The sequence below is a fragment of the Macrosteles quadrilineatus genome, unplaced genomic scaffold (assembly GCF_028750875.1).
Source record: "Macrosteles quadrilineatus isolate MER2022 unplaced genomic scaffold, UCM_ALF_1.0 Scaffold_7__1_contigs__length_78375512, whole genome shotgun sequence".
In the NCBI taxonomy this organism is placed as follows: domain Eukaryota; kingdom Metazoa; phylum Arthropoda; class Insecta; order Hemiptera; family Cicadellidae; genus Macrosteles; species Macrosteles quadrilineatus.
Window position 1 is genome coordinate 22896154 of NW_026542600.1, and position 137386 is coordinate 23033539.

A 137386-nucleotide genomic window follows, 5' to 3' on the forward strand; every position below is an offset into this window, starting at 1 on the left:
GTGAATTGATTTGAGTAGATGATGTCATTTTCGTGTTCTACATTAAATTTTGAATAAGAATGATACTTAACGATAGAGAATCAATAGTAAAAACTCTATTGTAAATAAATAGTTCTAAAGATTAAAATTAAGATTTATGATACAAATAAAAAAAAACCATTATTCTATAGCATTTTTCTACACCCTGTATACAAGAAGGTATGTTGAAAAATATGCCATTTTATAAGCTTTCCAACCATAGGCTACACTACACTATTTAGCCAAAGTTCCCTGTTTTCTAGTATTCAAACCATTATTAAAACAAACAAAAGCAGATCTAAACCTCAGCACAAGGTAAAAGTTATAGGGGCACCCAAATGCTAAATCTGGCCCTGTCCATCCTTGGTCAAATCTGTATACTACCAGCAAGTGGTAGCCATTTAGCAAATTAGAGACAAAATTACAATTTTAGCATTTGCATGTTGATTTGAAAAGGGGTCATACATTACATTGGTTTTTGTGTATGTTGTTATTGCTTGTTGACTAATGGTCACACTACTAATTGTACAAAATGACTATTAAATAAGCATAAATAGCTCTCAATGCAAATTTCAATTCTTATCTTAATGTTCTCCTAACAAAGTAGGTAAAAAATTCCATCCGCTTCTAGAATGAGCAAAAAGAATCAAGCGAACCATGTTTCTGGTGCTCCAAATACTTTAGTCATCTAATAGCTGAGAAGAGATAAGGAAAAAAAGTCTTTGGACTCCAGGCAAATCACAGTCCCCAACCTGACTGTCAATTCCTATTTGGAAGACTGCAAATGTGACGGCAGGATAAAAATTACGCCATGTCTCATATTTTTGCAAGATATTTGATGTTATTTCCAATAAACAAATAAAATACGTAAGACATTTTAAGTACCAAGGAAAGTATGTTAGTAGCAGTAAATAAAGTAAAGTGAGTAAATAACTTAAAATCTTTAGTGAAAACAAAACATTAATAAATCAGACCAACATTTACAGGATAATTTAATTTACTAAATCCCATTTCATTCATTGCACGAAAACGACCAATGAAACCTACTCGGTACTATCATCGATTAAACCAACGGAGTATCCTTCGTTTGTGCTCCAACAGAAACAAAGATATGGAGCATTCGAGATGGACAAAGTCAGCAACACAATAACGAGATGACGAGACCAGAGATCGGGAAACGTAGCAACCACAGTGCTCTATCGGCCATCATGATGGTGATGCGGCAATGACTTCGTAAACAAATAATTCATACAGGGAACAGTCATTCTCTCTTAACCAGAATACTAAAAGATGTTAAACACCAAATACACATTACTTTATAAATGTAATTTAACCAAGCTTGATAATATACAATGAATGTTTTCTTATTTTAAAAAGATTCTTACTAAAAATGAATGATAAAATTAATATGTTATTCCTTGGGATTGCCTCCTCCCCTTCCCCATGAAACAGCTAGCTGGTCTCAATTTAGAAACCTTGGGTCAGGTGTGCCCATCCCCCCCAAGCTCACGTCGCATAACCCCCCCAAATTCTTTGTTTATGCCGGGAGGTCTGGGGGCTAACCCATAGTTATAATGCAGGGGGGGGGCAACACTTCTTTAGGTTACGCTGCAAATTTATGGGAATTTAAGCTATTGAATCATATACTTTTAACCCAATTTAAATGGACAAATTTGCTATACAACTCTAGTAGCAAACTATTTGTTAGTTTAATTTTACTTTAAATGAGTTGAATTTTCATAAAATAGCTGGACAGTTTGCTTCCGGTAACCCAATTTATATTTTTATAGCACCATAGTTAATCACCCTAAACATCTCATATAGTTTACATTTGATACTGCACCAACAATTATTTTCATAGAAATGTAAAAGACAAATAAGTCATCAGGAGCAGTTGAAAGAAGTAAATAGCTTAAACTTCAACAACGTAGATAGCTTATACAACCAAAAGTCCTTTAGTAGCACTGTATTTAATTTAATGTATGCATAATTTATTAGTAGGATCTATTTGAATTTTCAGTAAAATTACTTTACGTTAATTAGTAAATAAGTAACATAAAGTATAATGGTAGGCATAGTAAAGTAGTCAAGTAAGTTAAAGGGGTTAGATTTCCTGTTAGCTTGTCCACAAGCGTTTAGCATGGCATGGATTGGATAAGCAGTGAGAGTAATTTTGATCATTTATTGGGAAGGAAGAGCACAAAAAATGCAATAACTTTAAAACCGCAATTTTTACAGCAATAGGGCCTGTGTAATTTATTTTGTAGTTAAAAAAGACTATAACATGCACACAATTTGAATCAAAATTGACCATGTAGTTTTTTAAAATCCAATTTTCCCATGGTGGAAGGAAAATGCATAGGTGTGCTATACCCGTCAATTGATGACGTCACCCAGATTGCAAACAAAAAATCTGCTGATGTATTGCCATATAAGTATATATTTGTATTGATTGTTATTGTTTTTATAATTTTTCTAAATGATAAAATGGTGTTTGCAATCTGAGTGATGTCAGCATATGACGGGAATAACACACCTATGTATTTTCCTTCCACAATGCAATTTTCCGTGATTAATAGGTTTATAAAAGGGAAAACCACAAAAGTTGCAATAACACTTTTGAACCGTAATTTTTATAGCAATAAGGGTTATACCATTTTGTTCAGAGTCATCAAAGAGTTTTTTTTTTTTTTTTTATGGTAGAGGAGGGAAAATGCTTTTACGCACAAAGGTAGCCAGCCTGTAGTGTGAGACTCCTGAAACTATCACAGACTTCTCACTAAAAAACCCCTCTACTCTGTTGGACACAGACCTGGAATTGTTTGTCACATTACTTCAAGTCAAGCCAACATGTGACCTAAGCCCTCAGGGCTCTCACCGTTTTTGGCATTTAGATACTTTATGACCTACACCGCATCCCGGTCAAGGTCGAGCTTCTTGGCGCGGAGAATACCCTGGATGTAATGTGACACACAGGTCCAATTGTCCTCACCCTCCGTCATCATCGTTATGACCGTGTCCACTGACAGCAGTCATACTGACTGTTGAGCCTCCAGGCGGGGCTTTTCCCAACGCTGGCAGTGGAGAAAGGTATGTTCCACGTCATCGGGAATGCCTGGGCAGTATATGCAATTGAGTGACGCGGCTTTGCCCATCCTGAAAAGGTACGAGCGGAAAAAGCCATGACCCGTCAGAAATTGGGTATAGAAGTCCATCTCTCCGCACCGCCAATTAACCCAAGGTTGGACTTGCTGTATCAGTCGCCTGGTCCAGTGTCCCCGAGTCTCCTGTTCCCAGCTCTCCTGCCACAGCTGGTAGGTGCGGGTGCGTTCCTCTGTTCGTGCCTGGTCCTCCCCACGGCGCTACTTACTTTCCGTGTCCGGAAATCAGACTTCGCTTTTCCAAAAATTAGCTACCGATATGGCTTTGTCATTCGCATGTAAAAGATCATCTAATTTGTAAGACTGATCTAGGCGTGGGTAGATCAGCAGATGGCCAGGATCCTGAACAGCACCACACGCGCACAAGAGGTTTTCTTCGTCTGGTAAGAGTCCCCATTTCTGCATGTTTGTCTTGCATTTTGGTACCTCAACCCTAATTCGATTTAGGGTCTTCCACACCGTGTAATGAAGGCCTCCACCAGGAGCCAGTTCCTCCCTGGCTGGTATGGGAGGGTTAGTCAACGTGGCCTCCCACCTTGCCACCCGATTGCTTGAGAGTGATCCATCCAGGACTCGTGTCCGTAATAAAAAGCTCTTTCTGGACTGAAGCCGTCGCTCTGCAGGTTGGTGGTCGTGTAATGGGTGACGAGGGTCTGTCTCTTGCTTAGTCCTTTCTGTGTTGGCAGCGACATCACGTCGGATTGATGGAGGGGAGATCCCTATGATAGGATAGAGTTTGTGTACTGGGGTTGGTTTCAAACACCCAGTTACAATCCGAGTCATGTCATGGACTGCAATGTCAACCTTTTTTGCATGTGACGATGCATTTCATACTGGTGCAGCGTACTCCGCAGCCGACACACTGAGCGCTAAAGCTGAGGTTTTGAGGACATTATGGTTAGCACCCTAGCATCAGCGCTGATAAATTGCCATTCTCTCCGCTGCCAAAAGTTTGACGGGGATGACTCCAGCAACCACCAGGATGGCGGGTTCGAACACTGTTCGGTAGGCGGATGCAACTCTTAGTGCTGCCTGAAGCTGCACTGGGGCGAGCCGCATCCTATATACCTCCTTATTGAGAGCGTCTGCCCACACCTCAGCACCGTACAAGAGTACAGACTGGACAGAAGACATTAACAGCCTTCTACGGCTGGACCGAGGCCCTCCGACACCGGCTAAGAGAGGAGACTACCCTAGCGGTCTTGTCCGCCGTACGGAAAATCTGATATCGGCAGCTAAGCTTGCTGTCCACCATTACCCCAAGGTACTTGGCAGAACAAATGGTCTGGACTTCGACGGCCCCTACCCTCAACGGCACGATGGTGTCAATCCGTTTTTTTGTTAATATCACGATCTCAGTTTTGCTCAAAGCAAGCGAGAGACCGTGGTCTGTCATCCATGCGTTTATGGTACGCATAACTCGGTTCAACTTTAGCTGAGCCAGCTCAACGCTACGTACAGCTATCAAAACTGCAACGTCGTCTGCGTACCCAACCAAAAAGAGTCAAAGAGTGTTAATTTTTAATCAAAATCATTTGGGCCAATTCTGAGAAAATTTTATTTGTCCATTATTTTATAGGGGTTTATCGAAAATCATCATCAAAAATCTAAATAAAAAACACCTGGAGGGACAATGGATTACCTAACCTACATACCAAATTTCATCAAAATAGGACATGGAACACATGTGTGGTCTGTAGCTCTATACACATCCATACTTACATCACTTCGAAAACCACTTTTTTTGGATCTGGGGAACCCAAAACTCAAACTCATAAATTTTTACATAAACAATTCTTTCACCATATTAACTTGTAGGGGGAGAAAGTAAAAGTTATGTCAAAAAGTTTGAGATATTTTGAGATATATTGTAAAAATAGCAAAATTATTATCCATAATACTGGTTTTTATGAATAAAGTATATACCATAAATAAACCTAAACAACCATCAATAGGTCCCAAAAGTCAATGAGATTATTTGAGAATAAGTTCATAATGAACGGTAAAAACAGTCTCAAATTGCAGATAAAATTTAATAAGCCAACCATAATCCTTTGACAGCAGTTAGCAGGGAGTTGTTCTCCTTGTCAAACATGATACAAGTCAGATGATACAACATGATTCATGAACATGATACAAGTCAGCAATTAGCAGGGTTCTGTACTATAATCAGTGCAAGGAAGCCAACTTTGTCAGGTGACTGTAGGAAAAATATTTATTTATCAAAATAAAATGTCAAATGGGATTTTGATTCCATTATTACCCCAGTTGTAATTAAATTATGGAGGTCGTAAAAATTATTTGATTAATCTTTTATGTGCTAACTAACCACTGGCTTGTATCCCCTCCCCAAAATTTTCTGATAGCCCCCTGTGGGCACCCCTGCCTTGGGTACGTACCACCAGTAGAAACTCTGCACTTATGCAATCATATATTTTTTCTATTATTCTGCAAGTCTTTTTTTATTCTGCGTTTCTAAAGTTTAACTGTTTTTTATTTAGTTTTCCCTCGGGGGCCATGCTAGTGGGGAGATGTATAAGAGAAAAAATAGACCTGACAATCCTGATATATCGTCTGTCTTTGTTTTTATTTCAGAACATCTGTTTAACCATCAACAAAAAAGAACCAGTGTCATTTGATTATTGTTTAATGGTAAAAATGGACAACAAATTATTACAAATCCCTTTATTAACACTGAAAAAATACATAAAGCTTATCTTACTGATGCTATTGTCTCTTGAACTAAACCTAAAATTTAACTCTTTCAAATTCCTCCAGAGTTAGTAAAGTCATAAGATTTTGAATGATTGGAAAAAGATGTATACTATAATTTGATGTGAACATATGATTTTTATAACCTTATAAAATAAGGCACAATATTAGATAATAACAAAAAATTGCTTCAAATTTTGTTTAAAAATTATCAGTAGATTAAAATACATCCATTCATACCATCAGATTTGTATATTTTCTTCAATTAAGAAATATTGCTCAGAGATGGTGGAGCTAGAAGTATGACTCACTGGCCAGGTCACCGGCTGCCTGAGCAGCTCCAAGAACGCACAATAGACTCAAGGGATAAGACTATTAGTGTGCTTGACTGGTTCACCCCTGGTTCTGCCTCACTCTGGCATTCAACTCAGTATAGAAACATTGCTAAAATAGTTTTTAACTTAATTCTAACGTTTAAGAAACAGATACAAATTTACAATCTTAGAAACCAGGGGCGGTTCCAGGAGTATTTTTTTTTGGGTAGGCCTGACAAAGATCAAGAAAGAGTTTGATTGGGGGACGAGAGGTTTGAAGGCTTTACTCGCAAAAAGGAAGGAATTAAAAAATATAATGCAAAATAATTAGTTTGAATGCTTTCCCTTTATTTACACGTAACAAAATGTTGGGTAGGCCCAGGCCTACCTGGCCTGCCCTCTGGAGCCGCCCCTGTTACAAACTCAAACAGTAAGGAATCTTTCAAATTCTCTAACTGGACCCAAAATGTAGGCTATATTTCATTGAATATGTAATATGTATACTAAAGTACGAGGCTTGTCAGTTAATTATGGTCACTTTTCTTTTGCCTACGAATTACATAACAAACACACACTTAACTCAATTATTAGTACAGAGAACTATTTAACAGTTGGACAGTAACACTTCCTAAGCATTGTATATTTTATAAAAAGTCATAAGAGTTATAGTAGCAAAAAAGAATGGTTTTATACACCTATATTTAATTTTTCTTTCACTGTTATGTGAAGTAATTTAGAGCACCTATTAAAATATTTTATTTCATGAGTATTTTTTTCTTTTTCCAAGCAAAAATAAATATATTTAAATGAAAGGCACGAGGTGTTATTTTTTATTATGTTCATACATTTGTACTATGTATTATTATGTATTATTATTTTATTATGTATTATGAAAATATATCTTGAGCATGATATGCTTGGTTGCTTATATGTTGCAGTAACATTGACATTATTTCAACAAAGGTTCATAACAAGTAATAAACCTTAAATATTTCCAGAAATTGTGTCGTTTTGGTTGTTTCTTACACCTGTATCCGTCATAATATCTTGTCAAAACTATTTTAGGCTTATAATTCATAGTTTTAAATCAATAAAACCGTGACCTTGATTGTTATGGGGAAAATAAATTAATGTTATATTTACTTGTGGAATAATCATACTTATGGGGAATTAAGGCTTATCCTCTACAAAATTAGCATTGGAAAGATGTGAATACATTGTGAACATAGCGGCACAAATATTTAAAAATGTTTAACGTTCAGAACAACTCTAATAGAAATAAAACACAACTGTGATAACTAAATTGCATACATAGGGGAATTAAACTTCGTTAATCTTTATCAATTTTAAATTCAACATTATTTGAGTAATATATAATATATGACTGGGACGAGTGGCGTCGTCCTGTAATCCAGCTACTAGGAGGTCACGAATTGTGGATATTTATAGGCATGCACTGTGGATGCGATACTCCCTGGTGTGGATTAACATCCACACGGGTGAGTACTACGACTATCCGCAGTACTATCCTGATAATTAGACCAATTTGTATACATCAAAGGCAAAAATGTGGTTTGGATTCCACTATAAACTGTAGGTCCCTTAGTTCCCATTAGCTGTATGGGCTATTAATTAACAGCTGTGTCTGAGAAATATGTCGGCCTTAGTCCCTAACAAGACTACAAGATCGCGCCACTCATCCTACACTCATCTCCATTCATTCTTGGCTTAAAATACCTACTTTGTATGGTCGCCATTTCATTGAAAAAAGTATATAAAATAATTGGCTGGATAGATATCATTAAAACACAAACATTTTAATTTAGCTGAACTTTAAAATAACTCAAGACATTGTGATATCATAATGATATGTTTTCAATCCTAAACAATTCATCCAGAAACAATGCTAATTTTATATGAAGTAACATTTTTTTTTACATAATATAGGAATGGACTTGGCTTGGTGCTTTATTCATGTTTAAGCACAGCCACTTGGTATTTTTATTCAATCATAGCAAAAAAGGTGTCATTATTTTTATTTTGATAAAACACAAATTAAGTCAGACAAATATATTACTATACACATTTTCATGAAATAACCCCTAAATCAAACATTTTAGTAAAATGTAGAGTAAATGATATCTTAATAACCAAAGATTCAGTAACAAGAAGAACCATATTTTATTCAAACTTTGCTGTTATATACCAAAGCACACACGTGTGTAAAAAATACAAATGTACAAAACTAAATGTTAGTTATGACAACATTATAGTATGTTTAAGTACACTTTACACTATTTATGAATATATTTTACATTGTGATAACAACTATGATGCCTTTGTGAAGCTTTATAATGGCTAAGACTAGCTGGTATAACTAATTATGTCATTAACAAGAACATTTACCTAAACACAATTATGTTTGGGAAATATTTATAACTTCATAATGGAGGCCATTAAATGTGACTGTAAGGCCTAACTTAAGATTTGATTCTGAGACTCCACTTGGTGATTTTCAAAAATACATTACATATAAAAAGATTTAAACTTGCAAATAATAACATTGTACCCGCAGTATTATATTTTAAGTACGGGTTAATTAAATAAACATAAATAACTGCTAAAAGCTTAATTTATACGCTAATCAATTCATAACTATACATAAGTTTATACAAATCTTAAAAATATTAAAATAATAATTAATTGTTCAATAATTTAATATAAATATTATAATTAAAATGATTTTGAATCATGTAATCGATCTAATATTGGCTGACATTTATTATTAACACATATATCAGTGATCAGACACAGTCAGAATCAGTGATATTCTTCATCACACTTTTATAAAGGATCATTGCTTCTAAGTACTTATTAATTTAATATCATCGGACAGTTAAACAACAAGTTTAAAATATAACTTTTTTAAAAGCTACATAGAGGAACATTGATAGTTAAATAATGGAAAAACATTATTACAAATCTCAATATTTATAACTGGAAAAGTTAACCTAAACTAAATAGAAATACAATAACACAGCCTTTGATGATGTAATGACTATATGGGTGAGGCCAGATGTGATTCAAGCCATCTCACTAGATATATAAGGGTACCCAAAGATTCCCTCTTTCTCAACTTGTTTGTACTTGTTTTTCGGCTGCTTCTTTTTGTTTATTTTATGTATGATTATCTTCAACAATCTAGATTCTCCCACTCCATTCTGCAAAAATAACCAAAGACGTTATGATTAAAGCTTGAGATAGGTGTTTCTTCATGTGCAGCACACTGTGACATATGCAGCTTACATAGACTTTAAGTTTATGTAAAGCAGTACAAATCTTATAGAAGATAGTTGTGCTGTTAACATTACGTGGAACATCATATTTAATATCAAGTGGGTCCCATTATCTGTCCTCACTACCTTCAAGAAGGTGCTAAAGTACATTTGACTTATTTCTGTATCTTTATGCTTTTTAAAAATGATATTTTGACTTAATGATTTGTATTTTGACTTTGGTATGGTCAAAATTAGTATGGTAGAAAAAAACTATTTGATGAAAACCAACCCCAAATAACTGTATCAACAAGGCGTTAACATTAGCCATTCAAACAAGATCCTAAAAAAATATAATTCAAGATAGAACACGATTTTTCATTACATTAAAGGAGAGTAAACGGGATTTTTTTCCACCCAGAAAGTGAGTTATGAAAGTTATGAAGTGAATTTTATGTTTTCTGAGTCTAAAATGGGAAAAACCTATTTTAACACACTAAGCCCCGTTCCTATAGTCCTATCATGCTGGTTTCCAAATTCGGTAGTGTTACAAGTTTGAACCGAATTTCATAAAAATATTAACATTTTTACTCAAGTTATCGTGCTAACGGACAAACACACACACACACTTACGAGTTACAACACATATGAGTTAGAATTAAACGTATTTTGGCCTCTGGAACCTCAAATTTTTTTTTAATAGGCCCCAGGTCTAGGATTTACCGTGCCACCTTAGGTAATACCTTCTTCTCTTATAACTTGCTTCATACCCGTATAACTTTTGATGTATAGGGGAAATTTGCTCAAACAAAGAAATTTATTTTATTAAATTCCTAGAAATAAAAAAAAGAATTTTAGATAGATGCACGGTATTGTAAACATTCAACACATAATCCACAGCAATAGCCATACCAAAATGCGTTTCCACATTTACTTGTGGATGAACCCTGGGAAAAACAGTTATTAGCTCATTTTAAATAATGTTCTTACCTCTATGAGAACTGCAATTATTGTATTGACAAGGGGCAAGGCCATGAGAGAAACCCGAAACCAAGCCTCGTTTGGAGTCCAAGGTTTCAGTTCAAAAAGCTCTGCTAAGATGGAGGGTGGATAGATCAACAGTAGAGTTGTGAACCCTGTCAGAACTAACACGAAGCCCCCAAACACCCCTAAAACATCAAGTCAACATGTTACACAGTGAATAGCTACTAACCCTTACCGAGCGTTAGCTGTATATATACGCAACTCAATCTGAAGGTCACAATCGCACGACATATACGCCAAAACATGTAAACGTCATTTAGGTATTTTAAAGTTGTTTCTTGGCCGTCAACAGTTACCTTAGGCCATTAATCAATATTACTGTTGTGATAACCTTTTTATTTTTCGTGGTAAATTAAATTTCTGATTGGTGGGTCGGCATCACTGATCTGGTAACATCTATTGTTTACAAAACCGGCCGGCTGAGTCATGTTATTGTTATGTTTTGCGCAGACGTTTACTTGTTCTTGAGTGAAGTAAACCTAGTAAAGTAACATTATTTAGTGGAATATATTCAGTCGATTAGAAATGTGTTGTATTGTTTATTGAAAATTATTTTTGTTTATTTTGGATGTTTGGAATCAAAATGTTTTATTGTAGGCCTATTATGATTAGATAGACCTAGGTCTGTTTTGTCTTTTGGTAATATAATAAAGAAGTCATAATTATTGTTCTTATCATGATACTTTTTATTTCAACCTGCTTATATAAATTATTTCAACAGTTATATAAATGTTTATCATAAACAAAACTTACAAGCAATAGACATATATATATATATATATATATATATATATATATGTATATATATATGTATGGATCAATGCATTCCTTAGCGATCATTGGACGTAAACTGCAAAAATTATGGTCATACAACTTGTAAAAAAATTATTTTTATAAAAAAAGGTATATTTATAATCAACTTTAACCACCAAATAGAAGTAAAAAGCATCAACACTTAAAAATCAATTTTTTAACCTCAAACAAATTATTGATCGCGTAGTGAGTAGGAGTGCTTTGCCCTGCAGCCGCCACTTGGGAAGGGTTAAATATCCTTTACATGAGGTCCTTTATTTTTACATAAGGATAATATTAGGTTTCTCAGTCTTTCTTTAGACTTCTAAGATTAAAATTTTCCTTACAAAAATCGAGTTTGAATAACATTGTAATGTGTAAAGGATTTTATTTGACAGGGTGTCCACCAGGCCAACCAGAAAAAATTCATGAGTAATTCTAGATAGTTCAGGCCGTACTTTACATACTAAACTTTCCAACGCGTTTTTGCGCCAACTCCCGCAATGCTGTTTCTGCGCTAACACAGTTGGCTATTTTAGTTATCGGAAAAAAAACATTCTCAGTTAATGTAACACAATTTATGATGAGTGTAATATTGCCTGACATAAGTATGCAATTTGTATATATTACTGATTAAATAGAAAACTAAAAACCAATTCTTAAACCTGCAATTTATCAATAACTTCTTAAAAATAGTGATATGTCAATACCAAAATTGATCGAATCATTTATGGAATCTACGTACCAACACCTGAAAAATAGATTCTTAATACAGTACTGATGATTTTAATTTTACAAAATTTTCCGTAAGGATTACTACACCAACCCCTGCCTTTATGTACTTTTATATAGTATGTAATTTTGGAGTTATGGGTTGTTTTTCAAGTGGCCTACAAAAATAATAATTCATAAATACCCAAAATCTCACATAGCCAATTAAAGTTTTTAATTAAACTCTTCTAAACACATTAAATAAATACCATGTTAAAGGTAAATGAACAAATTACAAAAAATATAAAAATAAATCTTTCAAGAAGAGTGCCAGTTTGAAATTTTTCGGTCGAGCTAAACTCGAGGTCGCATGATCATCTACCACTGTTGTAGATGATCCGTGATAATCATCGTTTTCATGATATATCATCATCGTTTTCCGTGATAACTGCAAAATCCTGAATATTTCCCTCAGTAACGGAAACATCACCACTGTCTTCCGTGGTCGTGACAAAATCCTAATATTGTTCAAGGGTAACAGACACACTATAATCGTCTTCCGCAATCCCAGAAAAGTTATCATCATCTTTGGCGATTATAGCTTAATTCTAATAATTTCTCACTGTAATCATCGTCAAGCAATAGTTTTTGGACATCATCATCGTCTCCTGCAGTCACGGAAAAGTCATCGTCTCCCGCGTTCACGGAAACGTCATCGTCGTCTCCCACGGTAACAGAAACGTCAATCGTCGTCTCCCGCGGTCACGGACATGACATGGTCGTCTCCCGCGGTCACGGACATATCATTGTCCTCTCCCGCGGTTACGGTAACGTCACCGGTGTCTCCCTCGGTCACAGAAGCGTCATCGTCATCTCCTGCGGTCTTGGAAACGCCATCATTGTCATGCGCGATCGTGGAAAAATCATTATATAATACCGCAGCTGCTTGGAGTTTGGACATCATCAAGCAACATGATGTCCAGCAGTCACGGAAACGTCGTCGTCGGCATGCACGATCGCGGCAAATTGAAATTCCCGGTCAAATACGAAAATCACGCATAATTCCCGGTTTTCCAGGTCGGGTGTCCACCCTCTTTGACCATGACAGATGTACAAAACAAAATTAAAATATAAATATCAGTTCACATTAATCTAGTACTGTAGAATAAGGATTAAGGGTATACAATACTGTTAAGAATGTTCTTTCAAAGCATGATGTAGTACCTTTCTGTGATTGAATCAATTGAAAAGTTCCTAGTTCAATAAAAAAAATAGACATTCTTAGTCATATCGGAAAATCTTAATTTAAGAGGCTATAAAAATATAGGAGGATGATTGTTAAAAAGCTTTAAAATTGTATACTAACATTGTAATTGTATAATTTTTATAACTTGTATAACATTTAATTGTATAATAAAATTGTATTAGCCCAAATATAAAACATAATACATATTATTTGCAGAAATAAGTAGGGGTTTAAGGATGTTTCCTTATATTTATGGAGATGTTACCAATTATTTTTTTTTATGAAAGGTATAAAACTCTGTAATATACTAACAGTTAGTGTGGAATGGCTGCCGATGAGGTTTGCCCTTTGAGAAAACACAAGCTTGGATGAAGAATTGAAAACAGCTGATTGTATAGACCACGGTGTTTTCCCATGATTCTACAGCACCTCCGTTTTCCACTTCAGGATTGACAGGAACATACCTTCACAAGTACAAAATTCATTAGTGTAAGGCAACAATCATACAACATCAATAAAACAATAAAACACATAACACACATTATTTAAAATAAAGTCTAATAATTTGTAAAGTATTTGTAGTTACTTCATAACTCAATGTATTGAAACAAAACTACGATACAGTCCCGAATATCCAATCATAGATTATCTGGCTTTTCTAGCAGAGTTTCCACGTGACCACAAACAAAGATCTCACTTCCTGTCTGGAGACAATTCTGCTTTATTGTAATGGAAAATCTTGTTTTATCCCGAATGACCTTTTTGATGCATTTACACAAGTATTTGGGGTTTATTTTTATTTGGAAATCAGTAAATAAAATCTGGCGCCATAACCTAAAACCTGTTACTTGTGAGTCAGAACCTAAAAACTGTTATTTGTGATGACAGAATAAGTTAAAGGTTTCAATGGAAAAACTTCAAGCCAAGAAATAGGTTCGTCAAGTTAAGTGTAAAAAGGTGTATCAAAAGTGTTTAATGACTTTTACCTACGACCGTTTTTTAAAGTCTAGCCATTTCAGTTCAGTTCTTAGAATTGAAAAGTTTCACTTAACAGCTGTTTACTTTCATATCAGCATAGTTTCATTTCATATCAGCATAGTTTTTCTCATATCAACACGGGTAACGGACCAATGAGATTCAAGGATTGAGAGAAAAGAAGTAAAATTAAAATGTTTGGAACGTCAACTAATCAGCTGATTAACTGATCAGTTGACAATTTTAATTGTTGGTCCGTCTTGTTCAATGTTCCTGTTGATACTCGCGTAATTTTAACCTAAGTTGGTATTTAAAGGAAGGTAGATTAAACTGATTTAAAAATTTCAGTTTTAGTGAAAGTGAAGTTGACGAGATGGAAATGAGAGCACAAACTGTTTGTGCTAATCTTTTGCCACCAAAATCGAAACAAATGTATGAAATTACATACCAGCAATTCATTAAATGGACGAAACAAGATAAGGTTAGATTGTTAAATAAAAATGAGCTTCTGGTTTATTTTGAAAACCTCTTAACCGTTGTTTCACCCAACTCGTTGTGGATGACATATTCGATGCTGAGATCCAACTGTAAATTAACTGTTTCACTATATTGTTCAGTTGTCCAAATAAATATGCAATATTTCCCTAACTGTAACTGATACAGTATTTATGGTGAGAATGCTGCTAGAAGAAGCTATTGCCTGCAAAAAAATAGTAACGTATTATTTAACGAAATTTTACAAACACGTAATTACATGAAATCAGCTGATTATACAATAAGTCGTTGCATCACTTTCAGTGGCAATGACAATCAACGAAAACATAACCTCACTAAGAAGTTATGAGTAATGATTGTTAGTAATTAAAAACCACATTGTAAGTACTTAAAAAACTGTCGTAGATAAAGTAGTGTACGCAACTCGCGTTAATAGTCTTTACGACACTCATAGAAGTTTTTAAGGCACTCGCCAAGGCTCGTGCCTTAAATTTTCTACTCGTGTCGTAAAGACTAACTTAACGCAATCGTTGCGTAAACTACTATTAACACATTTCTCAATGGTTTTTAACTATTTTCTGTGTCAGGTTGGATAGTTGAGACTCTAATATAAATTATAAACCCAATAGAAGAGCTATGATGAGACTAAACTAAATTTACTTTGAACTCACCTATTGAAATTGAAATTGAAAATTATGAACACAAAAACGTTTAAACTATTTTATACTACAAAAATGTTCATACCACGGCTGAGCCTGCAGAATGTACAAAGACAGGATCTGGATGAGACACAAGTTCGTGATGTGTAGCAGAAGAGGAATGACATTGGCGGGGGCCACAAGACTCATGACGGGGCGATGAGGCACCAGGAACTTCGCAGGCCCCGCTTGTCCCATCATGAACGCCAAACTCGTGGTGATCACCAAGTCAACATAAAGGAACTCTATGTTGCTGAGCTCAACAGCACTCTGGAAAATAACACAAATGTTATAGTTATAGTTATAGTTTGTACTTTGTAACCAAATAATTAGATTGTTGATAAATTTAGGTACATCATCAAATACGATAGCTCAGTGTTGGTTTGAGATTGCCTACACTATCTTGGCCACTGGTTTTTCCATGCGACTTAAACTGTAACAATATTTGACTGCCTTTAGATCACCTCACAGACTAAATCTATGGTAATTGATAACGGGCAGATGAGATTAGAACAATTAATTATAAGTTTTTGTTGTTGTATATTGATTACTGGAAATGAACTATCCTGGGGAATGTGCTGTTCCTCCTTTTTCTTACCATGTAGAAAATACACATACATATTTTATTTAGCATGGATTTAAAACGGTAATGACATATTTTGACTTGTGAGTTAGTTATAGTTAACAAACAACCTATTTATATGTCAAGATATTTAATTTATTTATTTAATTTTTTTATTTAATTTATATGCCAAGATAGATAAAGCTATTTCTTGATAATAACAGTAATTTTTATAATATTGTAAACATATTTTTGAAATTTTCTATGAGAAGAAGATCATGTTTTAAAAACCTGTCACTTTTTGATACAAAACCCACTGTGAAGATTCTTAAACACAATAATCAGACAAACAGATCACAATTTCTGTTTGCTTATTTGCAATAAAGGGTGGTCCATAAATAACGGATCATTTTTAAACAAGTGTCAATCAACTGTTATTACGCATAGAATATTCATTGTTGTTTTAAACAACAACAAATGACATGCCATTTGAATTCATGGATTGTTGGACAATACAATACCGTACCTTTTGCACTGAAGCCTATTAAAAAAATAACGAGTATGTGATTGTATCTCAGAGGTTATTTTGAAATCATTTCAACGCCCATTGTCATGGTGCGGTTCCCTCTAAGAATACTATCAATAGGTGGGTATTTAATTTAAGATCTCAAGAATAAACATCCGGGGAGGTCAAAGTCTGTACGTACAGATGAGAACATCGCACGAGTTCGGGAATCTGTTCTCCAAAGTCCAAAAAGATCGACAAAATAAAATTCTGTTGCTTTAGGTGTTTCTAGGACCAGTTTACATTGTATTTTACATGACCATTTGAATTTGCATCCCTACAAAATAGTTGTTGCACAGAAGCTCAATCAAGGTGACCATGGATTACGCCTGATGTTTTGTCAAAGACTCTTTCAGCTGATTGAAGGCAAAATCCTTCTGGGGCGGCTTTACTATGTCACTTAATTCAATGCAAAAGGCACAGTGCGTCCAATGATCCATGATTACTCAAATGGCATGACATTTGTTGTTGTTTAATACAACAATAAACATTCTACGATAATCAAGCATAATCAAAGTATTGAAATATTCAAGTAAGCAATAATCAATTAAGTATTGAGCCAATTAGACCACACAACATTTTTAGGTTTAATCATATATGAAAATCTGGCATGGGATAATCATATTAACAATCGTATTAGAATAACATCCAGCAGCCCTTACGCATTGAGAAAATTGCTACATCATGTAATATTGAAACGTTAAAAGCAGTCTATTATGCATTAATTCATTCCAATATTGCCTATGGAATTTGTGTCTATGGACCTACCACGGGAAATAAAACATGGACAGAGTTTTGCTCCAGCAAAAAAGGGCATTGTAGTCCAGGTAAAATACGAAAAATATATACCTAACCTGGGAAAAATTGCTTTAAAGCCAATCAAAGCAGAATTCTTGTCATTACATATTAGGGGAGGTCTCTACCAAAATCCGACAAAATCCGGCCATGGGAAAACCTCCAAAATCACGATTTAAAATGGCGGCTTTTCCCAATATTGGAATATTTTCAAAAAAAGACACCCCACTGCATTTTTAATCCACATTTTTCGAGATATTGACTTCGGACCACCGCATATATTTTTTGGGTGATTGGTACTTTATTTTGACAGCGTAATCGTTTTTGGCCGCCATCTTGGATCCGCCATATTGGATATAAATATAATTTCTTAAATGTAAAGATAGTGTTGTGACACATCATAATAAAGTAGATTTTCACGCAGATCACAATGCCGAAATCCGTTTTTTAATATCTTTATTCGTTCTAAAGATATACTAAAATAAAAATTCTACCCTATACATTTCTTATGGACGTTTCGTATTTTGAAAATTTTTTAAGATTATTTTTCTTATATCTCCAGTTCTAAATGAGGCTTCCAGTTCGTTCTGGTCTCAAAATGTTCAGTGATGTAACGGCTTTTATTTGAGCTATTGGTCATCAATTTACATGGAAATTGCTTTCCCTCACTCTTGTCCCTTTGGTGTCAATAAAATGTGTTAATAGAAAAGAATAATGCACAAACACTCAAATGATATAGTGATAATGTTTATTACTTAATGTACATAGATATCAAAGAAAAAAAAATACAAAGAAGATTAGTTATAAATTAATGTTAAGGCATTACATCACTCTAGGTCTGAGTTGTTGTCAACGTCTTTATCCTTCTCAATGTCCATTTCATTCTCACAGCCTGTACTGAATTTGTCTATTGTAAAATATTGCATTTTGTTATGTTACAAAACCCCAAATTTCTCAGTGTTACCATGCTCGGATTTTGTCGGATTTTTGTTTATATATTGTCCTGTATGTATAATTTGAAAATATGGCTTAAATTTGCTTAAAGCAATTTTGCCCACCTCATAGTGTATTTTACCCGGACTATTGAGGATAATGTTGAATTTAAGATCAACAGTCTAGGTAAGGCAAGTCTTTTGTATAAGTAAAATATTCACAGTCTATAGTCTTTTCATTTATGAATCAATTAAATTTTTTTATGAACGATAAAATTGCAATAGGGTCTCTTATTGGTTCATAAATATAACACAAGATCACACCGATTGGTAGAAGAGCACAATTTGGAATTTTATAAAAAAAAGTTGTAATTTAGGAAACAAATTTTTACACCACCTTTTACAGATTTGAATCAGCATTATACTCCATTGAAGAAATGTGTGTAACTGAAAATCGCTTTAAAACAAAAACATTATCTCCATTGATTGTTCTATCATGTTTGTTTTCTGTTACTTTTACATGTTAATCAGCTGGGCTTATTGTTTAGAGAAAGGAATATCAATTTGAAGGTCATTAATTTTTATATATTTTCTGGACTACTGTAAAATCACTAGCTTTAACAGTCTAGACAAGAAAATTTATTTTGACACAAATTCGGGTACCAATCTGTACATTTTATGAAATAAAGATGATGATAAAGATAAAGATACGAGTAACAACAGCTGATTGAAAAAAATGTTTAAAAATGATCCGTTATTTATGGATCACCCTTTACTTCATAGTTAATAAAAAAGAAATATATTTATTTATTTACCCTTTTTAATAATACGCATAAAGAAAAACAAAACAAAAGACTTGGGATAAAACAGTTTACTAAGTATAAAATTTTTAGATTGAAAGGCAGCAATGGTTATGCGATAATTTTAGTGTATGTATATCTAGTTATAAATTTATAATAAATAATAATAAATATTTCATTCAGTTTATTTCATGTGGTACAGTCCACTCTTGGTAATTCAAACACTTGATAATTCAAAATTTTCGATAATTCAAAATGAAGGCTCAGTCCCTAGAGAATCTCTCAATATTTCAAATTTTTACTATGCATTTTGATACACTCGGTATTTCAAAGTCCAAATAGAGGGCAGGTCAATTTGTAATACGCAGTAATTGGAAGTTTTGTCGGAAAAACACTATAGTTCGAAGTAACTCAGTAATTCGAAGTTTCTTCGGTTAACACTCTACAATTCGAAGTCATGCTGTAATTCGAAGTTTAGTCGGCAAAACACTCTATAATTCGAAGTGATCTCTTCCTCTTATAACAGGAAACTATACAGTACAGTACATCCTGTTCCCATGGTAGGCTAGTGTTGGACGTTTTGATGTTTGTTTAGTTAGAGCAGTAGTCTGAGTTAGTACGTGACTTGTTTTTCTATGTTGGCAATCCGATCTCTAGATTGCGCGACATCTCCTTGAGCACAAACGTAGTTGTCGACAGCTGATAGTTCAGCTATTGGCGAAATATATAGTGCTAAATAACAGATTTCTTTGCAACTACAGTAACTGAAAAATAAGCCGTTGATTGTTTAAAAGTGTACTAAAATACGGTATGATGTTTTATTGTAACGTGCTGTACCTTTGTATGTATTAAACAAATGAACTCTCTGTAATTCGAATGGTTTATTTTTCTCCCGATAAATCGAACTCTTGATAATTCAAAACTCTTGATAATTCAAATTTATATGCTTGGCCCACCAATTTCGAATGATCAAGAGTCTACTGTAGTATACTTATCCTACTAATAAGTTACTACGGACAAAAAGTTTTAGTGTTTAAAAATCGTATTAATAGAAATAAAGCCAACACTTACGTTATACAGAATGAGCACAGACATAAACTGGATCAAGCTGTAAGTAGCCATGTACTTGAAAAGGCCAAAACTGGTGACTAAGGCACATCTTCCCTCTTTCATGAGGTCTAGAACACAAGTTACGTCTTGTCGACGTGAAGTAAAGGGAGCGGCTATAGAGGCTTCTGCTTGAGATAGAGACACACTCACGTGCGCTGCCTTCAGAGCCTACGGTAGATAAATGAACAATTGTTACATTTGTTTGGATTCATAAACATAAATTAGGTCTTGGCTTCTGCATAAATTAAGGCACATGTCACAAAAGGACTTATCACACATATACATTTACACCCTTATTAGCAATATGAGAGTTCCCTGAATGCCAGGTAAAATATAGTAACTCCCATATAGCTAAAGGTATAGTTATTTCCATTTTTGCAATACAGAAATAAAACTGCACTATGGCCGCTTCAGAGATAGCTTACATCAACGGGTGTGTAATTGTTCACTAAACTAAAGCATGATTGTCTCAATCTGCATTCAGTCGACCAGTCGTTAAATACAAATTACATATAAAAAGGGACACACAATATGAAAACTATTAGAGTATGTGCACATGCACAACATAAAAACTGGCAACCGACTGTTCAATCTTTATCACTGCAGGAGGTAACTGTATGACTGGAACAACTGATAACAGCTGATCGAACGGCCGTAGTGCAGTTTTACCTCTGGATTGCAGATGGTAAGAACTATAGTTATTTGTGCAACTAGTGAGAAAAGTGAGCAATTGACTCACTCAAGAGAAATCCTTACTGGTTTCTCGAGTGAGGCAATTGTACTTTGAACTCGAGTTGCACATTATACTTTTCCTACAGTTACCATAAAACAAATATATTGGTGAAGAAACATAACCTATTTTTACACAGAAGTGAACTCTTAATATAAAATTTAATGTGAAGTGACAAATACAACAGTACAACAGCTGACCAGCTGATTTACAGCCAGTGCTGCCAACGTATTTCGCGCGCATACGACGTTGCCTGCATGTTACGCGCTCACTATTTCGTGCCTTCACGTTGCAAATCTGGAGTGAGACAAAGTAATTAGAGTGAGACAATGTTAACATTGTCTCGCTGATGAGCGAATTGACCACTTTGCTTTCTCAAATCAGTGAGAGAACATGTACATTGTTAGGTAACTGTAGGAAATAGTTATTTGTGCAACTAGTGAGAAAAGTGAGCAATTGACTCACTCGAGAGAAATCCTTACGGAATGGTTTCTCGAGTCAATCAATCAATCAATCAATGTTTATTTGCCATAAGGATACATTTACATATCATTGACAAAGTCTATTTGCAGTTTTCAAACAAAGTCTTAAAATAAACAACAAAATACTCTTACAGGCCAAATATTACAATTAACACTCAACTCCATTCACATTCTTAACTGAAATTAAAACCAAACTAAAGGACAATTTCTCCCAGCTTAAAATAATCATCCAGACTATAAAAAGGGTTCTGAAGTAGATAATTATAAAACATAGCCTTAAATTTGTTAATTGAATGAAAATTTATATTATTTTTTACTGAATTATACACTTTAATTCATAAAATTATGTGGCAATTACTAGTTTTACTAAGACGATGGGATTCTAACAGCGCAGTATTTTTAAAACGAGTGTTGTGACTGTGATTATTAAATTGAAGATATTCAGGGTTTTTTAATATATAAACAATCAGATCATAAATGAACAAATTCACTGCAGTTTGAATTTGCAGATCTATAAAAAGAGGTTTGAAATGATCAGGGTGTGTCCCTGTCATAGCTCTTAAAGCCCTCTTTTGGAGAATCAAAATTTCTTTTATTCTACCACTACCACCCCAAAGCACCAATCCGTATCTCATGATTGACTGGAAGTACGCAAAATAGGCTGTCCTTACATATTTCTTAGGAACCTGATCTACCAGACGATCTAAAAGATGCACCACACGAGACAATCTTGAAGATAAATAATCTATGTGAGCATTCCATGTGAGTTGATTATCAATTTGAAGGCCTAAAAATTTTACAGCTGTGCTATTATTTAGATCACTCATAGTGGGGATTTGTTTTAGTGTAAAAATCATGTTTTGGGTTTTTTCTTCATTAAGCAAAAATCCATTTGCATCAAACCAATTTGATGCTTTTAGCTTTGTTTCAAGGACAAGATTTTTTAGTTCTGTTAGGTTGGGGTTTACATGAAAAAATGATGTATCGTCAGCATAAAGAATAGTTTGACTCTTTACTGCCAATGGAAGGTCATTAAAATAAATTAAAAATAAAAGTGGACCAAGGACTGAGCCTTGGGGAACGCCCCATTTTACATTCTTTTCTTGTGACGTATTGCCATTAATACTTACTATTAGTTTACGATTGTTTAGGTAAGATGAAAAGAATTGTAGAGATGGCCCTCGAAACCCATAATTTTGTAATTTGTTTATAAGAATTTTAAAATCAACACAATCAAACGCCTTGCTCAGGTCACAAAAAGTGCCCTGAGCAAATAACCTATTTTCAAATGCCCCATGAATCTGACGAATTAGATTATCAAGAGCATCAATAGTGGACATTCCCTTTCTAAATCCAAATTGGGATACATTAAACAAGTTGTTCTCCTCAAAATACTCATTAACTTGTTCAAAGACCAAGATTTCAATTAATTTACCAATTACTGGAATTACTGAGATAGGACGATAACTTTGGGGTTTATCTCTTGGACCCTTCTTATAGACTGGACAAACACGTGAGACCTTCAACAAGTCTGGGAATACTCCAGCTTCTAACAATGTGAGGCAACAACAAAGGCACAAGGAGCAACAAAGTGAGGCAATTGTACTTTGAACTCGAGTTGCACATTATACTTTTCCTACAGTTACCATAAAACAAATAAATTGGTGAAGAAACATAACCTATTTTTACACAGAAGTAAACTTTTAATATAACATTTAATGTGAAGTGACAAATACAACAGTACAACAGCTGACCAGTTGATTTACAGCCAGTGCTGCCAACGTATTTCGCGCGCATACGACGTTGCCTGCATGTTACGCGCTCACTATTTCGTGCCTTTACGTTGCAAATCTGGAGTGAGACAAAGTAATTAGAGTGAGACAATGTTAACATTGTCTCGCTGATGAGCGAATTGGCCACTTTGCTTTCTCAAATCAGTGAGAGAACATGTACATTGTTAGGTAACTGTAGGAAAAATATATTTATATATTTACACACAATCTGCTACACTCAACAATCAACATAAATAAGTCACTTGTGCTTTGTTTGAATTTAATTTTCCTACACTTTTAGGGATCTGAAACAATCAGGTGAGATAGCAATAATCTTTTGGATACATAAAATTGGTGTTTCATCTTACTGTATAAAAACGGATGTTTTCAGTACATGAGTTGTAGAGCTTAAGTAGTTGATTTATCTATCTCTAGGGTAAAAAATCCATGTGAGCATTTACTCCCTTGTAAACTAAATTTGATACCAATTATCTACTCTAAATATAATACTGGCATGTATAATGGAATATTTCAATAACAACTACAGTACAAATCTTGCGACCAGGAGTTGATAATATAAGTAGCATAAACTCACTGTCTATAACAGCAATTATTTTCTCTACTTGTTGAGTCGTAGAGAATTTTAAATCTTAAAAATTCTATTCTCAAAATGTATTAATTTAATTTTACCCAAAGGCAATCGGAGAGCATGAAATAAAAACTCTGCTTCTCAGTTCACACACTTTTTAATATCAGGTTTTAAAATTGGATATATTGAATTATGACAAGAACTGTTATATTAGATTAGAATATTAAATGAAATCTTCCGGAAGGTTGAAACTTTTAAATCCTAAAAATCTGATAGAAATATTGTAAGAGTATTTTGAATAATTGCTAAATAAATTAAGTTAAAAATTATTTTCTACTTGCGGAGTCTTTCTTGAGAAGTCCAGGTTGTGGTGAGTTTCAAGTGAGGTCGTGACGTGGGTAGCGAAGCGGTTGTAAGAGGGTTGGAGCCGGCGATGTCGTCTGGGAAGGTTGCAGAGGGTTGGCCTCAAAGGAGTAGCTAGGAGAGTAGAGGTTTGACGTAGAGAGACTCTGCTAGTGGTCCAGTGATGCCCGTAGAGGAGAGGGATGACTTGAGCTTAAAAGTGGCGTGCAGGTTGACGACAGGAGAGAATTACCAGTCCATTCACTTGTAGAGGTTTCATCCAAATATTAATACTGAAGATTTACTTCATTCACTTCACATCACTGTCACTGATACACTGAACTGTACTATTATGTTCTAACATTGGTTATAATTAAAAGAGAGAATTTAGACTACATTTTGAATCTATAACTACAATATATTTGAGGACATGTTAACTAGAAGGCAGTAGTGTGTAGACTGAGACAGAGCAAAAAGTGAAAGCATAAAACAAGAACAATACTGTCTGGCAGATAAGGAAAACGAATATAGATAAAACCAACAATAATGGAATGCATTGGAAATACCAATGTCCAGCCAGTCCATTCATTACTTTTATCAGTAGTTTATTCTGATATTATATTCAAAACTCTACATACCGCCCACCCAAATGAATATTTGCAAACGTAAAAACAAAAATCAAACAAAACAAAAAAGGAAAGGGTAGTTTATGAGTCAAAGTCAGAGGGAGGGAAAGGAACCAGCTTGTGAACTGGGCGCACAAACGTCCCTTGTGCGGTTTTGATCTTGACTGCTCTTACTATTCCGTCACGTCCAGGGAAAGTTTCTTCTATTCGCCCGATTGGCCATTCAAGTGGGCTGGTGTTCTTCATTTGGAGGTATGCTACATCACCAACTTTGACATTGGGTTGAAGGAAGTCCATTTTCTACGAGGAATCAGGGTTTGAACGTATTCCTGTGACCATCTCTTCCAAAAACACTGAACAGCCTGTTGTAGAAGTTCATATCTTTGTAGTCTGTTCATGGGTGTGTCACTGCAGTCAATTTCAGGTGGAGCTAAGAGTGGCGATCCAATAATAAAGTGACCTGGGCTCAAATAGTCGCCATCGTTAGGGTCTGTGATCATCGTTCCGATTGGTCTACTATTGAGAATAGCCTCTATGCGTGTCAACAAAGTGTTCATTTCTTCATAGGTGAGAACAAGTGTGCCCATTACTCGTTGCAAGTGATGTTTGGTGGATTTAACAGCGGCCTCCCATAGTCCACCAAAGTGAGGGGCTGCAGGTGGATTGAAGTTCCATTTGATTTCCTTTTTGGCTAGATGCTGTGATATCTCTGGATTGGATCTTTTTAAAAACTCCTGAATCTCTTTGAAATGATTTGAGGCACCTTGAAAGTTGGTACCACAGTCACTGAAAATCTGCTTACAAAGACCTCGTCTAGCACAGAATCTATCAAGAGCAGCAAGAAATGATTTTGTTGATAGACTTGTAGCAAATTCAAGATGGACGGCTTTTGTGGACATACAAATGAAGATTACCAAATAACCCTTTGATCGTGGAGCTTTTCTCCTATCACTTTCTTTGAATTCAAATGGGCCTGCATAGTCAAGTCCTACATTGAGGAATACCCTGAGGTTTTGAAATCTTGCAGAAGGTAGATCAGCCATTTTGGGTGTCATGGGCTTTGCCTTGAACATGTAACATTTGTTACATTTGAATATTCTTTCTCGTAATAATTGGCGTAATCCACTGATCCAAAATTTTGATTGTATGAGAGATTGGGACAATCGAGGACCACCATGTAAAGATAGTTTATGATAGTGATCACATAACAGAGTTGCTAAGCGAGATGATGTTGGTATTAGGATAGGATGTTTTCTGGAGAATGAAAGTTGGGAGTATTTTAAACGTCCGCCCACCCTGAGATAACCTTCTTCATCGAGAAATGGAGCTAGAGATCGATACTTAGTGGTGCACATTTTCTGTTCCTTTATGTTTTGTATTTCACCTGAGAGATATTGTTCTTGAACATTTTTGACACATAACATTAATGAGTCGTTTAGTTCTTGAGCGGTTATTGGCCCTTGCCTTTTGCTTATTCCTTTCTTTTGACTTTGAAGATTAAAGATAAATCGTAACAAGTAGGCAAGAACGAACTGCACTTTTGACAAGCTAGAGAATTTTTCCATAAGTTTCATTACTATGTTGTTATCGAGACTAGTTGTTAGGAAACATTCTGATTTCAATTCGGGGAGATGAATTTCTTCTGTGGGTTTTACATTTGATGATGGCCATAGGGTTGAGGGTTCATGAAGGAAGGAAGGACCTTTCCACCACAAATCAAAATCAACTATATCTTGAGGAAGCATGCCTCTGCTGGCACAATCACAGGGGTTTTCTTTCGAAGCTACATGACGCCATTGTGTTGGGTTAGTCTCTTCTAAAATGTCAATTACTCTGTTGGCAACAAAAGTTTTCAATTTGTACGGAGGGGTTTTGAGCCATGACAACACAGTAGATGAATCCGAAAACAGTATGATTGTTGATGGGTCAAAATTGAGATGTTTTACTGAAATTACTATTTGCATAAGTAACTGAGCCGCAGAAAGTTCTAGTCGGGGAATACTCATTGTTTTTAATGGTGCAACTTTACTTTTGGCTTTTATGAGGTGTACTCTGATTCCAGCTGAGTTTTCAGTACGGATGTACAAGTTAGCAGCGTAACCCTTTTCAGAAGCGTCACAGAAGCCTATAAGTTGTGTGGAATTTGAGGATGCTGTGGGAATGAATCGTTGGATCTTAATATTTGAAAGTTGTGGGAGAGTAGAAATGAACAGAGACCATTTACTACTTATTTCATTTGGAAGAGGTTCATCCCAGTTCAAACCAAGAAGCCATAACTTTTGCATCAGATGCTTAACATAGAATGTAACTGGAGTGATCCAACCTAGCACATCGTATATTTTTGATATTTCAGATAGCATTGATCGTTTTGTGAAAACTAGAGGGTTGAGCTTAATCGAGTATGAAAAAGTATCATCAAAGGAGTTGTACTGCAGTCCAAGAATTTTCATTCCAGGATCTTCATCTGAACATAAGACGAGTGGTTGTTCACGGTGATCTTCTGGTACGTTGTCTAGGATAGGTTTGTAATTACTGGACCATTTGCGTAAAGTGAATCCTCCTAAATCTAACAGTTTGATGAGTTCACTCTGTAGCTGCAAAGCTTGTTCTGGTGTGTCAACACTGGTGCATATGTCATCAACAAAGGTCTGATGCAGAATGGCGTTTGAGGCTAGAGGGAATCGCTTTCCTTCATCTTTGACAAGCTGCAACAAAACTCGCTGGGCTAGGAATGCACTTGATGTGACACCATACGTGAGAACGTTGAGTTCATACTCCTCAATAGGTCCGTTTGGTAAGGTTCTGTAAAATATGTGCTGCAAACTCCGTTGCTCAGGAGCTACAACAATCTGTCTATACATCTGCTTAATATCTGAACACACAACAATGGAATGAAGACGAAAGTTTGTTATAATTTCAGTTATATCCTTTTGCAGCTTAGGACCTGGGAACAAATTGTCATTTAATGACTTATCATCATTTTTAGGTTTGAAAGAGGCATTGAAAACTACTCTGAGTTTGGTAGTGCTACTATCTTCTTTCCTTACACAGTGATGAGGGATGATGTACGTAGAGGGGGTAGTCGCAATGCTCATGTGACCTTGAGCAATGTAGTCATTCAAAAAGTCCCTATACTCCTGATACATCGTTGGGGTTTTCTTCAGTCTTGATTCTAAATTTATTAGACGGTGCTTAGCGATTTCTCTTGTGTTAGGTAACGAAATGTTGTCTGATCTTACAGGCAGTGAAACTACGTATCTATTTGTTTCATCACGAAAATGAGTAGTTTGAAAATGATTTTCAGTCTCAATGTCTTCAGGATTGATAGGTTTCTTAGTGTTTACTGACTCTGTTTCCCAAAATCTTTTGATTGATTTATCTACAGACTCACAGCAGGTCAGAAAGTATGAGTTTTCATTTGTAGAAGAAATGCTTGGTACTTTGCCACCAATAATCCATCCAAATATGGTTGCCAAAGCGGAAGGTTGACCTTTGATTATATTGTGTGAGTCCAGAATAATATCATAGTACAAGTCAGATCCTAACAAAAAATCAATGGGTGCACTTTGGTTAAAAGTGGGATCAGCTAGCTTTAAATTAGAGAATTTTGACTGTACAGAGCGATCTAATTGGATGTTAGGTTGATCAGAAGAAATTTTAGGTACCACTATCGCTTCAGTTGTCAATTCAGTTTCAGGTGTAGAGATTGGGCTTATACTGCACATTACAGAGCCTTTGTTTTGGGAGACAGATGTATTAGCTACAGCCATAAGCGTAATTTTGCTGTAACGTCTTTTTAGACCAAGGCGTTCAACACATTCTGTAGTAATTAAACTAGTTTGTGATCCTCCATCGATGATGGCCCTTACCTGTTTTAGTTCACCATCGTTATCACGGATGCCAATAATAGCAGTACTCAGTAGCATGTTTGTACTTGAATAAGTATTAGTGTAGTGGCAAGTCTTAGGTTCTACATTATTTCCAGCATTAGGCTTAGACTCTGTCACTTGACTGTTATCTGAACGATGTAGGAGAGTGTGGTGTTTACCAGAGCATTTGAAACACTTAGACTTAGATTTACAATCAGATATCATGTGAGATCCGAGGCAAGAAAAACATAAGGCACTCTTTTTAGCTTGATCATATCGTTGCGCTACACTCATGCCTTTAAATTTTGAACAACCATAAATCTTGTGAGAGATGTCCTGACAGCACGGGCACGTTAATGGAGCATTCTTCCCTTTATCGTAGTGAATTGTATTCACAGTAGAGAGCATTGCACTGCGAGAGCTTGATGGCTTAGAGAACTGGGTAGGTTTGTGAGGTTTTGATTTTCCCTTGGGATCATTAGTGATTTCTAGAATTTTGAGCTGTTGTTGGACAAATTTGATTAGGTCTTCAAACTTTGGGATATCATTACTTGAATGATGACTTTCAAAATCCTTACGAGTGTTTGGTGTCAAAGAGCGTAAACCAATGTGGAGCATAGTGAAATCAAATAAATCGTCAATGCCAAGAACTTTCACAGCTGACAAATTACTATTGAATACTTCCATGAAGTTTGAGAAAGAGTTAGTTGAATCCTCTGTCATTTGGCGAAAAGATAATATTTTGTCAAGATAACAAGAAGCTAATAATCTTTTATTCTGGTATCGTTCAATTAGAATTTGCATTGCAATGTCATAATTGTCATCTGATATGGCCAGAGTGTCAATGAGAGAGAGTGCGTGAGATTTTAGTAAACTACGTAAATATGTAAGTTTTTCTACCTTGGTTAGGCAAGTGTTCTTATGGATCATAGAGGTGTAGAGGGCATAAAAGTTTGGCCAAGCTGTAATTGATCCATCAAATGGTTCAATTTCCAGTTTTGGTAGTCTTGCTACTTGAGAAGATTGTGTTGGGACAGATGATTGAGTAGTTTCCGGTTTACTTTGTGTATTTAATTTCCCTACATTCATCTTACGAGCAATTGTCTTCACATTGAAATAAATCTCATCATATGCCAATGAAGCTTTATTAACATCAATTTTTTCACCCTCTTCTACCTGAGTGTTTACAACATTTATTTCGTCAGATATTTGCTCAAAAGCCTCATAATCATCTTCGATTCGCTGGAAGCGAGAAACAAAAGAGTCTAACTCAGCAGTATAGCTTTGTTTTTGTTGAGCTAACTGTATACATTTTTTGCCAACATCATATAGAGCTTGTAGTCTAGCAAAATATTTTTCTCTCCTTTTAACAAGTGTTTCTAACTGGACAGTAGGTCGGGGAGTCATGTTTGCAGATTAAGTTTATATGACCAAGGAGGTATAGGTAGGTATAGGAAACCCTAGAGAAAAATAAAGCAACTTAAAAAAGTTAAAACAAACTACAAAAGAATTTAAACTTATTTATGCTCTCCTTTTGCAAAACAAAAGAAATTACCAACTTTAAAGTTACTGTAATCCATCCGGCTCGAAGGACCATTAATTTGTTGAGTCGTAGAGAATTTTAAATCTTAAAAATTCTATTCTCAAAATGTATTAATTTAATTTTACCCAAAGGCAATCGGAGAGCATGAAATAAAAACTCTGCTTCTCAGTTCACACACTTTTTAATATCAGGTTTTAAAATTGGATATATTGAATTATGACAAGAACTGTTATATTAGATTAGAATATTAAATGAAATCTTCCGGAAGGTTGAAACTTTTAAATCCTAAAAATCTGATAGAAATATTGTAAGAGTATTTTGAATAATTGCTAAATAAATTAAGTTAAAAATTATTTTCTACTTGCGGAGTCTTTCTTGAGAAGTCCAGGTTGTGGTGAGTTTCAAGTGAGGTCGTGACGTGGGTAGCGAAGCGGTTGTAAGAGGGTTGGAGCCGGCGATGTCGTCTGGGAAGGTTGCAGAGGGTTGGCCTCAAAGGAGTAGCTAGGAGAGTAGAGGTTTGACGTAGAGAGACTCTGCTAGTGGTCCAGTGATGCCCGTAGAGGAGAGGGATGACTTGAGCTTAAAAGTGGCGTGCAGGTTGACGACAGGAGAGAATTACCAGTCCATTCACTTGTAGAGGTTTCATCCAAATATTAATACTGAAGATTTACTTCATTCACTTCACATCACTGTCACTGATACACTGAACTGTACTATTATGTTCTAACATTGGTTATAATTAAAAGAGAGAATTTAGACTACATTTTGAATCTATAACTACAATATATTTGAGGACATGTTAACTAGAAGGCAGTAGTGTGTAGACTGAGACAGAGCAAAAAGTGAAAGCATAAAACAAGAACAATACTGTCTGGCAGATAAGGAAAACGAATATAGATAAAACCAACAATAATGGAATGCATTGGAAATACCAATGTCCAGCCAGTCCATTCATTACTTTTATCAGTAGTTTATTCTGATATTATATTCAAAACTCTACACTACTAGATGTGGACAATTTCTTGTCCCTGTGTCCCAGGGGTATATTTAGCATGTATTGTCACAGCTTAACACATGGTAAATCTCTTGTTGTAAAATACATTAAATATACATAACAAGCATAGGCCTACACAGTTTTGTACAATATGACGATTTACACCTTTTGATATTTGTAAGTACTCTAACCTCATTTTCTGCAACCACGTAAAAAAATATATTGTGCAATTTTTAAAGTTTTTACAATAACTTTATATTTGCCATGTATTAGCCTGGGATTGTACACACAAAAACAGCACCTACAAACAGCTCCTGAAAAAAGCAGATGGTACCTCTGGGACATAGGGCAAAACAACTATCCATATCCAGTGAATACCGTTATAGACAATGCATTTTTAAATTCCATTTTGTAGCCCCTGAACTGCTTAGTATAAACTAAATTAAAACATACCTCGTCTTGCAGTTCAAATAAATAGTGTCTTTTTCAATCCACTACATGTTTCGCAATGTTGGCATTTTCAAGTGGTGTACAGAAACATTGAAACATTATAATATCCGAATTGGACTCGTCAAATTGTAGAAATTTACATTTAAAGACAAAACTGTACATACATTTGACACATACGAACGAAACATTATCATGTAGGCCTACAACACTTATTGCAACCCGATCACGGCACTGACTGAGACAGAACGGTTCAGACGGTGTTCTGGGACAGACGGTGTTCTGTCTCAGTCAGTGCCGTGATCGGGTTGCAATAAGTGTTGTAGGCCTACATGATAATGTTTCGTTCGTATGTGTCAAATGTATGTACAGTTTTGTCTTTAAATGTAAATTTCTACAATTTGACGAGTCCAATTCGGATATTATAATGTTTCAATGTTTCTGTACACCACTTGAAAATGCCAACATTGCGAAACATGTAGTGGATTGAAAAAGACACTATTTATTTGAACTGCAAGACGAGGTATGTTTTAATTTAGTTAATGCATTTTTACAACTAAAAGTACACTAAGAGATTTAAAAAAGTGTAAAAAACTTACACCACAATCATTTGCCCCATCTCCAACCATGGCAACAATGTAATCCATCGACTGAAGGACTTCGACAAGTTGAGTTTTGTGGTTGGGAGACATTCGAGCAAACACAATACATTTGGTGGCAATCACCCCCACCATGGAGGGGAAATGGGTCCTTAGTAAAGACCAGTTAGTGCCATCTATGGCAAGATACCCTGAAGATGGGCCCATGGACAGTATATCTACCTAGAAAAATGAATAATAAATTAGTTTTAGGATGAAAAAGTACTGGGTAGGAGGAAAACATTGAAGAAAAGAAATTAACACAATTTACCTACCCAAAAAGAGTTCCACCAAGTTGACAGCACAAAAAGTTCACAATCCATTTCATATTTTTCCCATACAAGGGGCTTTTTCAGAAGGAATTACAGTAGTAGTAGAATGGCTGTAACCATATGTGTTTGGACTATCTCAGTTAGAGTTTTTTTAATGCCATTCTATCAGTCCCTTCTAAGGAAGCCCCAATTTAGGGAAAATGTCATATTAATGTTATTGTGAAAGTTTTGTGTGTTGTGTTATGGAAGTCTATTTGGGCAAGTAATTGATTACTGATTCAAACAACTGAAACACAGTACAACAACAGTTTCATATTGCTTTGAAATTAAAACTTACACATAATATACATTTACTTTTCAATTGTACAACCCCAAAAGTCAAAAGATGGATGCAATTGCAATAGATATTTTTATGTTTCATTGAGTAAAAAGTGTAACAAGATATAAATGTTTATTACTTTGTAACCCAAGCTTTATTAGTTACATAACCTGGTTCAATATAAAGTTCAAGAGACTTTTTATGAATGAACTATAAATTAAACACAAAAAAAAACTTACGAAGTCTGGCGAAGTCAATATGGAAAGTGATTTCAGTCGGATGACAGGATTTTCAGGGTCATTTTTCAGGTCAACAGTGACCAATGAGAGAGGACAATCCCTTGGTAACATTCCACACTCTCTACTCACACTAACAGCTGTCAGTAGATTGTCTCCTGTAAAATAAAAAACATTCTATTAATAATAACAAGTGACTTGAAAACAAAAATCTCATAACAGGCCTTTAATGTCTCATCAGTTAAAATGAAAAATACCTGAAACTAACAAATCATGGTGAAAAAGGCTAACTTTGTATAAGCCATCTCTTAGCACTTTGAGCCCCAAAAGCAATCAGGATACAACAAAACCTTCAATACAACAATCTGTGTGAGAATAACTCAAAGAGAAACAGCTCTCTGATATGGGCTGCAGCTTAACAACTACTACCGGCATCCAATGATTAGGTACTTTTAGTAATCAAGTTTAAGGGTCTAACATTTTTTATTTTAATCTTTTTTCAAGCTATATTAGTATGTTCGGCAGAGTCATGTGCAATTAGCAGTCGAGCACGGTTGGCAACTATAAGGAACGAAAGGCAAACGTTAGTTGCCCTAGATTGAATTTTTAGGTGTTTGATTTTTTATTTATCTATTTACAACCATCATATCTACATTACATATCTACATTTTTTTTTTATTGTTGGCAATTTATATTTCTACTCAAATAAGATGAAGCACAATAAAACACTGCAATATTGGCCCATCAGCCAATGATTTCCTTTTGACAACCTATAATTAGGAGTATTTTTGCTAGTCATGCAACAACGGCTGATTTTAAAAGAAGTTCAGTAATCCAGCATTTTTAATAATCCAGATACTTCGAAGTCCTGAAAGATCCAGATTAACAAGCATCTACTTTATTGTTAGTGGGGAAGGCTATTTAATATGCTATTTTTAGTGATGGGTCAATTCCAGAAATTTGTCAATTCCAATTCTGTTTTGATTTTTTAAAATCGATTCTCGATTCCGATTCCATTATGTTAAGAACATTTCCCGCGGCATGTAGACATCGTCATTGTCTCCTGCAGTCACGGCAGCCCTCTGAATAACCCCCACGGTAAAGAAAACATCATTGTGTTTGACGATCGCGATAAAATTTTGTTCACGTGTAGACATCGTCATTGTCTCCCGTGGTCACGACAAAACCCCGAATAACCCCCACGGTAACGAAACATCAGCACTGTATTCCACGATCACGGCAGTGTTTTATTAATAGCGGAATCGACCCATCCCTAGCTATTTTAATACTGTAAAACATTGATGTTTTTTTTTGAAGAAATTAGATATATTTACCTGTGACCATTACACACTTGATCCTTGCTTTCTGCAGTTCACTGATAACCTGCCTGGACTTGGGCTTTAAAGTATTCTGCATCAAAAGTAATCCAAGAAATGTGAGATCTTTTTCCACCTATGAAAACAAAAAGAGTAGAAAATGAATACTATACAATAGACTGAAAACATATGCAAATTATTTTTATGATCTGGGGCCTGTTTCGTAGCGAAATAAAAGTTACAAGCTGTTACTAGTAACTTGTAATTTCCATTAGATTTGCATTGCATTTGCATTTCCCCCGAGGGTACTTTTTTTACAAAAGTTAAAAGCAAAAGCGTTATTACAAAATACTATGAGCTCAGGCTCAGAAGTTTGTTCAATAACGTTGTAGAGAAAATTAGGATACAGGTTAAATACTGGGTAGCACATAATTCCAGACAAAACAACACTTTACTGCTTTACTCTAAGCAAAGGGTGTTGAATCTTATTACCAAAGTTATCTTTTACACTGATGTGAAATTACAATGGAAATCAATATTTATCTCCTGAGTGCTTTGCTGAACTATCTGTAGTATTTTAATAATTGTAGATGTTAGCCTACGATCGCCGAATAATATTAAAAAGGATTATCTTAGATGGATTGCCTAAAAGCGAATATTTAAACATTTTAAATCTATAGTACATACCTCATGTCGTTGGGATCGTTGAGCTTGCAGCCAGGTAAATTTGCGAGGCAGCTTGTTGTACGCTAGGGCTATCACACGGTAACCACGAGCAGTGTACTCACACAAGACAGTCTCAATGTTATCAGGTACTGTGACAAACCAAGGAGATTAAGAATGTATCAAATATATGTAGGAAGACCTCGACTAAACGAAGTAATTGAGGGTAAGGTACCACAGGCAACTGGAAACCAATGAACTTTGAATTTACTATTTACGCCTCCTTGAAGTTGCCATTAGGAAAAATTACTTGATCAAATATCTCAATATTGTTATTGAACTAGTAAGTTAATACTTGTGGTATTTTCTTGGGCTTAGTTGTGAGTTTCAGTTTGTGGATAATGTGCCACAAAGTAGATCCACCTAGGATGATCGAAATTCTTCCTTGTTGAATTAAATTAAATCCTCTTAAATTATCAGTGCATTACAAAACCTAAACCCTGGAGGGATACAATTTTTGTGAGTGTAATTTACAAAAACTCAAACATTGCAGTGATAAAGATATGGTACAGGTTTATACCTTCATAAATTTAACCAAACAAAGATTTTTGGCATAAAATTGGAGCTCAACTAGTTTTTGTTGTATTTTTTAAACGCAAAACCTTAGATGCAAAATTCTATAAGGTAACCTCTAACTTAAAAAGTTTAAAGAAAATGGCAAAATGTATCAAAAAACGTATCAAATGTATCAAATGTATGTAAAACGTCGCCTCTTAAGTTTCAAAGAATTTGAACCCAGTGCAATGTGTACTTCTTCGTATAATGTTTTTACAAATTCATATTTACCTGAACTGGGAAGACAGATGTTGACTATACTCTCGGGAGCACCCTTAGTGAACACGGTCATGTGATTGGAGCCGAGGACTCTGGCAATGACAGTCATCGTCATGGAGGTGGTGTTGAATGGAAACTGCTTCACTACACCTATTTCATAAGGCATCTGAAATAAAACACACAATAGAATAAAATACTAGTACCACTTATTTGGGATGTTTTGAATAAAGTAGTAATACTGGTTTCAATGTGATTGAAATTCAAACATTTATTTGATGCTTACCTCAAAAATAGTTTCCCCCTCGTCAAGGTTGTCAAGCATTTCATCGAGTATCTGGAAAAACATGTAAACATTAATGTATAATATAAACTATGTAGTTAATGTTAGGCTTAGGTATACAGGGTGAAAAAAGTGTTGGGACAGTTAAACATAAAAAAATAACAAAGATTGAGCTACAAACAATTTGTATAAACTTCCTAGAGGCATTAAAATCATTTAACCTCCAACCGTTTTTTAAAGTAGCTGTTTCGGTTCAGTTCTTAGAATTGAACATAACAGCATTGCTGTTTACTTTCATAACAGCATAGTTTTACTCATAACAACACGGGTAACGAACCAATGAGCAAGAATTGAGAGAGAAGAAGTAAAATTGTAATGATTTGAACTTCAACTAATCACCTGTTCAGACCAATTTAATTGTTGAGTGGTGCAATTAGTGTTTGCTACAATGTTTCGTTGCATCACCGTCAGTGGCTATGAAACAGAAACATAACCTCTCTTAGAAGTTTTGAGTAGTGATTTTTAGTAATCAAAACACTGTCGTAGGTAAAGTAGTGTACGCAACTCGGGTAAATAGTGTTAACAACACTCGTAGAAGTTTTTTTTTGTGTCGTTAACACTATCTTTGCACAATTGATGCGTAAACTACTACTAACACATTATTTAGTGATGCACTACCTCCTCAGGGGGATAGCCCGCTAGGAAGACTTATTCAAACTCACCACAATAGAGTTGGCTGCTGATGATCTTTTTGGCTTCACCACTGCTGGAATCAGCAAGTCATATTTGGTTGTATCTTCTCCAGGCTCCTCCAATTCCTGTACACAACCATTGCCTATTTTAGTAACAGCTTTTTAATACCACTTAACTTACTGAGCAACAATCACCTTTGTGAATCCTGATCTTCAGGGGAAGACCACAGATCTGAATTATTGGCCAGTATTTAAACAGTTCAACTCCTGAATACTGAGATTGGTCAGTCTACTTTGATCATGGAAGCCTATTTTCTAGTTTAAGAATCACCTTTTTCAATAAGGCACTTTTTGCTATGGTTTGCCCCAGTATTATTAAAATTTCATGATAGTTTGCAATATTTATAAACATTATCTATTGTTATTTCAAGTTTAGTTTTTATGTTTAATTTATTCTTTCCCTCTATTCAAAACTATAGTTCAAGTCTTATATTGTTCTGAGAATAAGAGGAGTAAAACCATTGGCACCGGCCTATCACACTGTAGAATCATCATGTGCTCTAAGGTAAAAAATGGTTAATCATTTAAATTCTAAAATAAATTCTAACCCATTGCAAAGCGCTGAACATGCTGAGATCCAGAGGGTCCCCTGAGAGCTTCTTGTCAATGTAGGTGAGTGTATGACAGCAAGCCATGGTTTGAGTGAGGGGTGACTTGGAATCTAGTGTAGAGAGATCTGTCACTAAAGTGTCTCCATCTAGATTTGTCTTACCACAAGGTACAACTCCAAGTACGTCCAACCCTTCTTCTGTAAGGGTTCCTGTCTGCAAAACCAATATAACTGAGCAACACTTTTGGTAAACATATTTAAAAAATAACTCGAGCAATTAAACTTGACTACTTCTTGTCTTAGTGTGTGATAAAATAGTCATATTCATTTAATACCCATATTTTACTCATCTTTATGTTATCTTTGATTATGTTTCAATACCGAGAGTGTGTGATTTACGGCAAAGATGATTAACGGAGTTTTTTTGCTTGTTAAATTTGTTTGTTGGGGGTTTGCCAAAGCAGCAGATATCTAGAAGCATCAAGTCCAACATTTTCCAACAGTTTTTCAAAAGCCCTATGATAAACAAATCTAAGCCAGTTTTGAACCATCAAAAATCCATACACCTACTGACTTTTCTCAGGATTGGACCGGTAAACTTCTGATCACCAGGTGAACACTATAACCACTCAGCTAACCAGCTAAATTTGATAATGAACAATCGTCTCATTCATGTAACACCCATAATTTATTAATCTTTGCCTTAAACTACACAACCTGGCAAGATGGAATTGTAGTTAATGGATTAATACGGTGTGTAAATTAAGTATTGAAACAAATCTGTATTATTTAAACCGAAATAGATAGAAATATTCTTTTTGTGGCATTCCAATGTGTGGTTTGTGGTTTTATATGTATTGTTAAAGGGGTAAAAAAATATTGTTGATGTAAAAAATTGCGGAACCTTTGTTAACAATCAATGCCACAATCAGAATATTTCTATCTGTTTCGGTTTAAAAATACAGGTTTGTTTCATTTTTTCTGAAATTAATGCTTTTTCACATAAATCAAATTTTGGAATACTTGCAACTTTGACTAGGGGTGAGATATCCACCTCGGGTTTGTGTAATTGTGTTTCTTATGACAAATCCTTTGAAATGAGGGGTCACTCAATAGGGGTTGCTATTTGAAAAAAATAAGTCATCCCCTACCCACTAGGGGAGTTAAAAAATATTTTTGATATATAAAATTGCGGATCCTTTGTTAAAAATTAATGCCACAAACAGAATATTTCTATCTGCTTCGGTTTTTAAAATAAAGATTTGTTTCAATACTTAATATACACGCTGTATATTTATTTCCTTCAAATTTTTAAAACAATACCTTCACTCAAATCAGTAAAATAGATGATAATGCAGGGATCCTGTAAACCTGTCATTACTTTAACGAGTTTAATAAGTATTTAATATTTGGTATATTTTGAAGAATACAGTTCTTATATGAAAGATAGAACAATTAAATATCACATAACCACTAATTGAATTATTTTTGTGCTATACTATATGTAAACATTTTTAATCCAAAATGTTTAACTATTCTGATTTCAATGGTAACAAAAATGAGAAATTACATCCTTTGAATCGGAAGAATCATTTAAAAGTGTAATATTTCTTAAAAAAATTATTCCTATGAGTTCTTAGTATGCAAACCTTAATTAAATCTCATGATTTAATAGTAAAAGTCAGACTCACTTTGTCAAAGCATATGAGCTTCACTTTTCCCCATACACTTATTAGAGAGACTGAGGTACTAAAGATATTTTGTTTCTTGAGCCTTTTTAGCGAATAGTTATTGCCTATTGTTATGGCTGCTGGTAAGGCTGGCGGGACTACAATGGTGATTATGTCCAAGCTTCGCAGAATCATGTCTTCAATTGCTGCCTAAACATCAAATTTATAATTAATCCTTACATTATAGTATGTATGTACGATCCTGTTTCCTGGCCTTTTAGCCTACCTGGGACTGGCACAGGACTTAAACTCGAACTTTGCAAAACTCTCGCGGCTGTTTTCCTTTTGGCTCCCCCTCTAGCTTCAGTAGCTTTTTTACCCAAATCATAATTTCCAAACTGTTATCAAACATTTGATAAGTACACAAGAAGATACGATTATCAATACTAAAGAAGGGCGAATTTGATTAAGAAACAAAAGTGTAGTGGTAAAAATTAATATGGAGGTGACAAAATCTATTTTCTTTACCGTATATCTCATAATCAAATTCACCCTTATTTAGTATCGATCAACTTATATTTTTATAAAATTGTTGAAGTTATGACAAGGACAAAAAAGTTACTGGAGCTAGTAGGTGCTTGTAAGTTTGTAAAGTTGTAAGCTTGTAAATAGGGAAACTAAAAGGTGACTAATTGGGACGAGTCACAGTTCGGGTTTATGGCCCGGGCCATAGACTGAGGGGGCAGGAGACAGGTTTGATTACACAGACTATAGTTTATATGTTTAGTCAAAAGTATTTGGTTCTTAATATGAGGAAAATAATATCCATGTATAAGACATATTATAGAGGGATAGATATAGGAAGACAACATGACAAGAGAGGTAGTTGAAAACAAACTAAGAGCACCAGGAGAAAAAAACACGATCAAGATGGTTTGGACAAGTGAGAAGAGAGAATTCATATTAAAATGGAGTTGATTGTGATAGAGGAAAGGAGACATAGAGAAAGGACTTAAAGAAGGTGGTTATTATGAGAAATAAGAGGTTAGGGGGTGTGGCTACGGCAGGGGGGGGGCGAGCGGGACCCCCAGGACTAAAATATTTTAATATTAAATTCCCAAAATAAAAAAAATTTATTTTAGTATGATATTTAGTACTTTTAGATAACCTAAATCAGAAATACTGAACACATATTTTTCCAAAATTTCCCGCCTGGCTGGGGGATATTCCACACCCCTAGGCCCCCACGGAAGGCCTGGGCACGCCACTGACTGGAGTAGGAGGAGAAAATACTGTGGAGGGAAAGGAAGTTTATGTAGAGCATAGTTGAGGCTTAGACCCAAAATAATTGGAACAGAAGATATATAGCTTAACATAACCTTTATGTTAATGTGTACTTATATTTTACATTAGCAGCAATTTGATTTATGTGCAATGTAATTATTTTATGTTCTTTGGCAAAACTGTTCATGAACTTGGCGAACATTGATCAAATGTCTATGATAAGTCAACAATCCTGAACTATGATGGGTTCAAAATATGAACAGCAAGATGTATAATTAGATAATATAGCATTCATTAATTGTCTATAGGTGTAAAGGCTACTTGAAATATTAAATGTTAACTTTGCTAAGATACTTACCCCATGTAGTATGTAAAGATAGATGCTCAAACCAGTGCCAATGAGGGCAATGAAAAACATCAGAAATAGGAACTTCATACTATCTGTGTAGAGATGAAACCCGTAGTTCTTAGGATACAAAATGGATCGAACTAGCTGTCCATTGGCAGTATCGGCGCCAGTTCTAACTACTAAAGCGAGTACCTGGAATCCACCATGGATAAGTTTCACCAGAATAAATTTTGGAGACAGAAAGCTCTAAAGTAAGGTTGTTTGATTATGATGAGGTTAGTGTTAATAATAGCTCGGAAGAGTTATAGTAAAGCAAGAGTTTTGGACGTAGCAAATGTAGATTGAACAATGATATTTTTTTTATCAAGATAAGTCATTTTTGTGTCTTTATCTTAGCCTATGAAAATTTCTCGCGATAATGGAGGGTTAAAAACTACAAATAGTTAAATAAATGAAATAAAATAAATAAATAGTAAATAATAAATTAATACATTTAAAAATAAAATAAATAGTAAATATTTAAATAGTTGATAGATCAATTGATAATTTGGGTGTGTTGCTAGCCTAGTGGTTAGAGTCTTGGACTTTGGTGTGGGAGGAACGGGTTCAATTCCTGGCACATTCACAAAACATTTCATTGGTTTGGGTTTGGACCACTTTCCCTTAAAAGTGTTTGACTACTACTTCATAAAAAAATGCCACTGTGTTAATTTCAGCTTTAATAAAACAACTAAACAAACAATAACATTTTACATTTTTTTGAGTTTGATGAAATTTTGGTCTCACACTACAATACAAGTTAACAATGAAAAAATTTAAATAATCACCAAGAAAAAGGTGTATTAATACATTTCAGTGAAACAGTTTGTTTTAAACTTGCTTGGAGAGCCGCCTACATATGATTCACACACACACACACCCTTGTTGTTTTGTCTATACATTTGTCTAGTGTTATTACTGTCAGATTGAATGCAGGACTTTTGCTTCCCACAGTAACAGAGATGACCTGATAGTTATAACTTTGCCTGTCAATACAAATATTTGATCTAAAACAATTACAAGCACTGAGTTGCTTTACACTACAAGGTAACAGACCTATAATACTGTGGTGACACTATGGTAGGTGCTGCAGGAGGTAGGAAACAACATGGTAGTCAGGAGTGGAGGCAGGAACTTTCAAGTTGAGTTGTCTCAGCTGGAAGTTAAGTCATAAGGTAACATGACAAACATTGAATCACAATTCATCAATACGTTATTAATTATTAGCTCATTAATAAGTTAATAAATGGTTTTGAGACAAAAACTTACACTGTAGAATCAAAATTCAAATATCATATGATAAAAGTGATATAATTTACACACAGCTGCTTTACAGGAAATACATTGTTAGTTTTAGTGATCCTGTAAATATGACAACCAGCGGTTTATGCTTGAGTTTTAACCAAAGTTGCATTTTTATGATTTTGATCCATGATAACATTTATAATTTTATGGTTTTGATTACCTTATTTGTGGTCTAGCAGTGTGCAGGGGCAATAGTGTAGTATGGTGATGACCTGCCACTGAGCAATACAAACTATCAAGGGTTTAATTGAGAGGCTAGACCTCTGAGCCACCTTGAGTGTGCTTTAGCAAGATCATGCGTTGTTGCAGAGACCAAAAAGAGGGCAAAACAGCGGGGATAAGAGCAATGTCCTTCCCGAGGTGGCCCTGCCCTTACATAACACGACAGATTCAGAGCAGGAGGTCGATTAAACACTTCTGGTGGCAAAACTAGCAAACACCAGTTACATCTGCCACTGGTTACTCTGATCAATCTTCATGCCACTGGTGTAGACATGAAGACATTGGACATAAACTGGGCCCATGATTGAGCATCATCTGGAGATGTAAGGGTAAACTGTGAGGAGCAGCAGCAGCATAGTGGGGGGGGGGGGGGGATTGATTGCTAATTCAGACCCTATGTCATAGCTTGACTGGACTACAGTAGACTCCTCTTATCCAGACACCTTTTACACATCGGTTTAACCAGACTACACTCGGCAGAAATGTCATCTCTTTAACCGGACAACTTTAATCAGCACATCTAATTAACCGGACTTGATCGGCAGGAAGTGGGCAGTACTGAAACGACTGTTCTCGTGGGAAAGATTTGAGACCAGCGATAACGTGTATAAACACAATGCTCTCCTAAATTTCAGTCAAATATTTGGGTTGCATGCATTTAAGTGGTATGTTTTAACGAGTTTTTGGGGTTGTCGGTTTAACCGGAAAAACTGTTATTTGGACTGGCCTCGGTCCCGAGCAGTAGATAGAAATTAGAGAGCAGTAGAGAAGAGATAGAAACTACCAAATGTGAATCATGAACTATTGCTGAATCTAGTCTCAGAGCCTGGCTAGCGCAAGATTTTTTAGAGTACCAATTTGACACCTTTGTAAGAGTAGGACAACTGCATTGCTAGAGAAGAAATCCACTTTGTATGAAAAGGAGGTAAGGGATACAAATGAGAGTGAAAATAGTGAGAGGGAACACTTCTAGTATAGCGAGTAGATACTTCTACAGTAGAAGTCAAGGAGATCAGCCAAGGGTATATCTCAAATCTCAAGGACAACATGAAGGAAGCATAAAGAAGAACTTGCAGGAAAGTAAGGTGTTCAATCAATAACTTTTAAGACACAAACTCATTAACAAGCTCTTTAGGGCTGGAATCTGAGTCATCAAAGAAAAAAAGGATAGAAAGATTTCAATTTGGTGTAAAACTGTAAAAGAGTTCATAAACCTGATACCATCTGAACACAACCTGGTCAATAGTTCCAAAAAAGGAAACAACCCCCCCCCCCCCAACCAACCCCCTAATCTTGAAGAGATACTAGAAGGTACTTACATTAAGTGAGGTGAGACAATGAGGAAGGTTTTTAATGGAACCACGACATACACCTATAGTTGCAGTCCTAAAAATTTGAAATAAAAAAAACTTAACACAAAGGACATAGTCATAAGTAAATATTATGACCTGAAATGGAAATTATGGAAATTGTCAATTAAACTTGTAGGTGGTTGCAAATTATATACATTTTTGGATTACAATAGACTGATGATGAGGTGTTAGATTTGAACATGTTTGCTAGTTAAGAGATTTTGGATCAAAACGAATTAAATGTAAACTGATTGGTTCTAGCAATAGCCATGTTGTTAGAGACATACACCCATCCATCTACTCACCTTATTGTTTTCGTAGAAGCGAGACTGCACTATACGTGTGCCTCTGTACAGGGTGTGACGGCTATGAGCAGCGTGGGGATCATACACCTCGTCCACATAAGCTGGAGGGCTCTTCATCACCGGAACACTCTCTCCTGCATACGGAAAGTGGGGTTAGTTGTGCATATTCACTATGCCTACTAACAGTTTGCTGTTCTGCCAACAAGTTACAAAACTATAGTATAAGAATGACTAACAACAAAATGCATTTTCAAGCTTTTCTGAGTTAGATATTTTTTTCAGGACCCAAATCAAACAAGTTACGAGTAAATATTACATTAAAATCTTGCACACTTGACTCCTGATTACCCAATACCCATATAGTGGATTCCTCACCAAACATGAAAAGAATTTGTGGGTCATTCCATATCAAATCAACAAGGCTCTCAACCTGACCATCTTGGATTTTGATGAGATTTTGCATATTTGTAGTATTTTGAGTCCTGAATCCAAATATGCTTTTTAAAAAAATCTATATTTTATAGTTTTTATGATAAAAATATTTGAAAATGGTAAAAATTGGCATTTTTTACCGTGCGCGCAAATCTAAAATGTTGTCTAGGATGAGTTCTATTAATCCTATCAAGTTGTACAATGGCTCATTTTAAAGAGGATTCAAATGCCTTTAATCTGATACCAAACTCAACCTACTTTGGTAAAAATTAATTTTTTTTGAAAATTTCAAAATATGTTTTTGAAAAAAAAATTAAGATAGTGTTTTTTGAAAAATTTGAAAATTACATATGTTAAAGAATGTAATCTAGTAAGTACATTATAAAAATTTCAAAATGGGATGATGATGGGATCAGCAGTTATGATAAAAATACTTGACTATGGTTCACTGTTTCCAAGCGTTTTGGCGCATACAGCGTGTACGTACTAACCTAAATGTATCATTTAATAAGAGTCTATTAATTATATGATTCAAATTAAAAATATCTGCCTATATTTGAACTATGTATGTCATATTTTGCTTTAATATAATATAAATCTAGCAAATAAACAACATTATTCAAGTTAACAGAGTTTCCGTCAACCTTTGAACATGGGGGCTACTTTGAACAAACTTTCCACTTTTCATATTTTATTTTTTTTCATAAGTTATTAATTTTATCTTTAAATGATAATGTTTATTATAATTTTCTATTCATAAATACTCTACTCAAAAAAAATATTTAATAGTGCATACTATGGTTCTACAAAACATTAAAAATACTTATTTTTCACTGAAAATTTTTAGTAAAAAAAAAGTCGTCCAAACTTCCATGTCTACAGCAAACCCAGTAAGTTTATGATTTATGACTTAAAACCATAATTGAATAGCCCATTTATCTGGGATTGAGAAAATACCTGCTTTGATTACTTTATAAGCAGTAATAACTTTAAAAAAAAGAAAGAAAAAATTACCCAATTTGCTGACCCTTACTTATGGCGTCGCGACCCTTAGTTCTGGAGCAAAATTTCCTGGACATGAAAAAAAATACTTGGGTTTTAGGCTGTGTTATTTTTTAAAATGATTTTTCTAATGAAAACAGATGTTTTGAGCTTTAGTTATTATTAGCAGCCATAATCCAATTCCTTTATTTGACTGCTATGATATTTAAAAAATACCCTTGCAAAGTTAAAAAATAACCGGACGGACATTTTGAAAATTCTCCGTAACTTTTTTTAATTTTTGACATATCAAAATAGAAGTTATACAGAAATGTGGTATGTGATTTGTGGTATTTAAATCCACAAATCAGTTTTCAATAAAAAAATTTTAATTGTTAAAGTAAGAATACATTAGGCTATTTATACTTATGAGCAGACATTTCCCCAAAACTAAATAATTAGGCTATCATGGAATATTATCTATGTATCAATAATAAGGTTACTACAGGATTTAAATAGATTGATCACAGTATGTTGTTTGACAAAATTATCAATGCTTGTTTGTCTCTCTCTCTTGTCACGAGAGGAAAGACAGACAAACTTGGACCTATGGGTTTTGGCTCAGGTTCCTCAGTATTTTCCAGTTGTGTTGCAACGATTTACTGTAATTAATCTTTAAGTCTGCCTTTTCACTAAGCTGGAGACACTAAGTCAGCCACTAGATCTGTGCAAAATCACATTGTGAAGCACTTTACGTTTACACTATCAGGTCGCAGCGACCCACCTCGGCAGTAGCGACCCGGTCTTGAGAAGTTGTAATTTGTTTGACAGGTACACAGGTCTAACTTATGTTTGTCAGTCTTTTCTCTTGTCTCAAGACCGAGTCGCTACAGCCGAGATGGGTCGCTGCGACCTGATAGTGTAAACGTAAAGTGCTTCACAATGTGATTTTGCACAGATCTAGTGGCTGACTAGTGTCTCCAGCCTAGTGAAAAGGCAGACTTAAAGATTGATTACAGTAAATCGTTGCAACACAACTAACTGGAAAGAGGAACCTGAACCAAAACCCATTGGTCCATGTTTGTTCAAAGGTTGACGGAAACTCTGTTAACTTGAATAATGTTGTTTACTTGCTAGATTTAGTTTATATATAGCAAAATATGACATACATAATTCAAATATAGGCAGATATTTTTAATTTTAATCATATAATTAATAGACTCTTATTTAATGATACATTTAGGTTAGTACTTACACGCTGTATGCGCCAAAATGCTTCGAAACAGTGAACCATAGTCAAGTATTTTTATCATAACTGCTGATCCCATTATCATCCCATTTAGAAATTTTTATAATGTACTTACTAGATAACATTCTTTAACATATCTAATTTTCAAATTTTTCAAAAAACACTATCTTAAATTTTTTTTCAAAAACATGTTTTGAAATTTTCAAAAAAAATTAATTTTTACCAAAGTAGGTTGAGTTTGGTATCAGATTAAAGGCATTTGAATCCTCTTTAAAATGAGCCATTGTACAACTTGATAGGATTAATAGAACTCATCCTAGACAACATTTTAGATTTGCGCGCACGGTAAAAAACGCCAATTTTTACCATTTTCAAATATTTTTATCATAAAAACTATAAAAGATAGATTTTTTTAAAAAGCATATTTGGATTCAGGACTCAAAATACTACAAGTATGCAAAATTTCATCAAAATCCAAGATGGTCAGGTTGAAAATAATTTTTTATTGGTTGATTTCATATGGAATGACCCTTGTACACTAGTTACACAGAACCATGTGTTGGTGTTATTTACAATCCTGAAAGCTACTCTGGTGGCAAACTATAGAACTTGGTAGCTTTAACCGTTACACGGTACATTGCCTTTGCCATTTGAATCTAGCGCACAGGAGTCATACATATCAGACTATTGGAGCACTAGCCAGTAGCCTGGACAATCAGCTGCACCATAACCATTTTTCAAGTAAATAATTATTTTATTTAATAAGTTTAATTCGTGTATTTAAATCTCATTGTGTAGTAAATTAAGTATCTATGTAAGAAAAAATAAAAGAACATTTTCTATTTTGTGTAATGTCTGTTCTGTTATTCCTGATAACCACCCTTCTGATCCATATTACACTATGTGGGACTGTATTTAAAACAGTGAAGTATAATATCTCCAAATGTATGCGAATGACACAAATTGACATTGTTATACATTAAATAGAATCAACACATCTGTAATTCCACCAATACCTGTAAGAACGCTTTCATTAACTATGCAGTTTCCGCTTAGCAAAAGGGCATCGCAAGTCATTAGACATCCGTGAGGGGGGATGACTATTGTATCTCCAGGAACTAAGTCTTCTGATTCAATTTCTACAGTCTCTGCAAAAGAACAAACATGATAGAATTGTGAAAATAATGGATATTCTCTAATATTTCTAAATAAGGAATCCAATACATGGTGAAAATGTACAACATTCTAAGCAAAAAGAAAATTCAAATTTGGAAAACCTAAAAAAAAATGCTAACATCCTATAGAGGAAATTTCAGTTTCTGCCTCCCCTTTTGCCAAACCTAACCCATCTAACATGTTGTTTCGTATCTCCTAAAGCTTCGTTGTACAGTAGAGTCTCGATTATCCGACCTGAATCAGTAGAAGGAAGGTCAGTTAAAACAGAAAAAAATACTAAAACCATGGTAAACATGGTCAAAATCATCAAATTATAAAAGTCGATTGTCAAACATATTCGAGGCTTTAGGCTGGTTTGTGACTTAAATTATCACAAATAAATATAAAAAGAAAAACACCACATCTGTAACTGTAATATGTACAACAAAGGAATGCTCGTCTACTAATCACAGGTGTCCTTTAGCAACCCAACAAGACATGAGGTTTGGCAGAAAAATATCCAGATATAAAAAGTTGATAAACTGGGAACTGTAGTACTGAATTTAGCAATCAGACAAAATATCAGAAAGTGCAGATGCTTAAAGCCTGGTGCGTATCTTCAGAGTACAAACACAGGAGGCAAGATGGGTGGTTTCGTCATACCCGCTCCAGTGTACAGTTATACCACACGGAGTAGAATCAACACATGATTTCTCCGTACTCAATATCGCTGGAGGGTCAGAAAACAGGTTTAGTTGGAAACCCGGTGTAGCCAAAATAAGAAATTAAATACTAATCCTATCGTAAAGGCTGCTTCTACGTTTCAAAATAAGTAACTCATTGGAGGCATTTTGCCTTAAAACAGTATGAAGTTGGTACGTAGATTAAGGTCTCCAGTTACAACCAAGCGAGCTATTTCAAATAACACACAAGTCTTGTGTTCTTTACGTCTGGCTGACCCTTTTTCCACAGAAACCCAATCACAGAACATGATTTATATTTGGCGGGAACATCGATGTAAGCTAGAATAGTAGTTAGTGAGGGAAGTTTAGAATATGATATGGTGTTAGATTTTAACTAGCTTACTTGATCGAAATTTATGGAAAATCCTCGTTTTGAAAATGTTGTAATATCAGTGAATCAGGGTTGCTGCTGGTTCAGAGGATAATTCTCTACTGTACTGTGTGCTCTGGAGTGAGGTGGTCAAGTGATAGAGGGGGCTTTGGCTCCGGAGGTGCATGATTCAAATCCTGCCAATCACTAATAGCTTAAGCTAAATTATAATGCCGCAGCTATAAAGGTCTAACCTCGAGTACTGTTAGGTGTAAAATAGTTCTGGGCCAGAGCCTTCCAAGGATATGACGAAAGGATATTAAAAAAAACCTACTAAATGCTCACTCAAAGATTGCCTCAATGTTAACAAGTAGCTCAAAGACATCTCATCCAGATAAGTTTTGGAAGATGTATACGTATGTGTCATGAATGGAACCTACCTCCGTCATCAAGGCTCACTGTTACTTTGTTGGAGTTGCTCTCTTCCACAAGTTTAATGGTCATCAGACTTATCTGAAACAGTGGTATGATACAATTAAATGTCAATTCAAAAGTGTCATTTGTTTAACTAAAATTGAAAATGTCAAACAAAGTTATAAGTCTCCAAAAGCAGTAAACCTTGTGTAGAGGTAAGAGGTAAGTAACTTAAGTGTATTGATCAACTATCAGTAACTTATCCTGCATGCTGTTAATGGTCATATTTGCAATGGTCAATTTAGATGTTGGATTGTTCTTTATTATGAAGTGAATGGGAGCAAAGTGTCAAGTTGGATTCTAAATTTTAAATTTTTTGATTGATTTTGTTAAGAGCTGATTAAAGTATTAAAAATAATGTTGAATATTCTGAAAAGGTCAAAAATATCACTGATGTAAAAGTTGTTAAAATTTAATATGTTAAATATGTATACATAATAGTTTAAGCAAAGATAAAACTTTTAGTTTATTTGGGGACTACACAATGTGTGTATTATTAGTGTCTATTTCTGAGAATCTGAATTTGCCTCTTGTGACTTATATAATTGACACAACTAATAATATAAAACCAAATCTCTTTATTGAGTAACAACAACGATTCATTGTAAAAAATTGTATTTGTTTTATGTAGGGAGTTTGCATGAATGTTAACTACCTAAAAAATCATATATCAATTATCAATTATTAATCATTAAGATGGGGACGCCACTTAGGTGCGTATTTTAACCCAAATATGAGTGAAGGATGAGTGTAGAATGGTGTGAGATGATCTGTGTAACTTTTTTACTGACTAAGATCAGCTGTTTCATTAGCCAGAATAATTTATTTAAAGCCAGGAACAGCTGGGTCCAGTTTCGAACCATCAAAAAGCTACTGACTTTTCTCAGGATCGAACCGGCGACCTTTTGATTAGTAGGCGAGCACTATAACCACTCAGCTACCCAGCCAGTTCCAGATAATTCCAGTATAATTCCAGGTGCTAAGGATTAAGATAATTACAATTAATGGATGGTGAATGAAAACTATTATTACGATTCTGTGTGTTAACCATCCCGCATGTTACTAGTCTTCCGTCGCCCAATAACTACTTAATTAAAATCCATAACACTCAATGAACTGCATTATTTTACTGATACTATTAATTTTTTCTCTATTTAGGTAAGAAGTTTAAGGTAAATCTAACTGTTTCTTACCTCATAGTATAATAAGAGAAATGCATTAATATAATTTATTTACTGGCTAAAAAATCACCTCCTAATTAAAATTAAAGTTAACAAAGTAACACAAATAAAACTTCATAAGGGGGAGTGATAATCACATTCAGGACCTATTTTTATGTCATGAAGTTGGCTATCAAGGACATTTAATCAACAGAAAACATGCATAGCAGGCATTAAAAAACAAAACACAAGCCAATAAATACATCATACAGCAAAATTTATGTTAACCAGTTAAAAATACATTAAATAAAAAAAAGAGTTAGTCAGTTTTATCACAACTAGACTAAACACAGTGGAACATACTTAATTCAAATTTTCTTATTATAAATTTTTTTTATTCTTCAAATTTCTATAAAGCCTATATTGAAATTTCGCAGTTAATTTGAATATAATATATAACATAATACTAGAAGCGAAGGGGTCGACCCCCTTGGGCATGTTTTTCTTTTATTGCATGTAATAGTCCATAGGCCAACACTAACACATTGTGTTATTATTTGTCACACTAAATTCCTTGTCATCTATTTAGGGAATGTCAAGCGGAGGTTAGTTTACAAAACTTCGTTTACGCTCACTGAAGCTATGAAATCAGAATGGTAAATGATGAGAGTAAGTATTCTACTTTCGGGTTGGTGGGGGTGGCTTCACCCCAAATCTCCCCCCCCCCCGAAATCATGTAATATAATGCTGTAAATAATTATGTTATCTTTGAGTATCCTCTTTATCATCTGTTGCTATTGTATTGAATAATTATCAATGTTTTTTTTTTGTAGTGCTTGCTTATTAAACTTGTAAATTACCTGTAAATACTTGTAAATAATGATTGATTCACAACCAAAAGTTTCAAGTGCTGATACAGTCATGTTATTGTTATGTAATTTCCAATTTTCTATTTATATTTGTTGCTACTGCATTGAATATTATATTGTTATGGTTGTTTTGCTATGCATTTTAGAATTGTAAATTGTTATTATTGTTATTGTTTATTATTGTTATTGTTTATTGTTGTTATTGTTATTGTATTATCATCTTGATGTAGACAAATTTGTAAAATTGGTTTAACCGTGGGAAACAAATGAAATGAAATGAAATGAAATGAAATCTAAAGCTGGATCCACCACTGTACGCCTTTGACATGGCCGTTACATATAACTGTAACGAAGGGATTAAGTAGATCAATGAACTGAAAAACTTGCATTAAGACACTGCACGGTATTGGAAAAAAGCCTAATACTGTGCACCACTACCCAGTTAAGGTCATTGCCTTCTCCTTCCCTACTTCCTAAACACCCTTAATAATGACGCCGTTTCACCATTGGCCGGTCGCCACTAAACGCACTCTACCTACCAACCCTTGATTTGCTCAGCTGATTATTTTTAGTGAACATATACACATTTTATAAGCAATCTAATCCTTTTGTCAGTTTAAAATTTTCTTTTTTAAGTTTAGACATTGCTTGTTTACGCTTATAAGATTGTGGCATAGGGTTGGGGATCAGCTAAAATAATGGTAGGGGACATAAAGAACACGACGGTGGTGTAAGATTTCAACTACCTGGCTTGGCCGCGATTAGAGTTTTTCAAAATTGTTAATTTATAGACTACCCTTTGATCTTAACTTTCTGTTGGCTTGAACATTTTAAATTAATTAGTTGTGAAAGATTGGTAGTCAGTTACTTAAAGCGTCCAACGTAGAGGTGTTTAAATTTCAAACTTAATTGATTTTAAAATATTTAACAACGATTTTCAATTCTGCAACTTACTATTGTAGTATTTTTAAGAAAGTTAGCAAAATGGATTTTTAGGATTTTGAATCTGGTTAAGCACTGGTTAGAATAAATGATTGGGGATGAACTACTGAAATTATGTTGATATCAATACAATGTGGAAGCTACAATCTGTTACGGCACCTAAAACCCAAAACATTTAAACAAACAATTAGTTGTATTAGTTAGACTACAATACACTCAACCTACACATGAATGAGCAAATACAAATCCACATACCTTACGAGTTTGAATGAGGGTGTCTATAATCGAATAAGCAGAAATTATAATAATGAAAACGGAGTAGAAAATATAAGTGTCATAGCACCAGAAGATTATACTGGCAATTTCAAAAACATAAAAAGGATTTAGTATTTCATCAATTAATAAACGCCAGTATGATTTAACTTCAACATTAATTTGGTTTCTTCCGTAAACTGCGAGCCTAGAAAAAGAATAATTTTACATCAAATCATAGAAACAAAAATCAAAGATAAATCAAATATCTACAAGTAAAATCTGAAATAGCTTATTAAATAAATTAACAATATTTTTTGGTTTTATGTTTTTATAAAAATGATTTTATTAAAAACAAACACTTTATAGGAATATTTTAGTTTGCATACTTTAAAAAATGTGAAAATGAGATATATAATTAAATAAAACACAAATCAGCAACAATTCCAACAATCCATTCTACACAACTCATGTCATGTGCATTTAAAATTGTTTTATTGTGTTTAACAATACACAAATCATGCCCATTCAATGCATAACTTTCAAAAGAATGGCAAGCAATAAAATAAGTAAATCCATCTCTCTGACTGGAAGGTAAGTAAATAGTTTCTGAATATAATTTATGACCATGAATAAAATTGTGTTAATACTGTATGCTGTGCAATAATGGCATGACCTTTAAATAAAAGAAGTTCTGTAATTATAATATAAACTTATACCACATAATCTTACACACATTTAATTCTTTTTGTGATCTATAACAAACATTGGAATTGATCTAAGAGTGGAATTACATTTAGATTATTTGACATCTCTCCATTTAACAGTGTAACCTTGTGAGAAAAATTGAAATAGTCCAGTTAGCATGTAGGCTTCAATCAATGGCACTGTGACACATTTGAAGGTCTAATATTAAAGGCAACGTTGTTGAATCTAAAACTATCTCAACTGGCAAACCAAACTTCAATCAAGGAACTATAAAAATCTGATAGGACTTGTGTAGAACATAAAAATGGATATTTTATCTGGCATTAGTAGAGTTGAGTTAGCTAAGAACGGTTTAAAATATTTAAACATATAAGTCAGTGAAAATATTTTGTTGTCTTGAGAGAACTCTACAAGAAAACTACCTTTTGACTTAAGTCAGTGGCTAAAAATATTTAGTGTTTAAGAGAGAAATACAGGGTGCGGCAAAACACCCGATCCATTTTCTACAGCGCAATGTTTAGTGACAGGTCGTCTGAGGGTGGTGGGGGTAGGCTCATTGGAAAGCTTACACGATGCCATTATCTGTAGTCATAGAGTAGTGGTCACTTGAGCAACGCACGTTTGTTATAGAGTCGTTTAAAAAAAGTAATGATTCAGTCATTGCAACTCAGCGGCATTTCCATGCATTCTTTAAATTAGGTCGACATGGAGAGGTCCCGTTGCGATTATCTGTATAATCAACCAAATTAAACAGATTAATACAAATTAATCTGTAGGGAAAATAATTTAGATCAAAACTCAAAATTAGTGTAACAGAGCAGTCAGACATGCTCAAAGCAGATGCTTTTTTTTGCGCGGGCCTACGAGGGCTATTTCCCACAGCAGCACGAACTCTATAGAATATTAGTTGTCTGGCGTCCAAACCTCTTTGGACGGCTTGTCAGCTTCTTTTTTAACGCAGAAGCCGATGTTCTTAAGTTGGTAACCCACCACATGATTGTGCTATTTGACAGAATTCTTGTCGCCCTAATTAAAAGAATGCACGGAACTGCCACTGAGTTGCAATGACTGAATCATTACTTTTTAAATTTGATTCAATAACAAACACACTTTGCTCAGGTGACCACTGCTCTATGACCACAGATAGCGCGCTGCATAAAATAGATCAGTTTTTTTCTGTACCCTGTATAATTCAAATAGTTCACCTGATAAAATATTAAGAGCCATTTTATTGGTAGCTATAAGCCCCGGAATTCTAATTGTCTCTGGTAAGCTAAGTGAAATCTAACCATTCCCAAATAAACTAAATTATTCACTAGGCTTTCCCTTAAAACATAAAAAGATTTACAAGTAACTTTTATATGTCGTTTGATCTAGTAAACTTTGACCAAAATAAGCCATCTTTGATTCCTATCCAATAACTAATCCCATCAAATACATTCTGTCGTTTTATAAGAACGTTATCCATGATAAACAAACAAAATCAAAACAAAACTATTGACGAAGCACTTGATCTTGAACATGAGGCACTTACGTTTGTTTTTGTTGCTGAGGAGAAAGGCCATCTGTGTGGTTGTCAAGCAAAGTTTGAAGGGTATTTTTGTCGTTTGCTAGCCCTTGTAACAGTCTGAACTCTCGAAGTTCTGGGGTCCAAATGAACTTGCGGAGTTGGTGTACGAAAAACCGCATAGTGCATCCAGCCCCATGCACTTCACTACCTGCAGTCACGTAGACTTTGTGTATCGTGTCTGTACCCCACGGGACCTACAACATATGGCAAGAACCAATCAGGAACAGTTTGGCTTGGAATTTGTTGGTGAATTAATTATTTCAAAAGTTGTATTACATCACATTTCAACACAAATCAGTGATCCAGCCTTGGATAAAAACAAGTTTCCAAACCTTTTGAAAAGCTGTCTCTAAAATTAAAATCGATAGGAACCAACGAATGTATGTACAGGGTGTTTTTTTTTTTTTTAACACAACCCCAATTACAAAATATTAAATTCATTGTTTAGGGACAAAACAAGCTCATAAGTTGGCAGCACTGCTTCTTTTACTTTGTTACTGATGCAGATATGCATTTTTAGCATTGTTGTCTTCTTGTTTATGTGTGAAGAATATAAAAATGCATATCATCTGATCGGTAATGGTGAAAGGAAGCAGGGATGCCAACGTATGAGCTAATTTAGTCTTTAAACAGTGACTCTTTGTACTTGTAATTTGGATTCTGTTAAGAAAAACACCCTGTTGTACATTATTAGTATCATTGTCCTGATAAAGGCTTTAAGTTGAGAGATGTAAACAATAAAGTTTGCAAACTGCTTTTTGCAGCAATTAATAACTTCGGTTTGGAATAAGTAGATTCAATTATTTGCAGGCAAGTGATTTTCAGAATAAGTGAAGATTGTGATTGTCTAGAACTTAGATATAAGATTAGAACTTTGGATAGATTTATGAAACAACTAATATAAAGTCATATTTTAGCTTTGTCATTTATCAAAAGAATATATTAAATGAAATGAAAATGCTTCTTTATTGAGGCGAACTTAGGACCTCATGGTCCTTTCTTACAGTTAACCTCTATATAATAATAATAGTAAAGTAATAATAATGATGAATATATTACTATGTTAAAAGCACATTGTTTAAAAACAAGTTACTGTCAATTCATATAGTTGTTAAAATATTTTTAATTTTCATCCCAAAAGCCGCATTTACATAAAGCCAGTTGATGGGCAGTAAATTTAAATATACTAGAGGAGAGGCGAGTAACCTGCCTGCTCTACCGGCCTCGTGTAAACGCGGCTAAAGAAGGGTAATTTTGCAGCCCCCTTATATACTGATTCCAGACCCAGACACCATTTGTCATTGGGTTAATAAATTATGGTATCTTACAAAAGGGCTACATTAGAAAGTTGTTCACAGAAAGTAAAAATGCATAGCACGTAGGCCTACAATGCTAATCAAGACGTTATATAGGCCCTAGTTATTCAATAATACTTAGATTTTCATTAATAATATGGTCAATTTAAAAAGGCCTAATTCCACGAGAAAATTTGTCTTGTTTTGCAGTTATGCAATGTTTTCCTGAGGTGAGGGAGGAATAAATGATTTCTTTAATGTTACGATGTTTTGTATGCCTTCTCAGTTATATATACCTTCCAGGCAACTCATAGGCAAAGTATTTATATGTTATTTTGCTATATTTGAACCTACCTCAAAATATATGTATTACAGATAAAAGTATGTGTTATTGCATTTTTCAAAGCTAAATTTATTTTAATGTAGGTTCTATTATTGTAATATATATTTTTTTACCTGTAACCAAGAATATAATAAAAATGAACGTTTAGTTTAAACAACCAAAACAGTAGCCATTACATAATTTTTTTTTCTGAAAAGCATCTTAGAAATACAGTCAATGCCAACAAGACTGAAACAATCTGTTTTACTTTAAAAAAAAAAGACTCACAGGAAGATTGTAAGCCTATTAAATTACTGGGTGTCACTTTAGACCAGAAGCTTGGGAATCTCACACCAACTCAGTAGTTTCAAAACTTTCAAGGGCCTGTTTTTGCTACGTAAGCTACAACAATGTGTTAGTAGAAATATGTTGTTAAATTAAATACTTATTTTAGCGATTTTCATTCCCATTTGCTGTATGCCACAATGTTCTGGGAAAATAGTAGAGGTGCTATCTATGTTTTTGCTTGGCAAAGAAAAGCAGTAAGGATTTTGGCCAATTTGCTTATCAAGATGACTGTAAGCAATGTTTTATTAATTACAATGTAATGTCTGTCCATTGCATTTTCATATTTCAAAGTCTTTTATATGTAAAGGAAAACCAGAGTGATTATGTAAGTTTTGAGAAAGTTCATACCTAATTATAACATTAGAAGAGCACAAGATATCGTCCCACCCTCTTCTAGATTATAGAAAACAATAGTCAGCCACAAATACTAACAAATCAAGTGTTTCAATAAATTGCCATCAGAGATCAGAAACCTTGAAATCCAACCATTTAAATCAAAACTGTCAAGCTGGTTTATAAATAAAGCGTTTTATTCTCTTGATGAATACATTTTAAATTAATTATGAGCTTTGATCCAGTGATGCTTTGGTGATTAGTTGTAATTTATTTATTGTTAATTTGCATAGTTTATATTGATTTGTCTCTAATTGTTATTTGTGATGTTTTATTCTGTTATATCTGTTAGCCTGACAAGTACACTGTACTATTTCCTTTTACACTGCATATTAGTGTATTTCTTTTGTTATTTGACGTTTTCTATAGCGATGTAATGTTGACAAATGACAATATATGGATTCTTATTCTTATCTCTTCAGAATTCTTTCCCTTTTTAATCAGGGCTAGTGAATTCAATTAATCATATATTAAATTAGCAAAATAATAAAATAACCCTGATACACCAATTACATATTAACATTCTATAGTGTTACGAGTGCAAAGATAAGCTTTTGTTATTTGAATTTTATCATTCAAGGTTAATGGTAGCTAAGGTCAAGATTGATGCGTAATTGATACATTAAATAACCATGAATAATACTAAAAAGATATAGTTACTATGATAAAAACCAGGTGCAGTTCATAAAAATCTAAATAAAATATTAAGATATTTAACAGTTGCAAGCCAAAATAAAATATTCAACAGTATTGTAACTTGAATTAGTTAGGTACACACAAAACATATGGAAAAAAGTTGTCTAAAAAGAAGTTTTAAAATAACTGTTGAATGTGAAATTTCAAATTTAAATAACTCCTATTTGAAAATTTTTCCATATCCATGTCTAGCTAGACTAATAAGCAAATGAGAGTTAAATTAACACATTAAAAGCAATTTGTGTATGGTAGCTATAGAATTTTCTCCGTAACCATTAGGCGCAAAGTAACGCTTCAATATACAAAATTATTTGTTTTTTAAGCTCTACATGTTGGTTTGGAAAGAATTTGCTAATTTTTTTGTTTATAGGGTCAAAATTTAGTGATTCGGTGGCTCAGTCGGTAGCGTCGCGGACTTTGGGCCCAAGGCAGCGATGTCGTGGGTTCGGATCCTGGTCACTGCCACTAAAATTTATCAGTACAGTTCACCTTTGTACTGTACCGGCTCGCTCCTTGCTTTGCTGTAAACGCTCTGCGCACGGGCGCTTAGTCTATGTGGACGGGCAAATGCAAGGTTAAAAGAGGACGCCAACCTCTTAAAAAAAAATTTAAAAAAATGGGAAAACCAATTTTTACCACTTAAAACCCCCCATTAACACCCGTTCCCATAGTCCAATCATGCTGGTTCGCGAACTCGTAAGAATAAATGTAGGTTTACACGTTTATTCCTAATTTCATCAAAATCGGATCATTTTTGCTTGAGTTTTATATATATATATATATATAAATATATTTATTTATTTATTTATTAATGAATTTGAACGGATGGTGTTTTTGGCCTCTAGGGACCTCAAAACAAAAAAGTAAATCAGTCCTGTGTCCAGGTCTTACCATGACTACTAAGGTAATAGCTTATTCCCTACACATGGGAAATTCGCTAAATACAGATTTAAATTTTTGTTATCATGCTTAGTGAGTTTAGAAAGTTTGGTACTCAGGTTCAGCTCAATAGGCTATCTTGACAAATTTTGAATTCATTTAATAAAGTGATCTTTCAAATCGAACACCTTTATTGTATTGATACACTAAATTATAGACCTATGTGGAACTTCATTAGTCATACCACAATAAAAAAAAAAACAGCATGAAGTTGATGTTATTATAAAAAGAACCCATAATGTTAACAGGATATGTAAATATCCAAACACTGTTATCCCTGTTTAAAACCACACTGCTTATCATGAATAAATATTTGCTTTAAGTTTAAAAGTTCCATTTGTTAGATGGTAACAAATATTTTCATTAAATAATTTTAATTTGTTACCCACATTGTTGGAGGAACGTTTAATAAACAAGCTGTGCTTTATATTTTAATAATGATATTGATATTGATGATTGGTGAATATGACTTCTCTATAGGCCTACTTTAGTTTTATGTTAAATGATTTAATTAATCACCATCCAAAATTTTTTTAATCTTTAAGATTGACTTGGAATTATTATTGTTCAAGGAATTGTATATAAAAAAACAGAAAACACATAGGCCTATTATTTTAGTCTACCATAATGTTGCCCTTTATCACATAATGGTTTTAAATGTAATGGCATCAACACCTAATAAAATATTACAACAGTGACAGTGAATAAACAGTTATGTAAAACTGTAAAATAGATGGCTTGGCAATTAACAAACAGTTTCAGACAACTAGACAGCTATAATGATTAGTATTATAAATGCACGCTTTGATTCATCGGTTACCCTTATCTCTCGACACCATTTACGTGATCGGAGGACTCAACGAGTTAACACTGTATGAGGTCGAAAACCAACAAATGATAAGAAATGAAAACTACTACAGTATTTAGAATTACTGATAACACAAGAAACTTTTCCAACTTTTATCAAAAGATATTAAAACTCTTTTGTGTTTGATGAAATTGCTCAATAAAAACTTTGCTTCAGTAGAAAGATAATTACAACTGAGTAATTAATTTTGATACTTTAGATAATTAATGTAACATGAATTTGGAAATGCACAAAAAACTTACAAGTTTCTTTTCAGATAAATTGAGAAATTATTTGTTAAAACTAATGGGGCTTTTTTAGTTGTACTTTTCAAAACAGCATTTTATTAAGTTTAACAATTAATATCACACACATGGCAATGGTAGAAACAAAAAGTTAACATACCGTACTCATTATACATTAATCATCCCCACGAATCTACCAAAGAAATTTTAACGTTAATCCCATTTGGTTATATGTATAGTGATAAAAGTTTACTATTTGTTTTTTGTTATATGACTGATTTTAAAACTATTTCAATTAAAATAAAACTATCTGTTTATACACTGTTGTATTTTGTTATTATAACCAAAAAGTAACCTAGAATGAGAAAGAAAAAACATTTAGTCGACACTAGGGGCTCAAGCGTTACAAACATAAACGAGCTTAAGATTTTAAAATAGGATGAGAAGAATGTGTACCATTCAAAGTCAATGATAGTAACAAGACCAGGGTTCCGCTGGGACTGTTCCCTTACAAAACAGTGGGGGGAATGCTAGTAGTGTAGAAAAAAAAAACAACATAAACACCATAGTTAAACAACAGTTTGTTATATTATATTCTGGCCACAAAATAGTTTGTAAGGACAAATGTATTTTTACATAAAGTTATTTAACTAAATCACCTGTATAAGTACAGTATCTGCCAAATCCAGAGAGCAGCGTCGAAGTCCCAAAAAAGCATAGCATCGTGGATACCACCTCAGAAACAAGTATGGGATTCCAAAAAATATCACAGCAACAGTATGTAGAGCCAACGTTGAGAGCCAACATTTTCGATAGCCTGAAATGCAAATTAGTTAATTAGTTTATTTAAACATCTTTAATTGTAAACACAAACTGCACAAATATATTTCAATCAGTTTAAATAAAATGTGTCCATTTATTCACTGAAAGCCCTTTTAATGCGACATTTAAATACAAGGCAATTTGGTACCTTAAAATGTTTTGAACCGCTATTGTTCAGGTTGAAAGAATTGTTTTTGTTAAACATGTATTTTTACTAAGGAGGAAATATTAAGTATTTCAGTTACCTACCATTTAAATACTTTTGATACTGATTCAAATGTTTTGTAGACACAAATTGTCCTTCAAAAATATTTGAACAACGGAACTCTGGAAATTCCTCTATTTTTCAGGTGATTGTTCATTCCCTAAAGAACTTAACAATAGAATAAACCTTACAGTAACCTTACACAATATTGTTGTTAGCTCGGTAATGGATTTTTATTTATGACCACACAAAAGTAGTTCTATGACTACTCTCACAAGAGAACCCCTCACCTCCTCACACAGAAATATTGCTAGTAGTTTCTAACGACATGGTATTGCATGATTAAAATAAAACATGAACAAACAAAGTAGATGTTTTCTATCATGATTTGCAGACAAAGAGAATTTCCATTAACATTGGATTTCTGTATTTCTAGTAGAATATTCTCTTTAAATTTTCAGATTTATTTCCTATTTAAATATTGTAATGAGTACTAAGGTTTGCTGCTACGGGGAAGGTAATGAGGTGTGTTTTTTATTGGAATGTTGATAGCTTTAATATGACACAGACAAAATTGCAAAATTGTATTTAAATACATCCATTAACAAACAAATTACAACAGTTGATTTATTCTCCATAAGAAAAATGTGGGAATTTTAAATTTACAATATTTTCAAATTATCTTTGTAACCGTTAGGCGTACAAAAACTCTTCAGTATTCTAAATTATTTCTTTTTTTAAGAACAAAAAAAACAAACAAACAAATAACAAACTAAACACAACAAATTAGTTAACAAATTAGTTTGGAAAGAAATTCTGAAATTTATTGTTTTATGGTCAAAAATGGACCCATAAAACCCCCCATAAACCCCTGTTCCCATAGTTTGATCATGCTGGCTCGCGAAATCGTTCAAATAAATGTTGTTCAAATAAATGGATGACTTAAACTAACCATCACCAAAAACTAAGGAAATCACTTATTTGGTAAACAAGATAGTAGTGAATAGCCAGTGGTTTGATAACATTAAATTTTCAAAGTGTTTCTAAATGTTATATCATAACTTAGTGGTTTGGTTTAGTTTTCTAAGCGCATCTGTAGCTATAAGTAGGTATTACAAAATAAAATATTTTACGGCTCATTAAGAAGTTGAATACATTGTGTAAATAATATAACCAGCATATGCAAATAGAAAAACAAACTAAAACGGTGATTAATCTGTATGCGCCACGAGTTTGACTAAGGATAGTAGCCCAGAACTAGCTCTTCTTGCCTCAAACTGTTAAGGAACTAGCAGTCAGTACAAGTTTGACCAAGGATAGTAGTGCAGTGCTAGCTCTTAGGATGTACATCTTTGTGTCTCAAACTGTTAAGGAACTAGCAGTCAGTACAAGATTGACCAAGGATAGTAGCCCATACAGTGCTAGCTCTTAGGATGTACATCTTTGTGTCTCAAACTGTTAAGGAACTAGCAGTCAGAACAAGTTTGACCAAGGATAGTAGCCCATACAGTGCTAGCTCTTAGGATGTACATCTTTGTGTCTCAAACTGTTAAGGAACTAGCAGTCAGTACAAGTTTGACCAAGGATAGTAGCCCATACAGTGCTAGCTCTTAGGATGTACATCTTTGTGTCTCAAACTGTTAAGGAACTAGCAGTCAGTACAAGTTTGACCAAGGATAGTAGTGCAGTGCTAGCTCTTAGGATGTACATCTTTGTGTCTCAAACTGTTAAGGAACTAGCAGTCAGTCCAAGATTGACCAAGGATAGTAGCCCATACAGTGCTAGCTCTTAGGATGTACATCTTTGTGTCTCAAACTGTTAAGGAACTAGCAGTCAGTACAAGATTGACCAAGGATAGTAGCCCATACAGTGCTAGCTCTTAGGATGTACATCTTTGTGTCTCAAACTGTTAAGGAACTAGCAGTCAGTACAAGTTTGACCAAGGATAGTAGTGCAGTGCTAGCTCTTAGGATGTACATCTTTGTGTCTCAAACTGGGAACTAGCAGTCAGTACAAGTTTGACCAAGGATAGTAGTGCAGTGCTAGCTCTTAGGATGTACATCTTTGTGTCTCAAACTGTTAAGGAACTAGCAGTCAGAACAAGTTTGACCAAGGATAGTAGTGCAGTGCTAGCTCTTAGGATGTACATCTTTGTGTCCCAAACTGTTAAGGAACTAGCAGTCAGAACAAGTTTGACCAAGGATAGTAGTGCAGTGCTAGCTCTTAGGATGTACATCTTTGTGTCCCAAACTGTTAAGGAACTAGCAGTCAGAACAAGTTTGACCAAGGATAGTAGTGCAGTGCTAGCTCTTAGGATGTACATCTTTGTGTCCCAAACTGTTAAGGAACTAGCAGTCAGAACAAGTTTGATCAAGGATAGTAGTGCAGTGCTAGCTCTTTGGATGTATATCTTCTTTTCCCAAACAGTAAGGAACTGGCAGTCAAACATAGTTCAAATTAAAAGTCATGGCATGGTTGAATGAAAACACCCCATACTTCCAATATTTCCAGAATCCTATAGCCTAACCGATAAATGAGAGTTCCTTGCAACTTTTTAACTCATAACATTATCCTATGTAAAATGTGTCATTTTGCAAAGGACTGTAACTTTTGTTAATAATGTATGTATTTTATTGAGAAGATATTTATTTATAAATTGTATTTTGTTATAAAAATTAACTATACTTTTTTAGAATAGCGGGGGTTCCAAAATAGAGAATGATCAACCATATCCTTAGGAAATGGTACTGTACATTGTAGAGTAAAGGGTGATATGTAATGTATAAAGTACTTGTTAAAGCATTACAGTATATAAATCACCAGCCATTGTGAGGATTTGAACATGCAACAGTACTACTGTACGGTACTATAAGACTTATAATCTATCAAGACACCAACTTTTTACTGACTTCTAATACTTTTCAATATAAAGTCATTTGTAAATTATTGCTACCAAAGTTATTAGTATTCTTTGCAGCTTTATCATGGACGAAAAATGAACAAATTCTTTTAACGGTGAGTGCTAAATTTAAAAACAATATGTAGGCTATATAAATGTCTAAAACCTGTATTAGACGTTCCGTATTACTTAAATATTACGTGTGAAATATTATTACAAATAACCATGTAAAATGGTTTAATTGTAGCCAAAACATCACATGTTTCATTTCTGAAATGACCAATTCAAATAGGCTATAAACTTAAAACCACCACCACTCATACCCAAGTTACTCGTCAAAAATCTATTCGGGGAAGTAAGCAAAACTGCACCACAGCAGGAAAAAATCCTGTATAATAGTTTCAAAGTAAGATAAAATACTGAAGACAGCAATACTGTATTATTTAAAGATACTCATAATTTATTGTACATCTTAACACTCCTTAATTTAATTCCAAACTTTTTAATGTCCAACTATTTTTATACTAACGCCCCTAGTCAGTATCCAGTATGTGGCGTTTCGTAGATCATGATCGAGTAGTATTCTAGGTACAAGTATAATTAATTTAAAATTCTCACCTGTACATTTTAAGTTCCTCTCTTCTTTTCCGCAGTCAATAATCTGGACAGAAGGAGCCTCCAGCACCTCATACCCACTGCGACGCAGTGCTGAAACAATTTGCACAAAATTAAAATTTACAAACAAATTGAAAATTAGCAAATTGTAAAAGTTTCAAACATCATGAACTTAAAGCAATTTAAGAAAAGGTGAACTTAAAGCCAGAATATTACTGTATGATTTCCCTGATTTCAATTTGTGTTAGTGTGTGTTATTAGCCATTGTCAATGGTTTGAATGTTAAAAGTTCCTTTTATTTTCTATTTATTATATGTATGTTAAGAAAGTATGTTTTGTAACATAGTGTAATAAGAGCTCAGATTAATGCAACACACATAGGTTTTGTAACAGCATGGGATTAGTGTTCACATATATGTAACACAAGGTATATTTATGTAACATTGATGTACTTGGCAATCAGATGTATACAACACAACTAAATGTTGTTTTGTCTCATTGCTGTAATTATTAGCATTCAGATAATTGTATTTTTTTTTGTAACATTCATAAATGTTTTGTTCAGACTTATGAAACTCAAGGTATGTTTTAGAAAACAATGTCTGGAACATAAATTAGAGCTCCTCATTCTATTTGAAACTAAGACTGGCACACAAGGTACCAGAACATTGCCCAGCAATATTAAAATTATAATAGACTTAACAGGCTATTTTTATGGAATGGTTTAAGTTTGGCAAGAAATTGACATTGGCAATGATTGAGCTCAAGGGAACATTAAAAACCACTATCCGACATTAGAGGCTGAAATATAAAAATAGTTTTCTTCAAGACTCGCTGACTCAGTCATAAAATAAAGAAATATCCTTTTGTGTCTTTCCATAGGCAATTTTAAGGTCTGTTGAATATGTCAACAAGAAGCTAAATCTGAATTGATTTTAAATACTGCACTCTAAAGATTATATAAATACTTAACTACTTAATAGGTGTGTGTTTAGCTTAAAAGTAGTAATATTAAGTAGGCTAAGAACATAAGTGTGATGTTACTCTGATGTACAAAGAAAACTTACTTCTCACTAAGTGTGGGGACGATTCACTTCTCCTTGACAACTTGTTATGTTAGTTGAATTTGATTTTAAACAAATAATACTTTGAGAAAAAAATATCTGTATTGAAATTAAATTTTGCAAAGAATACATATTGATAACTAAAGTATATGTTGTTGATGAAGGTTAGTAGCTGGTATTTCTTTAACGAGTTCCGAAAATAGACGTCAACGCTCTGCGACTACACTCACCTGAGTTTGCTATTTGCAAACTATTCGTCATCGGACTTTATAGACAAGCACTTGGCAATGTCACCCGGCGCCAGAGCACATAATAATGAAAACGTCCAGTGCATAAGTTATTACTATTCTTATCAAATTTGAAATTATATCTGACCTGAATCAACTGCAATATTTTTAGTTAAACAAAGAACATGTTTACATGTTTTTTATTTATGAATTTAACAATAATCAGTCAAATTAGTCATGTCACAAAATCCAATTGGTGTCTACTTTGGTTACCTACTTAATTTTGAGACTGTGCATTGCTTGCATCTTTTAATTCATGATTTTTTTTATTAATCTCATATTCAAACCAATAAGGATACAAGTTAAAAGGAAAATGTACTCCACAAGTCACACCACACATTTGTGTTATGCATTTGTTTTTCGTCTTATGTCGCATCATTTGTTTTAACTAATGTGAATAACTCATATAGACTTAGTGTTTTCGCCAAAGTTCCATTTTAAAATTCACAAAAATATTGATATTCAAGGATAGAAAAACACTTTCAAGTGAGTGATCAGATAACATTTTTTTAAGCAATTAACACTTAAGCGCCTAAGTACCAAGATGTGACAAGTCTATGACCTGGTAGTCGTCAGAAAACAAACCAATCTCTTCATGAGTACATACTGTACTACACTGGCTCAACCCTTCAATGAACAGGCACAAGGTACAGTATACGTGGATGGGCCAATGCAAGGTTAAGGAATGCTTTTTAGAAAGGGGTAAAGATAAATGTAGGTAAATTTAACTTATCTCTAACAGAGTAACTAAGGGGGGCGAGCTAGTCTAGTGGTAGAGCACGGGACTTTGGTTCCCAAGGTCCTGGGTTCAAATCCTGTCAATGTATTTTATCTAGTGATAGTGCTTCAACCCCCTCTCTAGACTTAGCCTGATTAAGGTGGAAAACAATTCCGGCTATTACATTTAATCAAATTGCTAGATCTTAATTGAATAACTTTAGATGTTCATAAACAATACTAAAGAACAATTGTTATATTCTAGGTAAACTGTGAAATAAAAGTTTGGTAATATACTTTAAGTGCCATTATTTTTCAAGTTGTATGCCCAATTCAATAATAATAGCTTTTTTTACTGCAAACAAGGGCAGCCACAAAACACTTTGAGATTCACAAAATCTATAAAAAAATCACTATATATAATGTTTTTTTTTTTTTTGACATTTTACAGCCTTATTAAAAATCTGTTAGTCGTTTTGAGACATTCATTTTTTTAACCTCATCAGCCTGCCAACAATCTAGTTTGACAAGCACAGTAGCTCAATGTTAGCGTCTTAAACTTATATCACAAACATCTCTGGTTCCAGACCAACGCCTACATTATCTAATCACTGCACTGCAGTACCAATGCCTGTGCATGTGACTTACACCAAACAATACTCCACTGTCTTTAGATCACCACACCAGTAGTCTATGGTGACAGACAGTTGTTTTGTTTGAAATAAACAAGTTTTCAAATAATGTGTTCATCAAAAAATTTTATGATAATTTTTAACGAATGCAACTTTTATAGTAATTTAATTTATAATCTCAAAAATATGTAATATCATACATTGATCATGTACAACTTGCTAGCCAATTAAGGCACAATGTAAGCACATTGAAGCATTAGAAAACCAAACCCCATTTGAAGATTAAGCAACAAGCCCTTGCCCAAAATCAACCTTGTGCTATCTAAAAACCGGAAAACATACTAGGCTAATAATTTCAGTATTACACCATGCAGTTGGACAGAACATTCGTAAGAGGTATTTATGATCTTGTGATATTTGTAATTAAAATCACACACTGGTACTGATCAGGTAGACAAATTTTTAATCTTTGATGAACCAACCAATTAACTATTTTTATTATTGAAACAAAAAGATTACACTTTTGATTTTACAATCAAATACAGGTGAAAATTTTAAGACGCATATCATATTCTATTTTAATAGTTTCATTTTGAACAGGAAACATCTACATTTGATTATAACAATTTAATTAGAAATGTTGTAGGAAATAAAAAGAGCATTATCAAATTCCAAAAATGAAAATAAAACTACTTACAACCTTTTATGACTACACTTTCTAAAGACAAGCAATAGATTTTAATAATTTGATAGCAAAAACGGATTTTGTGAATCAATCTTCTTAGGCAATAGCTTTGGACAAAAACAATTACAAGTGGCTTATACATCTGATTTCTACACATTTTTGTACAATTTTTAATGCACACCCACCACTCTGACAGCAAAATGCATGGTTAATAGTGTGGAATTTCATCGGAGGGGTAACAGCTAACTTCTAATCCAAAAACCTTTGCCTTTCTTTCCCAAATGTACAAAACAATGCACAGACCTTTTATAAAGTCTCAAAGTAGGTGTCATTACATTGTTGTGCTGAGACTAAATAACTGATAGAGAAAGAAGAGTTAACATAATGTAAAATCATTATAACAACACATATCAAGAAAATGCTTTTAGCATAAATTTTACCAATAAGAAGCAGGGAAAATAATTTTTAGAAGGAACAAAAAGAAAATATTAGTTGCATGCAGGAATCACTGCAGTTCACTGTAGAGGTTAGATTAGAATTAAGTATTTAAGACAGACAAACTGGCTAATGAAGAAGAATTGCAAGCATGATGCAATCGGATGATATGATACTTACGAGCATTTCTTCCTGGAGAAGTAATGGTGTTACAGTTTCTTTTGTTTTGGAACACTGATCACACAAAGAGCAAATAAACAAAAATAAAATGTGTGCATAGCACTAGAAAAACCAAGTAAATTTCTAGTCATATAGTCTATCTATAATTAATTAGAGAATTATTTGAATCCAAGTAAGTTACATTCCATTTTTCAGATTAAGTTATAATTTAGAATTGATTAACTTATGGATGATGGAGAGTTTATGATAGGTACCATTTTACAGTAGGCTATGTTGTCTCTACAACAGTTATCACAATTTGTAAATAATGTTAACTTAGCTGGATATGAACCAAATAAAACATTTATTTTTTTACTCTGCAGAGCTTTAGATATTTTTTGCATTCATATATCAGAATATAAAAAAAATTAGCGAAATGTATAGCCTGGTTTGAGGCAAAAACAGAACACTAGGAAAACAGTTTACTTACTATTGAACTGCAAGTTATTAAAATAAGTTTTTTAGTTAAATTAATAAGTTCATTCACTAAAATACTGTACTGTAACCTAAAAGGATCTTACAAATGTTTTTAGTCATATTCTTTTATTAAAGGTTGTGGGCACAATAGGGAATTTAAATTTAAAAGTAGCCCTCAAATAATTAATTGCAGCCTATAGGATAATAAATTGTAAATTGCTTGGTTCGACTAGAGCATCTTATATTCAGCTAGTTTTCTCGAGATTTGATTTCACCTAAGCCAATGGCGTTCCTCTCCGGATATTTAATTTGTTATTAAGTTATTCAATGGATACATCACGGAGGCAACCTCAAAGGATAAACTGTATTTTTAAGGGAGGAAGAGTATTTCTTCTACAGAAATGTTACCAGTGGAGGTTACACACTTGGTTCATCAAAATCAATGAATTTAACTATTAGAATTACCAGTAAGTTACACCATAAATTAGTAGGCCTAGCCTATCCAAAATGTATCACTGTAGTCAGGCCTGCAGTGCACTATGAAAAATAGCCCCCAAGCATGCAAAGGTACTAGCTCTAAAAAACTAAGTAGTTTCCCTAGCAGTAGTAATCCTTAGCAGAAAATAACATAACCTATAAATTTATCTCTTGATGAGGTTATGTATTAATTGTACTTTCATGCATGATAGATTAATATGATGAAAATGGTTTCAGTGAAAAGCTAAATCTTTGATTATATTTTGTCCCACGAAATAATAAATAACAAGTTCTAGTTTAAACTGAGAAATAAGAACTGGGGTGGGATAATAATAGAGCAACATATTTAAAGAAACTTATGTGAAACTAAACATACCTGGTAAATTAATACCTATCATATCATTTCTTGAAACCGTTTGAACACCTCGAGATACTATTTTGAAATCACACAATAAACTTTAAAGACTAATTAAGGTTAAGCAGTGTGAGCATAATTTAAGTTAGTTAAGTCATTCTAGACTGTGACTGTGCGCCGTGCGGACTGTCCGCTCCGTTGTCTCTGTCTGTCAGCCAGCTGCTGAATTGAGCTAACGTGACGTGACGTGACGTAACGTAACGTAACGTAAAGTTCTAATGAATGAAAACTGAAAACGATGGAATTGAATCGGCTTCCCCTGGCCATGGCATAGCAGAACTCAGAAGCAGAAGCAGGCTCAGTATCATCAGTGTTACCAATTCACCGCCAAAATAGCAACACTATTATCCTCGCGCCTTGTATTCTCGATTCTCGGAATTAAGTCAATGGTATTACAAACTTGGTCATTTGGGTGTAACCCGCGGAGGCAGAAAACATTCTAAACTTTATTGAAATACGTCCAAAACTACGAATTTCTCTTGAAAGTCCGAAATTGAAGGGCTTAACTAAAATTTGTTTTCCTACAGTTACCTAAAAAATCAGGCTTCCTTGCACTGATTATAGCACGCAAAGTATAATTGCTGCATTTGCTTACTTTTACCACACTCATTTTACTTTGCCGCATTCCAATATTCCAACCAAACAACACAAAACTGTTTGCTTTTATCGTACACCTAATGCGTGTACGATTGTAAAGCTGGCAACACTTAAAGATAATACGACTACGATTAGCTGGCGCAGTGTCAACATTCAATAATGCTTGGATTTAACCATTGACAAAAAGAATTAAATATAGACTGTCATCCGTGCTGCGGTTACCATAGTTACCGGTACCATAGGTTCTGGCGCACACCGCTGGGAGCACCGTGTAGTTACATAGCGCGTACGCCGTATCTAAATTAACTACAAGGTGCTCCCAGCGGTGTGCACCAGAACCTATGGTATCCGCAGCATTGACACTTCGGGTTTTGAGCACGAGAATGTTAAAACATATTCAAAGTGAAAAGTTTAAACTTGTTTAGGTTGCAAGCAAATAATACAGACTAAAGAAAGTTTCAATAATTTACTGACAAAGTTTTATTGTAAAGATGAAATAAGGTTTGAAAAACTAGGATTTGGTTTTAAACTCGAAGTTTTCAACAAATCTACAATTCGTGTTTTTTTATTTTTTTTTTCAAACTTTCTTCAAAAGCTGCAAACATTTTAGTTGCAAACTGCAGTGTAAACGTGCCTTTACATATGAAGATTATGCTTAAAACAAAATCACGTCCTCCGAGTAATAGGCCAAAATCAAAATAAAAAAATCCGCGTAGCTTTTCGTGGATGGAGATTATTTTGCATTACAGAGAGAATTCCTTATTTATATTTGCCTGTTTATTGGTTATGGTGCCTGGTTATTGGTTTGTTGGTGGTTCTACAACTTTAAGTTAGCTCCCCTAACCACCGGATCGCGGAATCATCGTATAAAAACTGCCATCAATAGACAATAGACAATTCTTTATTCCGTTAAGTTCTAACGCAAGAGGCACTTGCAGTTGTAGAATAGAGTGGAGTTGTATAAGAAAGAATAATAAATTACTTATTTGTAAACATTACTGTCTTGAACTTTATTTGACAATGTGGATTTTACATAGTATTACAACTAAAGCATCATGTTTTGACTAGTAATTGTTATCTTTAACATTCTTACTCTTTAATAAATAACCGCTTTTATAATAAATCGCTGAAGAACACTTATTATACAAATTGATAAATGTTACCTGGTTGTTTACGATTCCGGAAAAATCTCCAGACAACCATCTTGATATGAATAATCACAACTCACAATACACACGGAGTGCAGACCATCCGCACCTGAGCGGATCGGATCCTCGCGAGTCCGGGTCGAGTCGGGGCGAGACTATTCGTATAACTAAAACAATACTTGGGCAATGGCTCAATAACAATGACTCGTGCTCGCGCTCACTCCCACCGTCCCACGCCAACCAACTATTGCAATTTGCAGTACGAAATACGAGTCAACCGAACTAGTTTGATTCGGGCCTGCGATTACGATATTTGAGAACGATATTTTACTGACAGATTTATTTTCCAAAACGGTAACCAAATTTTACAGACTCAACCCACTCTCACCTAACGATTTATTGTAAATGCATATTAGTATATTATTGAATAAAATGTTTATCAAGTAATACGAACATTAATAGTCATATAAAACGATATTAATCGGATCGTTCACGTGCACCTACCCAGTGTAAAACCAAACATGCGCAAGGAAACGAATCGTGATTGTAGAAATAACCACCACGACTTTTGAAAATTTATCAATTTTGATAAGTTTGCAACATCTGCTCTAAATTTGTGTATATAGTAAAAAAAAAAAAAACAAATACAACAGTTGTTAGTGTTTGGGATATAAAAGTTTCTGCACGATCGATGGTAGACCCTTAGTGTGTCATTTTTTAGCTAAAACCATTTTTGTTTGTTTTAAAACAGAACTGTTTGTAAATGGATCCACTATTTCTATTTGGAAATGTACACTAAGTTTAAGAGCTCTATCGTGGTGATCATTTTATAATCTAACCACAAAGTAGTGCAGTATATACGGAGAGCACAAAAAATATATTTTCGAACTTAAGGAGGACGCCTGGTTACAAAAATTGAAAAAACACAGCTATTGAGGAAGTACGTTTATACCTATGATAGTGATATTAATCTTACGCCCGTTTTCTTTAAGTCCTCTTGGTGTCTTGAACCACCTTCGACTGTTTTTTTTTACCGATTTCCCCTGTTAGTTCAGTAGTTTTATTACTATTACCATGGATAAAACCTCAGAGTAATAATACATAATTATGTGTTATGTATTATTACTCTGAGATTAAACGATTAAACTGTTCTCCAGTTTAGTCTAGGCCTATGTCATTATGTCACGGCAGCACCCAGCACCTCTGTTGAGGACCAATGTACGGGATGTTTTATGTTAAAAAGGGTACTTAACAGGAGTATGTCTAAAGTACTTATTTCGTATGTTGATTTAGTAACTGAACTGAATGCAGACATGGATTAAACAAAACACTCCCTCTCAGATTCGCCATACATTAAGGTCAGCTGAAGAAAATATCAAAGTATATTTCCATCCAGTTTCTGTAAAGAGCGTTTTTATGGTTTACTATATGCTACTCAATTTTTAGCGAATTTTAAATCTATTCCAACTGTATATACAACTAACAGTCTATTCTTCAACTATATTATTTAATACCTAACTAAAGAACAGAAATTGTAAAAATCTACCCTTACAATTATATTTGGTTGACATCAGCACTATTAAACAAACAACTTTTGACTGGATAAAGCTCATAATAATTAGCTTATTTTGCAGATTTATTTATGTTAGGGTGTTTATTCTTGAAATAGTAATCGTAGACTAACTAGATAATAATTTAATCTATGGTGTAATCTATTTAAACAAATTTAGAAATAAAGTGGCTACATGCGATTTAATTCAGTGTGCGACGCCAACCGAAAACGAAAAAGGAATCTTTTAAACTCTGAAACTCTCAACTCAACTCAACTTAACCTCCTCAAAATAATACAAAAAACACTTTTTTAAGTAAAGTGGGAAGTTTCATCTTCTTAATATAACTTAAAGTTAACCTTTTATCAATTAATAACATTTAAATTGTCGTTTAGTTTATTAATTTTCCTTGCCTAAACAAACGAATGTCTATCAGTTAAGGAGTTCAGTATTTAGGTTGGCTAAGTACATTATCTTGCATAGGCCTAGGCCTTGTTGTTTTAGAACCATACTTTACCCTTGTTAAGTTATTGTTCAAGTAATAATTTCTTCGCTGAGCTTTAAAAAAATAATAGGCCTAATAAAATTGTTGCAAGATATTTCAAAATGCCAGCAAGTGCAGATGATATTAAAGCTCTACTTCGTGAACGTTTGGAAGCTGTTCATGTGGTAAGTTTTTCTAGCATGCTCGAAGTTGGCTAATGAGTACACTTCCATATCTGTTGGCACAAACAACCGAATGAAAATATCGATCGATATATCGATTATTCGTTAAATCGTTTGGTATTTAGGCAAGGTTAACCTAACCTAACTAACCAAATGATATATCGAATTAAACAATCGAATAATCAATATTACTCATTCGGTTGTTTGTGCCAACAGATATGGAAGTGTACCCTGGCTAATAATAACTAGGATATAAGGTTGGCCAAGTCAGGTGTTGGAACAGTATGTTAATGCTGAATATAACTGGATGTTTTCGAACTCAATCATTAACCCTCCGAGTTTTATGTGTCGTAAAAGCGACTCATAACACATCCGCTGTAGTGTTATGTGTCGCTTTTGCGACTCACAAACACTGTTTATGGCGACGGCTCTGGGACTGACTGAATCGGATTAAACTGGATCGAGTTAGGTATCGTTTTTTTCAGCAGATTCAGAGCTTTCTCCTGATGTCTGTTTCTATACGCTTTTCATTTTAGTTCCGCAAATATTGTAGCAGACAGGTGACGTGCGTATTTGTAAACAGCTTGGTTAACCTCGCACCGATGACTGATGTGTTTTATTACGTTTATCATTGTTTTAGTGTTATAAATCAAAAGTAGTGATATACGTGGTGCATTATAAGAAGATTTAAGTGGTTTTGAAGGGCTGGTTGATGATCCTGAAGAAGTAGGTTGTGATATTGATGTAAATTATCAGCCAGATTCCTAGCTATGGTTAGGCTATGCATTCTTAGCTTAACGCTATGTACCGAAATCTGTTTTTGCCCATAACTTATTTATTTGCAAACCTACTTCCTAATAGCCTATTATTATATTTTTGGAATCCTCATAAAATTCTGAACAAAGTGGCTATTTTAAAATATTTGTAGACCTATAAATTATAACAATTTATTGAGCCCAAACATAAATTTTTTTCATTTATTTTATATTTTTTGAGAAATGTTAACCCCACAAAAATTGTTGAACATTTTTTTTTTATGTTTTGTATGGTAGCCTACATTGAAGCCCATAATTTTCCAAACAAAATTATATATAAAACAGTATACTTTACATTGTTTTTAAGTTTCTAAGATACATTTTAATAAAACCCTGCGATTGCGCAATAAATGGGCGAACATTAAGACCAAAACTAGAGACACTTGGAGGGTTAAAAGAATTTATGTCTAATCACAAATTGCTTAAGAAGGGTACACGATTGTAAAGTGTCTGTTTAAATCCCACTGAACATTATTCAAACTTGGCAGATTTCCTCGAATTGTTATCAGCTACCACTACGAGACTACGGTAATCCTAGGCCTAGCTTGGGGAGCGAGCTGGTGTAGTGGTTAGAGCGCGGGACTTTGGTCCCTGTGGTCCCGGGTTCAAATCCCGTCAAATCATCAATGGATTTTATCTAAGTGATAATGCCGCAACCTTTAAGGACAAAAAAAAAAATCATATGCCTAGCCGTGTGGGAACCAGCTAAGTCAGATGGATGAAGTAAAGTGTACAGTGCTGGTGTCAGATTTGAACTAGCTTGCTTGGTTCGTTGTAGATCTTTACTCTTCAACTGTCCCTAAGTGTAGTGACTTGGCAATTTTTGTGATTTTGTGACTTAGGCTATTAAAAAAAAAAAAAATTCTTGTAGATTCAACCAATAGAGCAAACGTATTGAACCATTATAGGCTTAGTTACGTAGATTGTACCTAGTTTTAAAGAACAAATATGTAAACTGCAGATATTTTATAAATTGGTTTTTTAAATAAAGTGGTAAAATGAAAAAAAAATATTTTTGAAAGTCAAAAGGAAAATTTCTTCAATAAAAGGTCTAGTGAGAGTTTTAAAAAGTAACCCCGCTGTATCAAACCTAACTTGATTGGATTTTCACTCCAATATTTCCTCAAGCCACTTTTACACTAAGCCAGTTGGAGAGCAGGCTACTTGCCTCACGTAACTTTAAACACATTACAGGCAAGTTACCTGCTTCGTAACGTAACTTGCCTGCTTTACTGGCCTCAAGTAAACGCGGCTTAAAAGTTGTCAGATTTATTCCCTATTTAGATCAAAGTTTGTTTTTTAGTAACTTAATATGAAAAAATACATTTGACAAATGTTATAAACTATTTTCCTAAACAAGCAAAGTACAAAAGTTGACTTATTTTCCATAAGAAAAGAATTAAAAATTTAAAGTTCTCTTAACTTTTCTCCTTGACTATTTAAGGTACCGTAGGTTCCTACAACAATGCTTCAATATGCTAAATTGTTTTATTTGTAAGCTCTACAAAATATTTTTGTAAAGAAACTGCAACGTTTTACGTATTAGAGGGGGTGAATGGGAAAATCCCATTATTATCCTATAAAACCCCATTCCTATAGTCCTGCTGGTTCATGAAATTGTTTGAATAAATGTAGGTGTACACGCTTTTACCAAATTTAATGAAAATCGGATAAATTTTACTTGAGTTACCTGATCTTGCTAACGGACACATATACATTTTAACGGATGGCGTTTTTGGCCTCTGAAGACCTCAGTCTTTTTAGTATAACAAAAAAGTAAATTGATCCCAGGGTTAGGCTAGACTGTTTCTCACATGTCCAGTAAAGCAACTAACTGAACAGGAGAACCTACTCTCCTTCACATGACAGTGTCACTATAGCTAGAATAAAAAAAAAAAAAACAATTTACCATTTCTTTCTGCAGAGGGTTAATATGTAGGTTAAGATTATATTTAATTGATGTAATATGTAAAACTACAGTAGAGAGTTAAACAGTTGACTATCCCTATGGGAGTCTACATTGGTAGGCTTAAGCGGACAGTGTAATCACTCGATTTTCGGACTTCCGGTGAGAGCCGTGTCAATTCGGTATATGCACTATGTTCAGCACCAAACTTTTTGCCAATGCTATGATGAGGTATTCTCAATGGCAAAACTGAGTGTCATCCTACCAATCACTAAATGGATTTAGTCTAAGTTACATGCTGCAACCTCTAGGTCTAGCCTGGAGCAATGTACAGCTTGTGACACCTAAGTTGGCACTTGGCCTAGCGCGGACAGTGTAGGCGGGAGGAGGGTGGAGGTAGGGAAAAGACCGGACTGCAAACATTTCTGCTGCCTCAGGGAGCTGACTCCCCTTGTATTATGTAGGCCTACTTGAGCGCCTTCAGATGGGTCACGAGGACAGTTGATGCAACCCGCATAACAGGACATTATGTTTTTGAAATAGGTACTAGTAGCGATCAGCCCAGTACCAGCTTAGATGTCACAAGCTGTAACAAACTACCCCAGTCTAGAGCCTTGTTAAAAAAAAACCCCAATACAGTATTAGACGGGAAGAGGCTGAATCCTGCCCTATATAATAACCCAAATCATTTTAAAGGGGTTGTTATAGTAAATTTATAAAAATACACCTCAGGATTAGACATATAAAATATATTCTAACCAAACCAAATAAAAAAAAAAAATCATGTTGCAGGAGGTTACAGACGACTCAGATGGATGTGGGGCTAAGTTCACTGTACTCGTAGTATCTGACAAATTTGTTGGAAAGTCAAGACTTCAAAGGCACAGGTAAAACTCTCTCAGTAATGCCAATATTTGATTGGGAAAAAATTTTAAATATTTATATACCGGTACCAGTAGAGTCTTGATATCTGACCTTCTGTGTTAATTTTAGGTCCCTTGATATTTTTACATTCATTAATGATGTTCCTAACAATGTATCATCAAACCTAATATGCTGATGACACTACAGCCATAGTAAAAGCAAATTATGTACTCTTAGATTAGAGCTTGATCGTTCAATTTTAGACTTGACTAACTGGTTTGAGGCAAATGGTTTAAAACTTAACAATTCTAAAACACATATTATGCAATTCCAAAAAATTCCAAAATAAACAAAACATAATTTTTGAATATATGAAAATGATGTATGAAAATGATATTTTAGCTTTTGTCGAACATTTGTAGGCTTAAATATTGATAAAAATTTGACATGGTAACGTCACATTGAAATATTAGCTAAAAGTTACATACAGCTTGTTTCCAGATGTATGTTTTAAGAAACATAATAGATTCTAAAACAAAGGTTATAGTTTATTATGCCATATTTTTTCCATTATGCAATATGGTATTGAGTTATGTTATGGGGCTCAACATCATATGCCTCAACTATTTTCAAGATACAAAGAAGTTTTTAAGAATCTTATCATTTAGACACAAAAAAGTCATGTAAACCGCTTTTTGAAACACATGGAATTTTAACAATGCCTTCACTTTACATTATTTATGAACAATCAATTTATTCATCAATACCCAACACGTTAAAAAAATCATTTTGCCTTTACGAAAGATCACCTTACTATATGAGTCTGAGGCTTTACAACGGTCTACCTGCTCATTTAAAAAATGTCAATAATATTGTAAAGTTTAAAAACAATTTAAAATATTCCTTATAAAGAAGAAATATTATACAATAGAAGAGTATTTAAAAATGACTGTTTTTTTAGATTAATTTTAATTCTTAGTTTTAATTTTTATTTTTGTTTGCTAAGAAATGACAATGTCATCTGTTTCACCAGCTTTGCTGGAACTGCGGAATATTTTTTATGACAATAAAGTGATGTTTTTATTATTATTACTACTATCCAACCCCCCTGCCGACAATCAAGCACCATGATATCACAAGCCATTTGTATGTGGTAGCTGTATACTGCGGCGGATTCATCAAGACAACCCCCTACTGCCTCCACTGTCTCGTCCAAAGATACAGTTTGTCAACTGCTAATACCTGCTTACCTTTCTACTACCCCTCACGTCTAGTTACAGTGAGAACAGGGACCTGGCTGAGTTAAAATGCCACCACTCTTTCAAGCCCCCCCCCCCCCAACAATCTTTAAAGGTCAATGACTGCTCGATGTGGCTATCCCGCTCGAACCTCTTTACAAACGTCTACCAATTGTTGTCTCACTTTCATCCAAGAAACTGACTGTAAAAAATGTTGTCTTTTTTTATTTTAATATTCCTTTATATCCACTTAAAAAAAAAACTACATACAGTAAACTCTAATTATACAAATCAATTGGGACCAGTCCCCTTTCGGATGAACAAAAATTAGGATAATTGTATCTATAGGCCTACTGAAATTCAGAGTCTCTTTTTTTAATTGGCCGAGTCATAGCTTTTACTATTGCGATTGCAGAACGCGTCCATGACGATTTGGCGATCAGAAAATGTATGCTTCCGCCACGATTGCGGAGTACGATTGTGATTTCCCGTGACCGCGGTCGATCAACAAGACCGTTGATATATTTAACACTTTGCCGCGATCGTGACAAACAAAGACAATGTTACCACCACTGTGGGAAATGATGATAGTATCAACAGAACCATGGGATGTATTTATAATTTTGCCGTGAGCACCAAAAACAATGACGATGTATACGTGACCGCGAGAGACGATGATTGTGTCAACACAGCCATGGGATATATTTATCATTTTGTCACGACGCGAAAAACGATGGCGATGTTACCGTGATAGTGGGAGACAATTGATAGTCTCTAGACGAACGTGGAATATGTTTATCATTTTCCTGTGATGGTGAAAAACAATTACGATGTTTCCGTGAACGCGGGAGACGATGATGGTGTCAACTCGATCGCAAAACAGGTTTTGGATTTTGCCGCTATCACGGCTTCGGCCTTCTTTAACCCTTCGCGGACGGGTGACGGATATATCCGCCTAAGTCTTTGGTGATAAAGGACGAGTGACGGATATATCCACAAATGGTTTTTGGTTATATCCGCCTTCTCTTCAGACAGACTGGCCACTGGCAGGTGCAAGAGGAGTAACCAGATGTTTCGCGGTACCAAGGCGCCACTTTCCTGCTCTTTCCATGACTGCGCTCTCCCCTGTACTCCCCCCTCTCTCCCGTGCCAACCCCTCTCCTGCGCCTCACCCCCTCCCACACACCTACCACCACTCCTACGCTCCCCCCTCGACGTTTCGCGCTCAACATTACGTTGTCTTTATTTATTGTTTACATATTGTTCTTCTTTATTTATTGCCTAATGTTGTCATGGTCATATCTTCAAAGACGGGTGACGGATATATCCGCTGCATTTCTACTCATCCGCGGACGGGTAGCGGATATCCTCATAATTAAAAACGAGAAAAAAATTATTTTGACAGTATAATGTGTTCCACTGTGTTTATTTTATGTATACATGTATAACAAAACACAAAAATTAAAAAATTAATTTTTATTTTTTCCTCCAATTTTTTCCTGTCCTATGTCATGATTGCCCGTCCGGGAAGGGTTAATAGTGATTCTTATTACTGTTGTTTTAAATTTCAAACTTTTCTGTAAGCAATTCGGATGATTGGCGGTTCGGATAATTGGAGCTCTACTGTAATAGTGTGACTGTTTTGAGTCTGTAGGAAAATTTTGAATCATCTGATGTAGTCTAAATGACCTCTATGATCTGGTTTCCTCGAGATCTCTATACTTCCTACCCTATATTGCTTTACGTTTACATATTCAGTAATGTACTGTAATACAGTAGTAAACTCTTTAATTAAATAATTATTATTCATGGGTACTGTAAATTAAGCATTTTCAAAAGATAGAACGATAACCTGATCACAGATAATTTTATTTATGCAGGCGCTTAACACTGTACAGTTAAAATTGCTGTACTGTCAAAAAAATTAGATCAATATAGTGATGCTTTACATTGGCATAAGAGATGATTGGCATTCTGAATGGCTGGAATCCAAACTACAAAGTTTACACATTTTTAAAACGTACACAATGAATGTTCATGTAACTGATTTTTGGACAATTGATGCTCTACTGTGTTGTCTGTAATCACTGAGAATTGTTATATTTTTTGAAAAATGTTAAATGTAAGCCAATACTCTTGGTTAAAGATTGTTAGGCTTAAATTTAAACCTACTCAGCTTACGATAGTTAATTGATGTCAAGCCTCGGGAGTTAAATAAGCATTAAGAATTGAGAAATACTTCCAGAAAAGGGATCAAATTATTTTGAAGTAGACCTAGTACCTACTGTAAAAGGCATTTCCCTTAAAATCGAGTTGCAAGAGCTGTTTATTTTCTTTCACATTAAAAAAATTCCTATAATTAGATTAAAAAGTTATCTGAAATAAAACTAATTACTACATCAGTCAACACATGCTGTAAGGAGATTTTATCTAACCGCGGTTTTATAAAAATGCAACTATGAGTAACTTCTAAGGGAAATATGTTTTAGTGTCAGTGAAGGATATAAATAGTTATTTTTAATGTATTTTAGGTTGGTACACGCGGCTTTGGCTGAAGAACTGAAGAGTATTCATGCCTTTTCACAACAAGCAAAGACAAGTGAAGAATGGGAAAGTTCAAAATGAAATTTGAAATTTAGCCATAATTTTTTACTTACATAATAAATACTTGTATTTAAGAAACATTTTCTATTGATTTATTACTTCCTGTTCTATTTTTTTAACTGATTTGTGTTATTTAATGAATGTCCTGTGTAACACTGAGAAATGTTCATTGGACCCGCACATTCATTGTCGTAGAAGTTAATCCTTGTTGAAATATTTGTTGTCCATGGTGACAATTAGAGGGTATATTTAGTATGTTTTGACGAATCGGTCTGCAAAAAGTGAAAAGAAAAAGATAACTCCCCCAAACTTTCTAGGATTTTTGCTACGAAGCTCAAAAATAGTGGTTGGATATAAGTCTGACTTAGGCTAGTAATCAAATTAGCACATCTAAAAAAACCTAGTTCTGTTTTATTATAATTAATATTACCAATGAGCTAGTTTGAATATTAATGTAAACAATTTACTTGAAAAAATAATATGTTTATTTTCCACATACTATACAGCATTAACAAAATACACACTTTTAAATACATAAACAATTATAAAATATAAACTAAGATTAAAATAAAAAGTTAAGTGTAACTAGTAGGCGAAGTGGCTTTTTGCTGGAGACGAGAGAAATGTTTACGCACGAACCGTAGGCAAGTGTTGAAAGTTTCTCTAGTGCAGCAAAGGCAGTTTGCACTCGCGTTACACGTTATATTTTTCCTACAGTTACTATAAAGCATATAAATCTTTCAGAAACTGTACAACATGTTTTTAGGTTATAGGTTAAATCCAAACATTGAACGAAATTGGAAACGCTGCACCAGCTGATCGTAGTCGTAATAAGTGTTGCCAGCTTATTTTTTAAGCGTATACGGAATACGTGCATAATAAAAGCACACTGTTTTGTATTGTTTGGTTGGAATACAGATGTGCGCCAAAGTAAGGCTTTCTGTACCATAATCTGTGCAAGGAAGCCAACTTTTTTGGGTGATTGTAGGAAAAAGAACATTTCTGCATTACTTGACAGAAGAAAATCAGCAGACATAGACAAGTGCTGCCTGTGCGTCTGCTGGGTTGCTATTAGAAATTTAAAAAACCAAATCCTATGGAGTTTTGAAAATTAAAGTGAACTGTTGATAAAAAAATAATAATAATAATTTAGGGCAAATATTTATGTATATTGAAATTTTTACTTGATATAAAACAAATTGAACAAAATACAGTTTTGATCAGGTGGGGACTATACCTAATGGATTCATGCTGGCCCAGGACAGAAGGGGCAAGAGTCAGGTCAAACGTGCCCATCTGATGATAACGTCGGCCTCATCTATATCAAGCCCGAATAGAAATTTGTTGACGTAGTTTGAAAACATTAAGGGAAGGTGAATAAAAAAGTGTATCATTACTAAAATGAATACAGATATTTCAATGGGGAATATTGGAGATATAGAAAGAGTTAGCTTTAGAGAAATTATAATTTATTGGAAGTGAAGAAATGCCTAATCGTGAGGAGTAACGGGTACTATGAGAGTGAGTTATTCCATGAAATATATTAGAGTGATTTTTAAAGATGTTTATTAATAGGATGTTTAATGAATAACTGTTGAATGGTGAGAATTGATGATTCCTCAAACAGTGTCACTAGAGTAACGTTAGCATTAGCCAAAACCCACTTTTAAAATAGTTTTCTGAGCAACGATTAAAGGTTTGAGAATACTTTTATAACACCTACCCCATGCGATGATGCCAAAGGTCAGCAACAACTGGACACAAGCAAAGTATGCCATTTTTAGTTCCTTAATAGATAGCATTCATTCATCTGTTTGAAAGCAAAAATATATTTCCGAATTTTGTTTCTGACAATAACAGTATGAGGATTCCATTTCAAAGGCTCGTCAAAAAATACTCCCAAATATTTCTATGAGTCCACTTTTTCAATGTTTTTGCATAGACATGTAGTGCTTTGATGGTTATTACAATTAGGAATAATTAAATTAGGTAAATTAAATTCAGTACTTTTACTTATGGATATTGGCATGAATTTTGTCTTGGATACATTTAACAAAAGAATGTTTTGATTGATCTATCGTTTTACAATTTATAAGATCATGCGTAGCTTTATCTCGTACCTCGGGCCAAGTCTTCCTCTGAAGGAAAATTAAGGTATCGTCAGCAAGTAGAAAAATTTGACCTAAAATGTTTAATTTAGACATGTTATTTATATATAATAAGAATTAAATTGATGTGAATTACTAATAATTTCACCAAATCATTCAGAATTAAATGTTTTTAATATATTACCAAATCAGAGTAAAAAAACCAACTTCTTCCAAATAGGGATGAACAAGGAATTTTCTAAGTAGTGAAAGTTTGGAAATTATCTTGAGCTACAAAAATAACAAGAGGATATAAGAAGTTCACCGAAAACCATTATTTTCATTTTAAGGCTGGATTGTTTTTCACATTACTTCAGGCTAAGCCTAGAAAGTTACGGCATAGCACATGGATAAAATCCCTTGGTGATTGGCGGCAGGGGCGGATCCAGATGGGGGGCACATGCACCCCCCCTCCCAGAAGCCATGTAAAGTGGTAATTAATTATAAACCCATTGATCCCATTTTAATAAGATTTATAAAACTTAATATCAAAAATATTTCTTTACAGTTGTCTAGGTAAAAAAATAAATCAAAGGTAAAATACTAAGTAAAATGCAGTAAAAATATAGTACAATAAAAAAGCATATAAATAGTTAATACCCCCGCCGCAGCATATCTGCAGACAAAGCAAATATTCCATTTGCCTAATTGGATCTACACTAAAATGTCTCCTCAAAAATATCACATTTATTCCCTATTTAAATAGCATTAGTTTAACGAGTACTCTAGGTTTGCTGCAACAGGGAGGGTAAAAAAGTTTTTTGGTAAAATGTTAATAGTTTAGTATGAAATCAAAGCATTTTCCAAATGTGATCAAAATATGCTCATAAACAAGCAAACAACAACAGTTTTCTTATTCTCCATAAGAATAACATGGGAATTTTAAATTTACATTTCTTTTTTTTCCGTAACCATTAGGCACAAAATAATGCTTCAATATACTTAACTATTTGTTTTTTTAAGCTCTACTAAATGGTTTGGAAAGAAATTGCTAATTTTTATGTTTTAAGGGTTAAAAATGAGAAAACCATATTTTTACCCCATAAAACCCCCCATAAACCCCCGTTCCCATGGTCCAATCATGCTGGTTCGCGAACTTCTTCAAATAAATGTAGGTTTACACGTTTGTACCAAATTTCATCAAAATCGTATCATTTTTGCTCGAGTTATCGTGGTAACGGACACATATATACACGGTTACAAAAAAGTCTGGAAACGGCTTAATATCTTTTTAACCAAATCCGTTAGAAAATCCAAACCTTTCACATCAACTTATATGTATGAAAACTACTTTTTGGAAGCATTACCATTTTTTGACCTTCACCAGGGGACGACCCATGAGGAGTAGGTACATAATCTTTAATGTAAGCATATGTTGATATGCACATCATTTTAAAGGGCTGGTCAAGTGGAGTTCATTGCTGAAAACCGCGTCTCAAAAGGTTTATCCGTTACAAAATGGCGGCTGTCCAAAGTTCTTGCAGAAAATACCTACAAATATTGGTAAATACTCATAGTCAACATTAGCCGGCAAAGTCAAAACCCAGGTAAATTTGTGTTGAAGATTGAATAATATTAGTCTATGACATAGTTGACTTTAAAATACAATTTCGGCTCTCTTGCAAATGTTGAATACAAGTATTTACCAATACTAAGGCCTGTGCAGGTATTTAGCGCAAGAACTTTGGACAGCCGCCATTTTGTAACGGAAAAAACCTTTTTTGAGACGCGGTTTTCGGCAATGAACTTCACTTTACCAGCCCTTTAAAATGATGTGCATATCAACATATGCATACGTTAAAGATTATGTACCTACTCCTCATGGGTCGTCCCCTGGTGAAGGTCAAAAAATGGTAATGCTTCCAAAAAGTAGTTTTCATACATATAAGTTGATGTGAAAGGTTTGGATTTTCTAACGGATTTAGTTAAAAAGATATTAAGCCGTTTCCAGAATTTTTTGTCCCCCTTTATATGAATTTGAACGGTTGGTGTTTTTGGCCTCTGGGGATCTCAAAACAAAAAAATAAATCAGTCCCGGGTCCAGGTCTTACCAAGAGTACTACGGTAATAGCTTATTCCCTATATGGGAAATTCGCTAAAAATCAGAGAAACCACCATCGTTATATGAATTTTTGTCTGTTTACATTAAAATAGTCCTAAAAATAGTGGGTTCATTGACTAAAATTACGAAAAATCCTCGGGGGAGCACCCCCCCTCCTTCCTCGGGGCGATACCCCCCAGATCCCCGTGCCCCCCCCCCCAAATGAAATCCTGGATTCGCCCCTGATTGGCGGAATTTGAACCTAGGAGTTTGGGTACCAAAGTTCTGCGTTCTACCACTAGACCAGCTTGCTCCACCATCTTTAAGCATTGCTGCCAGTAGCCTAACAATACATATCCAGTATTAGCACACTAATTTGACCATACTTTTCAGGGTTTGGAATATGAGTTTCCACAAATTGTAAAAAATACAACATGACTTAAAACTTAAAACTAAAAGGTTATTTTTTATATTCTTCAAAACAATTTTATAGCTGTCTAAAAACTGATCCAGAAGATGTGCCATTGTAGTGGCATATGCCCAGTAGGCTACAATATAAATTTCTCAATGTTATCCTTCAACAATTAAGTAACTGCTATGGTTATTTTTTTTTTTATTTAGAGTCTGAAAAGAAATTGTCCCTGAGGTTTTGATACTTTTCAAACCTCAAGAGAAGATTCAAGATATTTGAGCCGTTTGGCGTTTGGTCATAAACGATTGGACAAGTCGCTGAAACAAAGATGCAATTCCTATTGACTATGTTTGGAATAAGAATACAATAAAATATTTGAAAAAAATATTGATGAACAGGTCCCAATTATTCACTTAATACCAGAATTAATTATATGGCTAAGAAAACAGATTTTGGTAAAATCGATGCTTTTGATCAACTTTATAAAATATTTTAAAGGAAGTGTGACGTTAAGCTTTATGGGACCTTAAGCTATCTTTCAAGAACAAAGACTATTTATTCAAACTCTAGAACAAACTTCCACAAACAAATTTGAACAAACTGAAACAAAATCCAGGTGTGAGTCTTGGTGTGTCTGCTGTACTTTTGACTTTTAAGCTGTGCCGATTATAGCCATGTATGCAAAAGTAGGTACCTGAATCAACAATTTTTTCAAAGTTTAAAGCCATATGTCCATATTCGTGGGAATACACCTTAACAATAAACCTATGATGATCAACAAATATTTTAAGATGCCAGTTTATGTATATTAGGTATGAATTGATTTATTGGTGAGTATATCAATATCTATCCTACTTCACTGAAAACTCTGCTAAATCTTTTGACTATCCAAACTTTTTTAGGGATTTGACTATCACCTAGGATAAAGATTAAAATTGATGTTGGGCAAAAACTATTACACTGTATGTTCAAACGAGATTTCCTCAAAGCACTAATTAGTTGGGGACCCAGAACCTTGTTATTATCAGCCTAATCAGGTAATTCAAGGGTGTGGCCAATTAGCAGGGAGTAAGCTGCAATAGATTGAGTTGATAATTTTCTCTAACAGGTTGGTTTTACGTATCGTATCACAACTAAAACAAAGGTTTATTTTTGTTAATCTGATAAGGACAAAATTAAACTATAAAGCCAAGCTCCATGGGATAAGATTACAATATAGGGGAAACACTAATTACTAATATGTCATAGAGAGTATTTGCTTATTTTTTAATGTAAAACGTCACAATCTTTATTCTTAACGAAAGATTATTATAATTATGATAAATTAGTTTTACTCAAGTAATTTAATTGAAACTATCGTTGGACTATGGTGTTATTGTAGATCAAATTACTCATGATATTTAAAATTCATACCAGTTTCAAAATGTTGCTAGGATTAAGAACTCACCTCATTAACAGAATAAGTAGAATTAAATCGTAGATTAAAGCGTAGATTAAAGAGACCGAAACTCGAACTCGCACAATTTAACACCTTAGCCATGTTGTTAACACAGTATTGTGATAGCTGGAAGACCCTAGAACTGCAGCGGTAGTCCCTCCCCGCCCCACCGGACTGGACCTATGTCACTGGTGGAAGTAAATAACCACACTTTTTTGTATCACTATCACTCATATATGCCATTTTCCAATGCATGTATGTATGAGTTAAACTTTTCAAATTTAGTAAAGAACTGTGTGTTTTCGAATTGTTAATACACCACGTTTAAATTTGAGGAAATGCTATTTTTATATGCAATATTTGCATAAATATTCCATAAATTCTTATTTAAGAGGTTAGCGGGTCTTTCAACCTTGAATTTTGCCGTCCAAATAAGCTTGCATATGGAAAGTATTAATCAAAGTAAGGGGTGAGCCGAAACAGTACGTTTACACTGCACTGATAAATTTTAAGTTGCAGCATCGGGATACGAACCCATCATATCACTCTACCGACTCACGCAAAACTGAATACTCGGACTATGTATTGTAAAAATACGTGATAATATAAAACATTATTTAAAAAATACTCTACTAAAACATTAAACAGTTCGTTTACCTTATCATCAAAATATTGACAAATATTTCATTTGATAATGGAATAAGTTAAAATCACTCTAATTATACAGTAGCTTGCACAGTTTCCTTGCGAAATTTATTTAATCGTATTTAATGAATAAAATATTCTTTGAGAAGGACAAAGAAACTCGTAAAAGGCTACAGCAAGTCAAATTATGTTTGAATCCATCGGTCCTCAAGGCAAAAATTACTAAATACTGGCTTCAGAACTCCACCTTAGTTTCTATGTTCGTTACCATAATTCACTTGTCTTGAGTAAATTCTATTTTGACTTAAAAAATTACAGTATTCTCATCGAAATTTGCAAAACACTAGTATAGTAGACCGGGAGACCATATTCAGTTGTCAAAATTCACAAAACTGCGGCAGTCGAAAGCTACTTTAAAGCTACCGGTATCCAGTGACGGCAATACGGTCCCGGTTTGAGATATAATAATAAATCATCGGTATTAAAAGATTACAGGTTATTATTGCTGAACATTATACAGTTGCTATTGTGCATTGACAAATTAATGATTGTAAATGGCCATAGAAAAAATAACATGTTAATTTCACTAATTGCAGTTGTGTTATTCACACAACGTAATAACCAATTCATAGAAATTTAATGGACACACTTATGATGTTTCTCGTTAATATAATTAGTTTTTTACGTGTACAATCTAACAATCATAACATTTTTTGAACGCTTTCCTTGAAAATCCGGCATTTTCAGCATGGGTATAATCCAATATGATCATCTCAGATTTATATTGGATGTTAAACAATGAAAATATTTTGAAGATCCATCAAATCACTCACCGACTAACATTGTTGTAGGCCTATAACCATACTCCTTTTATCTATGCTATAATCAACCCACGTCGGCATTAGGCCTACAGGTTACATTACCAAGTACCTTGAATGCTTTGTTTCCAATTCACGAAGTTTGACATTAAATTTTAACGCTCGACCTATATCCCGTAATTCCCTATTATGGTTATAGTAGTATGTTTTCTGTGCTATAATGCACCTGAGCTACAAAGTTCTGTAATTTAAGTAAACACGTTTAAATCCAATTTTCAACGCGCTCTCATTAATTGCTTGCTTCCGATAGATTGTAAGCATAGATAAAATAAAAAAAACTATTACGGTGACAACAAGTTTTCACGGATACTTTCCCTCACAACTCTATAAAGGCGTAACACCACTAGCAAATTCAACATCTTCATACCGTAGGCCTACTTCATAACAGTTCGTTTTACAGGACAATGAAAGATATTGTTTCTCTCGTACTACAACTATAATAGCCAGTAGTAGCCTAGTTACTAGTCGTTTTATCATTTTAACTGGAAAACTCACCCCTAACTTTACTACAATTTTATACAAAAGATTCTACAGTTGAATTTGATAAGTAATATTTTTTGTTACCATAGTAAATGTTCACACGTTTCAATAGTTGGGGTGGGAACCGTATAGAACGCAACTGCTCGTCCAGTGCGACTGCGAAGTGAGGGGAAATTTTCTATTTGTTTTTCTAATGTAAATTCCATTTAGGAAGGAATCAAACTCCATCACTCTTTGCTACAATTCTTTCTCTGGAAGAAAATGTTGTTTGGTTTGTTCATTTTTTATTCCTAGCCGATACGATTTTTAATTCTCTAAATGTTTTAGAAATGTCTATTATAGCAAACGGCTATTGTCTCAATAGATTTAGTTGTTTCTCAAAATCTAGGTTATATCAAAGTGTTTTACAAAATACTTTACACAAATTAATTCTTTATGAAATGCGGTCCATAGCAGTGTAATATTAAAGTAATTAAATATGTAATTTAATTGTAAGTTTTAATCATGGTCTTTCAAATTTAGCCTTTTTTAGAATCAGTCATCTTTTTAAAACGTTATTTCTTATATAGATGTTATAGTAAATAATATTGTGTTTAAACTTTTCAATGTAAATCCAGCTTTTCAAAAGTTTTGTATAAGCTTCTGTTGTAAGCAAAGTTATTTTGTGGGGATTACAAGTCTCTACTTTTGAAAAAATTGTACGGGTAATTTTCCTTTGCTGTTGTTTTTGAAAATAAATAGGAGATAGTACTTTAATTTGTTCTCTTGATGAAAGTAATTAAGTTGATAAATCTAAATATTTTTGGGGGTTCATTCAACTGCGCATAACATTCGATGTTCATAGACCTCCCACACCACACATAAGAGAGTGTAAAGCATCGGTAGAGTCTTGTTTGTAATAATACCTAGTATTTTACGGTCATACTTGACACATGTTTTGTTTTCTGTTGGGCCTTGTGCTTATACGAACACATGCAGCGATATCTATCAGACTTCACACATCTGTGACAGTGACGCCCACACAGAAACACACGAGCGGATATTAGTCTACGTGACTCGAGACTCAGCGACTCAGCACTACGGGGCCGGATGCTGCCGTAAACAAACATCTTGTGCCTTTTCCCCGAGAGTAGGTACAGTTATGTATGATCCGAAGGAAATGAGGCATTGAGTTGTCTACTAGGGATCAAAGATTTTATAGATTTCTCCACAATCAACTGTTGTAGTTTGCTTGTTTATAAACATATTTTTATCAAATGTGGGATAATTATTTGTGTAACTAATGGGTGAAGTAGCAAACGAGAGAAATTATTACGCACGAGCCGTAGGCGAGTGTGGAATGTTTCTCGAGTGCAGCAAAGGCAGTTATTTGAACTCGTGTTACACATTATATTTTTCCTACAGTTACTAATAAATCATATAAATAATTAATCTTTCAAACACTGTACAACATGTTTTTAGGTTAGGCTAAATCCAAACATTGAACGAAAGAACTTTGGAAACGCTGCACCAGCTGATCGTAAACGTAATAAGTGTTGCCAGCTTATTTTGATTTTCAAGCGTACACGGATTACGTGCAAAAGCTCACTGTTTTGTGTTGTTTGGTTGGAATACTAATTTGCGCGCCAAAGTAAAAACTGGGTGACAAAGTAAATGCATTTATGAGTAAATGCAGGGACGGATTTCCCACTAGGCACACTAGACCAGTGCCTAGGGGCGGCAGGCCCTCGGGTGCCGCCACTAAGGCTCGTTTCACATCTACCCGGCTTCTACCCGGCATGCCGTTAACCCGACTTCTAGCCGGCACCGGCACGAGTGCACCTTTCACATTACGCCGACACCGGCACTCCGGCAGTTGTACTCCAGCTTGTGAAACTTGTGTGTCGTAGGGATGGAAATAGAACGCAATAGAGCAATTGTAATGTTAGGTACTTTGAAATAACTTTATTGCAATTGTATTTATATTTGATTTTTTTTTATTCAGTTTGAATTTGAGTAAAATTTAATTCAATGTTATGTAATAAAAAAAAATCTAAAAATCTAAAAAATAAAAGTAGATATAATACCAGAATATGACCCCACTTTCGGCGTTTTAGAGGCACTTTTAGGGCACTTTTTATAGGGGAAAAATGAGAAAAAAATGGAAGAGCTTTTTTTGGCCACTTTTTTTAAAGACCCAGCTCTCGACCTATACACCCCTATATAAATTTTCTACTTTTGTTAATACTTAAAATCACGTCTGGAAATGGTGAGCTTTTTATGGCCACTTTTTTAAAGACCTGGATCTCGTCCAATACAAGCCTATATAAATGTTCAAACTCCATTAAAATTTCAAATCCACATCCATTCCCATGTATATTTTCAAAATCATGTGAGGTTTGTGCGTGAACTCGGGCACGCTTATGGCTATGTGTAAACTATGCCTGACTCAAATGAATGACTGTGAGTGTAACCTAATGACCCCAATCAAAACCAATTGTCAACATTCTCTGTCTGTCTGGCGCCAGTCTGTCTGGGGCAGGTTTAGACAATTACCAAATATGTTTGATTGATTGACCTCAATTATTCAATTGTTCAATTTCAGTTTGTTCAATTTCCATTGTTAAGTTCTAAATTAATTTAGACAATTTTGTGGTATATAAGGGGGGCATTCTACGGAATCATCACTAACTCTTCCACCTGGATCTTCTTGTTTTGGTAAGTCTTTGACATCTAAGCTAGACTATTGTAATATGTTGTCGCGTGTCGGGTCATGGGATCAATTGGTGACGTAATTGATGCTTGTACTCATAGGCCTACTCTGTATTTCTTTTAACTTAGGAGTGTAGCTAATTTCCCGAGTCCATTTTTCAAAACTTAGCCGAATTGAGTCACTAAGGAACTTGTAAAAAATGTATATAAGTCTATTTTTAAACACTTAGAGTATTTTGAACAGTCACTAAGGAACTTAAAATGTATATAAGTCTATTTTAAAAAACTTAGCCAAATTCACTCATGACTTTGAGTCAAAAGTTTGCACAAGTTATTATTTAAAAACTTAGCCGAATTATACTCACTATATAATTTTGTCGAGTTCCTTTTAACATAGGTAACATAGTCTTCTCTATAACTAACACTCACTCTGTATATATGTAGACTCAGCATTCTGAATTGCTAAAAAGTATTTTTACTTAAGATTTTGGATTTAGTTTTGATTTAAAAAATTGCAATTGCCAAATTTTATTGTATGAAATTGTTTTGAATATTAAAATTTAAAATTCTGATTTAAATTATTATTTCCCATTAATTGAAATTGTCTAAAATGTAATTTCCATCATATAGAAGATGCTAACTTTGTTTTTTAGTTACATGTCAACTGTGTGCTGCTTCTCTATCCAAAAAAATAACTTATTTTGTTATTACTATTTTTAAGTGAGTCAAAATTGTGCACAAGTTATTATTTAAAAACTTAGCCAAACTTCATGCACCGGGGGACTTTGAGTTAAAAGTGTGTACAAGTTATTATTTAAAAACTTAGCCGAATTATATTCACTATATAATTTTGTCAAGTCTCCTTTAAAATAGGTAACACTCACTCTGTATATATGTAGACTCAGCAATCTGAATTGCTAAAAAGTATTTTTGATTTAAGTTTTTGGATTTAGTTTTGATTTAGAAAATTACAATTGCTAAATCTTATTGTATGAAATTGTTTTGAATATTAAAATATAAAATTCTAATTCAAATTATTATTTCTCATTAATTGAAATTGTCAAAATGTAATTTCTACTATATAGAAGATTCCAACCTATTTTTTAATTACATATATAAAAATGAAGACTACATGTCAACATTGTTTTGCATCGCTCTCCAAAAAAAGCAACCTGATTCGCCACTACAAGGTAATACATAAAATGAAGGTGAAACTGTGCAAAGTTTGTGATATAATCTGTGATAATAACATGGCTCTAAAATCTCATATATTACAAACTCATAAGACTTGTAATTTCTGTAAAAGAAATGTTGTTGGTCATTTTAAAAGACATGTAAATTCTTGTAACAAATGTCCATATACAATGATTAAATTTGTTGGTGAATCGATTAAAACTGAACTTAAAAGTACTCTTCAGTCTTGTCCTCTACCAATAAAATGGACTTTAGTAAGGAGAATCAAATTTATAAAATATACAATAGATCAAAATGGAAAATTAGTTAATGAGAAAGAATGTATTGCAGATTTTAGAAGCCTTACTACCTTAACCATTGAGAAGAGAGATTTAAAGCCTCAAATTGAAAATGCCCTTTTAAAGATTGACGCTTCCATACACAAATATCAAGCCGAAGGCAGTGGATGGATTTATGACCATACTAAATATTGGCAGTTGCACGTTTACAAGTATAAGCCCCTAACTCCAAAGTCATACATTCCCACACCAAAAAGTATTAAATTGACAAAAGCAGTTTTAAATATAAAGAATGTTGATAATAAATGCTTCCTTTGGTCAATTGTAGCAGCTTTACATCCAAGGAATGCTAAACATGCTAATAGAGTCTCTAACTATGCACCCTACGTAGGTAAGTTGAACATGACAAATATAAAATATCCCGTAAAATATCTGACATAGATCAATTTGAAAGAAAGAATAATATAAGTGTTAATGTATTTGGAGTTGAAGACCAAAAATTTATATATCCATTAAGAAGAACCAAACTGAATAGTAACACTCATATAGATCTATTATTATTACAACAAGGTCGTAAATCACATTACTGTTTAATTCGTGATTTTAATAGGTTAATGCTACGGTCAACAAAAGATAACAGTAAAAAGCATTTTTGCAAGTTTTGTTTACAACATTTTTACACCAAAGATAAATTGGAGTGTCATATAACATATTGTAAAAACTTTGATGTCCAACGAGTGGAAATGTCTAAACAAGATACATTACAATTTAAAAATTATAAATATCAACTTAAAGCCCCATTTGTAATTTATGCTGATTTTGAGTGCTTTATAAACTCTAACAACCATACTCCATCTGGATTTGCATTTGTCGTAGTAAAAGATTCTAAGATTATTTCTGAAGAGTTATATAGTGGCGAAAATGTTATGGATGTGTTTTTCGAAAGGTTGTTTGAGACTTATGACTTCATTAAAAATCAAATGGCAATATATATCCCCCTTGTAATGACTCCTGAGCAAGAGGCATCTTTCCAAAACTCAACACATTGTCATATTTGTGAAAAGCCTCTATATTTTGATAGGGTACGGGAACATTGTCATTCAAATGGCCAATACCGTGGAGCTGCCCACAATGATTGCAATTTAAACTATAAAGTAACAAAGAAAATACCAGTATTCTTTCATAACTTAAAAAATTACGATGGACATTTAATTATGCAACACTTGGGAAAGTTTAATCGTAAATTAAATTGCATAGCCAAAGATATGGAAAAGTACATTTCATTCTCTGTTGATGATTTAGTATTTTTAGATTCCTATAACTTTCTGTCCCTTCCATTATACAAATTAGCTTCCAATTTAAATACATTTAGATTCATAGACAATCCACTACTACAACGCAAAGGCGTATTTCCCTATGAATATATGACAGGACCAGATAAGTTTGCAGAGTCTCTACCTCCAATTGAAAAATTTTACAGTACTTTAACTAAAGAACATATCTCTCCCATCGAATATGAACATGCTAAAAATGTCTGGACCCATTTTAATATACATAATTTACAAGAATATCATGATTTATATCTTAAAACAGATGTATTGCTACTGGCTGATGTGTTTGAGACATTTAGAGACCTGTGTTTAAAGGATTACAAACTTGACCCCGTACATATGTATTCACTTCCAGGACTAACATGGGAAGCTTGTCTTAGAATGACTGGTATAAAATTACAATTATTTCAAGATATTGACATGCATTTGTTCATAGAAAGTGCAATCAGAGGAGGAGTCAGTATGATTTCTACACGTTACGCTAAAGCCAATAATAGATATATGGGCAAACATTATGATCCCAATCAAGAAAGTGTGTATTTAATATATTTAGATTGTAACTCGCTATACTCCACAGCTATGTGTAAGACACTACCCGTGGATGGATTTCGTTGGACGAATGAGATAGACTACAAAAACAATCAAAATGATGAGTTTGGATATATCTTAGAAGTTGATTTAAAATACGATAAAAGCTTACATGATTTACATAATGACTATCCATTAGCACCTGAGAAAATGAATGGCAAATTAATACCTAATTTAAATGACAAAACTAAATATATTTTACATTATAAAGCATTACAAAAATATGAGGAATTAGGTTTGGTTGCTACAAAATACTATAGAATTTTAAAATTTAGACAATCAAAATGGCTTGCACCCTATATTAATTTTAATATTGAAAAACGCAAATGTGCTAAAAATGATTTTGAAAAAGACTTTTACAAATTGTTAAATAATAGTCTCTTTGGTCGAACAATTATGAACCAACGCAAGTTTCGTGATATATATCTCAAGGATGAGTCACTATTAACAAAATATGTCACTAATCCAAGGTTTGACTGTAGCAAAAAGTTCGATAACAATTTACATGCTATACATTTAAATAAATTAGTTGTAAAGTTTAATAAGCCGATATATTTGGGAATGACCATTTTGGATATTAGTAAAGTAATAATGTATGATTTCCACTATAATTATATGTCAAAATTTAAGAACAAAAGATTTCTTATGACTGATACAGATTCTTTAATGTATTCTATAGTTACAGAGGACTTTTACAAGGAAATAGAAAGTGACTTGCACTATTTTGATACCTCTGGATATAGTAAAGACCATTTCTTATACTCTGATAAAAATAAAAAAGTCACAGGCAAGTTCAAAGACGAATTAGATGGTCATATTATGTATGAATATTGTGGTTTAAGACCAAAGTTATATTCTTATATTCCTCTAAAATGGTTATATGAAGAAGACAAGCAAGCTTTAGAGGTGAAGAAAGCTAAAGGAGCTGATGGTGCTACAGTTAAACATCTCCTTAGACATCAACATTATTTGAACTGTCTTGCAACTGGGCAAGATTACTATGAGAATGTGACAAGAATTAAATCTACAAATCATCATCTTCAAACCTTAACCATGAACAAGAAAGTACTATCATTTGACGATGACAAGAGGTTTATTCTAGAAGATGGCATCAATACGCTTGCGCTTGGTCACTATAAAATTGATCAAACATAAATCTATATTTGCCATTATTCTTTGACCTTTCTTTGTCTATTACAAAAAAGCCATATTTAGTTTTATCCCAGCATTGGTGGCAGAGATTTCTAAATTGGTTAAATGAAAAGTCATTACCAACATGATTGTTATATACATGTTTTAAATTTAAATCATCTTGTTTAAATAATATTAGGAAATTTACATTATCACGTAAATGTTTGTGTACTTTGCTGTAAGATTGACACAAGTAAAAACAGTTAATATTTTTATGTCGACCCATTGAAAAAAATTGTGTAATATTTTGACTATTTATGTCATCAAATACAACAACTGACTGTGATTTTACATCATTTGGTGTGATTTCACAGTCAGTACACGTGTGTAATTTCACTTCGTCACACAAACTAAATATTTCAATTATTTTTTTATATTTTTCTTGTTCTAAAGATTTAGATATTAAATATAAGTTTGTAAATTTTAATCCTTCCTTTCTTACAATTAAATTGTAAATTACAACCGTCTTCCCACTTCCACTTGGACCACAAATAACACATCGAATATTGGTAGGAAATAGACCCAACTTCTTTGGTATATTTTCCTTAGTATGTACTATTTTAAATTTATGTTTTTGTTGAATAAAAGACATTTTTTATATAATAAAAATGGTGAAAAATGATAATAAGAAAACATGTAAAAAAGGCAAAGGTTTATTCTTAAAGCCTTACAGGGGTCGAGGGCTATTGAATACTCTTATAAATAATCTTCCATTTCCACTTCACATACCATCATATCGGTACTGTGGACCTGGAACGAATATACGTCAAAATCTAGCCAAAAATGTACCTCCAAAAAATAAGTTAGACTCTTATTGTAAAGAGCATGACATATTCTACATGAATAATCCCGATACCGCTGCTCGGAACAAAGCAGACATGAGATTAGCAGACTTAGCTTGGACTAGAGTAACGGCGAATGACGCAAATCTTGCTGAAAGAGCTGCAGCTTATGCGGTGACAAATTTGATGAAGGCAAAAGCAAAAATGGGAATGGGATTAAAATTTAATAAAAAAGATGGACAACTACCAGCTGTTAGAGGCCGCAAAAGACGTGCCTCACTTCCGGGGGGTGTACCTAAAAAACGAGCTAAAAAATCTAACACCAAAAGTAAAAGAGTGCGGAATAGTTAATTTAGACAGTTCATCTGGCACACATTGGACAGCATATCGTAAAAATAAAGATATTGTAATTTATTTTGACCCATTTGGAATCCAACCTCCAAAAGAAGTAATTAAATATTTTGAGGGACATAAAATATTCTATACAACCGATCAAATACAAGATTTAAATAGTTCTATTTGTGGAATTTTATGTTTATCATTCATAAAAAATTTTTGTTTATAAAAATGGATTCATTTACAATAACATTTTCGGGTACAGAGCCAGAGCTAAAGTCAGTGTTCTTTCCTCCCATAGAATTAAATGATGATTATGTAATTGGATTAGTTGATTTTCAAAGTTATAATTCTATATTTAATGTGAAAAAACCTCTAAATACTTTAACATATTACAAAGTAGAGAAAAAAACATTACCAAAGGGAGAGATCTTAGTTGATGATTTAAACCAGTTATTAGATGGTAAACTTAAAGTTATAATACATAAAAATGGAGAAGCATTAATTAATACTAAAGTCAAACTTTTATTCAAAGGGCTTATTCCAAAATTAAATAAACTTAAAGGCAACAAATTAACCATTGGAGAAGGTGATGATGTTTTCTATTATGACCACAAAGCTCCAGTTACAATAGAAATTTCTGAAGGAACATATGAGGTGGTTGAGCTTGCAAAGGAAATTCAAAAGCAAATCCCAGACTTTTTCCTTACAGCTAATAATAAAACTATGAAAGCGACATTACTTTCTAGCCACGTGTTTGATTTTACAAAACCATGTTTAGGGTCTGTTTTATTGGGATTTAAAGGTGTTTCTACTCCTGGTGTACAGTTTGAATCTACAAATAAAATAAACATTAATAATGTAAATGTGATTAGAGTAAAATGTAATATTGCAAACGGGTCCTATTTAAATGGAAACAAATCACACACCATACATAGCTTTTATCCAGAAGCTCCTCCTGGCTACAAAATTATTGAAGTTCCAAGAAATATTATATATTTTCCTGTAAATAAGAGAAGTTTAGATGTTGTCAGTATTACATTTGCCGATCAGCATGACAAGGCAATTGACTTTAATGGAGAAGAAACTACAATTACTTGTCATATAAAAAAGATATGAGAATTTATAAGAATTTATCTATAAGTATACAAAATGCTAGGTTCCTACGATCAATAGGACTAAAGTTAAAATTTTCTATTAATAAAAATGGAAGATTTTCTAGACGTTACAGGGAAATCCCAATTCGACGATAGTGTGGTTAAAATTACAAATCACTCCTATGTTCCCCATAACACTTTAGCAATAAATAATTCTGATGAAATTCGAATATGTATTAATAATCAAGATTTGCTAACTCTCCCATGTAGGAGTTATCTGTATATTAAGGGAGAAATTGAAAATCATGATAAAGGTCATTTTATAAATAATGCATTTGCATTCTTATTTGATGAAATTAGATATGAAGTCGCAGGTAAAGAAATAGACATTGTAAGAAACCCAGGAATTTCTAGTCTTATGAAAATATTGAGCTCTTACAATAAAACAACTAAATTGTCAAATATGGCATTTGATTCTGACACAAATTTAAAAGAGTTCCATAAAAGTGGCAAGTTTAGTACTTGTTTGCCATTAGAACTGTTAATGGGTGTATTTGAGGATTTTAATAAGGTATTAGTAAATGTCAAACAAGAATTGGTGTTGAAAAGATCCAAAAATGATTTGAATTGTATATTAACAACCACTAGTGCTCCAGCCAGTGGTACTGCTGATGCAATTCCCAAAATTATACTTAACTCAATTCAATGGGTGATGCCACATGTAATACCATCAGATGGGGAGAAGTTACAATTACAAAAGATGTTATTGCAAAATAAAAATTTGCAAATTGCATTTAGAAGCTTAGAGTTGCATGAACTTCCATCATATCCCAATACTACAAGACATACATGGTCAGTAAAGACATCTTCAAGTTTGGAGAAGCCTAGGTATATTATATTTGGTTTCCAAACAGCTAGGGATAATAGTGCACGAAAAAGAACTGATGAATTTGATCACTGTAAGTTAAAAAATCTCAAAGTATTTCTAAACTCTGAATATTATCCTTATAGTGATTTAAATCTCGACTTTGAAAATGGAGATGTCTCTAAAGCTTATGAGATGTTTATGAGGTTTAGAGAGACTTACTATAATACTATCCCAGATCCTATGATTAGTAGGGCTGAGTTTATGAAGAAATATCCACTAATTGTAATAGACTATTCTAGACAGAACGAAACAGTGAAGGAAGGAATTGTTGATATTAAATTAGAGATTGAAACTGCAGAAAATGTACCAGCAAATACATCTGCATATTGTTTAATAATACATGATAAAGTGTTTGAGTACAATCCTTTGTCAAATGAGATAAATAAAATGTAAATAAAAGATGAAAAACATTCAACAAGAATTGGTTGACTCTGCAAATCAAATACGAGAGAAATATAGAGCTTTAAAACGTGGCAAGTTTCTAGAGGCTGAAGAGAGGTTTCAAACATTCCAACCTTTAATAGAGCCATTACAAGAATTAAAAAAAATCGCCAAAACAGAGAGGCCTCGAATGGAGATTCTCCCAATGACTCCATCTAGAATACCAATAATACCAAGATTACAACCATTACAGCAATCCACCCCACAGAAATTAGATTTTGGTCTTTTAGCATCAGACTATTTAGGAAATTACCTCAGTAAAAGTAGTATGACAGACACTACATATGGTATTAGACGAGAAGCAAATAAATTTTTTATTGGAAATAAGGAAGTTGACATTGCCAATGATGATGTTACAATTGCAAATAAAACCTACAAGGGGACAAAAGGTTTGTGGCAATTGTTAACTTTAAAAGAACCTGAGGATTATACTCCGGCTGATTTGCAAAATTATAAAGAAATTTTGGAAGCTACAAATGGACATTTAAAGAGTTACAAAGATGGTGCACCAATTTCAAGTAATAGACATACTAAATATCTTAATATAATTAAACCTCTATTTAAGTCTGTTGGTGAAGGTTTGAGACAAGTGACTGGTAATAACATAGACTATATTTATTGGGATGATCCTAATGAGCTTGTAGATAGGTTAAGACTTCTTTGGCTAAGTCGCCAAGCCGGTAACTCAGGAGTGGATAATGAAATAGATTCCATTATTGAGGAATTGAGAGAAAGTGGAATTATTTACTAAATAAAAATATGTTTATAGATAAATTTTATCGTTTATATAATCCATATAATAAGCCTGCAGAACCCAGGGCTAGTAGTGAACCTACTTTAAATTTACAAGACAATAGTTGGAATGGTTTAAACCGTAAAATTGGTAACGTTAAAGATGGGGAGTTTGTAGATGATATATCAACTTTGGGACAGACATTAACTAGAAAAGGTGATGTCTTCTTACAAGGTAGAACTAAATATGAGTTTTTAGAATCTAAGAATAAAAATTGGAATGCTAAAAAACAGAAAATTACTAATGTGGAAAAGGGTGAAAGTTTAGATGATGTGCCCACTTTACAACAGACTTTAATACGAACAGATGGTGGTACATTTGTACAAGACAATAATAATTATGAATTTTTAGAATCAGAGAATGGTATTTGGAATGCTAAGAAACGGAAAATTACTAATGTAGAAAAGGGTGAAAGTTTAGATGATGTGCCCACTTTACAACAGACTTTAATACGAAAAGAAGATGGTAAATTTGTACAAGACGATAATAATTATGAATTTTTAGAATCAGAGAATGGTGTTTGGAATGCAAAGAAACAGAAAATTAGTAATTTGATGGAAGGTACAGATAGTAAAGATGCTGTGAATGTTTCACAAGTTCCAAAAATGGAAGCAGGCTATTGGAGTTTTAATAGTAAAAGGTTAGTACGTGTTAAACCTGCCATTGATGACACTGACTGTGTTATAAAAGAACAGACTATAACTTTTGATAAAAAAGAAAAATGTTGGGATGCCAAAAAACAATTTATAAGAAATCTACCAGAGGGGGAACATTTGGATGATATTTGTCTAATGTCACAATCTATGCATTACGATGGATCAAAATTTGTATATGGAGAAAAAAATTTTAATTTGATGGAATATAATCCTGATTTATTAGTTGCTGACCCCACATCTTTGAGTGGATTTAAGTATATAGATAATAGACCATATATACCAGAAAACTATGTATTTAAAAGAATGGAAGATAATCTATTGATTGGGGCTAATGGTGATGTATTTAGAGTTACAGGAAAGGATGATGTTATAAAAAATGAATGAAATTGCATACGAGCTTCATAAGCCTGCAAGAAAGAATTTCATTAGAAGGTCTTTTAAAGTATTGGGTATAAACGAAACCATACAAATAGATTTAGTTGATATGCAAAACTATGCTAGAGAAAATTCTGGCAATAAATATATTTTAACTTTAATAGATACATTTTCTAAAAAAGCTTATGCTGCTCCACTAAAGAATAAGACAGGGTTAGTGGTTACAGAAGCCATTAAAACCATTCTACCAAAGGGGGTTAAAAACATTCAATCTGACAATGGAAAAGAATTTTTTAATCAATATTTTAGCAAACTAATGAAAAAATTAAATATTAATCACTATCACACATTTTCTACAACTAAGGCTGCAATTGTGGAGAGGTTTCAGAGAACTTTAAAGAATTGGTTATATAGAGAATTTAGTGCTCAGGGGAGTTATAAATGGTTGGATTTACTTCCAAAGTTAATTCGAAAATATAATAATAAAGTGCATAGATCTATAGGAATGAAGCCTAACCAAGTGAATGTTAAGAATAGTAAATATGTGCATGAGAGGTTGACTTCTAAAGTAGTGCAAGTTAAAAAGCCAAGATATAAGGTAGGTGATAGCGTAAGGATTTCCAAGTATAAACATGTTTTTAGTAAAGGTTATACTCCAAATTGGACAGGGGAACTATTTACAATAGCAGAAGTTAAGAATACAAAGCCTGTGACTTATATCTTGAAAGATGAAAATGGCAATATAATCAGGGGAGGCTTCTATACAGAGGAGTTGTTAAAGACCAAGTATAAGGACATGTATTTGGTAGAGAAGGTAATTAGGAGAAAGGGTGATTCGTTGTATGTCAAATGGCTTGGGTTCCCAAGTAGCCAGAACTCATGGATTTCCACTAAGGATGTCCAAGGGAGCACATCATGAGCCGGGAGCATGCCCGAGTTCACGCACAAACCTCACATGATTTTGAAAATATACATGGGAATGGATGTGGATTTGAAATTTTAATGGAGTTTGAACATTTATATAGGCTTGTATTGGACGAGATCCAGGTCTTTAAAAAAGTGGCCATAAAAAGCTCACCATTTCCAGACGTGATTTTAAGTATTAACAAAAGTAGAAAATTTATATAGGGGTGTATAGGTCGAGAGCTGGGTCTTTAAAAAAAGTGGCCAAAAAAAGCTCTTCCATTTTTTTCTCATTTTTCCCCTATAAAAAGTGCCCTAAAAGTGCCTCTAAAACGCCGAAAGTGGGGTCATATTCTGGTATTATATCTACTAATAAATTGAGTAAAAATTCTATTTCATTCAAATAATTCTGCTCTTGAACTAAATTAATAAGTAGTTCATGGTCTATTGATGGACATGACCAAAACTTTGCGAACAAATACCCAAAATTAATACACATTAACTACAAAGAACTGAACTAAAAGCCTTCTTGGTGCATCCGACAGATGGCAGGTGCCGGTTGTATGTGAACAGTCGCATTGGGCCGCTATACCCACTACTCCAGCCGGCTTGTTTACCCGGCACCGGCAGCCGGCCTTCGCCGAGGGGGCAGCCGGCATCCCTCGACTAGTACCCGGCAGCCGGGCAAGTGATTAACCGGTCACGACACATGCCGTGCATGTGTGAACGGTGCCATATACTTCTTCACCCCATTGCCGGTTAAACGACACCCGGCACCCGGCAGCCGGGTAGATGTGAAACAGGCCTTACGAGTGCTGCCGCTTACGAGTGCCGCCGCTTACGGGAGCCGCCGCTTACGAGTACCGACGCTTACGGGTGCCGCCGCTTGCGAGTGCCGCCGCTTGCGAGTGCCGACGCTTACGGGTGCCGACGCTTACGGGTGCCGCCGCTTGCGAGTGCCGCTGCGTACAGGTGCCCCCGCTTACGAGTGACGCCGCTTGCGAGTGGCACCGCTTACGGGTGCCGCCGCTTACGAGTGCCCCCACTTACGAGTGCCGCCGCTTGCGAGTGCCGAGGCTTACGGGTGCCGCCGCTTGCGAGTGCCGAGGCTTACGGGTGCCGCCGCTTGCGAGTGCCGACGCTTGCGAGTGCCGACGCTTACTGGTGCCGCCGCTTACGAGTGCCGCCGCTTACGAGTGCTGTCGGTTACGAGTGCCGCCGCTTACGAGTGCTGTCGGTTACGAGTGCCGCCGCTGCCACAATCCGCTGACTGTATGCGTGGACGCAACGGCACGGCGGTGACGGAAAACGACAGTAAAAAGGGCAATGATGAGATAGATGATTTTGCAATGGTTAAAAGTAAAAGGAAACCAATGTAAGGACACAGAATGAAGACTTAAGATATTACTATAAAAAGATATAAATTGGAAGTCGTTATTTCTTATATTCAACTCAAGTTCTGTATTTCAATAATAAGTATTTTAAAGTTTGTGAGATGGTAGCCATTTTCTATTTTAATTAAAATCCAAAAAATAACTTGCAGTGTTTTTTGATAAACTCTCTATTTGGACTTGTTAGACTTAGTTTATATTTGAAAAAAAATAAATACTTTTTGACCACATGAAGTTTAATTTGGTTTTTACGGCCCTAGGGTCACAAAACCAGTTGTTCGCTTACTTAATTAAAACATCAATGTATATCAAATATACAAGCAATATCCATATGCATTTTCAGCTTCCTGTATTATAATCAGTGCAAGGAAGCCCAACTTTGTCGGTTACTGGGCGGAAAATTTATTTCATACTAAACGATTTACATTTCACTATGGAACACTTGTTACCTTTACTATAGCAGTAAACCTAAGTACTTGTTAACTAATGTCATCTTAACAGAGAATAAATCTGAAATTTTAAAGGAGACATTTTAGTGAATATACAATCAAGCAAATGGGAATTAACCTAGACTGCAGGTTTGCTGTGGAGTGTGGTGAGAGGGGGGGGGGGTCTTCTGAAGTTACTTGTGAAACCATTCATTTGTGTTTTTGTCTACTACGCGAACTGTACAAAATAAACAAACCACCATTCTTCCCTATTCAATGGCGATGTCTTTTATAATCATATATCTAAAATTCTACAATCTATGCTAATTAATTGTGTTTTTGAAGCAGCTTTTAAAGTTATTTGTACGGTATTCTAAGTTCATACCGTGTTTTTAAGCAAGGATAAGAACACCAGTTCTTAAATTTGATCGTACATGATTGTACATATCTAATTTCTTTTAGGAAATTTCCCATGTAGGGGATAAGCTATTACCGTAGGTCTCATGGCAAGACATAGTTTAAAGGAGTAGACAGTCTGTTCCATCAATCTATGGTAAGACCTGGACCCGAGACATATTTACTTTTCGTTTTGATGTCCCAGAGGTCTCAGGGTGTCCCAGAACTCTCTCTCTCTCTCTCTCTCTCTCTATACCAACTGTTTTAGGTAATATTCCTGGACCATAGACAAGTAAAAATATCATACCGGTATTCAACATTTCAAAAACTCAAAAGTTAATCATAGAGCCGCTATTTTGTTTTTTTTACAAACAAATTTTAATTGAAGAACACCTAGTTATAAACAAATTAAATTTGGTATATGGATGGACTTATTACCTCAAGAACTAATTAAAGAAAAAAACATTTTTAGAGTGTTGATTTTCAAAATGGTGCCGCTTTAAAATATAAAACCTTAATATCTCAAAAGCGCTGGAACAAATTTCTTAAAGCACTACCAGATGAACTAAGATTAGAAAACAAAGCAAACAAAATTCAAGGCAAAACTGAAATCCATTTTAAAAGGAAAAATATATACTCTCTTCAGGACTTCTTACTTGACTGTGAGTTTGCATTAGGAGCGGTGTATGTTTGTCTGGGGCTGGTGATCCTAAAAACTGTGTAGATGCTATAAGTAGCTATTCTTATATTATGTAGATATGATGCCATTTCTTGTATTTATGTACAAAGACAAATTAAGATTATTGATTGATTAATATATTGTTAACAACTTATCTGAAAGTACAAAATTCATCAAATAACACAACAATAGTATATTTACACTTACACTAATGACACTTGTGATACTATCAAATCAAGTCAAAATATTCTTTATTTGCAGTTTTGTCAAGAAATTACAATTGCGACATTGGGTGTGATGATGATTAGAGTGTCCAATTGATATCAATCACCCGTTGACATTTTTTATATGTATTTACCATCTTGTGAGTAAACAGTACAAGTGTAAATATATTATTACAAGTGTTATTCGACGTATTTTTGAACTTTCAGGCATGTAATAACACGTACGATGCTGATCAAGAAGTTATTTAACAACTTGATACCTAAACATTTCAGGAAACATCTTTCTCAAAAACAGCTGATTTATATTTGATGGATGACATGTGTAGTAAAACTTGAGAAAAATGTGTCCGATATCATATTACTTACAAAGTAATTTAGGCCATATTCAAATTGTCAGACATTCACAACAGTTTGTCTGATTTGTCAGATTTTGGTTAGTGCTCTAGTTTTTCCGGAGGATATAAATCGCCATCATGGGCTTCACCAACAATGGCAACAAAACACAGAAATTGTGTCAAGACTCGTTTTCATCATGATTCTATGCAATGTAAGTCACAGTAAATTTAGATGGATCAATTTGATTTTCCAAGCATATTCCACAGCTATGGAAAGTTATGGCAGGCAATATAATAAAATTAATGCATCGTCCTGTAATTCTAATCTTCCTTTAAAAACCTTATCACTAATTATTTTGAGGATTAAGGGAAAGGCCATATAACAAGTCATATGATTTGTATTCACAAACTTTATATTCTATACAAACTTAACAGTCAAAACGATATATGTTCTTAGATTAAAACACTTATATGGTGGTGTAACTAAATACTTATGGATATTTAACTAACTCCTTATCTTATATATACTTTTGATTTACAACTCCTTTTCAAAAATGTGAAATGATTGATGAGAAACAGGTTTGGAAAAGGCTTAAGAATGGTTCACAGTATATGTTTAGTTAGAGTAATTTAATTGTTGTAAGGTCCTCCAAAGCAGAGTTAAATTCAAAACGGTGTATACTGCAGGTGCAACTTACTGCCTGTTTTCTTTACAACCATTAGCCCCTACCCTACACTACTATTATGAATAAAAAACAACTTAAGTAGGTAACTTACTCATGGTAAAACTTGGGTCCCTGATGTTATTTTTCAATTTTAGAGATCCCTAAAGCACAGAAAAGCAAAAGGTTTGTTTGAATTGTTTTATGCGTATTAACCCAAATGTGAGTCCATAGGCATCATAATAAGCAAGATCTTTTTTAATAAGTTTGTTAAAATCAGATGAAACAGACAATTTTGGGGATTTCTTTCAGAATTCTAATTTTCTGGAAACAACAAACCCACAAAGCCATTGAACTAATGTGTTAAGAGTTAAAGGAGGGTAAAGGGTTTATTGGGATAATTATCTGTTTCTTACTTCTGTTATTTCAGCTAATGAAAATAAAAAACATCTTTCACAATGAACTTGTTTGGATAAACAAACATTAACCAAGCCAGCTAGACATTTACTTAATTAACAGGTTTTCTGTAACAGGGTAACATATGTACAAAAAAAAGCAAAACAGGACTGGTTTGGTCTATTTCATATTCTTAGACAACTTTACGCTAACAATAGAAAAGATAGGCACCTAAATCTACTACCATTAAATTTTAAGTTCAGCTACGTAGGCACCTCGTGGCTACTTAAACAACTCTTACCGGAGGAGTGACAGATAACTGCATGGTAGTGGATCATGTGATTTGACTTGTTTCACATTACAGTACTGTTGAGATACTGTTTTTGAGTTCTGCAGAATTGCTGTGTTTTAGATTGTTAGATATAAGCCGACCACTTACTGCGCTAAAAACACAATTTTGTTTTTAAATAAATTTCGTTGTTAAATATACAAAAGTTTTAACAACGTTAACACCCGTGAGACTATATAAAACGAAAAACTACAGTTCAGTTCCCACACCATTTTTAATTCACTCATCAATAACTCCGTCCATCCTACAACAGCTGATCCTTGCCCAATATCTCTTTCTCTCTCACACAACTGATAAGCATAAGCTGGTCTAGTCTGTCCCTTGCTACCTGTGCGGTCGGTCATCTTTGTTAGAACAGGCCTGTTTTTTAAATGTTTAATTGTTTTATGTATTTATTCGTGTCCGTACTGTGTTTATCTTCTGACGATGTTAACAACTGATCAACTCTACACTATGTACCTGGAGCTGACGATGGTGTTTTAACACCGAAACATGTCCTGAATAGATATATTTTATTGAGCTGTGACGGGAATTACGTAAGTAATTTGGTCTTACATTATATCCAACAGCTCAGGGGCTACACACATGGATTTAAACAATTTTGTTAATGTGAACATCTTTTAGAGCTACAAACGTTGTAAAAAAGTTCCATTTAAAGTTCTTTATGAAATAAAATACTGTCCAATAAGTAGCAAAGCTGCTTTATACAGTACACTCCCGATTATCTGAAGATTAATCCAGGTTATCCAAGGTCGTTACAGGGCTGAATATATATATATTTTTTTATATTTTTGGAAACGGTAATTACTTTAATGTAGTATTTTTCTGTGTCAAGAGTTGGAATAGCAGGTAATTTGGGATTTATTTAAATGAATGCTTGAAATAACCATTAAGTATAATTTTAACGTAAGAATGATCTGCAATTACCTATCAAATCAAAACTTCACAGTACTAGGTTGGTCTCCAACCACAGCCACCTCTAATACAAGGCTGCGACGTTCGAACTGGCAACGCCGCAATCACACTCCTTCTGGGTCTGTCTTCACACGCGGTAGGCTATAACCTAAATGAGAGTTTTGCTGTTTTCACTGCTCTATAGAATGAATTAAAGATTTTTTAGTGGCATATAATAGTGACTTTTGTACTAAAATACAAACATAATGTTTGTTTGCTTGTAGGCCTGGGCTATTTATCGTATTGTACTAATAATTGCAATGAATGTGAAAATGTCTTGTAAAACTTCCAATTACAAATGAAAGAGTAATATAAAATCTTGTATTGTTTAAATAAAATTATTTTCAATTTTAAATATTCATATTATTGTTTTAGCCTACCTGACAAACCATAAGTAAATATTATGACAACATTTTAAGTTTTCTTTTCTCGTTTGAAGGCCTCTTTGAATAATTATTTAGCCATTGTACGTTTGCCATTGTGGAAACAATCTCAGAAGCTAGGCCTTCATATGGCTTTCCACATTCATTATAATGTGCAAAATGACGATAATAATACACGTCAATTTAATATTATTTTTTATTTATTTATTATGTGCTAATATACAGCCTTAATTGTTGTAAAATGAAGTAAAATCCCCAACTTCGTTTTCTTGTGCTAGTCGATCTTCTTAATCCTGTTGACTCTTCTTTATCCTGTTACCTTCCTCTTGTCTTCTTTCTTGAGGAGTCTTTCTCTTTGTCGTTTTTCGAGTATCAAGATACAAAGGTAATTTGGGAAAAAGTCTAGGTACGGCATTCTCACCTAAAACTGGCTTCTCGCGTCTATATTCACATCAATCACCTTATTCTTGTATTTTACCACAAAACTAAGGTCATCTTCGTGAAAATGTTTCACGCAGACACGAGAATTTTTTGAAGGTGACCAATCTGACCGAGGAAAAGCACGAATCCACGGTTGCTTACGCACCGGATCACTTGGAATCTTAAAAACTGTGTGTAACCTTCAGTTTTTTTAAATCAAGCTTTCGTAATTACCCTTGCACCCAGGCACAACACATATATCTGGCATGATGCAGTAGCAATTTCAATGTCATTACTAATGATTAAGGGTAATATAAGTACGAATAAGTACGTCGGTACGCGATTCCTCCAGTCACTGTAATGGTAAGACGACCGCGCACCAAGACACAGATGTTGTTAAAACATATTTTACTAGTATTAGACTTCTTAATGTGGTCCCGTGACCTGCGTGGTATTTTAGATTCTCAGTCCCAACAACCTCGGTTTAATTGGAAGTGTACTGTATGCTTGATTTAAAAGTGGAGATGCGTAAAAAAGTGTCACAAATTGAAATCACTCTTTTCATTTAAACATTTTTTGCCCATCCGGAAAGGGTTAAGAGAGAATTGAAACGTTTGTGTTGTTTCTCACTAAAATAAAAGTAAAAGTACATTAACAGTAATTCTTGGCATGTTCTTGGTTTGGCCCAGAGAATCAGTTTTTACGAGCACCTCTCCTCTTCATAGCAGCCGTACATTGAGGGCAGTACCACTTGCCTTTGGGTGGATCAGTGATTCCAACACATGGGTAGTGAAACCACTCATAGGGACACTAGAATAACAAAAAGAATAGGTAATGCATAAAATTAATTATTTTAAGTTTTACATCCTTAGTTAAATTGTTCAACAAATTAATTTAATTGTATAGTAGAAATCAGTTAAGATTTATAGTTGTATAGGTTAAAAGAGTGCCTCGTAGTTCTGTTGAGGAAAGAATCTGTTTCTGACTTCATATTTGCATGGATTATAGCTGTACAATCAGAAATACTATGGTTCTAAAAATATGGATAAATGACTCCAAGATAAGATGATTTGGGGAGTTTCTAAAACATTAGAGGGATGCATAGTTATTGTAAAACAAAAACTAATCAATAACACAATAAAAAATACACCACTATACGTTTGTTTTTAAAACCCATAATTATTTTGGAGGGGAAGTAAGCATAGATATTGTACAACTATTAAATCCCCCCGGTGAAAAATAGAAAATTATGAATGGCATTCAATTTTAAAAATATGCATAAGTTATTATTTGTGTTATTGGAGGTTTTAACTTTAAACTTAATTAAAAATCCAAACAAAATTTTAAAAACTTCAGAATGAGCTATACAGTTTGAAATTGGAGATTCACTGTTAAATTTTGAAACAACAAGAACTACATGATAAATGGAACAAACTACTTGCTAATGGAAGAAAAATCTACATTTATAACTTTAGAAATTGTAGAAAAATTTCTTAAGAAATTGTAAAATAAAAACTGTAAAAAAATTGTAAAGAAATTATGCTTTATCTTTAAAACATAGGACTTAATTTATAAATATTTCTCAGTGAAATTTGTCACAAAATAATTTAAAACACATTCCAAAAACCACTCCAAATAGCCCTCACTATTTATGGTTAGGTTCTGGGCAATTTTGCATAAAATCAAACTTAAATATAGTAAGTTTATGTTCGTAAAAACAATCAAATTAACTTCCAGTTAACTAATCACTTTGTTTATTTATTTAAATGCAACTGATATAACCACACAATTTTATTGGAGTTACAAGAGGTAGTGTAGTCGATTATTCAGGGGCTGGAGTCTACAAATAAATAGTGGTCGCTTTAATTGCCTTCTTGTTGGAGCGTACATCTACTATCAATAGCAAGGACTAACTGTAAAGATAAAGTTGTGGTACCGTTTGATTGTCGCAAGCCACCATCCCTCCAAAAGCAACTTCATTGCAGATACAGTATCTGGGCTCGTTGGGGTCGTACGAGAGGTCCGCTGAGGCTTCAAGCTGCGGAGGTTCCTCAGGACTCGGCACCAGGACTGGTAAAGCAGGGCTGCTGCTGCTACTGCTCACGTTTGCTTTCCTGTGGTCATTGAATATGATAGGTTAGGAATGGCTTGGAAGTTACTTTGGACGCTGTACAAAGAGCGCAGCATTTGGATTTGGTTTGGTGAATCAACTGCTCAGTCAGTGACTTGACAAATCATAACTCAACAGTCTGAGGCCTATGTGGATGGGCAAATGTATTTCTTTTAGGAGTCTGCGGCGCACCGCAAAAGTCGGTACAGTATGGTTCTGGCCTAATTACCGCTATCGATTCGGTATAGCATTTTACTCGGTACAAATTCGGTTCAGCCTATAATAATAAATTTCTTTCAATTTACATAGCCGGCAGTTGGTTCAGAGCACTTAAGGTTTATTAGATGCTTGTTTACGATTTTCATAATTTATTACTTGGGTAATGATGCAATAAACAACTCATTAGCAGTCCCGGATCTATTATTATTTTATCAATACAATAATTGTTGTACTCAAGGTCAAATCAAGGAATTCCAAGAACTCGTGAGTTTTATCACTTTTATTCCTTTGGTACTTCCATTTTTTATTACTAGCGTTATAATAGCTGTTTAAATTTCACCTCTCTACCTTGGTCAGTATTTTTGTTAACATTCAATTTGCCGCTGGCCATTTCTACTGCCATAAAACTCCTTATGGTTTCATATTAAACTATACAGTCTTATTTTAAAAGTTAAAATATTGCTTATGGATATTTTATCATTCAATTGACAAAACCACAAGCGTTGTTGTTTGTATACAATTTTTTTCCGTAATTCAATTTAAGCCTACTTGGTCTCAAATCATGTCATTGCATATTCTGTATCTTTGTTATTCTTGGCTGTTGAAATTTAAATGTTTTTGTTTCCTATATTTTTTATTGTGATGTAGGTACTTTATGCATTCAAAATCTTATGAACTAAAATGATGATAATCATTTTGCGACCTTCATCGCTAATATCATTGTTTGTTACTCACTTTTTATAGGCCCTCCTAAATAATTTGGTTCAGGCCTTCGTCTTTTGATTCTTTGGAAGAGCTTTAAAATATAAAGAATAACCCATGTTAACCGAATTCGGGTTAACCGAAACCCGGGTTAACCGAAATGGTTCTATAAAATAATATAGGGCGTAGAATGCTTTAATAACTTCAGTTGTCTGGTGTAAAGTATTTTCTATCCCATTGTAACATTTTTGAAACAATGAATTATATAGACATTCTCTTAAATTCATTTTACCTACACACTGTGGTGATACATGGCTATTTTTAGCATATGACGGGTTAACTGAAAAATTGGTTATCCGAAACGGCTCTCCCCCCTTTATTTCAGTTAACCGGGGTTCTACTGTACTAAGAAAATTGAATTGAGCTTGCGATAAACTTATGATTGATATGAGTTGATGTTAACTTTGAAACCGAAAAGACAATAATCTTACTCTGTGCAAATCCAATTTTGAGTTTCAGAAAAAGCTTGAGAGTTGTACACATCTTATAATTAGTTTTAAAGCTGATAAGAAAGATGCTCTTTGGCTTTACTTCATCATAACCTCTAATATTTCATTGTTGTCTGTTGAATGTGAACCGCTGGCAACTACACTGTCTTTGAATGCATTGATATGTTTTTTAAAGTAAAAAAAAAAAAAAACAACAACCAGTTTTTGTGTTGGTTGGAAATAATTTACCAGTTGTGTGAAATTATCTTCTCAAATTGTTGCTTCAACCTTTTGATTTGACCAAATTCTTAACCTAATTTTAAATCCACTTTATCACAGCTATGACTTATCTTAATAGTAAAATAGGTAAAGCCTGTTTATATGGTGTAAATTGTGTTTCTTTCTTGGCATAATCCTGTTAGGAGTAAATAATGTGGGATACTATCCATTTTCATAGTAATGTCAATGTATAGTAAAATTTAAAATAATGGTTTAAATAAAATTCTGAGAAGAAAACGGCAAAAATACTAGTAGGTGCGTACCGTACCGAGAACCGCCCTTAAACTTTTTGCACCGCAGACCCCTAACTTCTTTTTAAATTGCTCAATTCGCTTGTCATCCTTGCTGTCCGAGCAAACAAAAAAAAAAATAGATAAGGTAAGGCGTAAAAATTCCGTTAAATGCATAAGGAAGATTGAAGCACCGGGACAGGAAGAATTCCATACAATTCTCCCAGTCCACAGGGTGTTCAGCAAGTGTGTGTACAGTTGAATGGGCACAATTTACCAGGTTTAATATTTCAAGTTCCAGACTTTTCCTGATCAAATGTTGTTGGATATAGTATAGAAACATTTGATTTAAATAATCTATGGTTTATATTTTGTATTGTCTTTTCCAGCTGCTATGAAAATATGAACTTTTATAATTTTGACACATATGATTTTTGAATGAATTGTTATGTTGTGATTACAAGAAAATTGTTTGGTAGCATTTTACTATGATTGAGTAACTTTTCATTTGTGAATAATTAAATTATTTTCTGCTCATTATCTAGTCTATTTCTCTTTCCATTTTTGACTTTTAACATTTGGCGACCGTGACAGGACTGTATGAGTTCTTAACCAGATAGTCACTATTGAGATAATGGAAAGAAATAGGAAACTAAGAAAAACCTTCAGAACAGCATTTACCAGAATTTATAATGGGATAAATGAGGAGCTATGCAAAGATGAGCAAGACCTACACAATATACAGGGTAAATTGAGTTCTCTGGAAGGTAAGATAGAAGAACTAAAAACTTTAGATAGGGAAATTTTAGATTTCTTGCTTGATTCTGAAGCAGATGAAGAAGAGTTAAATGAAGAAGTTAGGCTAGCAGATGAATATGTAGAGAAGTTTAATCGAATTAGTTTAGCTGTACAGAGTAGATTGATTAGGTCTAGGGCCACTTCACCTAATTCCAATGGGTCTGTAATGAGTAAATCTACTGCTGTTAGGACTAAGCTGAGGCTACCTACTATTGAATTCACAAAGTTTAGCGGGGATTTGAAGGATTGGCTACCTTTTTGGGCACAATTCAAAAGAATAGATGATGACGAGAATATTGACGATATTGATAAATATCATTATCTTGTGCAGGCTACTTTAGCTAATTCTAGGGCTCGTCAGCTGGTTGAAAGCTATCCTGCTACCGCTGAGAACTATTCAAAAGCTTTGCAAAGTCTTAAAAGTTGTTTTGGTAGAGATGACCTTCTCATAGAAGTGTATGTTAGAGAGCTTTTGAAGTTAGTTCTGAGTAATTTAAACAGTAAGGTAGAAGTTTCTTGCATTTACGATAAACTGGAAACCCAACTAAGAGCATTGGAGACATTAGGAGTAACAACTGACAAATGTTCTGCTATGTTATATCCTCTTATAGAGTCTTGTTTGCCCGAGGAACTGTTGAGAGCTTGGCAGCGTCACTCTGGCTATGAAGTTGATGCTGAACTTAAGGATAGACTTGATGGTTTGATGAAGTTTCTGCAAAAGGAGGTTGCTAACGAGGAAAGGATTACTCTAGCCGCATCTGGTTTTGAAAATAGTAAGCGACCTAACCTACAGCCTAAAGTAAGTAAATCTACTGTATTTCGACCTAAGCCTAGTTACGCCAGACATACTGAAATGATGCCGACAGCTGCTGGTTTAGTTAACCCAACGAAGTCTGATAAGTTAAATACTAAAGACGTTAAATGTATGTTTTGTGGTTCTAACCACTTAGCTGAAAACTGTAAAGACAGTAAATTGACAGTAGATGAGAAGGTGAAAATCGTTGGAAAAAATGGTTGTTGCTTTACTTGCTTGAAGTATGGTCATAGGAGTGCGCAATGTAAAGTTAGAGTAAAATGTCCCAACTGTGGAAGGAGGCACACTGCTGTTATGTGTAGGGCATCTGCTGCAGAAGGAAGTTCATTGAGTGAACAACCAGTCAAAGAAAGTTCTCTAGCAAACAATGTTCACACAGAAGTGTTTTTACAAACCTTTTTAGTAAAAATTAGAAACCAAAATCGAGAGCGAACAGCACGTGCTTTAATAGATACAGGATCACAAAGGTCTTATATTTTGAAAAATACAGCAAAGGAATTTGGCTACGACATAGTCAGAAAGGAGAAGCTAGCTCATGCTTTATTTGGTGGCACTAGTACTGAAACAATTGAACATGCGTGTTATAAGGTTAGACTAAGTGACTTAAATAACAGTTATGCCTGCAATTTTGACGTTCTTGATCAAGATATAATTTGTAACGATGTTACAACAGTTAAGCCTGGTCCTTGGTCCATTGAGCTTGGAACACTGGGAATTAAAGTAACAGATGGAGACGGACCTATTGAAGTTCTGATAGGTGCAGACGTTGCCGGGAAACTTTACACTGAGAAACGATATCTGCTTTCCAACGGGTTAGTTGCGATGCACACTTTGTTGGGTTGGACTTTAATGGGAAGAACTACAGTTGAAGGGAATGACAGGTCCAGTTCTATGGCAGTAACGTCTTTATTGTCCCCTATTGATAATAAATCCATTTCAGATTTGTGGAGTTTGGATGTTTTAGGAATCAAGGATCCAGTGATGGTAAAGAGTGAATCTTCAGTTAAAAGTAGAACAATGGAACATTTTGTAGAATCTGTTTCAGTGGAAAATGATGGCAGATATCAGGTCAAATTGCCATGGGTTGATGATCACCCGCCGTTACCTACTAATTTGAAAGTAGCACAGAAGAGACTCAGTAATCTTACAAATAAACTTAATTCTAGTGGATATCGTAGTTCATATCAACAGGTGTTGTCTGACTGGGAGGAATTAGGTATCATAGAGAAGGTTAACGATGCCGATTTGGAAATTGGTCACTACCTACCGCATCGACATGTGATAAAAGAAAACAGTCTTACCACGAAATTGAGACCTGTATTTGATGCATCCGCTAAAGAAAAGAATCAGCCCTCGTTGAACGATTGTCTAGAAAAAGGGGACAATCTAATTGAATTGATTCCGTCCATATTAAATCGTTTTAGACTACACAGATATGGAGTTGTTGCTGACATCGAGAAGGCTTTTCTTCAGATTGGTGTACATACGGATGATAGAGATTTTCTTCGTTTTTTGTGGATTAATGAAGATGGTCAATTGGTTGTTTACAGACACGCTAGAGTGGTCTTTGGAGTTACCTGTAGTCCATTTATGCTAAGTGCAGTAATAAAACTTCATTTAGAAAAAACATTAGACTTGATAGATTCTGGATCATTAAACTACTCAAGAAAAGTAGTAGAGACGCTGGCGAGAAGTTTCTATGTAGATAATTGTATGGCAAGTTTTGATGACTTTTCAGATTTGAATCAATTTGTAGATCAAGCGACTTCTGTAATGAAAGATGCTAGATTCTGTCTTCGGAGTTGGGAGTACACAGAAATTCAGAGTTTCAAAAATGATTCTACCTTGACACCTATCTTAGGTTTAAATTGGAACAAAAATACTGACATGATTGAGTTGAATTTTGAAAACATTGAGTTTAAAGAGCCTGAAATAGTCACAAAGAGATCTATTTTGTCTTTTGCTCACAAGTTGTTTGACCCCATAGGTATAACTTGTCCTGCTACACTCTTGCCTAAGATATTGCTGCAGAAAACGTGGGAAAGTAAAATTGGATGGGATGACAAGGTTTCAGAAGAGATAAAACTTTTGTTTTTAGATTGGGCAAAGCAACTTGAGATTTTTTCAAATTTGAAAATTCCAAGATATTTTGGAAATGAAATCGGAGGGAATATTTCTTGGACAGTTCACTGTTTTTGTGATGCAAGCCAGGACGCTTATGCGGCCGCGGTTTTCCTGAGGGGTGAATCTAATGGACTTGTCACAGTTCAATTAGTTCAAGCGAAGAGTAGAGTTACACCTGTCAAGAAGATGACTATTCCTCGGCTGGAGTTACTGGCGGCTACCATTGGCACTCGTCTAACTAACAACGTCTTAAAGAGTTTGGGATTAGAAAATGTCAAAACATTTTATTGGACCGACTCAACCACCGTTTTGTCATGGATTCGTCGAGAAGATTACTGGGGAGTGTTTGTTTGGAACCGAGTAAAGGAAATAAGATCCCTTAGTAACATTGAATCTTGGAATCATGTTCCAGGCCATATGAATCCAGCTGATTTGCCGTCACGTGGATGTTCTCCTAAGCAGCTAGTAGAGTCGAAATGGTGGGAGGGACCACAATGGCTAAGAAACTCATCAAACTTGTGGCCTAACCAAAACTTCAGTGATGATTGTGATGAGAAAGAAGTAAATTCTGAACTTAGGAAGATCAAATCAACTACAAAGATTCTGATTAATTCAAAACCTGAACCAGATTGTTGGTATTACAGATATTTCTCCAGATTTGATAAAATCGTCAGATTGGGAGGCTGGTGGGAAAGACTCATAAGACTATTGAAACAGCTTCTACGCAGAGTCTTAGGAAGAGCTAGTTTGACTTATGAAGAATTTTTGACCATTTTGTGCAGTTGTGAATCTGTCATAAATAGTAGACCCTTGACTTACATTTCAGAAGACAGCCATGACATGGAAGTTTTGACGCCAGCTATGTTTTTGAATGGTACGAAGGAGTATGGAGTTATTGATTTGGACCAGATCAACTACACAAATTTGTCTCGTCGTTGGAACTTTAAATTAAAATTAAAAGAAGATCTTGAAAAAAGATTTAGAAGCGAATATTTAAGTCAATTGGTGTTGCATTCGAAGAAGAAGAAATCTCGTCAAGTGCAAGTTGGAGAAATCGTTTTACTTGGAAGCGACAATACCAAACGGATGGACTGGCCTTTGGCGAAGATTGAGAAGATACTTCCTGGAAAAGATGGCAACATACGTCTTGTGGAAATGAAAACATCAGAAAGGAACAGTGCTGAGACCCATACAACATGTGTTTCCACTTGAATTGGTCCAGCAGAAAGACAATCAAGATGGTAATGAAACATTCGAAATGGAAGATGAACAAGTAGCTGAAGGTGTTGGTCGTGAACATGATCAACCTGTTTACACACAAAGAGGAAGAAAAATTATAACCCCACGAAGATACCTGAAGCGATAATTAATATTTTGACTTTACAAGTCAAAAGGTGGGAGAATGTTGGATATAGTATAGAAACATTTGATTTAAATAATCTATGGTTTATATTTTGTATTGTCTTTTCCAGCTGCTATGAAAATATGAACTTTTATAATTTTGACACATATGATTTTTGAATGAATTGTTATGTTGTGATTACAAGAAAATTGTTTGGTAGCATTTTACTATGATTGAGTAACTTTTCATTTGTGAATAATTAAATTATTTTCTGCTCATTATCTAGTCTATTTCTCTTTCCATTTTTGACTTTTAACAAATGTCATAGTCCAACAACAAAACACTGTATGGACTCAACTTATTTCTATTATAATTGCAATTGGGATGAAAAGAAGAAAATAGTTACGCTGCTGATGTTTCCTTATAGCTAAAACCTCAGATAACATATAGGCAATGCCAGCACTCTCAAAAACATCAGTTCCACCCAAGTATAATTTCTTTTGTTATGTCTACGCCAGTAGCATTCTGTATGAAAGAACCACAACCACTTTTAAGGGAAAGCAATGTTTAAAGGGAGGTTTAATGGGTTAAATGGATGGCGATTGAACCAGTCCGTCCCTCTTACACTGAAGTCAGAGACACCAACTTAGCAACACACCCAAGAAAAAGAGTAAATGTTTTCTTCATGAATAATACAAACCCAATTCAAAATTATCGGATGGATTCAATACACATGATACTTACTGTTTTTTGTTCTTCTTGCTTGTGTCTTGAATGGCGGCAATGGCAGTTTGAGCTGCACCAGCTAGTTCCTTGCTTATACTGACAGAATTAATGGCTTCGTACGAAGCTTTCAAGCTGGCAGTCCTTCGCCCCTGTTGCATCTACAACCCAACAAAAATATTTAGCCACAAATATTGTTCGTGGTTTTTCAATTTCAAAAAGAGATGTGACTAAAAATATTATTAGTATTATTAATAGTATTATTAATATTATTATTAATACAATTATTTTATAAATAGGTAGCGTACATTTTACAAGCTATCAATGGACTTTACCATTATTGTTAAGGTATACCGAATCATTTCCTAAAACACAATTTGTTAGGATAATGTTTGCGCTTGATTTTTTTCATATCTAGGTATGCTCCCATTTGACCCTAATATATATTGAAACTGCACAAGTGCTCTGATTTGAAAGTTCATTCTACTGAATCTGCGGCCCACACAAATGTTACGACACACCCTCGGTGCAAATCTGGGGCCATTTTACTCAAAGTAATTAAAAACGACAGAGTGTGTGATGGGTCTTAACATGTAGGAGTTAACTTATTTTGTGTTAATCTCATTACATTTTAGTTTATCTAATTATATCAGTCATAATTTTTGTTTTATTTCAGATATTATTGTAAGTTTTTTTTGACATAGTTTTGTATGTTTTAATACTGGCAAAACTTTAAAGTCTTAATCATTAAAGTTGAACTCAGATCTAAGTAGGCCTTACGGATAACTTTCCCAGCTGATAGCTGATGTAAGTGAAATAAAATCAATTGACATAGAATTTGTATTAAAAAAATGTTTGGATCCTTTGTTCCTGAAAAATGAAGACATTAGGTTTAATCTCCAGTACTATTCTAAAATAGTGAATTACCTTAATGGCTCTACCCGTCCTAACCATTTGTTTACTTTTGGGTCTAATCAGACTACAGTAGAACTCTAAACATCTGGATTAGTTTGGACCAGATCCCAACCTGATGATCATAAAGCCGGACAGTTTGGATATTTCTAGACAAGGTTATTTAAAAAGATCAGAGAGTACCAAATTTAATAATATACATTTTGAAATCACAGTAAAAATAAACAACAAAAAAACTGCCTAATACTAAGATTACCTAATAACTAATATTACCTGCTGAGTGACAGCCACACTGAACACAGCAGTCAACAACAACAACAAACCAAATCTCATGAACACCAGTCACTGACGGGATAAACAAATTACTTAATTCCCTGCCGATCGATAACACTACAATAGACTCAACGCGATGGACACAATTGGCACACATTAAAATATGAAACAGATTATTGCAAAGTTCACAAATCTATAATACATTTTTCTGGTTGATTTTTAAGTTTTATTCTTCTCTTTGAGGTTATTTGAATAGTTAGCGATCCAGATGATTCGAGGAAGCATAACTCGGGTTCTACTGTATTCTAGTTATCCTTTTGCTAACCTAGTAATATTACCTGCTGTGTGGCTGCTATGGCCTGGGAAGCAGCTGCTGCTATAGCAGTGCCCCCCGCTCCCATGTGTCCGAGGCTGTAGTTCACCACGGGTAGAGGAGTAGCAGGGGGAGTAGAGCTCTGAGGCAGTATCCGCACCTCAGGCAATGTCGCCACAACTCGCTTGTGTTCTGCGGTTGAATCTTTGCGCTTATCTGTGCCTAGAAAACGTATCAATTGAACAATCTGATAGAGATTAGGGATGTCTTTTCACCAAAAATATCAAAAGATTTTTCAGAAAGAAATTAAATTTGAGATTTTTACTGACAGTAAGAGGTAGGACAGTCTCCCAAATTCTAATTCCAAAGAGTTATTGTCACAAGAATAGATGTGTTTGAGTCTGAGATTGTTGATCGAGCTGAGCTTTTTTTATACAAGGTGGGAAAAAAGACCCGGGACGGTTAAAAATTTCAAAAGATAATACAGTTAAAGCTGAAAAACTGGGCTCAAAGGTACTGGGCACTAAAATAATTTTACCTACAATGGTTTTTAAACTGGCCGTTTCGGTTCAGTTCTTAGCATTTGAAAGGTTCACTTAACAGCATTGTTAACTTACTTAACAGCATTGTTTTACTTAACAACATGAGTAACGGACCAATGAGGTTCAAGGATTGAGAGAATATAAGTAAAATTGTAATGCTTTGAACTTCAAATAATCAGTTGATAAGACCAATTTAATTGTTAATGAGTGGTGCAATTAGTGTTTGGTACAATGTTTCATTGCACCACTGTCAGTGGCAATGAGAGGTTATAAAGGAAAACATAAACTCTCTTAGAAGTTATGAGTAGTGATTGTTAGTAATTAAAAAACGGTCGTAGGTAAAGTAGTGTAAGGAACTCGAGTAAATAGTCTAAACGACACTTGTAGAAGTTTTTAAATGTCTACTCGTGTCATTAACACTATCTTTCACGCGATTGTTGCGTAAACTACTATTAACACGTAACTCAGTGATACGTCACCTCCTCAGGGAGATAGCTCCGCTAGGAGTCAAAAGAAAATCTTAAATGTGAGCATAGGTTGTTAAATGCACATAAAATTACAGGTTTTTGTTAGTAAAATAAAATGAAGCCAACCCATACTCAAAGGGGCAATCGAGTAAAAAAATTACAGCTGTTCAAAGATTACTTGAATTTGCGATTTTGAATCTTGACAGATATGTTATGTGATCCCAATAGTAAAAGCTCGGCTGAAGCTCGATTTTGTCATATGGTGCTTGATCACTTAAGCTTTTAGGTTGGGCTAAGTTCGGCTGGAACATCCAGCCGCTTACACACCTCAAATTTGTTATACTTTTAGTGAAGCTATTACCGAAGGTCTCATTGCAAGACCTGGACCCAGGACCGATTTACTTTTTCGTTTTGATGTCCCCAGTGGCCAAAAACACAATTTGTTCAAATTCATATATATTATAGTTAGCATGATAACTAGAGTAAAAATTATCCGATTTTGATTAAATTTAGTATAAACGAGTAAACCTACGCTTATTTGAATGAGTTTGCGGACTAGTATGATCAGACTATGGGAGTGGGGAGTTTTAAGGAGTAAAAATGGGTTTTTTTTATATTTGATTCTCAGACATAGAAATTCCCAATTTCTCTCTAAACCACTTTGAAAACCTTAAAATGACAAATAATTTAGTATCCAGAAGTATGTTTGTATGGTTATTGGTTACAGAGAATATTCAAAAATTGTAAATTTATAAGTACCACGTGATTCTTATGGCGAATTAGTAAACTATTGTAGTTTGCATGTTTATGAATATATTTGTCCAAACTTGTCAAATTTAATTATTTTGTACTAAGCGATGAACATTTTACTAAATAAACCCACACCTCCCTGTAGCAGCAAACCTAAATAATCGTTAAAACCAATGTAATACTGTTTAAGGAAATATTTTAATGAAAATCAAATCAGGCAGATGGAAACTCGCTTGGTCTGCAGATTTTCTGTGGAAGGAGTATTTATTTTTTAGTTGTAGGCAATGTGTCATAATTACATGTTTAATTACTATTTTATCCTTACCACTCGACATGCAAGACTTGTGTGAGGTGAAGGAGTATCGATTCTCTTTTTGGCAGCTGTTACTGGGAGGAAGATCCAGTTCTTGTGAACCTGTGGAGAAACAATATACAGTTTAATTTTGTTAATAACGATTATAATTTATATAGGCTACGGTAAACATCCTCTTAATCGGAAACCTCGGGATCAAAATCTCGAGTGGAAAAAAATTTGACAAGTTAAACTGAGGTGCACTTACATTTGTTAAAACTGTTTATAATCTACTCTAATTTACACCGATGTAGCTAGGTGCAGCTTCTGAAAATTAAAGTGGGGACAAGACCCAGCTCAGTATCTTGACTGTGGGGCTAATAACCGATGAGTCATGTAGTGAACGATTGCCATTTACAGACAATTAAGATTATGGACAGCCTAACCCCAAAACCAGATGAAGCAGTGTTAACTTGGGTTGGATAAAAAGGTTTGGCTTTGTAGCAATAACCTCAATATATTTAGACAAAATGTCTCTTCCAGTCAAGTTAAACGTTTAGTTTGTGATCTTCATTTAAAGCAAAGATAATCAGTGGTTAAAGTTACTCGTTCTGCCAAAACACAATTGGGTAAAGTTATCCTTTTTTTATATAATCATTAATCGTGACAGCAATTAATATGCTGAAAATTATACTGACTGACTAAACAAAATCAACACTTTAACATAAATAAAATTAGGAATAGTGAACAATTAACTAAAAATGGTATTCCTTACGTTTTTCCAAAATCTCAGTAATGCCCATGTTATCGGCTTCAAGTTCCATTTTGAACTTGTGAGTTTCTTGTTCCAGTCGGCGTAAATACCGGGACACCAAGTCGTGCATGTGATTTGCCAGTTGAACTTTTTCATCTAAAATCACAAGTATTCCCAGGTTTAATAAACACTAAAACCATCTTTTTAATAGTTTTGCTATTTGCTTATTTATTTTTAAACATCTTAAAATTTTTCATTTACTCTATTTAGTTGGAGGAAATATAATAAAATGACCAGCATTGGAGTTTATTTTAAAAGGGAGATTACTGCTTGCTGACCTGAGAAAGTTATTGTTCGGAATTTTGGTTGCACAAAAAAGGTCACATAACATCAGAAGCATAATTCATCTTTGTGTGGGAGTTCCTGCGAAAGTAGATACACAAGGATAAAGTCAGTAAGAAGTTATTTGTTTAACAAAGTAGGTACAAAATAATTTTAGCACTTTAGCAGTAACATTATATTTGGTCAAATTCATAATGAAGTTTGTTAGCATATTTTTGAGGTAAACCTCCTACCTTTGCATTAGTCAATAAACCTTAGTCTTTAACAATGGTGATTCAACACAAAGTCAAGAACATGATAACAAACAACACTTTAAAACACGTTCACAGATTTTTCTCATCAGTCAAAACTCACACAACTTTTAATACTGGATGAAATATTTATCATTTATGTGGAAACAATACCTTTCTAGTCATTAAATGATAGTGCACCATTAAAACATTTACTAGATAAGTTCATCTACGCTATTGGCAATGATAATCAATTGTTACGCACCGTATATTTTTCTAGATTAATTTATCTAATTTATTTTGACATGTTCTTTACCAGCACTGGAACTTGGGACATGTTTTTGGTGTAATATGACCTATTTTATATATACTGGTTTAAAGTGGAATGAACATTACGGCCTTGATTATGAGGTCAGAGCTGTTTATTTATTTGTCATCAAAACATCTACACTTTAATAATGGCGAATATATGAAGATTTTAAAAGTTAACTTTCCTTTGCACATATATGTTAACTCTTCAAGAGTAAAAGTGCTGAAAAAACATTGCTGAACCTTTATAGTACAGGATGGTTAAAGGGGGTTTTGTGATTTTGTTTAAATTACCTAACATTTATTTCCAATTAATCTGTAATAAAACAAAACTAAGCCATGGGTTATGAAACAGTTTTAGTAATAATAAGTTTTATGACGTAAGCTATAGCCTGGTATATCATTTGGAAATACATCGAAGGAGGATATTGTGAAGACAATTGGATGTATTGTTTTATTATTTGATGGTATATTGTCCTTAAACCAACATGTTATAAACAACGGTCCTTTTAAAACATTTTCTTAAAGGTTTCACTTTTATTTATTGGTAATTGTTTTACTGATAAATTAGATAAAAACTAATTAGACTTGAGCGATAGTTGGTGACATATTTCCCGCTATAACTACGGAATAGCGTATAACGGGAGATCCATAAAAACTGCTAACATTTTGCTTTGTGACAGCTCAGCTAATTCATGGATTAGAGAGATGATATTTGTGTTGTTTGGTTCTTTAATTAATAACATTTTTTGTAATTACAGTAGAGTCCCGCAAACTCGCCGTAATGTGGACTGGAGGGGTGCCGAGTTTGTGAAATGCCGTGTTAACAGGAACTAGGGTTAAAAATAAGAAAAATACAATTTTTAAGCTTTTTAACCGCCTTTCTTATTTATGTTTATAGTACAAGTCAGTATTAAGTCATCAGATATAGTACAACAAATCCTTGGTATGAGTTGCAAATTATTTGGCTTGAGTCCATTTTTAACTCGGACTCAAAAAAATCACTAATTTTCTGAGCCAAGTGATGGCCGAGTTATCCAGACTGCCGGGTTATCGAGAGCCGAGTTTGCGGGACTCTACTGTATAAGTTGTTTAAACTATTCAACTTTTCTAATGGAAGTGGCATAAAAAATAAATTATGTGTGATATCTAAGCAACGTTTGTAATAGTTTGGGGTTTCGTTGTGAAAACCTTGCTCTTCAAGTAGCCCCACAACCATAAATCAAAGGCGTTAAGCATGGGTCACACTAGGCTGGCATCAGGGGCGAATTGAAAGAAGCCGCTACTGTCAGCTTAGTGTGACCGCAAAATTCCCAGCTGGCACCGCCAGCCGGTGAGTATTTGTCAGCGGCTGGCGAAGTTGGACATGTTCAACTTTTGGTAGCAAGGCAGCGGCGACTAGAGGTCACGTGACCACTCTCACTCGCTGACGCCAGCGAGCAGCGTAGTCTGACCACCTCTAGAAGCGTGCCAGAGCTGACCAAAGATAATTTCCAACTTGGTTTAACACAAAAGGACAAAAGCAACCGTCTCAATTTTTTTATTAGAGGTTTAGCTAATTCTAGTAATTCCCGGAATGTATGTGGTGACATTCGTAAAACATTTTTGTATGTTTCTGATTCATCTTATAGTGCGTTTAAAAACGAGGTATTTTTAAAAAGTATTTTTATTTATAAATTATTTGTATCCAAGGCCTTGTCCACTAACGTCTCTTCTTGCGGGTGCGGTTAAGCATCTTATAATAAAATTATTTCTCTTTCACACACATCCTCAATATTAACTCCTGGTTTATGAGGACCCAAAAAAGGATGAAATGGCGACAAGAACTGAGCTTTAAACTAGGCGATTAAAAGTAGTATTTGTAGCATAGAAATTACTGAGCTTAGGTGGTCGGGGAAGCAGGTTATTGATTTCTTAAATTTATTCCAAAACTATACGTGCTTGTGGGACGTTTCTTTAAAGAAGTAATACAGTGATTTGTTGCAAAACCTCACAGCTGTTCCTTCTCACACATTGTTAATATCACGATCACCAGCGGCTGACAAGCAGCCTAGTGTGACCCGTGCAAAAGCCGCTGCTTGCTGATGATGGTGCCAGTTGCTGATCACCAGCGGCTGGTGAGCAGCCCAGTGTGACCCGTGCTTTAGGGATGGAGACCGGGCAGCTACAACTGGGTGATGGCGAGTTGACGATAACCGACGATAGTTCAACATTGATTGTATAGATTTCACTGAAAGCTAATCTAGGCTACCGGTACTGGATTTTGTGATATTTAATTTTAGAACACATTCTCAAGTTGTAAATAAATCTTACAGAATTAAAGTGACAACAAAACTTTTAATTCATGAATGCATAAGGTTACTTTAAATGAGCAATACTCTCAATACTGAATCCAATAGGAGTGTATTTAACTACAACCAAATAGTTTTCTCGGTTAACTCCAACAAAATAAAATTTCATTGGTTTAAAATGCCGTCAGTGAAAGTGAAATATTCTATAATTGTTGTTTATTGTTGACAGCTTTTTTTTTCTTACACCAGAGTGAAGCTTCCTTCCTATTAGGAAAGCTTTATTTTCTCACAAAAATCCATAAATAGGCCTAGTTATTTTTTGCTGCACATGAGAGGTAGAAAGTAACACGCTCGCGTTACACATTATATTTTTCCTACAGTTACTATAAAGCATATAAATAATTATTAGTCTTCCAAACACTAAACTGCACGTTTAGGTTAAAGGTTAAATCCAAGAGTTGAACGAAAATAGAATGGTAACACAAAACAATAGTTTAAGTCGTATTATCAAAGGCTGTGAAACACTGCACCAGATGATCGTAGTCGTAGTATCTTTAATTGTGACAAACTTATTTTCAATCGTAGACATATTATGTGCCTTATATAAGCACACTGTTTTGTATTGTTTGGTTGGAATAACGGAGTGCGGCAATAAATTCAGCAATTGGTAGCCTGCTTTGACAGGTAAATGTAAGAAAAATAATTTTCTCATTATCAACTAAGCTTAGTGTCTTAACAATCCAGGAACATTTTGACTCTTCTTCGTAATCGACCAATAATTAATTAAAAAGAAAAATTATTAACAAACCTGCATCCTCCAACGTTTTGTAATAATCTTTCCGTATTGCTTCATATTCCTGTTCCTTCTCTTGAGCCTCCATTTTCTTTGCATTGGAAAAAAATGTCTTTACACGTTTTTCCAAAGTATCCATAGTATCTGGAAGGGAAAGGACGGAGTGCATTAATAAATGAGTTTTTTTTAGTATATAACAAGTATATACCATGCAGTATGCATAACAGCTACATTACACCAATTTATGGAACATTAATTTGGCTGATTGTGGTGTATAAAAACCACAAGGTTGTTGTGTTGTTTACTGTTAGTGCTTAAAACAGGGCCATATTTCCGAATGGGTGGACTAGGTGCGCGCTTATGGTCTGGCGGACACGTTGCGGGCGTGGGCTGCCAGCTGCTGCGTACACGTAGTGTAGGCCTACCTCAAATCCTCCCCCAACTATCGTTCGTTACTACGCAGCGGCAGCGTGTATGACATCTGTAATGGAAATACTGATGTAAGCGAAGAAAAGCTGGTGATCGATCTCATCACTTATCAGATGTTGAATATAGCTTCTTTGATGAGCTTGTACACTTTAAATCCCATATCAAAAGTGTCAAGGCAAGACTTGAAAAATAAAGAAAACCCTAGCTAAGATGATCTTAAAATATAGCACAAAAACTGATATTAAACTCAAACTTAAAGCCAAATGTCCAAGTGAAAAACCTAACAAAATCACTCCACTAAGGATTTTGAAAGAAATTAGAGAAGAAGATCTTCATTCAGATTTTCCAAATTTATAAATAGCATTAAGGATCTTTCAAGCTCACAAAACTAAAAAAAAATTTCCAAAACTAACAATAACTAAACTGCTCACCTGAAAGATCATTTCCATGCCTTGAAAGGGCAACAAATTATTTAAGAAACCGATATTCTGAAAAAATACTTTGGTAACTAGCAGTCTTGAATATTGAAGGAGAACTGCTGAACTCCATGGACTTCAGTATGTTATTCTTCATAGTAGGATCTGTCATAGATATGCAGGGTGAATCACCCGTGCACATTCTTTAATGGGATATACAGCCGCTTGTGTAACTCACTGACCAGGTATACAAATTTTTACCCACTTCTAGAATAGCTAGGGATCTGAAATCTTTTGTGGGGTTCCGTCTCGGTCCCAACCACCCAGAAAAAAAAACATTTACAAATTAAAACCTCCCCAAAAATTTCCTTAAATTCAAATTTTTGGAGAAAAACAAGTTTTTTTAACGGCTATAGCTTGAAATCAACACTATTAGACGTTTAAAAAAAATCACACTCCTTCACCTTCAAAAATTTGTAAAATGTCTTGGATTTTCAACGTCTTTTTAATTTATAAAATCAAGTACTTTTCGGACATATATTTGTAGCCTACTTTTAATGATCCCAAAATTAAAGGAAAAGTGCCTCAAGTGACATTTTAAAATTTTAACATAATACACAAATTTTAAATGGCAGATTTTCAATAAAAAGGTAGTTTTTTAACACTTGTTGGGCACAACTGTTGTGCACGGGTGGTCTGATTCATCCTGTAAATGCTTATAACACTTTTCATTAAACACTTTTAGTCATATCCACTTACTTTTTTGTTTTGATTCATTCAGTTTTAAAATAAAACAGTTTTGTAAATAAAAGTATTTGTGATTGTATATCTGACTAAAAGTGTTCAATGAAAAGCGTTTTAAGAACCCTTGTATACAGACGTGTTTGTTTGCCGTTTTCGCGCCGCAAAACGATTATGACCCTTCTGATTGGATACAACAACAACATTGCATTCCATGTATCCTAAACAGAATCTCTTTTTGCATGAAAACGGCAAATCAACAAACAACTGTAAAAAGGGCTCAAAATGTTATTTGATTTGTTGATGCAACATGCAATTGCCGATTACTTTTCTACAAAATCAGCTGACATGACATGGCACGTATTGGGGTAATCTTAGTGAGGTCGGGGAGCGCGCTGACGAGTGGTGGGGGGAGGGGGGCGGCTAACTTCCCTGCCTAAAGGCGGCAGATAGTTAAATAGGTACATCCCTGGCTTAAAAATATAATATAAAAGCACAACAAATTAATTAAATTTGTATAATCTCTTACTTTGTACTTGAAGATCCATCTCCCTCATGTCGGTAAATCTATCACGAAGTTCTTGAGGCAAGTGTTCAATCACTATAAAAAAAAAAAATTCATTAAACCAGCAACTGTTGTTACCTAAATATCAGAATTATTACTAACAAATCACCGGCATTAAAAAATAACTTGACAATTTGTAATGCAGTGTGATATGACTGATATGTACGGTAATTTAACTTGAATGGCTTAAGATTTCTGGCATTGGAGCTCATAGGATTGAGGGAAAGTGGTTTTTTAAATACGGTTAATACTTTCATATCATTGAAACTTGAGTGGTTTTAGTCAGCCAGAGAACATTTTTCAAATTTAAGAATAATGACAGTTTACAGCCAATTAATCTATGATCTGATTCCGTGAAAAAAAAAATCAAAATGGTCTTTGTATGCTAGGTTTTAACCACAGATATGAAACTAGGAATAAGAATAATTTTTGTTTTAATAGACATAAGCTAACGTTTTAGGAGAAGAAGCCAACATTGTCAGGCATCAAATTTTATAATTCATTACCAGAAAACATAAAATGTATAACTGATTTTGGGTCCTTTATTAGTCATTTATTATTGTTAAACATTTGTACAGTTTTAATGAATTTTTTGGAAACACTCAGTGTATTGAGACAACTGCTTAATCCACGAAAGTGTATAGCAAAGACAAATTTGGAATGTACTATCTTTATATATGCCTATATGATAAAATCAAATCATTTTAAATCAAGCATTTTAAAGATTTATAAATTAGGTCTACAGTACTTACTTTCAAGATAGTCTTCCAAATAAAGCATTTTGGTTGGAGTTCTGAAACAAAAATTTTAAACTAAGTTATGAGGCAAAGTAATTGAAAACTTACTTGCCATAATTACTGCAGCTTCAACTCAAGTAGGCCTACGTAGGTCTTAGTCCAGGAGCTGAGGGGGTTTGAGCATGCATGAAAGTAGAACGCAATGTTATTGCTGATTATTTTAATACGGACTGTGGTGATCAAAATTACGTATGTCGCCCATTTCAAAAGTGGTCAATAAGGTAGGGGGAGGGGGCAAACATAGCGGTTTGCGCTATGCGTTAAACCGCTGATATTTCGAAAACGGTAAAATATAGAACATCTGTTAAAACGTCATTGTAATTCTAAAAATGTGGACTTCAATAATGGTTATTGGGTCCAATAATGGTTACTATGAGGTCGTATCTCCATAAATAAACAAGTTATTGTATAAAATATGTAAAAATGGACTTTTTGTGTAGTTTTGTTTACCGAAAGTAGAATTAATTTGTGGGTGTCGCAAAGAAGTAATCAAATATCTTTGCTGATAGTTGTAATATGGACTGTGGTGATAAAAAATATGCATGTCACCTACTTTTCAGGTGGTCAAGAACTTGGGGGGAGGGGGGGGGCAAAGATGGCGGAATGCGCTATGCATTGAAACGACTGTAGATCGATAACGGTACGAGATGGGACATCGGTTAGTTTTAATCCCAATAGAAAAGGTTATAGGGTAAAAAGTTGTATCTTAACTAATAAAAAAGTCATAACAATAATAAGTTTAACAAAATCTACATTATACAGCTATTTTCTTCGAAAATCATATGGATTGTTGATAAATAATAGTGTAATTACTTAATTACTCGGCTAAATATTAACCAGATGCATTTTCTTATAAGAAAAAAAAAATATTATTACAAATACATATGGTTTAAAATGTAAAACACGGCCTCCAAACTACGTATAATAGGCTACTTGGGGTTTCGCCACAATCAAATGCATACCTAATACAGACTACCACTACAAATCCAATTTTAATTATAATGTTATAGGTTATTACAATATGATTATGTAACAGATTCTTATTAAATACAGTTATATGATGATATGATGATTTCTTTATAATGATCCAAATTTCAATGATGACACTTTTTATTCTGTAATGATAATAAAAAATTGGCAAAACAGTTTTCTACCCTTCCGTTGGCAATAAGGCTACATCTACTCAATCTAATGAAATACCAGTGAACGTAAACTCAATTACTCATCCTGACTCTTCTTGGAAAATGTCAAAATCAGCTTCAAAAAGAGCTGATCAGTCCGTTGAACCAGTTATTCCAACACAAATCAGATTCAGTATCTTTCAAGACAATTCCACACACCAGGACTCCCTTGTTATGAATAACAACTGTGAGGATGCTGAAAAGAACTACAAGCGCTCAAGTTACGACAAAAGGACTAACTCAAGACCTACAAGTAAAAAGAAACAAATAAACTATAAATTAACAAATGTTTCTAAGCAAAGAATAAAAATAACTGTCTGTTCAGATAGTCAAGGTAGCAGTATTGCTAGCAAGGTTGAATCTTTTAGTCGGGGTAATATCTGTGCCTTTGGTTATGTCAGAGCAAATGCAACTTTGTTGCTAGTTGTTGACTCCTCCACAATTGAGGAAAAAACTCCAGTCGTAATCATCGGGGGAACTAATGACAGCCTTGATTCTAGCTTAAATTATATTTACTCGAAACTAGAATCAAAATTAAAACATTTAAGCAAACTACGACCAACATTCATCACTACAATTCCTACCAGGTATGATAAACCATCTTATGACAAAACCACCTCAGATTTAATCCGTGCTAATTGTTATTTAAGAGAACTGGTATCAAGAATTGAAAACACATATTTAATAGACCTGAGTGAGCTAAAACGTTTTCACTACACCAGACATGGCCTCCACCTGAGAAACAATGGTAGAAAAAAGGTAGCCCGCATGATTATTAGTTCTGTGACAAAATGGACCCTCAACGCTCAGCCATCGACTTCAAATACCGATTATACTCCTGTCCCGGATATCAAAGAAACGCCTCTTTCCATTTTTACAGAAGACCAGCTAAATCAATACAATATTACTGATAAAATTTCTATAATTGATGCCAATATGAAAGATGGCATTAATATTTACAAAACTAATGATAAAGTTGCTTTCGGACACTGCATTTCTGCCGATTTCACCTGCAATCAACAAATGAGTCAAGGTGTGGCAGTCAGCTTTAAGGACATGTATGGAAAACCGACAAGTTCTGATTATTGCAATAAATATTTAACATGCCAAGAACAACAAAATAAAGCAGTAATTTACAGTCTAGTAACTAAGCCCCGATACTACAATAAACCCTATCCTGAAATTTATAATTTGGCTTTTGAAAATCTAACTGATAGTAAAAAAAAAGAGATTTCCACACTTTCATTTGCTCCCCACTCGGCTGTGTTAGGGGCCGTATACTTCCACGTCACTTTGCAGCAGAAATAACTAAGTTCCAGCGCAGTACTGGTGCCTTTGTTAAAATTGTAATTCATAATGAAATGTCAAAAAATAATCTTAGAAATGGTTTATCATTCCCTGAATTTCGGACACAAATAGTAGATGCCATGAAATTGGAAGCAACTAGGACTCCACCTACCCAGCAAAGCAGCTCAGAAAAGTCATTTCTATTTCCACAAGTTCCAGCCTTTCCTCAATCTGATGGCAACCATGGTGATCCTGCAACTTCCAACAGCAGCCATGACCTGCAGCCTGCTCCAAAGTCTCCCAGATCTCCAAAAGTTTGTGACAAGGGGGGTAATAAAGTCAATTCGGGGAATAGTGCAGTGTCAAGTGAAATTCACAAACAAAATGAAGCTCAAAGACCAGAAAAACCTTTTTTAGCTTTAAGTCAGGAAAATGTAATAATAAAATAGGTAAAGTGAATAATTTTAGTATTTTACATCAAAACATTAGAGGAATCCAGTCTTCACTTGATTCATTGGAGATCACTCTAGATGAGTTGAACGCTAGTATTGTTGTATTGTCGGAGCACAAAATGGTGAGTCCATCGTTGGAGAGACTCAATGTTAATGGGTACAATGTTAGTGCTTGTTTTGGCCGTAAAAAAAGTAGGGGTGGGGGGTGGGGTCATTGTTTTAACAAAGCCGTACCTTAACTGCAAAGAGATATAATACCCAAAATTCAAAATCTTATTTCAGAAACAATTTTTAAAATTTGTTTAGTAGAGATTCAAAAAGTTTTGTTTAAAAAAAAGTTACTTATAATTGGCTGTTATAGAAATCCCATAAAACAAAACGAATCAGAATTTATTGAAAGATTAAATACCATGCTTGAAATTCTAAGTTCAAAATTTAAACATATAATTTTTGTTGGTGATATAAATATTGATATGTTGGATAAAAGTTACAATAATAGAAATAGATTATTGCATATTGTAAAAGCTAATGGATTTAAGTCATTAATTGATTTCCCCACTAGAATCACTGAATCAACTCAAACTGCAATAGATAATATATTTAGAAAGCAATTATTACAGAGTCATAGGAATCAACACTCAACTCTCAGACCATGATGGTCAAATTCTTGAAATTATCAATAATAGTGAAACTTCCAAATTAAATATTGGTTCAAAGGTCCATTTTGAGTATAAGAGGAAATTCAGCGATGCAAATATTAATCAATTTATTAGGGCACTGGAATTTGAATCATGGTCAAACCTTTACTCATCACCGGTTGAAAGAAAGTACGATACATTTCATCACATTTTTATGTATCATTTTGATAATTGTTTTCCTGAGACTTTGATAAGACAACATACTAACAAAAAATGGATCTCTAATGAATTGAAGTTAGAAAAATAAAATATAATTAATTTCAGAAAATTGGCTAGAGAAGTTAATTGTAAAAAAATGGTTAAAAAACTAGGGAAATGAACAAAAATTTCAGAAAACGATCATACACTGCAAAGAAAAATTACTATAAATCTGTTATTAATAATTCAAATAATGTAAATAAAACCACTTGGAAGATTATCAACTCAGAAGTAGGAAATAAAGCAAAAGATATACAAAACATAATTTTAAAATCAAATGACATTGTATGTACTGAGCCTTCTCTGGTTTGTAACCAATTTAATAATTATTTTGCAGATTTAATTGAGGATACTTCAATATGCAGTATGGAGCAAACTCAAGTTGAGACAGAAAATAGTTCAGAATATGATTTGTTGTTAATTAGTACTAACAATTTTAAATTTAGCTTTGTTGATGAGAAGGAAATTGATTACATTTTAAACCACCTAAAAAAATTCTTTTAGTACGGGATATGATGGTATTCCTGTGGTACTCCTAAAAAAAGCAAGATTTGTATTACTTAAACCAATCACTCACATCATTAACTCTTCATTAGTTTGGGCTAAGATGGTTGATTGGGATCGGCATCAATGGATTACAATTTTTATAAGAAAAGCCCATGGGGAGTAATGCAATGGCCTAAGTTAGCCCCAAGTTAGAACCTAGCTTTAATGTGCTAAACAGTTCCACGCTAGTGTTCAACAAAATGAGGGTTTTTTTTTTAGCTGGTGGCTTGTCTGTAGGACATTGAACTCATGGGAGCCTGGCACTTATTAGGCTGCGGCTCCACTTGCCGTAAATTGTCGCGCTGCGAATTGTAGCGCGCTACACGCTACAGTTGGTGGCTCCACTAGCAGCAGAGTGCGAACTACAATCTGCAGCGTCCTCAGATGCACCGTGGCTCCACTAGCAGTTTAGTGTAGCGCCGAGGTAAACGTGGCCCTGGATCATGCCGCAAATTAACATTCGTAGTGTTGTTATCAAGACGACTCCGATCACAGCAGGAAAATGGTGGATCCATCCAATATTAAGCAACGGAAAGTCCGAAGGGATGTTCCACACATTGCATACTAGCCTAAACTACAAAAGTATTCAGACAAGTTTTTTTAATATTATCGAATGCCCCAAAACTCCTTTGATCCCTTAATAGAATGAACACGTTTTAAGAAGGATACCAAACTAAGAGAAGCAATTGGAGTAGAGGAAAGGCTTTCAGTGAGATTAAGGTAATTTTAGGGTACTGAATTTTAACTAAATAATTTTATACAGTGAACCCTCGCTTCAACAATCCTTGGTGTGTTGAATTACTCTACTATAATGGTCATGTTATCTCTATTTCTATTCTATTTTAATTTTATTACACTCATTCTCTCTCAGAAGTAAGTTAATATTTCTAAGTAACCAATGTAGGGTGTTTTTTCCTTCCACCATGAGGGTGGATATTAATGAGTTTCGTAAGTTTTTGTTGTAGCCTACCTAATAATAATAATCTAAAACAGCCATTATGAGCTTTTTTATTATAGGGCTAGTAGGCTAATCATAACAATTGTACGACTGCTGCATTTAAAAACGAATTGAATGTTATTTGTTTCTCCAATCACTACTGTATTACTTTATAATACAAAGTAGGAAACCTCTAGACACAACCTATATAAATCAAGATTCCCACACTCCCGATGTAATAATTTAATAATTTCTAATATAATAATTTCACTGTCCAGTTCAGGCTCTAAAATAAAAAACTAAGGACACTAAAAAGTCGATATTGATTGTAACGTGTGTCTTGTGCCTGTATGCTGGTCGGCTGTCCGTACACTGACTTGGCGCGGCACTACAATCTACAGCTAGTGGAGCCACCTGTTGGCTGCAAAATGTAGCACAAAAATGGCCCAAGTTCCATTCCCACGCGACGCTACATTCTACAGCGAGCCATAAAATGTAGCGCACTGCAGACTGTCGCTAGTGGAGCCACCTTCGTTTGATCGCTGCATTCCCATTTCCTCAACTGACCAGCTACAATTTACAGCGCGGCAATCTAAGTTACGGCAAGTGGAGCTGTGGCCTAAGAGAACATGACCCTGAGTTTTTAAATGCATTTTCACTTCCTTGCCACAAAAAAGGAGGTTAACTTATTAAATCATTGTAAATATGATAAAAAGTTATAAAGATTAATTGGTATAGTATATGATCAACAACAAAGAAGGTCAAGGTAAAGAACCAACTATTGTTAAACCCTATTGAACCAACGTAACAGGCTTTATAGCGTGTCATTAATTGACCCTCGGTAAAAATTTGTGCTTCAGCCAAGCGTTTACACTTTACAGTAGTATAGTATAGCCCTACCAAAATGTGATTTGAGAATAATAGTTAAAGTTATCACTAACCTTAATTTAAGGTAGGCTATTGTCCAGGTTTGCTAGCAAGATGCTGATATATTTTCCAACAGTTACACGTTGTATGGCACTAAATTAATAGTAAATACTGACTGAACTTTAAAAATGTGTTTAATTAGTTGTTTTTAGAGAAAAACATTTGTAAATAAATAAATAATAAATCTTTCTTTACATTCTTCTTCTTTCTCGAATCCTGCCAGTGCCAGGCCAGATGGCCAGATGGTGATAGTGTTAGTGTTACCAGTTACCACACCACTGTGGTTAGGGTTCACTTACACTACGAATCATAGACCCTATGAGCCTCCAAATATGTAATAATTCTTAAAACAAATGGCATGGCTCACTTACTCTACGGATCATAGTCTATACGAACCTCGTAAATAATATTGAAGGTTCACTTGTACTACAGGCTCGTATATGATACGAGCCTATCGAAAATATATAATAAATGAGTGGGGTTCACTTACTCTACGGATCATAGTGCCTATGAGCCTCATGTCTTATATTGCGCATAGACACAGGCTGAGCAGAACAATTAAATGCTTTCCTGTTTCAGGTTACAGATTTTTCAACCATCTACCAGTAGCCATAAGGGACTTGCCTATTTCAAGGTTCAAGGTAGTAATGAAGGACTGGTTGATAGAAACCCCTTATGACC

At 34.2% G+C, this 137386-nt stretch overlaps 3 protein-coding genes across 5 annotated transcripts; 1 reads left to right on the forward strand and 2 right to left on the reverse strand.

The window, feature by feature from the left end:
* Window positions 1-5943: 5943 nt before the first annotated feature.
* LOC128998366 (polyamine-transporting ATPase 13A3-like) lies at window positions 5944-69902 on the reverse strand. Of its 2 annotated transcripts, XM_054424471.1 has the most exons (24): window positions 69766-69902; window positions 68457-68510; window positions 64460-64549; window positions 60575-60732; window positions 54795-55024; window positions 52556-52760; window positions 49296-49368; window positions 47664-47795; window positions 43986-44119; window positions 40772-40954; window positions 39151-39339; window positions 37458-37673; window positions 36880-36975; window positions 36161-36211; window positions 35890-36043; window positions 35068-35195; window positions 34399-34516; window positions 33068-33222; window positions 32199-32420; window positions 20167-20373; window positions 15488-15711; window positions 13586-13737; window positions 10471-10649; window positions 5944-9426 (listed from the first exon to the last, which is right to left on the reverse strand). In XM_054424471.1, exons 1-24 carry the CDS (start codon window positions 69785-69787, stop codon window positions 9289-9291), a joined length of 3510 nt encoding a protein of 1169 aa, XP_054280446.1. In that variant the 5' UTR covers window positions 69788-69902; the 3' UTR covers window positions 5944-9288. The 2 variants fall into 2 exon arrangements, with proteins under 2 accessions (XP_054280446.1, XP_054280447.1); XM_054424472.1 differs by lacking the exon at window positions 68457-68510.
* A 3469-nt stretch (window positions 69903-73371) lies between these two features.
* LOC128998603 (bolA-like protein 2) lies at window positions 73372-81261 on the forward strand. The gene is made up of 3 exons (XM_054424812.1): window positions 73372-73768; window positions 77279-77373; window positions 81120-81261. Exons 1-3 carry the CDS (start codon window positions 73706-73708, stop codon window positions 81211-81213), a joined length of 252 nt encoding a protein of 83 aa, XP_054280787.1. The 5' UTR covers window positions 73372-73705; the 3' UTR covers window positions 81214-81261.
* Window positions 81262-106672: 25411 nt separating this feature from the next.
* On the reverse strand, window positions 106673-136933 carry LOC128998357 (inhibitor of growth protein 3-like). Of its 2 annotated transcripts, none has more exons than XM_054424462.1 (10): window positions 136720-136933; window positions 130435-130475; window positions 129647-129718; window positions 127547-127675; window positions 123588-123722; window positions 122846-122935; window positions 120787-120983; window positions 119285-119424; window positions 111371-111548; window positions 106673-110244 (listed from the first exon to the last, which is right to left on the reverse strand). In XM_054424462.1, exons 2-10 carry the CDS (start codon window positions 130460-130462, stop codon window positions 110128-110130), a joined length of 1086 nt encoding a protein of 361 aa, XP_054280437.1. In that variant the 5' UTR covers window positions 130463-130475; window positions 136720-136933; the 3' UTR covers window positions 106673-110127. The 2 variants fall into 2 exon arrangements, with proteins under 2 accessions (XP_054280437.1, XP_054280436.1); XM_054424461.1 differs by lacking the exon at window positions 136720-136933 and adding an exon at window positions 134873-134894.
* Window positions 136934-137386: the final 453 nt, after the last annotated feature.

Bases quoted from the DNA above. Each gene is read 5' to 3' on its own strand.
- LOC128998603 (XM_054424812.1), top strand. From the start codon at position 73,706: ATGCCAGCAAGTGCAGATGATATTAAAGCTCTACTTCGTGAACGTTTG. The intron at 73,769-77,278 runs GTAAGTTTTTCT...ATCATGTTGCAG, and splicing joins GTTTGGAAGCTGTTCATGTG to GAGGTTACAGACGACTCAGA. The intron at 77,374-81,119 runs GTAAAACTCTCT...AATGTATTTTAG, and splicing joins TCAAGACTTCAAAGGCACAG to GTTGGTACACGCGGCTTTGG.
- LOC128998357 (XM_054424461.1), bottom strand. The intron at 127,676-129,646 runs GTAAGAGATTAT...TTTCCCTTCCAG, and splicing joins GATGGATCTTCAAGTACAAA to ATACTATGGATACTTTGGAA. The intron at 122,936-123,587 runs GTAAGGAATACC...GTTTCTCCACAG, and splicing joins TACTGAGATTTTGGAAAAAC to GTTCACAAGAACTGGATCTT.
- LOC128998366 (XM_054424471.1), bottom strand. From the start codon at position 69,787: ATGATAGGTATTAATTTACCAG. The intron at 64,550-68,456 runs GTAAGTATCATA...AAATTGTTTCAG, and splicing joins TTCTCCAGGAAGAAATGCTC to CACTGCGTCGCAGTGGGTAT. The intron at 49,369-52,555 runs GTATGTGGATTT...CCACTGTTTCAG, and splicing joins CCCTCATTCAAACTCGTAAG to ATAAGTCTGATGACCATTAA.